Source organism: Diabrotica virgifera, chromosome 9 (assembly GCF_917563875.1).
Source record: "Diabrotica virgifera virgifera chromosome 9, PGI_DIABVI_V3a".
NCBI classification, from domain to species: domain Eukaryota; kingdom Metazoa; phylum Arthropoda; class Insecta; order Coleoptera; family Chrysomelidae; genus Diabrotica; species Diabrotica virgifera.
In genome coordinates, this window is record NC_065451.1 from 62,793,129 (window position 1) to 62,915,024 (window position 121,896).

The following is a 121,896-nucleotide window of genomic DNA, read 5'->3' on the forward strand; positions in this document are numbered from 1 at the left end:
ATCTGTAAGTTTCGTCGGTTCAAAGTCCTTATATTTGAAAAGGCTGTAGTTAAAAGGGCTTGAACGAGTGAAATACCAAATCTTAACCAATTTATGCCTGACAGAAAAACAAAAAATCATAAAATATTCAGAAAAGCAAAACAGACATTTTTATTGTTTGAGATTTTTGGTATCTCTAACAATTTTTAAACTATTTAAAAAAAGCATTTTTTCCAAAATTAGAAATTTTAAAAATTTTAGTTGAAACCAGATTTTTTCAAAAATAAGCACTTTGAATCGATGAACCTTACAAATCACATAAACACAATATAAGAAAAGTAATTTATGATGCGGTAACGATTAATTTCATGGCTGCTAATCAGGGGATGATTTTCCCGATTTTATTTTGCCAAAACAAAAGGGACTAACTTTATTTTGAGCGTACCTTGCTTACATTTTTGATGCTAGAAACTTCTTTTAAAAACAAAAATAAAGCTTTTTTAAACACTTTAAAAAAATTGTAATGAGTTTTCCTTAAAAAGTGGATTTTTTTGGATATTTCACGTTAAAATACTCGGTTTGGAATTTGGCGAATATAAATCTATTTTTCATTATCTAGAACTCTGGTTTTACTATGTATAGAGACCTTATGTATACACCATTTTTTTAAATTGTATACAGGCTATATTTTTTCTAAGATCATTTTTTTTTCGATAAAATACTTACTTTTTGAATTATTTGCGAAAAACCGTCTAAAAACGTGGTTATTTTGTTGAAAAATGAACATAGTTACTCGCAAATAACTCAAAAAGTATTAACTTAGCAACAAATCTATATAGGACAAAAGTTGCTTAAAATTAGTCAGTTTATATATTTCCTGACTTATTTTGGATATATATTTTTTCACCCAGTGGCGGAGCGGCAGATTAGAGACGGAAAGGCGTAGAACTCTATAAAACCGATATAATATAATATAGGACAACAACATAGGATGACCAACATGGGACTTGGGGAATTCCCCTGTCTTATCCAATTGCCAGCTTCAATTGGGTCAGTTAGTTTATCTTTTACTTTTACTTTTATTGTATTGTTCTGCTAGATTTTTAACATCGTTTTAGATAATTGGATAATGTCCTTTAGTTTGACATTTTCAAATTTGTTTTTATTCTACTAGTAATATTATAATTTCATTCAGTTTATTTTTATCACTTAGATAAATCGTTAATTTTATTGTTATGTTCAATAAATTAATTCCTCTGTAATTATCTGAGTCCGATTGGTCATCCAATTTGAAGTCAGGTATGAGGATGATTGATTTTTAATGCATGTTTCCGTTTTGACTTATGATTGTTTGGATTAATTTTAATATTTGTTTGGTCAGATCTGGTCCTCCGCACTTTGGGAGTTCATTCGGTATTCTATACTCTCCTGGTGACTTTCTATTTTTTTAATTTCCTTGCTTCCTTCACATCTCCCTCCTGAATGTATATTTCTTCGTTTGTCGTCACTTTTGGTGTTGGTAGTTCACTATCGTCACCTTTAGCAAATAGGGATTAGAAGTAGTTGGCCCATGTTTTCTATTTAATGCGTTTCGATTTTATTAGTTCGTTCATCTCTTTTCTTTGTCCTCTGTTAATTCTCTATATTTATTTTTGTGTCCCTTAGAAGTCGTGTTCGATCTGTTAGTAGAAAGTTGTAGAAAGTATTCGTTACATTTCTTATTCGTTTAGAGTGGATGAATGCTTGTTGTCTTTGCTATGTTCAGTATTCCAAAAAGACTTTCTGCTTTTGTTCACATTGTATCTTCACTTCCTCTCTAAACAATGGGATTTTTTATTTTGATAGATTATTATTCGTTACTTTTCTCTTTTCAAGTGATTCTCTTGATGAATTATTTATGATATTTTTGAGATGTTCTCAGCTTTCCTTGATGTTATCGTTTTCTAATATTTCATTTTCAGCAATTTTTGGAGATTCTCTTTCTGTATAAGTATTCCGTGGATTCCTTATTTAGTCCTTCGACTGATTTTTGATTGTGTTGGTGCCTCTTTTGAGTGTGAATTATTTCATGATGATTCTTATTTTACATAGTACTAGGGTACGGTTCCTACCTGCATCTGCTGAGTTGAGCCATCTTATATCGATTATTTTTGATGAATGTGTATACCTTTTGGTTACAATATATCAAAGGTCTTTTTCCACAAGTCTTTTACATTCTTGTTAGGTTTTTGCTTACTTCCGGGTTTTATTTGGTTCTATACGAGTACTGGATTAAAATCCCCCAGTACTGTCATCTTCCCAGGGCCACTTTATCCATTAGGCAATATAGGCAGTTGCCTAGGGCGGCACATTATGAGAGGGCGACAAAAATACCGTACAAAAAATATTTGTATATAAACATTATGGATCTAAGTTCTGTCATTAAAGAGTATGAATCTCTATCAAATTACTTTACCGCAAGGAAGCCAAAAAATTGTGCCCAAATAAAACATATAAAGAAATAAGAAAGAGAAATTCAATTTGACGAGGGAGCCGATGATGAACTAAACTTTTCAGCTAGTGATGAGATGGAAATCCACACATTCTATGTTATAATCGACACTCTGAAAAGAGACCTGAATAGACATCTGGAATCTTATCGACTTATTTATCAACGTTTTCGTTTTATTAACAGATTTGCCAAAATTAAGCACTGAAGAAATTATTAAAGAAGTTGAAAATCTGATACAAAATAAAGACGACCAAGATACATCATTCATACATGAATGCATTCACTTAAAGGGTCATTTGGATACCACAATAAAATCACCAATTGACATATCTTAATTTAAAGAAGAGCTAGTGCAGTCACTGAAGGTGGATATGAGCTATTGCCTCCGATTTCTTTGAACCTCCATTGATTTGCATGAAAATTGGTGAGTGGTTAGAGGACATCTCAAGGAACAAAGGTGACATGGTGTGAACTTGAGCTTTTACCCTGGGGATCGATGCCACCTCTTCTCGGGGCTGAAAATTATTTTATTAGAAATATCCCCAGAATTCGATAGAGGGACAAATTTTAAGCATAATTTGTTACATAAAGTTATTAAAATAAGTTAATACTTTTTGAGTTATTAAAGATCAAAGTTTTTTTTGTCGTGAGAAAAATGCATGTTTTTAATTGATTTTTCATAAATAACTCTTTTCATAAATAAAAAAACTATTAAGATTGTACAAAAAAGTTATTATTACCAAAATTAAATCTAATAGAAAACGAAATAAACTCCTTACAGGAAAAACTTTTTAATGTTAACTAAAAGTGAGTTATAGGTAACTGAATATATATTTTTTTCGGCGAGTACCCGAATCTAAGTATTCAAGCTTAAATAACGGGAAAATGATGCGTTTTATAACATAACCTTATTAAAAATTTGTCAAAGTACTTCTATCAAATGAGCCCTCGAACAAGTTGATGATCATTAAAATTTATGCACCTAATATTTTTCAAAACTTATCTTTTAAAAAATTTTCCAAACTAGTTATGGTTTTTTTTTAATAATTCCGTTAGTTGTTACGATATCAGGTTTGCCTAAAAACCATTTGAAAGTTAATGTTAATGGCTATTAAACCACGTTGAATTTAATCTTTTAGACCCCTTACTTTTTTAAAAATAAAAGGTTAAATGGCCCCGCTTACATGGTTCTCGCAGCAAAATTTAAGCTTTAAACGTTTCTATCTCGCTTATTTTTTACCCTACAGAAATAGTAAAACAGTCAAAATATTCGATACAGAAAAAACTCAAATTTGGTCATACATATATCACTTTTTACGTATATTGAGTATTTTTGAAATTATTATCAAAAGAAAATGAAAATTACGAGAATTTTAAAAATTCTGATTTTTTTAAATTACTTTTTTTCAAAAATATGCATTAAACTGGTCAAAATTATTGAAATCATTACTTATGCTAATATAAAGAAATTCTTCTAACATTACTATCAATTTTGATTTTTGTGGAAATGGCGTATGTTTTATTTTTCACTTTTTCCTAAAAAGTTCTAAAGGGTTCTCTTATTTTCATCATAACTTGCTTAATTGTGATGCTATTAACTTTTACTGGAGCTCATTTGATAGATACTCCGAAGTACTTTGACAAGTGCTTAGCAGGTATATTTTATAAAATGCATCGTTTTCCCGGTATTTAAGCTTGAATACATAGATTTGAGTACTCGTCGAAAAAATATACATTCAATTACCCATAACTCACTTTGAATTGACATTAATTTAGTTCTTTAGTGAGTAGTGTATTCAGATTTTTATTATCTTCAATTTTGATAATAATAACTTTTTTGTAAAAGCTTACAGTTTTTGAGTTATACGTGAAAAACAGCTTTGCTTTAAAACATGCATTTTTTACGAAAAAATAAAATCTTTGATCTTTGATAACTCAAAAAGTATTGATTTATATTAATAACTTTATATAACAAATTTTGCTTAGAATTTGTCTCTCTATCGATTTATGGTATTATTTTTTTCACCACCACGTAAAGTGGTAGTTTTCACCATCACGGTAAAAGCGCAAGTTGGCATCATGTCACCTTTGTTCCTTGAGGTATCCTCTAACTACTCACCAATTTTCATGAAATCGACGGAAGTTCAACGAAATCGGAGGTGAAAACCTTCAGTGACTGCACTAAGTGGATTGAAAGATATTTTCCCTAATTTTGACATTGCTATGCACATTTATTTGTTGCCAACGAGTCCGCTGAAAGGTCATTTTCGAAAATGTCAAGAATAGAAAATAATTTCCCATCAAGAAAATTTCATTGTCAAGAACAAAATTTTTTTTGAAAAGAAGTCTCTGATGTGATCGAACTGGAATGACAATTTTTTCTATTGTAGGTAATCATCGTAGTTTAAATCCATTTTTAGTGTATTCTTATTTAAATAAAAATTTCTGCAATTTTTTTTCGCAAAAATGTTAAATGTTTGAAGGGCGGCTACTAGAGAATTGCCTAGGGCGTCAATTGACCTAAACGCGGCCCTGCATCTTCCCTCTAACTTGATTTACTACTTGTAATTCGTCATTTAAACCTCAGTGTAGAATAGATATTTTATATTGCAAAAGATATGGAAGCGTTTAAAGAAGTGAGCACCAACCTTAATTAGAAGACGACACGAGAAGAAGAAGAAGAATTCTCTTCATCAGAACTCACTATTAACTATTTCAAGGCAAAAACAATTATTTATGTTGGTTTCTCAGACCCAAGACACAACAGATGAACCTTATAATTATTTTGTATAATGTGTATAATAACTATATTGTATTATTTCTTTTAGTAACCTCTTTTGTTTTTAATATCAATATTTTTTCAGATAATGAACTTCACATCTACTCATTTGAAACGTAATTTAGAAAGCGATCATTTAGAGGATTTAGAAAAAGATCTGCAACTTGTCAACGAACTTCAAAATATACTTGACGGAATTTATTCATCCGATCGTAGAAGGAAAAAAAGGGAAGTACCCATATACTTTGACCAAATACCTTTGACAGAAAATGTTGCTTTTGCTGAAACTGAGGTACCACAAATATCGAACGTATGGAATGAAATGGAGTTGATGGAAAAGAATCGTGAACCAAAACATGTTATAATAAGGGAAAAGAGGCATCCACGATCATTAAGACAATTAAAGAGGAAAAAGAAATATAGGGAATTTCAGCAATCCAATCCTCATGGACGTTTTTTAGGCCAAAGTTTGCAAAATTCTACGTAAACTCAATTCCAAAGAAGAGAAGATATTACACACAAAATGTACTAGCAGATGCTGCAACAAATCATAAATATAAGCTATCAAGTATTTACACAGATCAATCTGACTTTAATAAAGGACGCAGATCGACAGAAATTGATACTTTTCCATGGTCAAAGAAAGACAATGTAAAAAGATACAGAGATTGGATAAACGTTTATGATGAAAACATACCAATGGAATTGCCACAAGCAAACATTTACGAACAAAATGATGAAGGTGAGTAATTTAAAAAAGACTAAGTTTTCACTCTAATGGCATATAACATATCCCACCAGAATGAAAACAATGGGAACCTTCTCTGGTGGGATATGTTATATGCCATTAGAGTGAAAACTTAGTCTTTTGCTAGCAGTTGCCGCTAGGGCATCTATGCCATTTCGTTCGTTGCAATTCGGGACTGCACGCTGGGGTTTGTTTTGGTTGGATCAGGGAGGGCAGCATATGTGCCTCCTGATGAGAGACTAATAAGTTTCGAAACCGGTAGAGGTGCTTGCCGCACTCTCTGATTGGACTGGAATATGGTTCGGCTGTATTTTCGTTTTGCAACGAAATTGAAAATGGTTATTCATTTGTGAGTAATTTACTTACTTACTTATTCCTCTTCACTCCATGCGGAGCATAGGGCGTCAACTGTCTTCTTCCATTCTGTCCTATTCTTTGCACTAATCTTTATTTCTGCCCAGGTTTTCCCAATAGCATTAATTTCTTTGTCCACACTTCTTTTCCACGTTTCTACGGGACTACTTGGTCTTCTCTTGCCATGTGGTGTGTATTCTAGGGCTTGCCTCGCTATGTCTGTATCGGGTCTTCTTAGTGTGTGCCCCATCCAACTCCATTTCCTTTTGCATATTGTCTTAGATATAGGTACCTGGTTAGTTCTTGTCCATAATTCTGGGTTTGATATGCGGTTTGGCCAGTAAATGTTAAGAATCTTCCTTAGGCATTTATTAATAAACACTTGCATCTGTCCGATACATTTTCTTGACACTTTCCAAGTTTCTGCTCCGTATAATAACACAGTCTTCACGTTGCTGTTGAATAATCTTATCTTGGTTTTACTTGTCATCTGACGTGAAGACCACATTTTCCTTAGCATATTGAATGCGTTTTGAGCTATTCCTATTCTCCGTTTTACGTCCTCCTCCGTCCCTCCTTTGTTGTTCAAAATACTACCCAAATAGTTAAATTTCTCTACCGTTTCTAATTCCGTGCCTCCCAGTGATATTCCCATTTCATTTGGTGTATTTATTTTCATTATCTTAGTTTTTAGGACGTTTATGTTAAGTCCGACTTTCTTCCCTGTCTCTTCTACTTTTTCAGTTTTGCGTTGCATGTGTTGTCTTTTTTCTGTTAAAAGGCATATGTCATCTGCAAATTTCAAGTCCTCAAGTTGGTTAAAAACATTCCATCTTATTTTAGTCTTATTACTACTAGTAGCCTTAGACATGATCCAGTCGATTAGTATCAGGAATAAGGTTGGAGAGAGCACACAGCCTTGCCTTACTACTGTACCAATATCTATTTGTTCTGTTAACTTGCCTTCGTGGACTATGCGTGCTGTGGACCCTTCGTAGAACAGTTTTATAATTAAACAAACTGGAAAATGAAGTAAAACCACTTCTATGTAAAAGGTATATTTACTAAAAATTTTTAAAAATCCCAATGGATTGAATAAAAATGTGTTCATCAGAACGTTTTCGAACCTATCGGTCCATCATCAGTGAATCTAAAATCAAATAAGTAATCCCACTATCAAAATTGAAAAGATGGTTGAAATTTTGAAAGTTAAAAAAGTGTGGTTATGATTACTTACTTGAATACTTGCAAAATAGCCCCAGAACCAAACAATGGTAAATGTAAAGGCTAAACGCCGATGTTCATGGATATAACCTCTGGAAACATGGTGATACTCTACCCGAGGACCCAATCAACCGTCTTAGGTCAACGATGACTACCAAGTATCAAAGGTTTTAAGGAAATGCTTGATGTGACATTGACAGTTGAGGAAGAAGGTAGTCAATTTTCAAAAGAATTTAAAACAAAAGTCATGATCCAAAACGATGATACGGTAAAGATTTTAATATCTAAAAATGTCTGTTATTTAAATTTATTGTTTTTTTTTTAATGTGTTTTACAAAATAAAAATTATTTTTAACTGTAACTACAAATTGACTATATAAAATAAAATTAAACTGATCAAATTAATCAAGATGAAGAAAGTGAGATGATTAGTAGTAATGATAGAAATAAAAATGAATAAGAAGGTGGTGAGATAGAAGAAAATTTTTAAATTTTGAATTGGGATATTATTATACAAATAAATTACTATGTCAGCAACATAATGTATAATAATATTGTATTGGGGGTTGTATATGTAGAAGGGAAATTTTTATTTGAATGTAGGTGAAAAAGTTAAAAATAAATAAATTGGAGATATATAGTCAATCTGATAGTAGGAAATGTATGATTAAAGGAATGCAATTATTATGAAACATTTTTTATAAAATTGAGAAAATTCTTGTGACAAAATGGTAAATATGTAAAATTGAAGATAAATAATTGTAGGATTATAGGTGAGCCCAGTTGATACAAAATAAAATTAAGATTAAATTAATATAGAAAACAGGTGTAATGAATAAAATAGAATTAGAAAAACGAAACTAAGAGAGTGAATATTGTTATAATTTAATTGCAATAATGACTGAGTTTAAATGTGAGGTCTGAAATAAAGTGATGGAATTTTAGGTGCGGAGGTAAGATAAAAAGGAAAGGAATGTGATGTAGGGTCAAAGCCTAGGTGAAATGAGGGAAAGAGAAGGATTGAGAGAAAAATTGGGTATGAGGGTTGAACTGAATAAAGAAATGAAATGAAAGAACAGTGAGAAGATGATAGGGTGAATTAATTGGGTTTTGATTAAGAGGGGTTCATGTGGTTAGTAATGATTAGTGTGTGTAAAGGAGTTTGGAAACAGTGAGGGAACGAAGAAGATAGTTGAAAAGGGGTGAATAGGTTAAAGAAGATAGCGGATAGGATAGAAGAAGAGAAAGTTATAGCAAAGTAATAGGAATTATGAGAATAATTGACGGTGAATGGGGACAAAATTGCGGTTAAGGGATGTTTGTCGATTGACACAGTTGGGACTTTTGTTAAGGTCCTTGACAATTTCCAAATCCTCGTATAAGTCTAAACGGAGTGTATTTTTTTGTTGAATATTGTGTATCAACTGGACACCATCAGGAATCTTAAATGTTCATCTTAAATGTTCATGTTTATTGACTTTTAAATGGTGTGAAAAGGCTGAAGTGGTATCTCTCTTACTGTGTTCTGCCGATCGGGTGGAAAGGGATCTGTAAGTTCTACCAATGTAGGTAGCATTGCAGTCTGAACAAGAGAGTCTGTATACCCCACTACGGCTCATGTAATGGATAGGGTCTTTGGTGTTAGTTAAGCTATTGTTGAGGGTGTTATTGACTTTAAATGAGATTTTGATGTTGTCAAAAGATTTAGAAATTATTTGTTTGATTATCTTTCAGGTAATTTGAAGTTGTTAAACGGTAAGAAGGCATAAATTGGAGTAGTTGTGGAAGATGATGAGAAAGCGGATTGTTGAAGTAACTTAAGTTCTCTTTTTTGTTGAAGTTTGTGGATGATGTCTGGGTCATAACCATTGTTAAATGCAATTTGTTTGATAATGTTCAATTCTTTGTTGAATTCAGTTGTAGATAGAGTTCAACTCTATCTTCCCCATCTAAAAAGTGCACAACGTCCCTCAAGAAGTTTTCACTTTTAAAAATTTATTTCGCCGAAGCGATGACGGTCGCTAATTCAATATATTTTCCCCATCTAAATAGTGCACAACGTCCCTAAAGGAGTTTTTACTCAGAAATTATTTATTCCGCCGAAGCGATGATGGTCGCAATGACGGTCGCTAATTCAATAGATTTTCGTCATATAAAATATGCACAACGTCCCTAAAGAAGTTTTAATTTCAAAAATTTATTTCGCAGAAGCGGTGACGGTCGCGATAACGGCCGCTAATTCAATACTTTTTCCGCATCTAAATAGTGTCCCTAAAGAAGTTTTCACTTCAAAAATTTATTTCCCCAAAGCGATGATGGCCGCGATGACGGTCGCTAATTCAATAGATTTCCCCAATAGAATAATTAGTGTAGGAAACAGAGGTTGAACTTTGCAAAATGGACACAAGTCCGGTTTTATTTTTTTTCTGGCATATCAAGGGGTGCTTATTATCAGACTAACTTTTTCTGAAAAAATTTCGCCCCGGAACCCCCCTTTTCACCCCTTTAAAGGGGGTAATTTATGGTTTTTGCAGAACGTAGCCCTTCCTGTACCTTTTACAAAAAATTTCTTTTATAGAAATATGAAGAGGACTATATTTTCTACGATTTATTTCCGACAGCATCTCTCTATCATCCACCGTTTAGCAATGGTGGCGCCCCAAAGTTGACAAGTTTTTAAAAAAGATGTTTTTAGAAAAAATATATTTTTCGCTAACTGTAAAGGAAATTAAAAAGAAATGCTACGGAGATTATTCACAAATATATGATTGATTTTTTCGTATAGGTTTCACTTAAGGGTAATTGCCCTTTTTTTAATTACAGGGTGTTACATTTTAAAAAACCCCTTTTTATACCATCTGAACCATTTATGCTAAAGTAAAAAGACTTTCAGCGATTACCCATGTACTGGTGTTATTTACAAATTTGTATAATGCACCCCCATTTTTTCCCCGGAACCACCCAAAAAAGAAGAAGAATTAATAAATAAAGTGATTTTCTTGGAATCCTTCACACACAATGCCCTTCATTAATATGCTTCATATATCATTTTGTGCAAGTTATTATTACCCATGCATGGACACTAAACGCGATTTCCTAGTGCAACCCTTGTAGCCAAAAACAATAAATAAAATGGGGGGTTAAAATTTTTTTTTTGTTTTTTACTTTTTGATCCATATGGGCATATGCTTCATCAATAGTGCTTTTCAAAAATATATATGGTTATTGCAACATCCCTGCGCAAACCACCCCTATCCTTGAAAATATACTGCAGAAACTACCCCTATACCTTATCCAGCATGTTTTTACGATTTTCTCATTACCTATTCATTTTTTTTAAACAAAACTTATACAAGGTTAAAGACCACTATTTACTCTAAAAATTAGGTCTTATTCATTTTTTTCGTTTAAGCAACCGTTACGGCACAGTGGCGCCGTAAACCTCATATATGCTTTGACGGGCTCCAGTTTTTGTTTATTTTTTCGTCATCTGTTTGTTTTATTGATAAAGTACTTATGTAAAATAAAACAACACAGTGTAACCTACAAATCATGACCTATGCACATTTTACATTCTTTGCTCCCCAAAGCTACAGTGGTGGCCCAAAATAAATTTTTTCATATTTTCGCCACCTACACGCATTTTATTGCGTTAATGCTACCTTAATAGCACAATATTCACCCCTAAGTGGTCGCTAAGCAGCGGCGGATCCAGGGAGGGGTGATGGGGGCGATCACCCCCACCCCTCCCAAACCAAGTGATATTATATTTGAAGATTATAAAAATATTCATTTTTTTTTATAGAAATACTTATATAATATTAATATTATTTTTATAAGAATGACTTTTTATGCTTTAGCGACAGTAGCGGATCCAGCATCGTTAAGAGGGGGGTGCCAATTGGTTAAATTTCTATAAAAATAAATGAATATTTTTATAATCTTTAAATATAATATGACTTGGTTTGAGAGGGGGGGAGGTGTTCACCCCCATCACCCCTCCCTGGATCCGCCACTGCGTAGCGACCACCTAAGGGTAAATATTGTGCTGTTAAGGTAGCATTAATTCAATAAAATGCATGTAGGTGGCGAAAATATGCAAAAATTTATTTTGGGCCACCACTGTGGCTTTGGGGAGCAAAGAATGTAAAATGTGCATAAGTCATAATTTGTAGGTTACACTGTGTTGTTTTATTTTGCATAAGTACTTTATCAATAAAACGAACAGATGACGAAAAAAAAAACAAAAACTGGAGCCCGCCAAAGCATATATGAGGTTTACGGCGCCACTGTGCCGTAACCGTTGCTTATACGAAAAAATGAATAGGACATAATTTTTAGAGTAAATAGTGGTCTTTAACCTTGTATAAGTTTTGTTTAAAAATAATACATAGGTAATGAGAAAATCGTAAAAACATGCTCGCCAAGGGATAGGGGTAGTTTCTGCAGTACATTTTCAAGGATAGGGGTGGTTTTCGCAGAGATGTTGCAATAACCATATATATTTTTGAAAAGCACTATGGATGAAGCATATGCCCATATGGATCAAGAAGCAAAAAACAAAAAAAAATTTTCAACCCCCCATTTTATTTATTTTTTTTTTGCTTAAGGGGTTGCACTAGGAAATTGCTTTTGGTGTCCATGCATGGGTAATAATAACGTCCACAAAATGATGTATGAAGCATATTAATAAAGGGCATTGTGTGTGAAGGATTCCAAGAAAATCAATTTATTTATTAATTCTTCTTTTTTTTTTGGGGTGGTTCCGGGGAAAAAATGGGGGTGCACTATACAAATTTGTAAATAGCACCAGTACATGGGTAATCGCTGAAAGTCTTTTTACTCTAGCATAAACGGTTCAGATGGTATAAAAAGAGGTTTTTTAAAATGTAACACTCTGTAATTAAAAAAAGGGCAATTATCCTTAAGTAAAACCTATACCAAAAAATCAGTCAATTATTTGTGAATAATTGCCGCAGGATTTCTTCTTAATTTCCGTTACAGTTAGGGAAAAATATATTTTTTTTTAAAACATCTTTTTTAAAAACTTGTCAACTTTAGGGCGCCACCCCCGCTAAACGGTGGATGATAGAGAGATGGTGTTGGAAATAAATCGTAGAAAATATAGTCCTCTTCATATTTCTATAAAAGAAATTTTTTGTAAAAGTTACAGGAAGGGCTACGTTCCGCAAAAACCACAAATTACCCCCTTTAAAGGGGTGAAAAGGGAGGTTCCGGGGCGAAATTTTTTCAGAAAAAGTTAGTCTTATAATAAGCACCCCTTGATATACCAGAAAAAAAAATAAAACCGGACTTGTGTCCATTTTGCAAGGTTCAACCTTTGTTTCCTACACTAAATATACGTACAAAATTTATTTCGTAGAAGCGATGACAGTCGCGAAATGAATCCTTTCCCCATTTTTTACATTTATTTTAAATTTAAATACTTCTACACAATTTATATATACATACACATAATAAATATACGTACAAAATTTATTTCGCCGAAGAGACGACGGTCGCGATGACGGTCTCGAAATAAATTCGTTTTCCCCATCCAAAAATAGGTTCTATATTTTTCTAAATTTAAGTACTTGTATACAATTTATGTATATATACATATACTATAGACACGTACAAAATTTATTTCGCCAAAGAGATGACGGTCGCGATGACGGTCCCAAAATAAATCCTTTTTTCCCATCCTAAATAGGTTTTACATTTATTTTAAATTTAAGTACCTCTACACAATTTATATATACATACACATAATATAGCATAAATTCAGTATAGGAGGAATTCTCCTATGCTGTGGCATAAGCGATGACGGTCGCGATGACGGTAGCGAATTTAATGCTTTTCCCCTATTAAAAAATCGCACAACGTCCCTAAAAAACTTTTCACTTCAAAAAACAAAATGCGTTTTAAAGATGAAAAGATCAGCTTTCGTATCCAATGTTTGCATTTTGTCGGAAATGAAGTCAGTTCCTTTACAGCTGTTAAATAAATAAAAATTGAGCGAATTTTTGCAATTTTTTTTAAGATTTATGTGGGTTTTAGGGAGAAGCCCCGAGGTAAGAGCAGCAAACTTTGTTGCATCTTTTTGTGATTGCAAAATTGATATTCTCAGCAAAATTCACCTAGTTCATATGATTTTTAGAGGTCAAATCTCTCATGGTGGGACTAATAATACTCTGGCAAATGTATTATATATTTTTGTACAATTTTGGAATATGTGTTTAATTTGTAGAACATGTAATGAATCTAACATTCGTTTTTCATAGAGATTTTAATTCTCTACAAATACTTTCTAATGACTTTTGATGTAAAATAATTAGGGAAGGAGGAAATCAATAATTTAGAATTTTCCTTTGTGTTTCCTACGGTCTATTTGATGATTCACTATCCTGATAATAATCCTTGATAGTAGATTAATATAATAAAAAATATAATTAATTTTAAGATTCAACGTGGTTTTCCTGGCCAGAAAGCCGAACAAGAAAAACAAAGAAAAACTGGAGGGAAATGTTTGCTCAAGATGTAAAGGAAACATCTACGGAACCATCCGTAATTCCTGCAGATGAAACTCAAACAGGTAATCAATACATTTAAATTTTTATAATCTGAACATTTAGTAATTAATTTTTAGACAGTGCTTGCTTTTCTTCATCAGAAAGAAACATAAGAAATACAAGTAAACAGTAGAGAGAAATGTTTCCTCAAAATGTTGACTTTTATGATGATGATAACACACTTATTAGAACACACACAAAAGTACTCAATCATATCTTATTTAGACAGACATCAAGATTCTTCTTCTTCCTAACTCAGGCGAGACTCGATAGTCTCTGGCACTTCGTCATAAGACCTTCGTACCACACCCTGTTCTTCTCCTTAAGCTCTAAAAAGTTATGTGGCCTCAACGAAAGCTAACAGTTTTTTTATTGGTAGTTTTAGGATCTCTTCTGGTTCAAACCTCATTTGACCAGGAAATTCCTGCCTTACATCACCCAGCACACTGAAATGGCGTAGTATGTGTTTGGCATCCTCTTCTTTAATTTCGCTCTTGGTTCATTCACCTTACCTAGTTTGTATATGTGATTTCTTAAACGGCAATGTCCAGTCACCATTTCAGTGACCGTTTTGATCCTGGTTTTTTTAGGTTAATCAAGTTTTCGAAAGTTTTTTATCAATATTCTTGATTATTTTTTTAGTCTGGATTTGCTCTTGAGTGGTTCTCCATTATTCTTTTGATGATTCTTTATCAGCAATTTTTGAACTTCGTTTTTCAGAGCATCTTTAGTGGTGCCACAGAAAGGTCTGTGCCTTCAAAAGTTTCTCTCGAGCCTTGTTTCGCTAACATATCTGCTCGTTCGTTCCCATGCATCCCTTCATGACCCGGCACCCATATTAAGGACACTTTATTGTCTTTTGCCATGTTGTTGAGGAGATCTTTGCAGTTTCTCACCAGTTTTGATTTGGTGAGAGAGTTCTTTACAGCCAAAATAGCCGAATGGCTATCTGTGTAAATGTTGATTGTCTTAGCTTTAGGGTTTCCATCAATGATTTCATCAATGCAGGCCACCAAAGTAGAAACTTCAGCCTGGAACATCGTTGTATGTTGACTTAGGCTGTAAGATTTATTATAGTTGCATGTTCGGCCAAAGACCCCTGATCCAGTACCATGGGCAGTTTTAGATCCATCAGGGAACCATATTAAGTCCCCGGTTATATTTGGAACCTTTTGTTCTCTTGATGGTATAATTGTGTTAATCTCCTTAGTGAAGATTAGTTCTGGTGTCATCATAACTGAGTTCATCAGTAGTGTTTGTGTGGCTACTCAATACATAATTCGGCCTCCAAGTATTGTTTGATTTGAGTCTCGGATGGTCATAAAGGCTACTGCCGAAATATATAATTTCAGTGGAAGTAGACCTCTGATAGCCTCTAATGAAGGCTTCCCGTACTATTCAAGGCTTCTGTTATATTTAGAAGTGCTTGTTTTGGTAGGGTGGTGAGAGTGGTCACACAAGATTGCAATGCCGTCTTCCTCCACCAGAGTACTGAACCAGAAGTTACTGTCGGTCCTATCACTGATCGGTATAACCAACAGATTACCTTTGGTTTCAATCCCCAGGTTTTACCTACTAGCCCAGTCGGGATACCATTTGACCTTGCATTAGGAGCTGCCCCAAATTTTCTTTTTCTAATCTTTAGGGGGTGCCAATAGTAGTATAAATTTAAAATCTCGACTGAATTTGCGTTAGCCGCCATCTTTATTTTAAACGAGAACCGTTTTTGCTCAATATCTCCGCCATTTTCAACTTTTCGACAAAAAATATACAGACTGAAATTGTTGAAAATGCGATTTTCTATAATTTCGTTTAATATAATTTTTTTCGTGCGGTTCATATTTTCCGAGTTATGGGGAAAAACAGTGACAGTTAAAGCATCAATATTGATTTATTGAATTATATCGTTTATTATTACTTTTACAACAAATTTTAACCTATACAAAAATGAATAGAATTAAATTTTGTACAATTTTCATCTCTTTTATATTTTTGTTAAAATCAATATTTAAGGTAGTACGTATGCGGTAAAAGCGCGAGCGTAAGACCCGATTGATTTTAAAGCAATTGTTTTTGTTCACTACCTTCCCCATTTTCAACTTTTCGACAAAAGTGTAAGGACTGAAATTGTTGCAATTACGATTTACTTCAATTTTCGAGAGAACCAGTGGCGGGTCTAAGAGGGGGGTGGGAAAATTCCCCCCAACAGGGTCCAAAATTTTAAAAAAATTGTTGAATTATTAAAATATGTTAGCTGGCATGAAACTTAATTATTGACAGACAAATTTAACCAATAAAACCCGCTAGTTAATAAAATTAAGTAAACTTAATGCATATAAGTTATTATTTATGTCCTTTATGTACTTAGTTTGCTTGGTGTTTCATTGGAAGTTTCAAAAATTGTATAAAATATAATTCTCTTTATTTATGTTTATGTACAATTATGTCGTAAAGTTAATAATAAATCAGACAATTCAATAATTATGCTTCCCCTCCGCTTCCACTATTTTCCTCCTTAACTCGGAGAATATTGATCGCATAAAAAAATTGTGGAAAATAAATTGTAGGAAATTGCGTTTGCAGTAATTTTAGTTCCTACCGTTTTTGTCGAAAAGTTGAAAATGGCGAAGATATTAAGCAACAACATTTCCCCTTTAGAAACAATATGGCGGCTAATGCAACCGCGGAATTCAGTCGAGATTTTAAATTTACACTACTATTGATCTCCCCTAAAAGATAGAATTATAAAATTTGGGGCAGCTCGGAAAAAAGATTTAATTCAGTAATTATGCTCCCCCCATCACTTTTTACTATTTTCCCACTTAACTCGGAAAATATCAACCGCATGAAAAAAATTGTTAAAAAGAAATTGTAGGAAATCATATTTGGAACAATTTAAGTTGAAAATGGCGTAGATATTGAACAAAAACAATTGCTACAAAATCAATCAGGTCTTACGCTCGCGCCATTATCGCATACATACTACCTTAAATATTAACTTTAGCAAAAAAATGAAGTAAACTAAAATTGTGTTTAATTTAATTCTCTCTATTTTTGTATAGAAACATTTTTGTCGTAAAACTAACAATAAACGAGATAATTCAATAATTATGCTCTATTTATATATAACTGTCACTATTTTTCGCTATAACTCGGAAAATATCGATGGCACGAAAAAATTGTAAAAATAGAAATGATAGAAAATTACATTTTCAACAATATTGGTTGTTATACTTTTTGTAGAAAAGTTAAAAATGGCGGAGATATTGAGCAAAAACTGTTCTCGTTTAAAATCAAGATGGCGGCTAACGCAATGGCGGAATTCAGTCGAGATTTTAAATTTACACTACTATTGACCCCCCCTAAAGATTAAAAAAATAAAATTTGGGGCAGCTCCTAATGCAAGGTTAGGCCTGTTATTCGCCTAACACGACTGGACTATACCACTCGTCTGCAGTTCCAGAAAAGTCGCTTAGCGGCATTGGTTATATTGATAATATGATTGTTCCAATTGAGTTTCGAATCCAAAGTTACCCCTAGATACTTAATCTTAATGGGTTGATATGTATTTTAGCGGAATGGGACGTTTCGATGCCGCCGGTTCATCGCCGGCCGTTTCGATGCCGCCGGTTCATCGCCAGTCCATTTCATCGCCGTCATATCTCGCATTTCCTAGAATCCCTAATTAATACTAAAAATAACTAATAATTGTAACTGTCGAAAATTCGGAAATATATCAGATAGCGATTAATTGACTGGCGATGAATCGGCCGGCATCGGCATCGAACTGGCGGCATCGAAACGGCGGCGATGAAACGTCCTAGACCCGTATTTTAGTACTCCAGCGGTTATTCTCGTGGTGTTATTTAGCTTGGCATCAATCTTTTGAACGTGAGCAATCTTGATCTATATTGGTGCGCAATATATAGCTACATAATAAACAAGAGCTAAGCCTGAAGATCTAAGTGTAGATGCCAATGCCCCCATGTTGTACCGCAGGGCTTTTGAATGATGTATTTCTGGTTTTTAGCTTCTAGGCAACTGTACTTAAATGTTAGATATCTAAAGCTTAACGTTCTGTTCGATGTTAAGTCTAGGTATTTTGGATGTTTATTGTGGTTGATTCATGTATTATCAAAGTGAAGGTTAAGTGTTTTTGAAGCCAAATTGTTATTTAGGTGTAAACAGGTTACTTCTTTTTTTATAGACATTGGATCAAAGTCTATCTTTTTTTAAAGTAACTTCTCAGAACTTCTGTGTCGTCCGTCATAATCTCTTCGACTTCTTCTACTGATTTTGTTTGTGTTAACCAAGTCCAGTCATCAACATAGCTAAACTTTGTTGATATTTGTACCGAGTACCGAGCCTTGTGGCGATCTGGGTTTTCTGGGGGTGCTTATTTCTAATTCTATCATTACTAAAAAATGGTCTGTCGGTCATCATATTTTCTATTAATCTGGCGGTGAACTTGCAAAGAATAGTGCGTAAAAGTTTAAAAATCATTCCTTCTCGTCAGAATGTGTCGAAAGTTGCTGACAGATCTATGAAAGAAGCGCAACTCTTTCGTTTTCTTTAGAAATCGGCTTCTATGTAAGTAATAAGTAACGGGTAGCTCTTTCAAGACGACAGACTCAGTAAAACACAAGTTAAAAATAAAGTAAATATATTAAAGATAATTATATACAGTTTAAAATAAATAAAATCAAATATAATTCCGTCTTCTGCAAAGGAAAAACAATATTAAACTTTATTACAGTTATCCGATCATAATAGCAACATTAAAATAATACGATAAAGAGTATATTTATACACAATAACAATCTCGCTATGTTAAATCAACATAGCCCTATATTCCGATCCGGAGATCATTCCTCGCTACTACCGCCTACTGCGATAACGATCATGGCAAGACCCACGTCACTACTGTGGCGTCCGCCTAGGTATAGTCCCACCTCACATACGGTGCATCTTTTGCCAAGCCAGCTAATGCTAGTTCAATACGCTAGCAGCTGCTATTGAGCCATGGTTAGTTCAATTCGCTAGCCACGACTGATCTTATCATTCTCCTGGCTCGCCTTAAATATGCTCTTGCTGCCACTACTCCTTCGATTTCCCCCAGCGGAGCTATTCGCCAACACGGATGCTCCTCCGGACTTTACACGGTGTAACGATGTGATGCCACGACAAGCGATGAGCTGTATTACCAGAGATGGCCGGAGGAGCATCCGTGTTGGCTCATAGCGCCGCTGGGGGAAATCGAAGGAGTAGTGACAGCAAGAGCATATTTAAGGCGAGCCAGGAGAATGATTAAATCAGTCGTGGCTAGCGAATTGAACTAACCATGGCTCAACAGCTGCTGCTAGCGTATTGAACTAGCATTAGCTGGCTTGGCAAAATATGCACCGTATGTGAGGTGAGACTATGCCTAGGCGGACGCCACAGTAGTGACGTGGGTCTTGCCATGATCGTTATCGCAGTAGGCGGTAGTAGCGAGAAATGACCTCCGGATCGGAATATAGGGCTATGTTGATTTAACGTAGCGAGATTGTTATTGTATATAAATATACTCTTTATCGTATTATTTTAATGCTGCTATTATGATCGCATAACTGTAATAAAATTTAATATTGTTTTTCCTTTGCAGAAGACGGAATTATATTTTATTTGTTTTAAACTGTATAATTACCTTTAATATATTTACTTTATTTTTAACTTGTGTTTTACTGAGTCTGTCGTCCGAAAAAGAACTACCCGTTACAACCTTGTCTTATGGCTGTGTTCTTAAATGCTCAAAATTATGAAATTACTACCGACGGTTCTATAATTTAACTTATCGATATGATATTGAACCAAGTTACTGCAGAGTATTTTTTAAAATTCAATAGAAATATGTAATACTAAATAACTTTTAGAGATACCTTGGTTTTCTTGGCCGGAAAGAAGAACGAGGAAAACAAATAAAGACTGGAGGCAAATGTTCGCCAAAAATTTGGAGGAAACTCTGACAGAAAGCTCCACACTTTCTCAATATACCACTGAATCAGGTACTTACTACATTAGAGATTATGTTTTTAAGATCTCATTACCATTTAAATTAATTATACTATTTTTTAGGGTCTGCTTGGTTTTCTTGGCCAGAAAGACGAACAAGAAAAACGAATAAAAACTGGAGAATGATGTTTACAAAAAACATGGAAGAGACTTCTTCTAAAGAAACTACTACTGCTGAATCACTTACAGGTATTTTTGAATAGTGCAGTTTATAATTTAATTACTTTAACTTTTTAACCCCAAATCAAACATTTAACATTATCCTGTATAATAAAAATCTTACATTGAATGCGTCTGTCCATCCGACTGAAGCCAAAAATTGTAGCTCAAGAAGTCTGATATGTAAAGCGAGCCGATGAAAAAATATAAGAATATGATTATCTGTAAATGTAGCTGATAAAAATATATCTTCTTTTTCTTCTAGTGCCGACTCCACTAGTGAAGGTTGGCTATAACCACGGTTCTTAAACTTACAACGGTTGCCTATTCCCAGTATACATAAGCCCAGTTTTATCATAGTTTGTTGTGGTAATGATCTTCGATCTTTGAGCGTATACATACTGTGTATTATTTGTGTTATGATTTATCTTATACACTCCCCGGCAGAAAATTCCGCCACCCAAAATTTTTGATTGAGTTTGACAATCTATAACTTTATTATTTGTACACCGATTTTCAAGATTTTTACATGAGTTTGTAGGTACATGTATTTGTGTCGTTTGCTATTATTCCGCTAACAAAACATTTTTGCTTATATGGCATTATAGAGGGGTGAATGGAAGCGTTGTTTTTTCTCCTAACTTTAAAAATTCTGTGGAGAAATTGTATTATCCTGAAGGTATAAATAACGTTTTGTTTTTTGAATTATCCGAATATCTCTTATCTTGTAAAAGCTGTATTTAAAAACACTGCTTTGAAGGTTTATTTAATTAAAAATATTACGCACTAAAATTAACAAAACAAAACAAAATTAACAACAAAACAAAATTAACAACAAAACAAAACAATTCAATAGCGGACATGTCCACTTCTTGCAGTGTAGCAACGACTGCTCGCAATCTGTTTAGGATCGAATAAAGATGTATTTTTCTTGCCTGAGGAATAGCCCGATATTCCTCTACCGGGTGTACAGGATTTATATTAGTATCAAAAGAAATAAGAGTAATCCATATCGATTTAATTTTTAATGGTCTATACACAAACATTATCTACAAGTATTGTTTATAGTAAATAAATGAGTGACAAGTCAGCGATTTTGATATTATGAGTATTTCACGGCCACAACGGTGTCGTCAATCATAACAAAATAATTACGAGTTTATTTATAGAGACGGAGAAAATAAAGGAGAGATCATTCATTATTCATCATTTATTATTTAGACATCAATGTAGTTAGAATATAGACTTTGTCTACCAACTCGTTACTAGCGTGTATAGTGATTAAATAAACATAGTATGAGTATTTAGTGTATTACTGATATCCAACCCCTAGCAGAGGGACGTTCATCTCCTTACAGAACCTATTTTATTATATGGCGACCAGGCGGCCAGGAAATTTAAGGATTTAAAGTGATATGGCGGAAAACTACCCATCGAGTAGGTATAGGTTAGAGAAGAAAAAATATGAAGTAAATATGAGTTTAATGAAAAATTATGAAAAATAATATGAATATATGAAGGAAGATATTATATGATATATGAAGTAAGTGATAATGAAAAAATATGAAGAAGAAGAAGAAATATGTTTAATAGTACACTATGAAGAAAGTTCTAAGTGTAAAGAAAATGAAAATATGTATTAGTAAAGTACCGGACAAGAAGAAGAGGAAGAAAAAAGGAGAAATTTTTAATAGAAGAATATGTAAAAAGTGAAAAAATCACAAAAACTGTTTTAAAAGTGAAATAAGTAGAATTAAAAAGTAAGTTCAAATGTAGGAGTTAAAGTTATTTTTTTTTTTAATCTGAAAAAGGATTACAATTTCTTAGTATAGATTTTCGCGAGATTAAGAAAAGCGATAAGTAAGAATAGACAATATTTTGATGACTAGTGAAATAAGTTGTGTATATTATATTTGTAAATATTTTTTGTAAATATTTTTGGTGTAAAAATTTGTATAAGTCTTTGAAACACAGTAATCAGTTGGTGGCGTTGCGTTGTCTAGAAAAATTTTCTTCTTTGTCGGAAGGGCAGAGAAAATAATGTACATCTCTCAGAAAATTTTTCTTGTAAGGGATAGGGATGTACAGGATTTATATTAGCATCAAAAGAAATAAGAGTAATCCATATCGATTTAATTTTTAAAGGTCTTACACAAACATTATCTACAAGTATTTTTTATAATAAATAAATGTGTGACATTGATGTAGGCCACTCGTTTCGAGAAAACCCAAGTCAGCGATTTTGATATTATGAGTATTTCACGGCCACAACGGTGTCGTCAATCATAACAAAATAATTTACGAGTTTATTTATAGAGAAGGAAAAAGTAAAGGAGAGATCATTCATTATTCATCATTCATTATTTAGACATCAATGTAGTTAAAATATAGACTTAATCCAACAGCTCGTTACTAGCGTATATAGTGATTAAATAAACATAGTATAAACATAAATGCTCAATAGGATTGAGATCTGGGCTGCATGAGGGTAATTGTAATCGTATCAATCTAAGCTGTATTTTATGAGTAAATCATTGTTTTTATTTACAACAAATGGTACAGCTCTTACAAGAAAAAAGATATTCGGATAATTCAAAAAACAAAATGTTGGTGATGCCTTCGGGATAATAATATGACAGGATTATGAAACAAAATCAGTTATTCCATTTTTCCACAGAATTTTTTAAAATTAGTAGAAAATACAACGCTTCCTTTCGCCCCTGTATAATGCCATGCAAGCAAAATTTTTTGTTACAGGGATAATACCTAACAATAGAGAGTTATCAAGTAACTCGAGGAGAATACGGTAACGTTATTTTAGCAATGGAGCATGCGCAGTATGTATATTCAATAACGGAAATGATTTTAACGTTAACGTGCTCCGTTACGGTAGGTCGGATAGCGGGCTTGAAATACGGTAACGTTAGCAGCGACTCGCACCAATTCGGCAAGACTCGGAGTGACTCGGACATGTAAGTTCTGTCATGTAATAAATATGTTGTGTTATGAAATTTTATTTCAGTATGTTAACAGGTGTTTTGTCTTTGTTTTCTTGGCTTGGTTTTGGTTGAGTTTAAAGTTTTAGTTCCTCTCAGCATTACTTACCATTACAGGTGGTATGGCCAGTTTCTGTTACAATTATATCTGGTATCCCTAACAACTGTACAAGCCTTGGAATATCCTGTTTTTTAAACCGAAAATACTGTTTGGCTTGTTCAGGTTCTAAGGTATCGAAATTAAAGACAGGATGTACATTTTGATTTTGAACGTTATCATTATCATCATTTAAAACGAGATTTAGTATTAAGTACTCTATATCATCGTCATTGGCTTCAAGTAACATTACCTATTCTAAGATCTCTTCCATATTTTTTAGAAAAATTTCAAATCCAAATTGTACAAAGCAAGGCAAAATTACAAATTATGTATCTTGGGTGAAAGAAAACAAAAACGGGAAAAAAATTAAACAAATTTAATTATTTTGCTGTCAAATACGACATTTGACTGACAGCTGCCAACTATTAACGTGAAGCAGGAATTCGACCACTTGATAACTCTAAAATTACATATACGTTAAAACTTATACCGTAAAAAAATAGCGTTTAAGTGTCAAAATAACGGATGGATAGAATTTTACTTGATAACTCTCTAATATCAATACATGTACCTACAAACTGGTGCGAGACTCTTGAAAATCGGAGCACAAATAATAAAGTTATAAATTGTCAAACTTAAATATAAAATTTTGGGTGGCGGAATTTTGTGCCGGTGAGTGTATATCCTAGTTTACTTTATATTTTCGTATTTAAAATTTTGGTGTTGTTTGATTCCGTAAAAACTTATTTTAACACTAGAAAGTCGGGCTTAGCTCACCTACCTAGAAAGCCGGAAGGGATCATTTTGGCCCCACGTTCTTTTATCAATTAAAAGTCAGTTTAAAGAAATTAAATTTACTCTAGACGATAGAATTCGGAATAACATTCGGAACACCATACAGTTTGCAGTTTTTGATATTTGCCACACGTTGCCTTATTACAGCCGCGGCAATGATTGGAAGTATGATTTCCTTTATAAAATATTTTCAACTGATATTTTTGTCGTTTTTGGATAGTAACAGTGATAGTTGTTGGTAGACCTGGTGTTACTAGGCGTAGTTCCAGATTTCGGGAGGCAAGGTATGGGGCCCATAATTCTTCACACAGCCGAAGAATAAACTTACAAAGACTGAGTCTACTTCCAGTTATATCTTTATAAATAATCCATGCATTTATTGCTTCTAAGTCAAGAATATTATAAAACACGTACATAGGCCATCGTCTTAAAGTTACTTTTGTAATATAAAGACGCGTCATGTGGTCCTCTACACCCACAATTGTATCTTTATGTTTACTTGTGTTCACCAACAATTTTATCTTTATTACGTAGATGATCAGTACCAGTATAAGGGTAACCATTTAAAATAAACATACACAAATATAATTTTACCCATCCGACAGGAATTTGGAAGAAAAGCTTTGAGAAAGGCAAACTTTGAGAAAAATCACAGTTTGATTAGTACACCCGATATACAATGAAAATTTATCTGTTTAGCAACAATATTATTACAGTTGTATTGTGAAATAATCAGGCTATAACATATTAAAAAATCACTTAAATCGGCCAACAGGTTTAGGAAATACGACATCAAAAATGACCAAATGTTTAAGTTTCTCCGAATTTCCATGCACGCAAGTTTAGTTGTATATCGTACATATTGTAGGAGTTTAAAAATAAGAATATACAGAGACGATCTAAATTATGGAATAAATTCATTTTCTCTAAAATCGACGACCTTGGAGAAAAATCCTGAAACAGGTCGATTTTTATTTTTAAATTACAGTTGCTTGGCATATATTTCATACTAGTGACGTCATCCATCTGAGCGGTCTGACGTAATCAATGATTTTTTAAATGGGAATGGGGATCGTGTGGCACCTCATTTGAAAGAGTGTTCAATTCTCTATTCAGTAATATAAACGATAATATCATCATTTATACAGGGTCACCAAAAAAATAATTTTTGAATTAAACTAATTGACGCAAAAAGAAGAATGTATGTAATTTATTTAACTCAAAATACATTGTACGGTTGTCAGTACATAGAAAAAAAAATGTTTATTTCACAAATAAACATTTCTTTTCGCTTAAATTAAATCACAAACAGCCTCCCACCTACCCCTTGGCAGATTGAACATTTAATTGAAGCGAAAAGCAATGTTTATTTGCCAAATAAACAATTTTTTTCTATTTTCTGACGGCGATAGAATGTATTTTGAGTTAAATAGATTGCATACATTCTTCTTTTTTCGTCAATTAATTTAATTCAAAAATTATTATTTTGGCCAATCTGTATAAATAATTATATTAATGTTTATATTACTGTATAGAGAATTGAACACCCTTTCAAATGAGGTGCCACACGATCCCTATTCCTATTAAAAAAAAACCATCGATTACGTCACCACGCTCAGGTAGATGAAGTCACTAGTATGAAATACATGCCAAAAAATTGTAATTGGAAAATAAAAATCGGCCTCTTTCGGGATTTTTCTCTATAGTCCATTTTGGAGAAAATGAATTTATTCCATAATTTAGATCCTCCCTGTATATTTAAAAGGTAGGTTAAAACGTTAAAATTGCATTATATGTATTAACGTAATAATAATGTTGGTGAAATTTTAGAATGCCAGGTACAGGCTGTAGTGTGGTCAAATTTATTACTTCTTATTTAAAGTCTTACAATGAATCATAGAAGTAATTATAATTCACATAATCCTAGCTGACGTCTAAGAATGGTATGTATTCAATAGTTAATCCAGTATTGATGGAAATTCAGTATAAGCGACAAATTTTCAGTGCAGAATGGAGATTAAAGTCCTAAATTTCCGTAAATCTTGCATTAACCGTTGGATAAACGAAAACAAGCGGTCCTGATTAATTTTAAGTACCAAACCACCCAAATATCAACAGTTTTCCATAATTAGGTATTGTAATCCACTAAATATCTTTATTTCATAACTACATTTACTATTTTCCATACATCAAAGACACAAAAATACCGATTAATCATATTACGATTCAAATTGCTGTACGCTCGTGACGTAATCGCGGGCTTAATGTTTATTGGTTAGTCGGAATAGGCAACCGTTGTAAGTTTAAGAACCGTGGGCTTTAACCATTGCACATTCGTCTCTATCTTCTGCTTTCTTAAAAGCGTCTCTGTGTTTAACCCAGTTCAGTCGCTAATGTTTTTAGCCAGGATATTCGTCGTCTACCAGGACCCATTTTTCTTCTACTTTACCCTTCATAATCAGCTGCGACAACTCGCAACTCATTATGACTTCTACTTATCGTTTCTAAGTAGGTATATTTCGCAAGATATTCGACCGTTCCGCTACTTTTGGGACACCCTATATAAACTTATCACAAGAAAAAATTTCTGTACTGGCTGTATACCATAAATCACAAAAAATAAAAACCTTATTTTGTAAAAGGTATATGTATTTAAAATCGCTAAAAAGGGCTGTATCACAAAACGTTGTCGGGATCAATATTCCATCATTAGTGTTATCACAGGTTTACATGCTTTAAGCCACCAATGTGTACGGGTAAAAACCCTTAAATTGATTTTTTCTACAACCGTGTATAAAACGCAATTTTTAGCACTCCATACGAGCGTTAAAAATGCTACTTTAAGGCACTGCAGTTCGTATTGACCTTATAGGCAATTTTGATGTAATTCCAAAACAAGAATGTGTGTGTACTTTGTACGCACGTAAGAAGTTATACTTCTACTACATATTATGTGATTTTTAAGACAATACCAAAAATTAAAAAAAATAAAAGAATAAAACGCACACAAACACATTGAATAATGCCACAAAAAAAAATGATTTCTGAACAATAATAATTGTTGGCAAAAATTTTAAATACGCATTTTCTGAAAAAAAAATTATATAACAAATATACTTACAATCATAACATGCATAAAAAATAAAAAAATAAAACTTGCATCGGGAATTGAACCCGTGAATTTCGTGGCGCTTTGATTCGTAATCGAAGCGTAGACTCACTCGTCCAATCCCACATTATTTATCATGTGGAAAAATACGGTAACTGAACGTTTTACTGTTTGACAGTTGTTTTGAAAATTAAATTATGTAGTTTAAATTTTGTGGAAGAAAATATAAAAATATAACAAAACAGTAAGAAAACAATATATTAGATGAAGATTGGTAGAACTTTTGTTGGTAATCAAATTAAGTATGTAAATCAAAGCATTACGTACCTACTAGATAAAGAAATCTACGCCAAAAAATCATAATTTAAAAATAAAAATCGAACCTAATTTGGGATTTCTCTCTAAAATCCGCATTCTTGAGAAAATAAATGTATGTATTTCAACCTAATCCAAATGTATAATTAGAATATGATTATAATAAAAACTACTTACCAAATTAGAATGAGTTTTCCTTGTCCAAAAAAGTCCAAAAGTCCAAAAATATAGGTATATGAAAACTATTTAAAAAGGCAGTATAACTATTAACTAACTTTTGTTTGTTGCTTCTTTTCACACAAATTTTAAAACGCAACAACCATAAATAATCTAACTACAGCTGTGCCACAGCCGCCATATTGAATAATTTTTGACATGTCATTTGAACATCCAATCAGAACAAAGTTATAATGCGCATGCGCCCGGTCACTAGGTTTTACCATATAAAAATTCACCCTCTATCGCCGGTAAAGAAGTATAACTTCAAAAATATAAAAATGGAATATCAGTCAAGTTCAAATAAAAGTTTTTGTAGATATTGTCCTGTAATTACGTTTGTAGAAAAAATATTGTATGATATGCGTGTTAAAATGTACATTTTTAAGGCACTCATGTGAATTGCAGAACTCGCTTCGCTCATTCTGCAAACTTTCACATGCGTGCCTTAAACGTGTACTTGTAAAACTTATATCATAAATAACTATTAAACAGTTGGGGTTACATTATATTATCTGATTTTGAAAGATGTTTAAAATATAAAAGATGTCACCTAAACTCTGCCATGTAAGGTTCTACCTTCAATTTTCCAACCAATATGGTTGGTGTCATGTGATGCCAGGGGTTAATCTGGAAATATTTTAAACATCTTTCAAAATCAGATAATATAATATAACGCTAAGTGTTTAAAATCAATTTAAGAGTTTTTACCCGTACATTTTGGTGGCTTAAAGCATGTAAACCTGTGATAACACTGATGATGGAATATTGATTCCGAAAACGTTTTGTGATACAGCCCTTTTTAGGGATTTTAAAAATACATATACATTTTACAAAATAAGGTTTTTATTTTTTCCTATATAAACTGTTACATCTCCTTATAGTTTGGTTAATTTTGATTTTAGATTTTATTTTACGATGTAAATTCATATCAGTAATTATTAAAGTTTGGGTAAATTAGTTTTCAGAAATCTCTTAAATCTCTCATTCATTTTTACCCATATTTCTGGGCAACATTTGTCATTTGTATCATTATCATTTTCTTTAGAAAGTAGGTACAGTAGACTCGCGATTATCCGAGGTAACTGGGACCGAGACTACCTCGGATACGGAAGAACTCGGTTAATACTGAGATTGATTTTATTGATAGAAAAACACGTAAATATTGATAACTGTGGATATTTTAGTGACAAAATAGTCCAGAAAGCCACTGCGCATCCGCTAGGAAAAATATTCTAATTCGGATTTTTTGCACAATCTTACTCAAAAAGGACTCCTTTTAACAAATTTGCATGTTGCCAGGACCAAAAGGTGGTCAAAAATTTTTTAAACGTTTTTTTTTTGTTTTTTTCCTAAACTTATTTTTTTGCATGAAAAAAGGTTTTTTTAGGTTTTTTGGATCATTCCAAACAGAAAAGGTCTTTAGTGACTTTTCTCTAAAAATGATAGTTTTTGACATATAAGCGATTAAAAATTGAAAAATTGCGAAATTGGCCATTTTTAACCCTCAAAAACTATGTGAAAAACTTAAAATTTGAATGTTGCCAAGGTAGATAGATATTATTTAAACATCGATTCATGAAATCCCGAAGAGTTTTTTGCAACACAATATTCAAAACTCCTTTGTTTTTTAATTGATAATCAAGCGTGCTCGACACTATTTTCCACCGACAGTATGGTGCAAATGAAAGGAATAAATTCGTTATTTCGTAAACCGGCGAATTTAAGGAAAAATCCCGAAATAGGTCAATTTGTATTTTTAAGTTATGATATTATGGCATATATGGTATACTAGTGACGTCATCCATCTGGGCGTGATGACGTAATCGATGATTTTTTTAAATGAGAATAGGGGTCGTGTGCTAGCTTATTTGAAAGGTTCTTCAATTCTCTATTCAGTAATATAAACATTTATATAAATAATGAATGTGTTGCATGTGTGAGTCCATACTAGTGTAGTAAAGAAAAGAGAGACGTTCTCACAAACAATTTATTTTACTACTGACGACCGGTTTCGCTGTTTACAATTTATACAGCATCATCAGGTCCGGTTAAAGTAAAATCAAATGCTACAAAACAAAAAACCAGAGTTAGTTAGGTGGTCTGGTTTGAATAAATTTTTAATGATACAGCCAATATCAAAGTACAGTGGAACCCCGATAAGTCGGCCCCCGATAACCCGGAAGTCCGGCTAACCCGGACCGATTTTTATGAGACAAACATTACAACAATAAAAATGTATGTCCTTTATGCTGGATTTTCCAATTTCTTTTCAACATCTTAAAATATTTTCTTTTATCTTTTCTTATAAACATATTGTTCGAATACTAATATCTTATATTGTTCAGGCTAATTTTATTTATCCTAATAAACTTTCTTCGTAAAAATTTGTCGCTTTAGCGAATTCCTATGTAGTTCATTCGTTTCAATTTTCAATGTCAAATACATTATACAATGAGAGATAATGCGTATTTGTGTAATTTGATACATAATATACCTCAGTAAAAATGACTCATGGCAGACAACGTTCACTGTCGTGTTATCGAAACCAACAGGCATCTGTAGTATCCTTTATTTACTTGAAACTATCTTAGCATTGTTTAGAAAAGACTATTAAAAAATTATTTTTCAAACAATGGTCTTAGTCTTCACTCTTATTAAATAATATAAGTTCGTTGCGATTGAGACGGTATTGTGTGTAGTAAAGTCGCATTGTTCGTTCCGTTCTGTAATCGTTCGTAAATATATTCAGATTTTGTGTTTGCGTGATTTTTTGTCTACGTAATGGCAATAAAACTTAAAATGTTGTTTTTGTTTCAAAATGATAACAAAAGACAGTTTGGACAATCGGTATGCAAAGATAAGAAAGCTAAAAATGAGACTCTCGACGACGCTTTGTATGTGTGGAACGCGAACGTGGTTTACAAGTGTCTGTGTGTCAATTATAACGGAGTTTATCTGTAAGCATACCATATTTTAATAATTTTTACCATTTTCTCCGGCTAACCCGAATTTTCGATAACCCGGATCGGCCGCGGTCCCGATTAATCCGAGTTAACGGGGTTCCACTGTACATATGTCAAAGCATGCACATGAATACCCACATGTACGCGCGCATGGTGTACAATCCTCATACTCACAAACATGCACGCATCCATGTGCAGCGGCAAACTATAGTATGTCAAGTATAAGATATATACTTACTTTCCGGTATAAGGGAAAAAAGTAGTAGTATTCAATATCATACTTTTCATGGACCTTGCTAGAGGGATGGTTGGTGAAGGGAAAGATTTCAATGTAATATATTAACTAAACATCGATGGGGTCTTGAAGGGTTTAGTAGGAAAATACGACATTAAACCGATAATCCAATTTGTTAGTTATATATAGTAATGTTATTTTAATTATATCTATGGTGATGTTATCTTATTTATAAATGTAGCTTTTATTATTTGATAGTTAGATGTTGTGTTGGGTGTGCGACTTTAAGAAAAAATTATACATTTATATAATTATTTATACAGGGTGTCCTTCTACTTCTTTTTTTGTCAAATAATTTAATTTAATAAAAATTTTTTGGGCACCCTGTATAAATAATTATGTAAATGTTTATATTACTGAATAGAGAATTGAAGAACCTTTCAAATGAGCTACCACGCGACCCCTATTCTTATTTGAAAAAATAATCGATTACGTCATCACGCCCAGACGGATGACGTCACTGGTATACGATATATGCCACAATATCATAACTTAAAAATAAAAATCGACCTGTTTCGGGTTTTTTTCTTAAAGTAGCCGGTTTACGAAATAACGAATTTATTCCTTTCATTTGCACCATACTGTATACACATGCAACGGTGGAAAATAGTGTAGCGCACGCGTGATTAGAAATTAAAAACAAAGGAGTTTTGAATAATATATTGCAAAAAGCTCTTCGGGATTTCATCAATAGATGTTTAAAGAATATCTACCTACCTTGGCAACATTCAAATTTTCAGTTTTTCACATAGTTTTTGAGGGTTAAAAATGGCCGATTTCGCAATTTTTCAATTTTTAATGGCTTATATGTCAAAAACTATCAATTTTAGAGAAAAGTCACTAAAGACCTTTTCTGTTTGGAATGATCCAAAAAACCTAAAAAAACTTTGTTCCATGCAAAAAAAAATAATTTTAGGAAAAAAACAAAAAAAAAACGTTTAAAAAATTTTTGACCACCTTTTGGTCCTGGCAACATGCAAATTTGTTAAAAGGATTCCTTTTTGAGTAAGATTGTGCAAAAAATCCGAATTAGAATATTTTTCCTAGCGGATGCGCAGTGACTTTCTGGACTAAAACTAATACAGTACTATCTATAAAAGATAAAGCCATTTACTTTATCAATATTACTGTTTAAAAAAGTCTTTGATTGATTATTGCGTAAGTTTCATTCCTCTTTTTGAGGCGTCGATGTTGAGCCAAGGTTGAAAGTTGTAACTCACCAGTTATGACTTTTGCCTCGGTTAACCGAGGGGCTCGGATAACCGAGACTCGGATAATCGCGAGTCTACTGTATTTGGAAATTAACAGTACGGCGACTCCAGCGGTTATTGACAGCTTCTGAGAAGGACAGTGATGATCGGTTTTGTAATTACGTTTTTTCCAAAGTGAAATTGTGTAGGACAGATAGACACTTTTGTGTTCCCCATCATCAGGCATTTCTGGTGGGCAGTCGTTTGTATTTTTAGTAGTATTCAGTAGCCAGCAAAAATGAGATCGATAAACACGTACAGTAATCAATAAAGAGTTCTAACGAAAAGTGTCGTCGTATATTATTTTAATTTGCTAAAGTAATATTTTATTGCAACGTATACTCACGGTAAACTAATCGTGGGTCAAGACATAAACGTAAATTACTTAAAGAGACTTATTTTGGAATCTACATTTCCAGACAAACGAAACACTAAAGGGAAAATCGGAGATTGGGGAAAAATGTATGACATATCCGAAAGCACGGAACTAATTATACCAGACATCGACTTTGATCTTATGGCAGAACTAACTTCAGACAAATTATTTGAAACCAAAGAAGAGATAAGGGAAAGAGAAAGACTATTTCAGAAAGCTGACAAATTGCTTGAAGGCTTTAGTACTATGACCGAAATTGGAACAGCTGAAGAAGACGTTTATAGATTTCCAGAAAAAAATACCCAAGTAGATACTGGTGAGTAAACTCTTCTTTTTCTTCTTGTCCGTCTTTCTTCTTTTTCTTGTACTTTTAGCTCCTTCTATTTTAGTTCTAATTATAATTCTACTAGTAATACCGATTCTAGGTATTTAAAAGTATTACTTTTCACAGTCATTTATCCATCCAAATTCATCATTTTATATGGAGTAACTCAATCTTTAACTGAACGTTATAAACAATAACACTCTGCTGTTATCCTACTATGTTTTAAACCTGTTTGTCCAAGAGCTTGTTTCCACTGTACCAGTTTTCTTTCTAAGCCGCTTTCATAATTTCCTATAGCAACACTACATTATCAGCACACATTAAGCGCCAGGGAATGTTACCCCATAGTTTTGCTGTTTTCTGTTCCAGACTAATAAAAATAAATAAGGACTAAACACCGAGCCTTGGTGCAAACCTACTTTCACATGAAATTTTATCAGTATCTCCCATATTTTTCCCAGCACTAGTTATTACTTCAGCATAGATGTATCTCAGAATTTTTACATATTCACAGGGGACTCTTTTATTATTGATCATTATTGAATATATATGCTTTCTCAAGATCAGTGAAAACCATATGAACGTTTGTTTTTTATTCCTGTATTTTTCCATCAATCGCAAAGAAAATTGCATTTGTTGTTGATCTGCTTTGCTTAAAACCACACTAATTATCGGATTTTTTAGTTTCTTAACGTATCCATCTATCAATTACTCTCTTTCATACTTTCGTGGTATGACTAAATAGTTTAATGGTCCCGAAGTTTGTACATTGTTATATATCGTCCTTGTTTTCATAAACAGTTGCTAATATACAGCTTCTCCATTCAGCTGGCATTGGTCCAACTTCCATAATTCTATTAAATATAGCTGTTATCCAACTTGTTCCTGTCTCTCCTAATTCTTCCCACACTTCTCAAGAATACCATCTGGTCCAAAAGCTTTTCTTTTCTTTGTTTTTTAAGGTGCTTGAACCAATTCTTCATTTGTTATTTTGGTGACCATTACTGTTACTGTGTCCATTAACTCAACTGTTATTTTCTATCAAATTATTCATTTAATAAACTATCAAAATACTAGATAATGTTTTAAAGATGAGACTTCAATTAGAGTCGAAAATCGCGATTCAGAGGACTGGACTGCGCTCCGTATTCTAATTGAAAAGTAAGATTGTTTTGCCTTCGCATTGTAACTGAATTAAAAATGAAATTTTTGTTTTATTTTTATATTAGTCTTTACTCCTTTGAGTAACTAGGTCCATTTTCTGTTGGAATTTACCAGCTGAACAGACGGGGTCGTGAATTGTAAGTTTTTGAATTCCCTCTTGTCTTCTTCGCTTCAGCATCCATATGGCTTGCAAATTTTAGAAGCCTTGGAAGTGTTACCAAGGAAATGGACCAATAAGTTTTCAATTTAAAAATCTTTTAGTAATATTTTTAATATTTTTAAATATTATTAATAATGCTATTAGCATTGAAAACTTCATCTTTTAATTGCCAGATGACGCTAGTCACCTAATATTTTCACTTCAGTTGCAATGGGTGGGAAAAGCTCTCGGTGCTGATCGGTTAGAATGTGGAGAACAAGCCTACGTTCTCTCCAATGAGACTCCAATTAGAGTCGAAAATCGCGATTCAGAGGACTGGACTGCGCTTCGTATTCTAATTGAAAAGTAAGATTGTTTTGCCTTTGCATTGCAACTGAATTAAAAATGAAATTTTTATTTTATCAAAATACTTTTTCCATCTCTTGTTGAAATTATTTTCGTGTATTAGCTCTATTTATTTATGCATAATATTTTTAGGTCTCCCTTTAAAAACTATATTTGAAACTGAGTTGCAGACATCATATTCTAAAGAAGAGCTTCCAATTACGTCAGTTTCAATGGAACCAATAGAAAATTATTCACCTACGATAGAGCCAGACAATAGAATAATTGGTACTACTGCTGTATATGCGGAAATTATATCTCCAGGGGAAATATTAAGTCAATATTTAGAAGTTTTTACAAACAATTATACTTACAGTGACCAATCCACAGGGCAAGAAATAATCAATGAATCAACTAACGCTACAACAGAAATACAATATTTCACAACAGAAATCCCTGAAGAACATTTTATTCAGACGAAAAAACCTACCACAGACAACATAACCACTGGATTAACTATTTCTAGAGTAAAAACAGAATATTTTGCAACAGAAACTTCTGAAAAAAACGTTCGGACTGAAGAATCTACCACAGAAAACATAATCATTGGACCAACTAACTTCGCGTTAGAAACGGAATATTTGATAACAGAAACTGCTGAAGGAAACGCTACCGATGCTGCTTATACTGCAGAATCTATCGAAGGAGAAATAACGACTATTGTAACTGTTCCTTTACCAAAAACAAAAAATTTCACAACAGAAACTTTTGAAGAAAATTTTGTTCAGACTGAAGAATCTACCACAGAAAGCACAATCATCGGACCAACTAGCTTTACATTAAAAACGGAATATTTCACCTCAGAAACAACTGAAAGAAACTCTGCTTATACTATAGAAATTTCTGCAGAGGAAATAACCAATGAACTGTCTATTTCTGCAGTAGAAACAGAATATTTCACAATAGAAATTACGGAAGAAATCTCTGCTAATAATATAGAATCTTCTGCAGAAGAAATATCCATCAAACTGACTAACTTTACAGTAGAAACAGAATATTTCATAACTGAAGCTGCTGAAACAAACTTTGTTAAAACTGACGAGTCCACCACAGAATCCGTAACCACTGGACCAACTAACTTTACCGCAGAAATAGAATATTTCTCAACAGAATCTGCAGAACCAAATGATTTTCATATTGACGAATCTACCTTAGAAGATATAACGACTGGATCCACTAACGTTACAGATAAAACAGAGCATGAAACAACAGAAAGTGCTGAAACAAATTATGCTCTCATAGAAGAAGAAATATCATCCAGTTCGGGTTATGTTACACAAGAAACTACTACCGAGGGTTCTACTCCTTCGAAAGAAACAGAGATATTAAGCTTAAATCTAAGCATTTTGGAATCAAATATTAAAGATATATTATCTACGCAATATATAACTAAAACTGTTTCTATAACAGAGATACCAGCCCTAATCGAAAACATTACTTCAAGAGAAAATATAACAGACCCTTCAAAAGAGTCAACCGATATCGTTAGCACTGTCAATCATATCGAAAGGGTCTCTGACATAATATCAAGAGAGGAAAACACAACATATCATAATTTTACCTCAACACAAAGTACTAAAACATTTGAATACAGTGCTATACCAGTTTTACCGACTACATTACTACTTAATGCAATATCTTCAGAAAAAACAGATACGGAAAATGTTGAAAAACCAACTTCGGAAGATATTACTACATTACTAGTAAATTCAGAACTTGCCATACGAAGAACTACTTCTGCCATAAGAAAAACAGAATTTAATATATCAACAGAAATGGTAATCGAACTAGAGATATACGACAATATTTCACCAAACGAAACAACTGGTCCAACACAAACCTCAAAAATAACATCAGAAGCATTAGCTGAACAAGACTTCACAATAGAATTTGGTGTTACTAAAAATCTATTAGAATTAGATGCACCAAATACAACATTAATGGATAAAAACCTGTCTGGAGAACAATTTGGAACACAATCTACAGTATGGGAAATACTAAAAGAACATGAAGAGATAATTCCGAATATTAAAAAGACTGAAGAGAAATTAATCTCACTGTCTACTACTGAGGAATTATCTGAAAAACATATAGTAAAAAACATTTCGCAGCCATCAGCTGAGGTTATATCTGACATACTAAAAGGATCTGAACAAGATGAAGATTTTAAACCATGGTTTACCAAACCGTCCGACAGTGGTACTCAAAAAACAACAGAAATCCCGACTACTCCGTTTAATGCTGAAGAACTGCCAGCACAATATATACTGGAAACAACTTCTAAAACGTCTACTGTATCAGTTAAGGGGATATCTGAAACACTGATAGAGTCTGAGGAAGAAGAAGATGTAATTCCCAGATTTACTGAATACTTAGACATTACCGAAGAAACCATAGGTAAATTGACTACAATGTTGAATGGTGGAGAACTATCGACACAATATGTAATAGAGAATGTTACCGAAACATCAACCACACCTACAAATATTGAGCAGAATCAAACAGCAACCTTTGAAGCATATGAAATCACATCTGTAGATTTAACGCAAACAAGTAACGAATCAACAATATTTGAGAAACTAATAAAAACTGCAGAAGAGAAAAATGAGATTTCAACCTTGTCCATATATTTTAAAAGTACCGAGGAAAGCGTAAACGAATCAACTACATTGTTTATCACAAAGGAGCTTTCTAAAAAATGGTCACCAAATAATGTTTCGCAAACTTCTGCAGCAACACAAGCTCAAATTGTAGCTGAAATAACACTGCAACCAGAACAAGAAGAAGTACTGAAATTTAGTAAAGTTAAAGAAATTATAACAGAATCGGTAACCCATGAGTCGTTAGGGGAATATACACCAATAATAGGGTCTGAAGGGCCTTTACTATATAGTTTAATTACAAAGTCAAATATAACCTCAGAAAAACAAAACTTCGGATCTGAGAGTATGTTTCAAAATCTGACAAAGAGTCAAACAAAACTTATAACGACAGAAATCTTACCAAGTCATGAGAGAGATTTATCCACTGAAAGTTTTGGAAATATAGAAGATTTAACATCAGAACTACAATTGCTTTTCTCTCCAATTGAAGATCTACAGAGTCTGCTTCTAAATAAATCAGATGAGATGAGTATTTTGTTTCAAGCATCTGAAATAACAACAGAGTTCGAACTACCACCTTTTATATACGAGTCTGAAATAACAACAGAGGTCGAAGTACCACCTTTTATATATGAGTCTGAATTAACAACAGAGATTGAAGTACCACCTTTCATATATGAGTCACAAATAGTACCAACTGGAGCTGTACCGACTACATCTGCGAATGAAAGTTTAGAATCATTAATAAATGCATCCACAGAACTAGAAGGAGTATCACTAAATATAACCGAAGAAAGAGCACAATCAAATAAATTAAATACTTCCGAATTAATAGAGTTTGCAGAAGACGAGGAAGTTCTTCCTAGTTTCACAAAATTACCTAGCGTTTTTGTAACAACAGAAACTTCTGAACAATTCAAAGAAACTACAGAATTTACAGATGTGGTAGTATCTGATGTACAAAATTTTTCCGAGTTTACCAACCAACCAACAGGGGTGGAAGTACCACATTTTATATATGACTCTAAAATAACAACAGGGGTCGAAGTAACACCTTTTATATATGACTCCGAAATAACAACAGAGATCGAAGTACCACCTTCTATATATGAATCACAAACAGTACCAATTGGAGCTGCACCGACTACATCTGCAAATAACAGTTTGGAATCATTAATAGATGCATCTACGGAACTAGAAGAAATATCACTAAATATAGCCGATGAAAGAATACAATCAAATAAATTAAATACTTCCGAATTAATAGAGTTTGCAGAAGACGAGGAAGTTCTTCCTAGTTTCACAAAATTACCTAGCGTTTTTGTAACAACAGAAACTTCTGGACAATTCAAAGAAACTACAGAATTTACAGATGTGGTAGTATCTGATGTACAAAATTTTTCCGAGTTTACTAACCAACCAACAGAGGTCGAAGTACCACCTTTTATATATGACTCTAAAATAAAAACAGAGGTCGAAGTTCCACCTTTTATATATGACTCCGAAATAACAACAGAGACCGAAGTACCACCTTCTATATATGAGTCACAAACAGTACCAATTGGAGCTGTACCGACTACATCTGCGAATAAAAGTTTGGAATCATTAATAAATGCATCTACGGAACTAGAAGAAATATCTCTAAATATAGCAGAAGAAAGAATACAATCAAATAAATTAAATACTTCCGAATTAATAGAGTTTGCAGAAGACGAGGAAGTTCTTCCTAGTTTCACAAAATTACCTAGCGTTTTTGTAACAACAGAAACTTCTGAACAATTCAAAGAAACTACAGAATTTACAGATGTGGTAGTATCTGATGTACAAAATTTTTCCGAGTTTACTAACCAACCAACAGAGGTCGAAGTACCACCTTTTATATATGACTCTAAAATAACAACAGAGGTCGAAGTTCCACCTTTTATATATGACTCCGAAATAACAACAGAGACCGAAGTACCACCTTCTATATATGAGTCACAAACAGTACCAATTGGAGCTGTACCGACTACATCTGCGAATAAAAGTTTGGAATCATTAATAGATGCATCTACGGAACTAGAAGAAATATCACTAAATATAACTGAAGCAACAGTACTATCAAATAAATTAAATACTTCCAAATTAATAGAGTTTGAAGAAAAAGAGGAAGTTCTTCCTAGTTTCACAAAATTACCTAGCGTTTTTGTAACAACAGAAACGTCTGAACAATTGAAAGAAACTACAGAATTTACAGATGTGGTAGTATCTGATGTACAAAATGTTTCCGAGTTTACCAACCAACCAACAGAGGTCGAAGTACCACCTTTTATATATGACTCTAAAATAACAACAGAGGTCGAAGTACCACCTTTTGTATATGACTCCGAAATAACAACAGAGACTGAAGTACCACCTTCTATATATGAGTCACAAACAGTACCAATTGGAGCTGTACCGACTACATCTGCAAATAAAAGTTTGGAATCATTAATAGATGCATCTACGGAACTAGAAGAAATATCACTAAATATAACTGAAGCAACAGTACTATCAAATAAATTAAATACTTCCAAATTAATAGAGTTTGAAGAAGAAGAGGAAGTTCTTCCTAGTTTCACAAAATTACCTAGCGTTTTTGTAACAACAGAAACGTCTGAACAATTGAAAGAGACAACAGAATTTACAAATGTAGTAGTATCTGATGTACAAAATTTTTCCGAGTTTAAAACTGAAACAATAAGAACTTTATTTGAAGTATCTGAAATAACAACAGAGATGGAAGTGCTACCTGAACGTTATACATATGGGTTACAAACAATACCAACTGAAGTTACACTCAATGAATCTGCTAATAAAAGTTTAGAATCATTAATTACATCTACAGAACTAGAAGAAGTTTCTTTAAATTTAACTAGAGAAGTGGCACTATCAAAAGAATCAACCACTTTCAAAATGGAGATTGAAGAAGAAGATGAAGACGTACTTCCTATTTTGACCAAGCTATCTAATACTTTACTAACAACAAAAACAACTGAAATATTGGAGGAAACAACAGAAGCTCCAGCATTAAAAATAACAACAGAGAGGGTTTCACCTAAACCTGGTATATCCAAGTTACAACCAATAGCAACTAAATTTATAGGTACTACAACAACTAATAAAAATCTAGAATTCCTAATACCTACAACAGAAGAACTAGAAGTATCTTCAAATATAAGAGGACAAACAGTACTACCAAAGCAATCAACCATTTCCAAAATAATAGAGTTTTCAGAAGAAAAAGAAGTAATTTCGAATTTGACCAAGCTACCTAATGTTTCTCTAAAAACAAGAACAGGTGAACAATTGGAAGAAACAACAATAAATCTAATAATACATGGTATAAATAACATTTCCGAATTTACACCTAAACCAGAATCAATGGAACTTACATCCGTGATAAATGGAAAAACTTCTAGGAAAAAGACTTCTCCAATATTACTAATATCAGAGGAAGAAAGTACTACTTATAGTTCAAAGATATCAACTGAATTAGAGTTATTTGAAGTCAACAAGGTGGCTGAAACCATTCTTCCTGAAAATATTACAACATATAAAACGACCACAGAGTCTTCAACGCCATTAAACAATCCTACTAAAAATGGCAAGAGTACCTGGATTATACAAAGTTCAATAACTCCAGAACAAGACGAGGATTGGGAAGAAGAAGAAACTATTCCAATTAGCGATCTTTTAGGTATTGAAACAACAACGGAAATTGTAGAAAGCACTTCTTTGTTTACAACCATTAAATCCTATAAAGAAATATCACTAGAAACGTTTAAAGAGCTTAGTAGTGCAACACAGATAAATGAAACAACAGGTTAGTACCTTGTATCTTTGTTATTTATTATAATTCATTAACTTTTTGTCTCTGTGACTATTTTAATATACAATATCAAGTTTTCCAATTACATTTGCGTTTATCTCTGAAGTGCCTTAAATTCTAAGCACTTGATTCTCACTCTATCTCTTTCAAAATTTTCGGTTGCATTCAGGAACTCTTTAAAAACTCCAGGGGACTACCTTTGGGAGCAATTTTCAACAATGTGACGAACAGTCTGTCGTTGTGCACCACAGTCTCTATGTAAGGTCTCAGAAAATCTACCCGCAGCTTGTTCTTAAATGTTCAGCGTTGTCCATACATTGCAGGGCAGTTCAAAGCCTGGCTGTTTCTGACCAATACATCCCATTTGGTGTACTTCCAGTGGTGATTTTTTAGGTGTTCCAATAAACTGAAATATATATTATATTATTCAAGCGATATTCTTAGATATTTTGGTGTTGAGTTATAAGTGAGTAGTCTAGGTTCAAAGAGAACAAAGAGATTTTCCATTCATAAGCCATAGCCTTCATTTGCTGAAGTATTCTCTTATTATGGCAGGGTCATAAGTTATTGTTGTTTCTGTAACATGTATGTTATTATATCTTAGACATAACTCTCTCTCTTTCTTACTGTAAGACTTACTTATATTTTTCGTGTCTGGATCCGACTACAGTTTTTCTGCCCAATATCGGGCCACGTCTACACTCTTTGTATTTGCGAGCCATAAATCATCGAGGGTACACTGTGATGGGCAAAGTCTGCATACACTCAGGTGCTCCACGTTCTGTATTTCCCCACATTCACAAAGCGCGTCGTTATCTGTCTTGATGCCCCATTTAATTAGGTTCTGTTTTACAGAGGCAACACCTGTGCGTATGCGGTTGAGTGGCCGCCAGGTTCTCCAGTCCAGGTTTATTCCATTAGGTCGTTCTGGATGTAGGGGGAACAGTTCGGGTGGTTCGACGCTGACATTTCTCATAAACCTTTTCCTTGATTTAAGTCGGCTGATTCCTGGCGGTTCGTCAAACCCGTATAATTGGTGCCTTTCATCGAAAGTTTGCCTGAATTTCTCCACATATTGTGAGGCGCATCTACGGTCGTCTGGTGATGCGAATCCAGCTGCCCGGTACAGTAGGGGTAGAGGGGTAGGATTCATGCAACCGGTCATTATTCTACATGTTTACTTCAACGCCGTGGTGACTTGTTGGGCGTGTCTAGATCTACCCCAAACGGGACAAGCATATTCCCCTGTTGAGAAACATAAGGCCTCAGCTGTTGACTTTAAGACGTGGGGGTTCGCACTCCACTTGCTCCCTACAAGTTTCCGGAGAAGGTTGTTTCTCGTAGAAACCTTTTGTCTTGTGCTCTTACAGTGGAATTTATACGTTAGTGACCGGTCTAGTATCACTCCAAGATATCTGGACCTATCAGTATGTTCCAAGCGTTGTCCCTCCAAAGAAACATTCAGTTTTACATGCGCCAGATGGTTGTTGAGATGGAATGCACATACTTGGGTTTTTGTAGGGTTTGGTTTTAATGAGTTTTGTTTGTAGTAAGTTGACATCATGTTTAACGCCTCTTCCATTGTCGACTCCACTTGTGTGATTGTTTTCCCCTTTACGGCGATACCAAGGTCGTCAGCGTAAACAAAAGCGTGTAGATGTTAAATAGGGACGGCGCCAGAACGCTTCCTTGAGGTAGGCCATTTTTTGGGTTCTCCATCTGCTCTTTTTTCCATTTAGCACAACGTAGAAGCGTCTATTACACAATAGTGATCTAATGATATTTACCAGGTCATAGTCAAGCACAGTGTTATAGATCTTAGTTAGCAAGGTTCTGTGGTTTATGGTATCATAGGCCGCTGTGAGGTCTATCAAGGCTACTCCCACTATCTCTTTCTGTTCAAATCCCTCCTCTATGTACTCTGTTAGGTTCAGCACTTGGCCTGTGCATGATTTACCTGGTCTGAAGCCTGCTTGTTGTGGGATTCGTTTTGCATCTAATTTTTCCTGGATGCAGTTCAAATTGAGGCGTTCATACAATTTATACAAATGGCATAACAGAGATATCGGACGGTAGCTACCCGGTAGTTCAGGGTCTTTCCCAGGTTTCAGAAGGGCTACTACTTTTGATTTACGCCACAGTTTTGGAATCTGGTAGGTAGAGCGACATATGTTAAATAGATCGAGCACCCATTGTCTCGCTTTTTCCCTGAAGAGTTTTATATGCTCTGTTAGGATTTCGTCCACCCCAGGGGATTTTCTATTTCTCATAGAGTCAATACCATTTTTGAGCTTTTCGATGGTAAATGGGTTTTGCAAGAGAGTTGTTTCCTGGTCTTGAGTTCTTATAATCTTTGGCGTTTTGCAACGATGGTTTGCTTTGCTATTCAGAAGCAGTTGGTGGGCTATCTGATTTGGCGTTATTGCACATGGCCCTTTCATCTCTGTGGGATCACCATTAAGTTTTTTGATCATATTCCAAGAATGCTTACTACTGTGCGTCATATCCATTTTACTTAATGTCTCGCTTCGCCGTTCTTGTCTGGAGGCGCTTAGTATTTGCTGCAGTCTCTCCCCTATCTCTGCCGTAACTTCGCTGAATGGGTCTTTACTATATTCTTCGGTGTACTTTGTCATAATGTCTTTTACTTCGTCATTCAGACCATATATGTATTGTTGTTGATATCCTCTGGGTATATGTTTACATAAGGTTCGTTTTACAAGTATGATGAACGCATCATAGTTTTTGAGGATCGTGACTATGTTTTTCACTTGTGTTTCCAATTCATCAGTATGTTTTTTTCAGTTCGCTTTTTTGAAATTAAACCTTCGTTTTAAAGTGATTTTGGGAGCTTTAATAGCGCTATATACGATTATTCCCACGGGCCTATGTTGTGTCTTTGGTATAGGCTTATATACCCTTCTAACGCAACGGTCCTCTAAAGACATGCTGATGAAGGTGAGATCAGGGTTGTAACCTTTCTTCCATACTTTGCTCTGGAACGAATAGGGCAGTTTTTGGTTATGCAGCAGTGCCAGGTTGTTTTGTTCAGCCCACGATTCCACAAGATCTCTATTTTTATCAGTTGAAGCGTAGCCCCAATGAACATTATGATTATTAAAATCCCCGAGGTTGAATCTGATTTTTTGAGAAGCGAAATTTTTTGGAGGAAATTTACTGTAAGAGATACACCTGTAGGAATAATTAAAAATATCTAAAATATCTACCAGAACACCACAATAGAAGTAAGATTATAAAAAGAACTAACTGACCAAATTGAAGCTGCCAATATGATAAGGCGGGGGGATTACCTGAGTCCTCTATGATTTAACCTGATAATGGATGAAATAATAAAAAAAAGAACTAAAAAGAAATACTAAATGGGAGAAACACAACTTAAAATAATCTGCTACGCAGACGATGCAATAATAATCTATCAAAGTGAAGATGATTTACAAATTAGGTATGCTGCACCAATTTAATATAGCCGCCAAAAAATTTAACATGTTAATTTCCCCAAAATAGACAAAATTTCCCCAAAAAATAAATCTATTTTTTCTCAAAAAAAAATAGACCAAATATATGGGTACAACAGTAAATCTACTAAGATGTAAATTAGAACTGGAGTTTCAGATAATATAACAAGTGATGGAGTTTACATATCTAGGCATCACAGTATCTAGCTACGAAAAGCTCGAAGCAGAAGTGGAAGATCAAGTGAATAGAGCAAACAGAGCCGCAGGTTGATTTAATGAAACAATATGAAAAAATCAAAATATCGAGAATTAAATGTGTGTGTGTCAGGGTGGTAGATGGCTTCGGACATAATCCATTAGCCACGGATTTGAGAATTAATTGGAAGGCAGAATTAAAAAAACAGTAATCAGACCAATAATAACATACGCGGCTGATACACCACCTGACAAAGGGAGGACAAAAAGAGTGTTAGAAATATCAGAGATGAAAACCCTTGGAAAATTTGTGGTAATACACTACGGTGCAGAGCTAGGAGTACAGATATGCAAACGGGGATGGAAAGTCTAGAAAAATAAGTACTGGGTAAGGAACAGAAAAGCAGAATGGAACGACCACATAAGCCCAATGACAAAAAATAGGGCAGTAAAGACAACGAGAGACGGTTCCCCAATAGGAACACGATCAGTGGGAAGACCACGAAAACTATGAAACGACAACTAAGTTCCTTGTTCTTTTGTCGACTTTTATCAGTGGTCTATATTTCCTTCGCTGTGTTTAGGTATAGCTTAATAAAATTTAAAAAAATCAAAACGTAATTCCGTACAGGTTGGAATGAATTTATATCAAAGTTTAGGTGAATAAGAAAGATATTTTCAAAAAAGTATCCAAATCGTATGAGGGGATCATTGTTCAAATAATTAAAAATGGGTCATTTTTGCACAATTTTTACTTTTTTAACTGCTGAGGTAATTTACATTTTAATGAAGGTCTTTAGGATTTTTTTCTACAAAGCTGAAGGATAAATCTTTTACCTAAGACTTTCGTAGTTAAATTTTACCCCCTATTTATTTAAATAATTATATATAAAATTTAAAAATCAAATTTGCAAAAAAATATTATTTGCGTTTTAAATAAGCACTATAAGTTATTTTATTTAATAGAAGAAGTTGCACTATATTACCAGTATTAGACAAAAAAAATTGGTTAAAAAATATTTAGTAATTTATGAGATATTTAATTTGTTTAATAATTGTTACTGTATTTTCAATCGCAAAAATGCAGTTGTTCCAAAAAAATATAAAAGAGAACATTTTTATGTATGTTTTCGACAAATGTATTGAATTTCAATTTCAATTTAACTCCCCTCTAAAATGGCGTTTGAAAATTGCTCTAATTTATTTATAATTTTTTTTTTAATCCGTCGCGTGGATTAAACATTTTGAAATGCTGTTCCAATAATCGGGTTCCTGGGTATTTTTCACTAACTAACAAATTTTTTTGTCGTTTTTTCTTCTTCTTCTTTTTTCTTACAGTAAAAATATAGTTATGCTTATAGAGGGGGTTTCACTAAGAATGTTCAATCTCTGAGTTGTAGATTCTAGACCTCAAAATATTAAGTTATAGCCAGAATCGCTTAAATAAAATATGGCTCCTTATTGAGTTACAAGGTGTTTTATTTAAAAATAAAAAAAATATATTTTTGCTCAGTATTTTAAAACTATACGTCGAGTATCCTTTTCATACATGGTAGAAAGTGTAAGTACTATACATCATATTAAATTATGTTAAATACAAGTTTCCGGCTATTACCAGAGGCGTACGACAGGGGACAGTAAATTGTTGACCCTTCCCAAATTCTACGTCACTGGTAAAATTGCCATTTTAGCCAGCGTTGCCAGAGTTGGTACAATTGTACCAATTTGATACAATTAGCCAATATTTGTACAAAAGTACAATTTAATCATTTCTGGTACATTTTCAAAATGTTGCCACCTAAACACTTTGACTATACGCTGTGAGCTCGTACGTAGAGGGGATATTTATAAATTCGCGAGCGCCAGTAGTGGCAAGTCTGTAAACGATTACCGGAAATTTGACATAAATGTCAAAGTGATTAATTTAAAATTAAAATTAAAAACATTAATTATAAAAAATATTAGTTGGTCAAAGCTGTGGTATATATTTTTACCTTAAATATACTTACGTTTTAAATACTGAATTTACGTTTTTTTAATGTTCCGTAATATGTTATTATAAATTAATCTATTAATCTTGGCGCCATCTACACGATAATTGTGAAAGTATTCGAAGTAAGAAATTAATATTTCATCAATAGAACGTCAAAATGATTAGCAAAATCTTAAAAAAATCTATTACAATTTAATAACTTTTTAGCGTTGTAAATATTAAGCGATAAAAATTAAATAATAAATTTAAAAATTACCGGTGAAAGTTGAATTAGTAATCCGCCAGGAGCGACACCAGCGAAGCTCAGAGCGCATACATCTATACATGTGGAATGTTCGTTTCTCATTAAATAGAAAATGCATCACTTATTAATAGTTTGTATAGTATGCAACTCACATCGCATGATATGAAATGCTTTGTAAACGTGTTCCACAAACAAGATAATTCAGTAAATTCAATATAACACTGTCTGACATGGTATATGAATATGAATAAGTATTATAAGTATGAAATAATTATAATATAGGTTTTTGTTCTAATTCAGTTAAGCCCTTTTTTTGTTTTACTATTAAAAAAAAGAATGTGTGTGTACTTTGTACGCACGTAAGAAGATATACTTCTATTATAATGTAATTTCAACGAAATAAATATACCTACTTAACAGTTACAATACAAAACATTAACAATATTTACCAAAAATTAACCAAAACTTAACAATGCCAAATATTAAAAAAAAAAAGAAAAAAGTATGAATCGTTCGGGATTTGAACCCGCAATCTCGCGATTTCTCGATCTTTGGTCCAATACTCTACCAACACGGCCATCAAGGCGCATGCTACTTACGTTTCAGATATAAATAATTATACATCGCGTTGACAAGTGAAATATAAAAATAGATGTTTTATTATTTTACGCCCAAGGAAGACAAATCCAAAGACACAAAATTATAATGAAAAACCTTTTAAACCACCTTTTTCAAATTGCGCAAGTTGTATTATTAATATTAATGTTAATAAATGAAATATAAACATTTTGACGTTTCACAATTTGACAATTCACTTTTAACTGCAGTGGCTTAAAAATTTTAAAGCACTAGTGCCTTAAAGTAGCATTTTTAACGCTCCTATGGAGTCCTAAAAATTGCATTTTTAACACGTTTGTAGAAAAATATATTTAAAAACACTAATATATCCTTTCCACACCTTTTCTGGACTGATACATACATAAATTAAAACATTTAGTAACTAACTCCATACTGCCTGTGTGCGCATGCGCGCAGATTAATAAAATTTCACCCTCAATGAAATCGCGCCTAAAGAAGTATAACTTCAAAAATATTCATTTCAGACCAACATGTTTTTATTTAGATTTTAGCACAATTTTTAGATTCTCCAATACTCTCTATGCAAATAACATCCTCTGTACTCGTAAAGATAAAGTCATTAATTTTCGAGATATTTGAAGTTAAACATGTAACGGCACAATTATTTAGTTATTTTGGTTAATTTATTGTGCATCTTAATTTTTAGTTTCAAATATCTCGAAAACTAATGATTTTATCGTTAAGAATGAATAATATACTCTTCAGTCTTAACGATTAAATCATTAGCTTTCGAGATGTTTGAAATTAAAAATTAAGCGGCCCAAAAGATTAATCAAAATAACTGTACCGTTACATGTTTAACTTCAATATCTCGAAAACTAATGACTTTATCGTTACGAGTGAAGAGTAAGTTATTTACATAAAGAGTATTGGAGAATCTAAAAATTGCGCTAAAATGGCAATTTCGCCAGTGACGTAGAATTTGGGAAGGGTCAACCATTTGCTTTCCCCTGTCGTACGCCTCTGGTAATAGCCGGAAACCTGTATTTAACATAATTTCATAGAGTGTATAGTACCTACACTTTCTACCAAGTATGAAAAGGATAAGTCGGATAGGTTTAAAATACTGAGCACAAATAATCTTTAAATTTTTAAATAAAACACCCTGTAACTCAATAAGGAGCCATATTTTATTTAAGTCGTCTTGGTTAAATCTTAATATTTTGAGGTCTAGAATCGACAACTCAGAGATTGGACATTCTTAATGAAACCCCCTCTATAAGCAAAACTATATCTTTTTCTATAAGGAAAAAAAAGAAGAAGAAAAAACGACAAAAAAATTTGTTAATTAGTGAAAAATTCCCAGGAACCCAATTATCGATACAGCATTTCAAAATGTGTAATCCCCTGACGTTATTAAAAAACAAATTATAAACAAATTAGAACAATTTTCAAATGTCATTTTAGAGGGGAGTTAAATTAAAATTTAAATATATCAGTACATTTATTGAAAACACATACAAAAATAAAAGTAATGAGATTTTAGTTAGGTTTATATTCTTTTGGTAACAACCGCGTTTTTGCAAATGAAAATATAGTAACATTTAATAAACAAATGAAATATCTCATAAATTATTAAATATTTAAAAAAAAATTTTGCTTAATACTGGTAACATGTCGCAACTTCTCCTATTAAATAAAATAATTTATATTGCTTACTTAAAACGCAAAGAATATTTTTTTGCAAATTTGATTTTTAAATTTTATACAGGGTGTCCAGAAACTCTACCGACAAACGAAGACAGGAGATTCCTCAGGTAAATTTAAGATAATTTAACCCAATTCACTTAGGCCGAAAATGCTTCTTAAGGGAGCTAAAGCTCTTTGAAGATGGCGTCTTGTAATTAGTTTTTCTTAAATACCTCCAGAACGCTTCTATTTAGAAAAACACAAATTGGTACGCGTATTTATCTTCAAGATATGAATCTAATCCATACATTGCAAATTTCTAGTACCTACCGATTATAAGCGTCCGTTTTGGGTAGGGCAACGGTTATTTTATCGCATAACTTTTTTATCTTTAACTTTTATGCATTTCTGACACTGGATTATTAAATTGTGAAGTATTCTAGTACTAAAAGGTACTCTTGTTTTAAATCGGTAGGACACACCGTTTTCTAGAAAAATCGATTTGAAAATTTTTCACTTTCTGAATTACAAAAAAAAATTTCAAAAAAAAACTGTTTAGAAAGACAAAAACTGGTACATTTATTTATATTCCTGAGATAAATCGATTTCATTAATTGCGAATTTCTAGTACTGGTCATAGACGTCCGTTTTGGGTAGGTCAACAGTTATTTTATAGCATAATGTTTTTGTCTTGAATTTTCGAGCATTTTTGACATTAGATTATTAAATTATGAGGTATTCGAGTACTAAAAGTTACTCTTACTTTATGTTGGTAAAATACTTCGTTTTTTGTTGAGAAATTCTTTCAATTTTTTTTCAAATTCCAAAAACGAAAAACTTTCAAATCGATTTTTCTAGAAAACGGTGCATCCTACCGACTTAAAAAGCAAGAGTACCTTTTAGTACTAGAATACCTCACAATTTAATAATCCAGTGTCAAAAATGCATAAAAGTTAAGGACCAAAAAGTTATACGATAAAATACCCGTTGCTCTACCCAAAACGGGCGCCTATGACCGGTACTAGAAATTTGCAATCGATGGAATCGATTCATCTCTGAAAAGTAAATAGGCATACCAATTTTCGTTTTTCTAAATAGAAGTCTTCTGGTGGTATTTAAGAAAAACTAATTTCATGACGCCATCTTCAAAGAGCTCTAGCTCCCTTCAGAAGCATTTTCGAACTAGGTAAATTGGGTTAAATTGTCTTAAAATTATCTGAGGAATCTCCTGTCTTCGTTTGTCGGTAGAGTTTCTGGACACCCTGTATATAATTATTTAAGTAAATAGGGGGTCAAAGTTAATTTACTAAGTCTTAGGTGAAAGATTTGTCCTTCAGCTTTGTAGAAAAAAGCCCTAAAGATCTTCATTAAAATGTAAATTGCCTCAGTAGTTAAGAAAGTAACTATTGTGCAAAAATGACCCCTTTTTAATTATTTGAACAATGATCCCCTTATATGATTTGGATAATTTGTTGAAAATATCTTTTGTATTCACTTAAACTTTGATATAAAATTTGTTCCAACCTGTACGAATTTACATTTTGATTTACATGTAGTGTAATTTTATTTTACTAGACTAGTAGGTATCTAAATACTTTAATCTGTATCTTCTATACATAATGAAGTTCTTTAATTTTTAGTATGATCTGGTGTACTGTAATTTTTCCAGATACCTGCTTCCTGCTTTCTCCTCTGGTTACTGGTATACTTCGAGTTTATGTGTATGCTTTGTTTGGCAGTAAATGGTTGACTTCAATTAGTGAGGTCGTAAATATTATTAAATTTATCTGACCTGGCCCATTGTTAAGACCCACCCGGAGCGATAAGCAACCGAGGTAGATAGAGTTGGTCGTTTGACAATTAACACTAACTAGACGGTACTCCTATAATAAAGCAAAGAATCCACAAAATTTGCAATAATTACGACAACAAAAACAAAAAAACGGATGTAAAATATTTTGCTTTGCCTTATATACCCGAAATTAATGTTTTCAAATGAGTTTTAAAATAAATTAAATCTATTTTAATTGCTAAGATTATAGAAAAACAAACATTCAGACATATTTAAATTTTACCTGAAACCGGGCCTTTTATACTATTGAAGTACTAGTACAAGTATTGACCATTGAAGACAACCATTTACTGCTAAACGTACCATAAATCTTTTGATTATTATCTTAGGTAATAGTTGCATTTGCACATGCAATTGATTCATGTACATAATATATTGTATGTCTTTTTTCTATGTATTGGCTCGATCATCACCTTATTCTAATTATCCGGGAACTTCAGTTTGGGAAGACATTTGCTAAATATAATTTTAAGCTATTTGAGTAGTTTATAATTATTAAGTTTCAATCGTTCGATGAGACACTCTCTTTACCAGGTGCTTTATATTTTTAAGCATGTCTTCTTATTTTATAATACGAGTACCTATATTAGGCTATTGATTATGTACTATAGAAAGGAACTACAACGTTAACGGGGTTTTATTATTAACTTAATTGCATTAGGGTGAGTTCTATGCACTTTTGGTACAAACATGTCTACATAAAAATTGTTCCTGGTTAAATTTTCTATCTAAATATAACTTTTTAAAGTCAAAGATACTTTTTTTTACAAAAATATATTCAAAAAAAAGCACAAAGAAACCAAAAAGAAAGAAATTTTGTTTTTTGTCCCATAACTTTTGTCCACGGGGATATAGGTATAGACATTGCTTCACAGAAAAAAAACTTACATGGTTTGTATTTAAAATGATATTTCGTAAAGGTCATTAGGATTTAAGGTTTTCGAAATATGATTTTTCAAAGTTCGCCACTCACAGCAATTTTGTGCAATTTTCCTTGTTATTTCGCAAATATTGTTCTGTAACTTTTTTCTACGTAGCTTTAGGCATATGCAATGGTACATGTAAAAGCAATAGAAATCAATTACCTTTAAAATGATCTACTGTGTAATGTTGTACGACTTCTTTTAAAGAGGTTATCTTTTTCAAGACTTAATACTTTTAACGAGTTTTTATATTTTTCACGATTATTTTTTAAATTTCCCATTATAACTTTTTTTTTCTTCATTTAGGTATATATTATATAATAAAAAAAAGTTTATTCTGTTTACTTTAAAATGGTGTATTATAAAAAATTCTAGGATTATTTTTGAATAAGGTATGCTTTTTCAAAATTTAATAAGTACTTGCAACGATTTTTGATTTTAGGATTATTGTTTAAATTCCTCATTATAACTTTTTTATGTGATTGTGTGTTATGATTGAATCTTATTTTTTATAGGTAATACTTTGGATCCAATTGACTCGGCCGGGCAAACTTCAAAATATGGATTAATTCCAATATTTACTGTCAAAGCTCCTGCACCACAAGCTTCGCTTGAAAAAAATAGCATGTAAATGTACCAAAGGATGTACAAAAAACTGCGGTTGTAGGAAGATAGGAATTAGTTGTTCAATATTCTGCAAAGGGTGCATGTGCATGGGTACTAATTGTGGGAACTGTGTACTAAGATAACTGAGGTGTCAGAGGAAGATATTGGAGCTAATGCTAACGAAGAGATGGACTTTGATTTTGAAAATTTTTTTAAATGTCAACGTTTAAATAATTTTAACTGAAGTGATGTTTTCTAAGACTAATGTTTATATAATTTTTGTAAAATCACTCGGTTTCCATTACATATTTAAGTATAGATGATACACCATTTTAAAGAACAGAAAGTAAGCCCTCTTTATTGAGCAATATATGGTACATTCATGTACAAGAAAAAAAAAGTTATAATGAGAAATTTCAACAGTAATCGTAAAAAATGTAAAAAATAATATTATTTTTATATTAGGTATTATATAATATATAATATATAATATAATATTATATTATATACAATATATATAATATATTATATAATAATATTATTTTATTTTTATATTATATTATAAAAAACCGTTAAAAGTATAGGAAATTTGAAAAACCATAATCTCTTTAAAAAAAGTCGTACAACGTTATACAGTAGACCATTTTAAAGTTATTTGATTTCTAGTCCTATTACGTGTATTATTGCATATAACTAAAGTTACGTAGAAGAAAGTTACAGAACAATATTTGCGAAATAACAAGGAAAATTGGCCAAAATTGCTGTGAGTGGCGAATTTTGAAAAATCATATTTCGAAAACTATAAATCCTAATTACCTCTACTAAACAATATTTTAAAGAAGAAATATGTAGGTTTTTTTTTCTGTAAAGCAATATCTATACCTATAATCCTCGTGGACAAAAGTTATGGGACAAAAAAAAAATATTTCTTTTGGGTTTCTTTGTGCTTTTTCTTTTGAATATATTTTTGTAGAAAAAAGTATCACTGACTTTAAAAAGTGATATTTAGATAGGAAATTTAACCAGGAACAATTTGTATGTAGACATGTTTGTACCAAAAGTGCATAGAACTCACGCTAATGTAACATGTGCCCAGGGACTTATTTACCCATTTCTCAAAAACGCACCCCTTTAAATGGTAGCACTCCGCGGTTTTTTCATATATAGATGTCCATTGACCATATGAAATAATAAAACCCCGTTAACGTTGTAGTTCCTTTTATCTATCTTATTTTGAATATAATTTTAGCCTATATGGTCATATGACATATTTCTACTTCACTTAATATTTACTAATATTTTTTGTTTCTTAGAGTCAGAGTTTAAAACTACATATACAAATGAAAAATTCGGAGAACTGTCAACAAAAAACAATCAAACTATGGAAACAACAACATACGATTATAATTATCAAAACAGGACAATTACAAAAGTTTCTAAAACAGAAGAAGAATCAACAACTTCGACATCGTTAAGAAGTGTTTTAAAAACTATTAGTTCCTCTTCTAGTATTTCAGATGAAACAGAATCAATACCACTAGTCCAAAAGACGTCTACATTTAGCAAAGGTTTTGAAGGACTAACAGAAGCTCTAACCCTACGCATAAAACAAGAAGAAGATCAAAATGCTACCACAAAACGGACAACCAAAACTAATTTAGAAGAATCTTCAAAGCCAAATATTGCTACTAAGATGACAACAAAATTGAAAATTTCAGATGAGAAAAAGTACTCATCTCAAAGTAGCAGGACGTCAAAATTTGATACTCAAATTAAAACAACTACAGCTGAAAAAACCAAGATTTCAAACCAATTTTATTCAAAGTTTTCGAAACTTCGATCCAGTACTTCAAGTCTGAAAAATCAAGGAATCGCTGTAACAAAACCATCGCTTCATGAAAAAACGATATCACCAATAACTAAGATGGAAACAACTACACAGTCACAAAAATGGTTACATTCATCAGTTATAGGCAACGTTAGCACAGAAACAGTATCCAGAAAGTATCAAACTAAACCAAAAATAGTACCAGTAATTCAGGAATATACTGATGTCAAAAAGGAAACGTTAAAATCGAGCAGAGAGGAAAAGATGTACGATACTTCACCAATTTTAAGATTATTAACTACATCAAAAACATCTGACAGGTTATTTACTATGTCACAACCTAACTTGTTAAATAAATATAAACCAAGTACTGAAAAAATATTAGAAGACCTACTAACCACCAAAAACATATCAGCTGTTACTGCTACCACACAACTATTATTAATTTTTACCAAAGAACAAGAAAATACAACAACTTTAAGAGAAACTGAAAGGTTACCCACAGATAAACGGAAAACCACTATAGAGAAGAAGGCTAGACAAAAAACTAAAACTAAATTTATACCAGAAGCAGAAATAGAAACGGCAAAATTACTAACTACACCTTTACTTGAATGTGAAGAGTGTCCTAAATCCGTAATAATAGAAACAGACAATGGAAAAAGATTTTTCACAGCATCATCTTTAAGTGCTCAAAAACTAACAAAAATTACTCATAAAGACAAAGAGACGAAAAAGATAACATCTGGTTTACCTCATATTTCTGATCTCCAGATTAGTAAAAAGCTCCAAGTTAGTACTCAAGCACCTAAGTTAACGCCTGCAATACCTACGACAGTTCAGCAGATACACGAATATGTGTCAAGAAATCATAAGCAAACAATAGAGGAAGTACCAACAATATCTGCCCTAACTACAGCTTCAACTAGTGTGAGCTTCCCAGCAAACATTGTACAAACACCTAAAATTGAAACTGAAAATGTTTTCTCAGAAACAACAAAAACAAAAACTTTTGAAGAAACTGAAATAAGCTTTATTCAAAATGGAACAAGCAACTTGATACAAAAGTCGTCAGTGATAGTTCCATCATTGACTCCAATCAGAACAACAGAGTATCAAAACGTAACAATTTCTAACATTGAAACTAAAACCAGTGCAACTTCAACATCTGAAACTATTCAAGAATATTTTAATAACTTATTATCAACAGAAATATTAGTACAACACGAAACTGAACAAAATACAACTGAAATATATAAAAATACCACGCAAACCACAGAAACAACAGAAACACAAAAAGTTTCAGAAACAAAAATGTTAGAAATACTGAAAACGCCAGAAACCCTAGAAATATCAGAAGCAACACAAGCACAAGAACAGCTTGGAATACTAAAAATGTCAGAAGCACTAGAGATGACCCAAACACCAGAAACAACAAATACACTGGAATCATCAGAAACAAAAGGTACACAAGGAATATCGGAAGCATCGGAAATACCCGTAAAGCGGTACACACTTAAAATAGCAAAAACGACAGAATCAGCAGAAACTTCGCAAATACCAGAAGTTTTAATAACAATAGAAGCACCACAAACATCAGAAATAACAAAAATTAAAGAAATACCTAAAGCATTACAAACGCCAGAAACATTAAAAGCAGTCACGCATGTAAGAGCAAAGACACAAAAAACACGAAAAACGACGAAAGCTTCAGAAATATTAGAAAAAGCTAAAACACTGAAAGAAATAAAAACAACAGGTGTACCTGAAATATCGCAATCGCCACCAACATTGGAAATCACCGAAATAAGGAAAACTCTAGAATCACCAGAGACTACAGAAATAGAGAAAATAGAAACCATAGCACCACTGGAAATAACAAGTAAATCAGAGAAAACCACACAAGAAAAATCAAAAGCAACAGAAATGTCACAAACATCAGAAACGCTAGAAATATCAGAAATAACACAACTATCAGAAGAACTAGAAATTACCGAAACCCAAGAAAAAACAGAAACAAAAGAATCAGAAATACAAAAACCGTCAGAAATATCTGCAACACCTGAAGCTCCAGAATTTACTGTAAAATCAAATACAATAACAATAAACAAAGACACACCAGAAACCGCAGACACACCTGAAATTTCAGAGCTACCAGAAACATTAGAAACGGGAGAAACAGAATTATCAGAAACAGAAGAAGCAGAAGAAATATCAGAAGCTTCCGAAATATCAGTAAAGCCACAAACGCAAAAAATGCCGGAAACAACAGAAATACTTGAAATACTAGCATCATCAGAAACACTAGAAACATCGGAGATCCCAGAAGTTCTAGTAACATTAGAAATACCACAAACATCAGAGAGATTAAAAGCAGCAATAACACAAACAATACAAGAAACAACAAAAGCTTCAGACATATCCGAAAGAGCTAAAACACTTAAAAAATTAACAAAAATTTCAGGTGTAACTGAAATATCCCAATCGGAAGAAACATTTAAAATCGCAGAAATAATGGAAACGCCAGAAACATCGGAAACCACAGGAATACCGGAAATGTTAGAAACATCAGAAACACTGGAAATAACAAATAAATCAGAATCAGCTACACAAGAAGGATCAGCACCAACACGAATACTACAAACATCAGAAACGCTAAAGATATTACAGCTAACACAAATATCACAGGTAGCCGAAATAACGGAAACACCAAGAACAACAGAAACAAAAGAATTAGTAGTATCAGAAATACAAAAGATATTAGAACTATCTGAAACATCACAAGCTCCAGAAATTACTGTAAAATACAATACAATAAAAATATCAGAAACATCAAAAACGTCAGAAGCAACAGAAAAAAACAAAACACAATCAACAAATATACAAGAAATGTTAGAAATATCTGAATCACTGGAACCTCCAAAAATTACTGTAAAACCAAACATAATAGAGATGGAAACATCACAAACTGCAGAAACACCTGAAATATTAGAATTTTCAAAAATATTGGAAAACAAAGAAACAAAAAAAATGCAAAGAACATCAGAAGCATCCGAAATATCACCTGAAATATTAACATCATCAGAAACACTAGAAATCTCAGAAATACCAGAAATTCTAGTAACATTAGAAGTACCCGAAGTACAAACACCAGAAATGCAAAACGTACAAGTAACATCAAAGACTCAAGATACAACAAAAGCTACAGAAATATCAGAAAGAGCTAAAACATCAAACAAAATAGCAAGAACATCGGGTGTACCTGAAATATTACAATCTCCAGAAACGCCGGAAATCACGGAAATGCTGGAAATGTTAGAATCAACAGAAACCACAGATATACCGGAAATGCCAGAAACACCAGAAATACTGGAAATGACCAATAAATCAGGAACCACACAAGAAGAATCAGAAGTAACAGAAATACTACAAGTATCAGAAATACTAGAAATAACGGAAACAGTAAAAATAAAAGAATCAGGATTACCAGAAATAGAAGAATCATCAACAATATTTGAAACACCGGAAGCTCCAGAAATTACTGCAAAACCAAGTACAATAGAAATAGAAACATCAGAAACTGCTGAAATACCTGAAATAACAGAATTTTCAGATATATTAGAGACTGCAGAAACAGAAGAAATGCAAGGAACATCAGAAGTATCCAAAATATTAGTAAATCTACAAACACTAAAAATGGCGGAAGCAACAGAAATACCTGAAATATTTACATCATCAGAAACACTAGAAACCTCGGAAATACCAGAAATTCTAGTAACATTAGAAGTACCACAAACAATAGAAACGCAAATCATACAGGAAACATCAAGACCTCAAGAAACAACAAATGCTTCAGAAATATCAGAAAGAGTTAAAACATTAAATAAAATAACAAAAACATCAAGTGTAACTAAAATGTCACAATCTCCAGAAACGTTGGAAATAGCTCAAATAACGGAAATTCAAGAAACACCAGAAACTACAGAAATACTGGAAATACTAGAAACATCAGAAATACTGGCAATAACAAATAGATCAGAAAAAACCACACAAGAAAAATCAAAAGTAACAGAAGTATTTCGAACATCAAAAGTACTAAAAATAATGAAAACGCCAGAAACAACAGAAACAAAAGAATTAAAATTATCAAAAACACATGAAACGTCAGGAATATCAGAGGCAACAGAAATTACTGTAAATCCGAATACAATAAAAGTAGCAGAATCCTCAGAAACTGCACAAACACCGGAAATATCAGAAGTACCAAATATATTAAAAACCACCGAAACACAAGAAAAGCTGCAAGGACTAGAACTAACAAAAACATCAAAACTACCACAAATAAAATCTACAGCAGAAGTATTAGAAACACCACAAACAACTGAGACACTAAAAATACCAGAAACAACAAAATCCATAAAAATTCCAGTAACACTAAATACACAAGAATCACCGGAAACACAGAATATACAAAAAACATCGGAAGTACCAGAAACACCACAGACACAGACAAAAATAACACAAACGTTAAAAACACTTGAAATATCAGAATCACCAGAAACACAAGAAACATCAGAGGCATCTAAGGCGCCGAAAACAGTAGAAATACCAATAAAGATATACACACCTAAAATAACAGAAACATCGGAAACATTAGAACCATTAGAAACATCAGAAATGTCAGAAACGTTAGAAACAACAAAAACAACAGAAGGAACAGAAACGTCAGAAACATCAGAAATAGCAAAACCATTAGAAATATTGGAAATATTAGACACACTGGAACCATCAGAATCATCAGAAAATTCAGAATCATTAGAAACTTCAGAAATATCGGATCAATCAGAATCTTCAGAAATATTACAACCCTCAGACACATTAGGACTATCAGAAACATTAGAACTATCGGAAACATTAGAACCATTAGAACCATTAGGAACATCAGCAATATCAAAAACATCAGAAATATCAGAAACAACAGAAATATTAGTATCATTCGAAATATTAGAACCATCAGACACAGAATCGTCATTAGAAACATCAGAACCATCAGAAAAATTAGAAACAACAAATACGTCAGAAAAATCAGAAACATCAGAAATATTAGAACCATTAGATACATTAGAACCATCAGAAACATTAGAAACAGAAACATCAGAAACATCACAAACATCAGAAGCATCAGAAACATCAGAAATATTAAAATCATTCGAAGTGATAGAACCATCAGACACAGAACCATCAGAAACATTAGAAACATCAGAACCATCAGAACCATCAGAAAAATCAGAAACAACAAAAACGTCAGAAAAATCAGAAACTTCAGAATCCTCAGAAACATTAGAACCGTCAGACACATTAGAAACATCAGAAACATTAGAACCATTAGAACCATCAGAAACATCAGAACTACCAAAAACATCAGAAACATCACAAACATTTGAATTATTCGAAATATTAGAACCATCAGACACAGAACCAACAGAAATGTCAGATACAGAAACATTAGAACCATCAGAAATATTAGAACTATTAGAACCATCAGAAATATCAGAAATATTAGAAATATCAGAAACGTCAGAAACATCAGAAATAGCAAAATCATTAGAAATATTTGAAATATCAGACACAATGGAACCATCAGAATCATCAGAAAATTCAGAAATAACAGAAATTTCAGAAATATCGGAAATATCAGCATCTTCAGAAATGTTACAACCCTCAGACACATTAGGACTATCAGAAACATTAGAACCATCGGAAACATTAGAATCATTAGAACCATTAGGAACATCAACAACATCAGAAACATCAAAAATATCAGAAACAACAGAAATATTAGTATCATTCGAAATATTAGAACCATCAGACACAGAATCATCATTAGAAACATCAGAAACATCAGAAAAATTAAAAACAACAAATACGTCAGAAATATCAGAAACATCAGAAATATTAGAACCATTAGACACATTAGACCAATCAGAAACATTAGAAACAGAAACATCAAAAACATCAGAAGCATCAGAAGCATCAGAAACATCAGAAATATTAAAATCATTCGAAGTGATAGAACCATCAGACACAGAACCATCAGAAACATTAGAACCATCAGAACCATCAGAACCATCAGAAAAATCAGAAACAACAAAAACGTCAGAAAAATCAGAAACATCAGAATCCTCACAAACATTAGAACCGTCAGACACATTAGAAACATCAGAAACATTAGAACCATTAGAACCATCAGAAATATCAGAACTACCAGAAACATCACAAACAACAAAAATGTCAGAAATATCAGAAACATCAGAAATATCAGAAACATCAGAAACATCGCAAACATTTGAATTATTCGAAATATTAGAACCATCAGACACAGAACCAACAGAAACGTCAGATACAGAAACATGGGAAACGATAAAAGCACAAGAAATGTCAGAAATACCAGAAACATCACAAACACTAGAAATACTAGAAACATATGAAATACCAGGAGCGCAGGTAACATTAGGATCATCAAAAATGCAAGAAAATGAAGGTATATCAGAAGCCCCAGAAAAATTAGGAGCTACAGATGGTCACGAAAAAAAATTGATAGTTAAAATATCAGAAACATCAGAGGCACTAGAAAGTTCCATAACTTCTTCCGAAGGAGCATATATTAGTAGCGTACACTCCGGAAAAATTGAGCTTACAGGTAATACTTTGCAAGCATTAATATAATATAGGTTAGGTTACATTTTAATCAAAGGGGGTATTATAGTACTTCCACCTTCTTAGTTTTCGCCATTCGGTATCAAAGTGTCTATAGTATGTGTCACCTTAACTTTTCAATACACGAAAGAGTATAGACCAGGGTCGATAATCTTTCGAGACAAAAAAATAGTAGCAGGATGAAAATAATTGGAAAATAAGAGACATAAAAGAAATAAAAAAAACAATAATTTATGGGCCATCTGGACTGGGGAAGAGGAAAAGAGTGGGTTTTTAAGGGTAAAAAACCGTTTATCACATTTTCAGTTAAACCTAAAAGTTCTTCTTCCTCTTTTCGTATAGATATGAACCCGCCTGTTTTTTTACTGGGCCTCCAGTAAGTTGTCTTTCCATCGTTTTCGTGGTCTTCCCACTGATCGTCTTACTATTGGGGAAATGTCTCTTGCCGTCCTTACTGCTCTATATTTGTTGTCATTTGGCTTGTGTGGTAATTCAATTCTACTTTTCTGTTTCTTACCAAGGTATTAATATTCTCCACCTTGCATCTCTGTCGTATATAATGTATTTCTAGGTGTTTTACTATCGACGTTTATTCATCCCATCTCATCAGGTCGTGTTTCTGCCGCATACGTATGTCATTATTGGTCTGATGACTGTTTTGTAAATTATTCTGGCTTTCATTTTTTTCCCATATTTTTATTTCTCGATATTGTGTCATTCAGGCAACCTTCGGCTCTGTTTGCTCTATTCACTTGATTTTCCACTTTTGTTTCGTGCTTTCTGTAGCTAGATAGTGTGATGCCTAGATATTTAAACTCTATGTCTTGTTCTTTTATCTTGTATGTGGACTTGCATTCAGGCAACAGGCTCTATACATACGGTGGAGTAGGTTTCTTAATCAACAAGAAGAGAAAATCACAAATTCAAATAATTGACAGCATCTCAGACAGGGTTATATACATGATTTTAAAACTAAATCCAAAAACCAAATAAAAGATTTTGCAAGTTTATGCTCCAACTGAAAAGGCAACTGATGAAGAAATAAATACTTTTTACGAAGATCTTAAAAAAGCTATAGACACAAACAGAGAATCCAAAATAATAATAATGGGAGATTTTAACGCCAAAATTGGAAGTAAGATTGAAGAATCTGAAAGCAAGATTGGAAATTTTGGATTCGGCACAAGAAACACAAGGGGAGAAAAACTTATGGAATTCCTGGAACAAGAAAACATGTATGTTATGAATACCTTCTACAAAAAAAGAAACCAAACAGAAAGTGGACATGGGTTGCACCTAACGGAACCACCAAAAATGAAATAGACTATTTTCTCTCAAACAACAAAAGAATATTTGAAGACGTAACAACAATCAACAACGTAACAACGGGTAGTGACCATCGTATAGTTAGAGCAAAAATAAATATTAACATGAAAGAAGAGAGAAAAAGAATATTTAAAAAAAACGCGAATAGATGCCTTTAAAGTAAAAACAAATGAAGAGCAATTCCGAGAGGTGTTAGCGGATAAGTTCAAATATGATCCTTCACATAATCAAGATGAAAATGACGAAAGTAACAAAAATATCAATAAGAACCTTGTCGAAGCCGGACTACAGGTCGCAAAGAAAACAATTACGAAAGAAGACAAAATAAGCAACGAAACTAAACAACTAATGACGGAAAGACGATAACTACTAACGCAAAACAAACGCCATACTCAAGAATACATAGAACTTAATAAAACAATTAGAAAAGAACTAAAACGCGACTTACAAAAATGGAACGAGAACTTAATAGAGCGAGTCATTGAAAACAACAGAGGCTTAAAATGTCTACGACCCGCACTGGGTGTTCAAAAAATCATCAAAATTAAAGACGCAAATAGTAAGGAAGAGAAGGACAAATATAAGATAACAAAAATAGTCGAAGACTTCTACAATAGCTTGTACAGCTCGCAAAGCCAGCCTAATGAATCAACAAAGGAGAACGTCAAAAGAAAAATAAAAAACGTGGGATCAGAAGTACTACCAAATATAAAGGGATACGAAATATAAAGAGCTTTAAAAGAACTAAAAAATAATAAAGCTCCAGGGCAGGACGGTATAATTGCCGAGCTCTTAAAAACAAGCAAAACAGTAACAATCCCTATACTAAGAGAGCTATTTAATAAATGTCTCAATAATAGCAAGATCCCTAAAGACTGGAACGAAAGTCTAGTAATACTTTTACACAAAAAAGGGGACAAATGTGACCTACAGAATTATAGACCGATATCGTTGCTCAGTCAAGTATACAAACTATTCATGAGAATTATTAACAACAGGTTGACCTACAAAATGGACAATTACCAACCAGTGGAACCAGTGGCTTCCGCAAAGGATATAGTACATCAGACCATCTGCTGACAATGAGAACATTGATAGAGAAGGCAAATGAATACCAACTACCCGTATTTCTTGCCTTCGTAGACTATGAAAAGGCGTTTGATAGTATCGAGATGTGGGCCATAGAACAAGCTATTAATAATTGTAGAATAGATTCGAGATATAGACAACTAATACATAATATATATGAAAATGCAACTATGATAGTACAACTAGACGAAAATACAAATCCCATCCCTATTAAGAGAGGCGTGAGACAAGGAGACGTAATATCGCCAAAGCTTTTCAACCTAGCACTAGAAGACGTCTTCAAAACGACAGATTGGTCAACCTATGGCAGTAACGTTAATGGCAAGAAGCTAAACCACCTCAGATTCGCTGACGACATTGTGATTATAGCGAGCTCATTCGAGGAACTGCAAATTATGATAGAGGAACTCGCAGGCAGCTCCTAATACGTCGGCCTAAAATGAATATAAGAAAAACAAAAATTATTACAAACACAGATGACCCCAGACCTACAACTATAAATGGCAGTGAGATAGAAAAAGTCCAGGAATATATATACCTAGGCCAAATCCTGAAATTTGACAAAGAAAACCAAAGTGCGGAAATAAATAGGAGAGCAAGACTAGCATGGGCAGGATTTGGAAACCTTGGTTGGATACTTAAGAACCGCAAAATACCTCAATATTTGAGGACCAAAGTGTTCAACCAGTGCATCCTTCCTATCATGACATACGGGTGTCAAAACTGGACCCTAACCAAGGCAAATATGAATAAACTAGCCACAACAGAAAGAGCTATGGAAAGAGCAACGTTAGGTATATGACTGACAGATAAAAAGAGGAACGACTGGGTAAGATCAAAAACAAAAGTCGAGGACATAACAACAAAAGTTGCCAAACTTAAATGGAGCTTCGCAGGCCACACTGTTAGACAAAAAGACCAACGTTGGAATGCAACGATACAAAATTGGAGACCTTACCAAAGTAAACGACCGAGAGGAAGACCACATATGAGATGGGTTGATGATATTAAAAGAGTAGCCGGAACGAATTGCAATTATGTTGCTCAAGATAGAGACCGATGGAAGGAGTTGGGAGAGGCCTATGTCCAAACGTGGACTATAGAAGGCTAAAAAGAAGAAGAAGAAGAAGTCTTGTTCTTTTATCTGACCCTCCAGATCTAATTTATATCTTAGTAGATTTGCTGTTATACCCATACATTTGGTCTTTTTTGTGGAAAATAATGTGTTAAATTTTCAAGCGGTTAAATTAAATTGGGGCAGCATACGTTCTACATCGTCTTAACTTTGGGAGATAAGTATTGCGTTGTCTGCATAGCAGATTATTTTAAATTGTGTTTCTCCCATTTAGTATCTTTTTTAGTCATTACTTTTTTATTGTTGCATCCATGATCAGGTTGAACAATAGCGGACACAGGGAGTTTATTTCTGCTTAAAAAAATTGCCAGGCACCCTTTTGATTTGTTTAAAGGGGATATTGGTTAAGAAGAACCCGCAATGAAACCGAATCATAAATTTTTTCACATTGGAGCCATCTCACAACATGGACTAATGGTCTCTCATTCATCACTATATTTATCATTATATATCTTTACCAACGAACAGAAAGACATAGATAATTCAAGGTTTATACATATTATTGTTGTAAAATGGGTGAAAACAATTATTACGTAACATAGAATACATATCTTCCATACTAGTTTACAGATTAGTCCTAAAACTATAATATACAAACTAAGTATATCAGACTGATCAAAAATGTCAAAAATAATTTGTCACATTTTGTCATGCGTAAAAAATTTCAAATACCAAACGAAAACATTGAAGATTCTGATATACTAGAAGATCTTTCAGAAAATACGGAATGTGAAGAATGTATTATTAATGATGTACAATATATACCAACAAATAACATTATTAGAAATACTGAAATCCTTAACCCAATTTTACAAAATTCTACGACAGATTCTACAAAAAATTCAGTAAATGAAAAAGATCGACCACATATCTCAAGCATTAAAACCACCGAAGAAAGCGATTGGTTTTTTTTTTCTGATAAAGATCATGTATGTGAATCATGTGTAGCAAAATCAAAAAAATTAGAAGAAAATTCAACTGATAAACTGTATAAGGTTTCGACAATTAATGAATTTAAAAACAATAAAGACAAAACTACTATAAAACATGTTCAAAACTATAAAGAAATCAGTACGAAACCAAATGCAAGGCCTGATATAACTCAAAAGAAAACTGACAAGAAACTTGATGCAAAAAGTATTACAAGTACTGAAAACATTTTATGTGAAGAGTGTGAAGAAGATGGTGACAAATACACTAACCCCTCAAATGATATTGAAACATTACAAGAAGGTATAAACCTAAAAGAAAATATAGTACACAAAAAAATTGGTATGCAAACTAAAACTTATCAAAACTATAAAGAAATCAGTACGAAACTAAATGCAAGGCCTAATATAACTCAAAAGAAAACTGACAAGAAACTTGATGCAAAAAGTATTACAACTACTGAAAACATTTTATGTGAAGAGTGTGAAGAAGATGCCGACAAATACACTAACCCTTCAAATGATATTGAAACATTACAAGAGGATATAAAGCTAAAAGAAAACATAGTACACAAAAAAATTGGTATGCAAACTAAGTCGTCGAAAAATATTGATAAAACCAGTTTACAAAAAGGTATATAGGGTGTCAATTTAAAAAGTTGCTACCCCTATAATTTGGTCCCTATAGAAAATCAAAAAATATACAAAGACACGTCAAATTTATTTGTGATGGGGACATTTTATAGACCAGTTTTCAACTAAATTACACTAACCCTCTAGCGGGGGCGGACACAACCCCCAAAATCTTTAATGGAAAGGGGGGTTGAGTATACCTCATTTTAAAGGTCGTTCGATTGCCTTTTCAAAAACACCACATACATTATATTTCCTTTCAGTAATTTTAATTTTTTAATAAGTAATTAATTTTAATAATTAAATAACGAGTTCAGAACTCCAAAAAATTTTTTGGAGTATTGAACTCCAAATTGATTTTTTTTGGTGTTGAAATATTTAGAGTATTTTTTTTAAGTATTTTTGGAAAAATCAAGTAAAACCGTAAAGTTATTAAGTATAGAGTTCAGAACTCCAAAATTTTTTAGAGTATTGAGTCCAAGATTTTTCCAAAAGTACTGAAAGAAATATAAGGCATGTGGTATTTTTGAAAAGGTAATTTAATGACCTTCAAAATGAGGTATCACTCAACCCCCCTTTCCATTAAAGATTTTGGGGGTTGTTTCCGGCTCCGCTATAGGGTTGATGTAATTTAGTTGAAAATTGGTCTACAAAATGTCCCCCTCACAAATAAATTTGACGTGTTTTGCATATTTTTAGATTTTCTATAGGGACCAAATTATAGGGTGTGGCAGCTTTTCAAATTGACACACTATATATTTAAATTCAAGGATTTCTGCCTCCCCTCGTTCAATATCTTTCTTATCTGTCGTTCCTTCACTGTCAATCGTAACATCTTTTACAATGCCTTCACCTACGAATTGTCTAGGTTGACATCTCTTTCTTTTATCTTCATTCTGTATAATTGCTCATCTTAGGAGTTCACATTAATTTAATCTTTTTCCTTTCATACTTTTTATAATACTTTGTCATACTTCCTCATTTATTATTATCTCAATGCTTGCTACTCGACAGAATCTTCCAAGGAATTCCATATCTGTTGCACTTACTTTAGTGCTGCTTCTATTTCATCAGAAACAGGACGACTAGGTACAGCTAACACTTCATCTAAGAAATAGTTGCAATATCAACATTTTTTATAATGCAATATCAACATTTCACCTTTTTTAACTCTTGTCGCCCTTCACCTAGCCATCGTTACAGCCATCATCTTATAACATCAATTCCTCTAATTCTGAAACGTCCCCAGTAATTATTTCAAAAAAGACAATAGTAAGTACTGCAGTGTACAACATTACCGAAAGCCATTAACCTAAAAGCAGAGAGATCAGTTGGCCACCGTGTAAATAGACGTACACTGAGGTATACAGCATGACTTAAGTGTTAAGAAGTTTGAAATTGTTAATTATTGTGGCTAAACTTTTATCTGATTCTGGTTTTGAAAAATCACTAGCAACATATCAGATCTATATGATTTGCTTAGTATTTCAAAAAATTTATATATTTTTTTAATAAATTTATTTTTTATAGGTACCTCTACTGAACTATATTACCACACGGAAAATGCTTCAGAATTAGTGGAGAGCGCAGAGACAAACTTTACTTCTGAAGAGAGTAGTGACACAAAACACATAACTGAAACACCGGCTGAAACGTCAAATCAGAGTGAAAGTTTTGATACTGACGAAAATTTTGAAAACGAACAAATGAACATTACAAGTCCTGAACAGAAAGTAATTACAAATTCTGAGATAACAAAACGTGAAGTACAAAACACAAAACCAACAACATATATTGAAGTATCCGAAGAAGACAATACAACCTTAGCCGAAACTATCACATCATCTTCTAAAAGCAGTTTTTATGGAAGTACAGCAACAACTGAAAACAAGATGACACGTGAAACTGCTACTATAAAGATGAAAGGACAAACCGAAATTCTAATAGCTGCAGAAGAAAGTACAGCAGCTTCGTGGAAATACATAACATCCACTTTCCAAGATATGCCAATTACATCATCTCCAGAGAAACTAGCAACTCAAACTCTAGCAACAACTATAGAAGTTTCAACTGAAATGATTCCACGAACGGAAGTAGGAGTTAGTTCTGTTATTACAACAGAAACAGAAGAAGTCTCCATTCAAGAAGTTACACCAAGCAGAGAAGAAGAAACTATATCTGACAAACTAAAACTAACTGATGAAACAGAACCTACTACAGTTTTACTAGTGACTGAAGAGAGTAGTACTGTTCATAGAATTACAGAAGAAATAAGTAGCAACATATTATCTGAACCAACCATTATTCAGGAAGTTGTAAATAAAACTCTAGCAGAAACTACAACATTACCTTCTGAAAACAGTCATTTGTATAAAACTTTAGGAAAAACTGAAAAAATGACAACTGAATATGCTACTCTAGAAATAGAAGAACAATCTGAAATCCCAATAACGACAGAAGAAAATAGTGCCATTTCATGGAAATACTCTTTTCAAGATATATCAGAGATACTAGCTACTACAACTGTAGAAATAAGTAGGGAAGTTCCAACTCAAATTACTCCTAGTACAGAAGTAATAGTTAGTTCTGTTATCACAAAAACAAAAGCACAGGAAGTCTCCATTCAAGAAGCTACACCCAGCAGAGAAGAAGGAACTATATCTGACAAACTAAAACTAACTGATGAAACAGAACCTACTACAATTTTACGAGTGACTGAAGAGAGTAGTACTGTTCATAGAATTACAGAAGAAATAAGTAGCAACATATTATCTGAACCAACCATTATTCGGGAAGTTGTAAATACAACTCTAGCAGAAACTACAACATTACCTTCTGAAAACAGTCATTTGTATAAAACTTCAGGAAAAACTGAAAAAATGACAACTGAATATGCTACTATAGAGATAGAAGAACAATCTGAAATTCCAAAAACGACAGAAGAAAATAGTGCCATTTCATGGAAATACTCTTTTCAAGATATATCAGAGATACTAGCTACTACAACTGTAGAAATAATTACGGAAGTTCCAACTCAAATGACTCCTAGTACAGAAGTAATAGTTAGTTCTGTTATCACAACAACAAAAGCACAGGAAGTTTCCATTCAAGAAGTTACACCCAGCAGAGAAGAAGAAACTATATCTGACAAACTAAAACTAACTGATGAAACAGAACCTACTATAGTTTTACTAGTGACTGAAGAGAGTAGTGTTCATAGAATTACAGAAGAAATAAATAGCAACATATCTGAACCAACCATTATTCAGGAAGTTGTAAATAGAACTCTAGCAGAAACTACAACATTACCTTCTGAAAACAGTCATTTGTATAAAACTTCAGGAAAAACTGAAAAAATGACAACTGAATATGCTACTATAGAGATAGAAGAACAATCTGAAATCCCAATAACGACAGAAGAAAATAGTGCCATTTCATGGAAATACTCTTTTCAAGATATATCAGAGATACTAGCTACTACAACTGTAGAAATAAGTACGGAAGTTCCAACTCAAATGACTCCTAGTACAGAAGTAATAGTTAGTTCTGTTATCACAACAACAAAAGCAGAGGAAGTCTCCATTCAAGAAGCTATACCCAGCAAAGAAGAAGAAACTTTTTCTGAAAAACTAAAACTTACTGAAGAAACAGAAATCACTACGATTTTACCAGTGACTGAAGAGAGTAGTAGTACCGCTCACATAATTACTGAAGAAATAAGTAGCAAAATGCCAACAGAACCAACCATTTTTCACGAAGTTGTAAATACAACCCTAAAAGAAATTACAACATTGTCTTCTGAAAGCAGTCATTTATATAAGACTACAGAAATAACTGAAAATCAAATGATAACTGAAAATGCTACTATAGAGATAGAGGAACAATCTGAAATACCAATCACGACAGAAGAAAATGTAGGCATTTCGTGGAAATACACAACACTTACTTTTCAGGATATGTCAGAGATACCAGCTACTATAACTGTAGAAACTATTACGGAAGTTTCAACTGAAATGACTCCTAGCACAGAAGTAGTAATTAGCTCTGTTATCACAACAACACAAGAACAGGAAGTCTCCATTCAAGAAATTACTCCCAGCAAAGAGGAACAAACTATTTCTGATGAACCAAAATTAACTGAACAAACAGAAACTACTACAATTTTACTAGGAAATGAAGAGAGTAGTACTGTTCACAAAATTACAACAGAAATAAGTAGCAAAACGTCAACTGAACCAACCGTTGTCCACGAAGCTGTAAATACAACCCTAGCACAAACTACAACATTATCTTCTGAAAGCAGTTATGTATATAAGACTACAGGAACAGCTGAAAATAAAATGACGACTAAAAACACTATTACAGAAAGAGAAGAACAATTTGAAATAGTAAAAGAAATGTCAGAGATACTATCTACTTCTACCGTAGAAACAAGTGTAGAAATTTCAACTGAAATGACTCCTATTACAGAAGTTGTTGTTAGTTCTGTTGGCACAAAGACAAAAGCAGAGGAAGTCTCTATTCAAGAAGTTACATTCAGCAAAGAAGAAGAAACTATTTCTAAAGAACCAGAATTAACTGCTAAAATAAAAACTACTACAAATTTAATAGTGCCTGAAGAGAGCAGTAGTTTTCATAGAATAACAGAAGAAATAAGTAGCGAAATGACAACTGAAAATGTCACCACAGAGAAAAAAGAAAGATCGAAAATGCCAATAGTGACAGAAAAAAATATTGACATTACAGATAAATATACAACAAAACCAAATATTTTACCGAAAGCTCTCAGTACATTGTTTTCCGAAATACTAGCTCCTTCAGCTAAAGAATCAATCACAGACGCTTCAGCTGACAACATTACTAGTACCGAAATAAAATCTAAAGCTAAGAGTACACCGAAAGAAATTAAAGAGTCTACAAAGTTAGGATCTGCTACAACAGAGTCGGAAACAATTTCTCTTGCAAAAACAGATACTACTACAATAGAAACTACAGAGGCTTCAAATGAAATAATAAAGTTACCTTGTGAAGATTTCTTAGTAACCTTGAAAGAAGTTAGTTCAGCGAGTACGCAATCGACTGAACTATCTTCAGAGGAAAGTATTCCAATTGAAATGTTACCTGAAGAAGAAAACATAGATATTACCGAACAAGTAGCTGAATCGTATTCTGCTGCAGACAATCGAGATGCTACCGAAGAAATACAACGATATGTGACGAAGAAAAATGTAAATGGGGAGAAAATTAAACATGTGATGGTTCCTTTAGACGATTCAGTTACAGCAACGAAATCTACAAAAACAGTTGTGATAATAGTTAATAATTCTGGTAAGCGGCTTCACAAATTAAATGAAACAACCTTGGAAAAACTGGTGAACAAGACAATAGATGAAGTGAATTTAGAGTATATTGACCTGAATAATATATCGCAGGGAGCGGAGATAAATAATAACTCTGAGAAGGCTGAACTTGATATTCCTGACATCTTGAAAGGTTTGTAAAATTTCACAGGTATTATTTTTTTCTTTTTGGGCAGAGCAAATTGCAATTTCCTTAATTCTATTTTATCTAATTAGTTTCTTTGCTCTATGTTTGGACATAGGCCTCCCCAGTCCTTTTCCATTCTTCTCTGTCTGTCGCTACAGTCATTCACCTAGAGTCTATGTGCTTCTTAGTATCATCTTCCCATCTCATTTGGGGCATTCCTTTATATTCCCACGGTCTCCAATTTATAAGAATTTTGTTCCATCGGGTCTTCTTTTTGTTTTATAGCGTGTCCGGCAAATCTCCATTTTAATTTTGCAACTTTTGTCTTGTTGAACATTCCTAATTTTTGTTCTCTCTTTAGTCTTATGTTCAACATTTGTCTTTCCATTGCTCTTTGCATTTCTATGATTTTGTGCATGTTTACTTTTGTAAACGTCCACGTTTGGGAACCATAGGTGAGAGCAGGGAGTACGGATTGATTGTATACCTTGGTCTTAAGATGTGGATATCTTTTATTTTTAAGGATGTAGCAGCGTAGTTTGCCAAATGGCGCACATGCCAGTCTAACTAGTATTTGATCTCTGCTGTTTGGTTTTCCTTGTTAAGTTTTATAATTTGTCCCATAAAGAACAAGATGGTTTTAGAAAGAGATTCAGCACAAGTGACCATTTATTAAGTATGAAAGTCCTTATAGAACGAGCAAATGAATACCACATTCCTCTACATGTAGCGTTCATAGATTTCGAAAAGGCTTTCGACGGTGTCCAACATTGGGCAGTGAAAATTTCTTTGATTGATCACAAATATACAGACCTAATATATGTAAGGAAGCCAAAAAACAATTAAAGTAAATGAAGAAACAAAATCAATACAAATAAATAGAGGTGTGAGATAGAGTGACACAATATCACCGAACTTTTTCAATCAAATTTTGGAAGATATTTCTAAAAGATTAGAATGGGAAGAAAAAGGTATCTATAAGAATTTGTGGATAACGCTTGAACAATCTAAGGTACGCGGATGACATCGTATTGATAACCGATAAGAAAGAATAGTTGTTTAAAATCATGAAAGAATTGGACATAGAAGCTGGAACGATAGGCCTTAATATAAATTACACCAAGACCAAATTCATAACAAATAGAGATGAGGGCATCACAATGAGGATGGGACAAGATGAAATAGAACAAATTTCCCAGAAAATACTCAGGTTTTCTTCATCTAGTATCCAAATTTTGAAAGAAAAAGTTTATTTTTAAATACCAAGTACCTCTATTATTTCTGCAATATTTTTTTCAGTTGTCCATAGTAACCTTATTTAATATTTAATATTGTTTTTCTTTCAAATTCGAGCACAAGGTGAAAATTTTCTTCTAGTACTTATTGTCTTTGACTGTTATTGATCACTCGTTGGTGCTACTTTTGGAATATCTGGAATATTCTGGGGGAAGCTTAGATCACTAGCATCTCTCTAGTTCCCGAAAACTCCCGAAAAGCATGTTGGTAAACCCTTTAGTGCCATAGCTGAGATAGACTGTTAAGAACCAAATCAACCTTCAGGTTTCGCTTTTGTTACCTCTTTGGCGCCTCTATATAGAAACATTTCGGATACTTATATAGAAATTACCTTTTTGCAATTTGGTTTCGTAACTACTAATCCAAATATTATGCTTAGTAAGATGGAGCTATTTGCCAATTTTAACTTAGTTTTCAGGCTTACCTTTCAACATTCTCCAATAAGTTCATCAAGGGTGTACGTTATTCTTTTGTTCATTAGCACTCCTAAATATTTTGCTTCGTTAAACCATTCTATATATGTGATGAACATCCTCACTTAGCAGTCCTAACTTCGTAATCATTTTTTGGAACATTACTGCCTGTGACTTTTCTTACTGCGATTTTTTGTGACTGAACATGGTTCACGGGGTGGTTAAAATGTCCGCGGTGTAAATGGTATATAGGAAGAGTGACAGTACTCCTGACTGTGGTACTGAAGCACCGATTATTCCGATTTTAGACATGACGTCTCCTACAATATGTCCCTGTAAGTTGTATCCACATGGAAAACTTTTTTATTATTAATATTACGAAAAAAAGTTATTCTTTATAAAAAGTTCTGCATGGTCCAAAACTCAAGATTCAATCATCAGATATCAAATATTATGAATGTTATACGAGGTATGTCAAAAAGTTTGAATTTCACTCAAGAGTAAAGTAGCTTTATTTTTCACAATATTGAAAATTGCTATTATGAAAAGTTGTTTGGAATTAAAAACTATATTCTAATATGCAATTACATCCTTCTATTTGAAAAAAAATTTTTTGAAAAATTATGGATAACTAACATTATTTTCAGTTGTTTCAATTCTGATATGGTGTATTCCACGAATATACGACTGTTTTGGATTATCGCGACAACGAATATTTTAGTGTGCAACATAAGAAGTGCGAAAGTGTTTTGCTCTAATAATTACTCCAATAAACAACAATATAATTGGCAATTTACTTTCGGTCTTCATATTTTTCACAGTAAAATATTCGTTGTCGCGATAATCCAAGAGGGTCGTATATTTGTGGAATGGGGTGTAACTCTTTTATTATTAATTTTACGAAAAAAAGCGATTCTTAATAAAAAGTTCTGGATGGTCTAAAACCTCAAATACAAGCATCTTTTATCAAATTTTATCAATTTTATAGGAGGTATGCCAAAAAAGATAAATTTAGATCAAAAGTAAAGTACCTTTATAGTTCAGAATATTTCAATTAGAAGGATGTAATTTCATACTGAAACATAGTTTTTAATTCTAAATAACTTTTCATGATACCAATTTTCGATATTCGAGCGAAATTGATATTTATTGATATACCTTGTATAAAATTGATAAAATTTGGCATATGATGGTTGTATTTTAGGTTTTAGACCATGCAGAACTTTTTATTAAGAATCACTTTTTCGTAAAATTAATAATAAAAGAGTTATATGAAGGATATAATTCAATTAGAAGGATGTAATTGCATATTAGAATATAGTTTTTAATTCCAAACAACTTTTAATAGCAATTTTCAATATTGTGAAAAATAAAGCTATTTTACTCTTGAGTGAAATTCAAACTTTTTGACACACCTCGTATAATATTCAAAAAATTTGATATTTGATGATTAAATCTTAGGTTTTGGACCATGCAGCAGAGCTTTTTATGAAGAATAATTTTTTTCGTAAAATTAATAATAAAAAAGTTTTCCATATGGATACAACTTACAGGGACATACTGTATATGAACCCTGAACTTTCTATGTAGGTACGACGAGATAATGCATGTCATTACCTTGTTGTATCCAAGTTGGCTCATTTTGTGAATAAGCTCTCGTGCCAAACCTTGTCAAATGCCTTATTGACGTTTGTCAATACAGTAGTAGTGTATTTCTTCTGATTAAATCCCTTTGCGATGTATTCGGTTAACCTGAATACAAAATCCAGAATTAGCATGATGTCTGTTACACATCGAAAAAAATGTTTCCACTGTGTACCGGACAGCATACCTACTAATTCTTACTTACTTACTTACTCCGTGGCGTTATAACCCTTCGACCCTATATAAGTTATAACCCTTCGTTATAACCCTATAGGTTTTAGCCGACTCGACAACATGACTCGACTGTTCTCTGTCTTGAGCAACCTCTGATGGTCTATCCAATTCTTCACGCCCATAGCTTTCAGGTCTCCTGCTATATTATCTAGCCACCGGAGTCGAGGGCGTCCGCGTGGTCTTTTTCCAGCTGGGACTTTCTCCCACATCAGCCTTATTGTTCTTTGGTTAGAATGTCTTCTGAGGTGTCGTGCCCACTGGAGTGTTCTGGACTTATTTCTTTTATAATGTTGGCGTCTGGGTAAAGTTCTTCGAACTCTTTGTTAGTTCTTATCCTATAGTGTCCTGATGCTTGATCCAGCATAGGTCCAAAGATCTTCCATAGGATTTTTCTTTCCCAAACACGTAGTGTCTCCTCGTTTGCCTTTGTTATCGTCCACGTTTTGCTTCCGTACATCCCAGTCGGTCGTATGATTGTTTTATACACTTGTATCTTCGTACGTCTTGTTAGTTGTGTCGATTTTATAACGATTCGGAGGGTAAAAATACGTCTGTTGCCGGTCTGTATCTTATTGTTTATTTCTTGTGAAACTAATACCATACTCATTCTGGTTTTTGTAATTTTAACACTTAAGATGTACTGAGACTTGATGATGCTTTGTATATTATAGAAAGTGAAACACCCGTCGTCTGAGGTATATAGAAGTGATTGTGAGTAAGTCTACTATAGGACTTTCCAAAAGTTCTCATTTGTTTCGAGCTTCTGTCACATGTCGTATATTAATATTATGCACGGATTATACGACATATGACAAAACCTCGAAACAAATGAGAAGCGTTGAAAAGTCCTATTTATTTTATTTCTTAGAATCTTTGAAATCTTCCCTATAGCCGGCTTGTTTGCGTCTAATAAAAAAACCCAGCATTTTCAGCAAAAACAGCATTTGCTCCTACGTATTTGTAGATGTTTTCTTATTATTTTCCTTATAAATTCTTATCTCCTTTATTCTAAGTCAATGCTTATCTCCTGAAAATTTCGTTATAATATGTATAACTATATTCGTATTTCATCGTTTTGTTTTATATTTAGGCGATGGAAAACTTTGTACAAAGTCTGAGTTCAATGCTAGTCGATACTGTCCCTGTGACGTCGATTCCTATGTAAAAACGTTACAAACGAAAGTAGATAACAACACAGACACCTCAACCGTAAGCTGTCCAAAAATGATAAGTTTTCATGACGGATTTCTGATTACAAATAAAACTGAACCTCTTAGAAGAAAGAAGAGGAGCTTGTTATATCTGAGCAATGTTGATAAAGGGTCAAATGTTCTAGAAAACGATAATATAGAAGATGTGTTGGACAAAGATTATGAATTAACAAATTCAGGTATTTTTTAAAATTTTTTTATTGTAATGTTTCTGTATTATCTTCCTTCATCGCCTACTTTTAGACTTAATCATCTCCGTCATATAAATAAGATAGAAATCCGAACACTAATTGTAAATTATGTATTTTATTATAATTAAATTTGGTGGACATGCTATTCTTGGGGAAAACCCTAAATAATTAAAAGATCTCACACCTCCTTATGAAAAAGTGGCCCCGGTCAAATTTATCGAAAGTTATGTCAGTCCTTAGTGCGTAGGTTAAAAAAGTCCATGGGATCTACGTCGAAAAAACTATTATTCTGAAGCTACAGTCTTCTGAAAGTATTGGATTCAGATGCTCGGTTTACGTTAAGTGCACTAATGCAAAGTCAAGTGAACGAAAATATTATTTAAAGAAGAGGGCTCATGTTCTTCATGCATATTTCCGTATTGTATATGAATTCGTGGTCAAAAATAGCTCATATTTTAGTCTTCAGAAACTTCTGAAAATTCCTCAGAAAACTGAAGAAGTACTATAAAAAATGTGCTGCTCGAGCGACATAAGAATTTTCATGTTTTCATGAATGCCTTACAATTATCCAATACCAGCATAGCTGTAGTTGAACCTTTAAAAAACTACTGAACTAGGGGAATTTCCACCCGTAACACGCTCCAAAATTAAAGAAAAAATTTTTCAAACAAAAAATACATTATATTTTCAAATCAGACAAAATACAGACCAAGTCGGCCTTCGATGGTAATCCAGTAATCAGTACCTGACAAATTATAAGACTAATATCAATAATATGTCGCTAAAGAGTTCTAAAAACAACAGTCTTCTTATAGTACAAGTGTAAACCAAAAATTTAAAAATTAAAGGAATACCTCAGAAAGCACAAAAAATCGCCGATATGACTTAAGGGGAAAGGTGTAAAATGTCGCCTGTCAAAATTTTCAATGTGTTTTAAATTCATTTATTTTTTTCGAATCCTGAGAAAACTAATAAATATTTTTGAAAATTTTAAAAGCAGAATGAGATTACGTTATTACCCAAGGCCACAAGTCCCTTATAGTAAATAAAAAGTTTTATTTGAATAAAATAATTGCAATTAAAAATTACACTAAATTTTCTTTTGTTTTCACCCTTGTAACTTATTAAAATAAACATTCGGCCCTCAGTAATAATATAAATTTTCATTTTACGTTTAAATTTTTCAAAAATATTTATCAGTTTTCTCAGGATTCAAAAAAAAATAATACATTTAAAACACATTAAACATTTTGACAGGCGACATTTTGCGTTTTTGCGCTTAATTAACCTATGACGATTAAATTACAATAGTGTCAAAATTTCATTAATATGTAAGTAACGTCAAAATTTCATAATTCCATGGAGTAAACTTGCCTGCAGTTGTACCAGTTACAAACAAACATTACAGCGCGGTAAATTTGAATTACCTACTCCTACTAGTTTAAAAACGAGGATAGATTTTTGTCTTTTTGATCTGTTTGGAGTGGAAAAGATAAATTGTGATGAATTTTTAGAAACCCAGTTCTTAATACTACATCCATTTCATATATAAACTGGAAAAATATCGTTAAAAAGAACTGGAAAAACTAAATTAATTTGCAACTTCACAATAGGTATTTATCTTAGAACATGTATTTATCGTATGCTTAACTTCAAATTGTAGTCGCCAAAAATATCAAGTGATGACGATAGGTGTCGCGTCAGTCATGCACGGAGCGAATAAAGTTCATACCAAACCCTTTTTTTGAGTGCGTCAAAGATAAAATGTCAAAATATATTGTACTAACCTAGAATGGCATTTGTAATTTTTCCCCTTTACATTGTGAAAGTATGCAACTATCCGTTAAGGACTAAGTTTCTTAGTTCTATGTATAATAATCACGATAGACACTCGAAAAAATTTAGTTCGTAATACTGATTAACAGTGATTATTGAATAGTATTTCGGTGTAACAACAATTTTATTTTTTGTTTCAACGAACTTTTAGACATTGACGAATGTATTTGTTTATTGTCACAATGACTGAATAATAATTGTGAAAATAACTAGAGTACATTAATTAATAACACTTAATTTATTTAGCCAATAACTTAGTTTCTTATATTTAATAAATAATGTTAATTCTGGCAGCAACTCACTTTCTTGATTTCGTAGATGACAAGCAATTACCTTGGTATATCGTGACAACGTACAGATTTCATTAAAACTATGTACAAATGTTGTTAATATAAAGTAATATATGATTATTGCATAGATGTAAACTGATTGTTGTGACAACGAATGCATTAATCAATCTACTACTGCGTTTAATAACCACAATCAATGAGTTCATGGTGACAATAAACGTAGTTGTTGAGATAATAAATGTTTTGCTTGACCATTTGAAATGTAACGGCTTTTCCTTATCGTGATACCCCTAGCTTCTCTGTGTTACCATTGTTTAAAAAAGAATTCTTTGTTAAACAATGCTGTTACCTCTGCTGAAGTGCCGAATAATAATTTCATCTCGTTTCCAAGTGTAGTCTGTAGTAGAAGGAAGTTTTCGTGTGTCTATTATCGTGAAATTTTGGTCGAATTCTTTTTAAATTGTTTTCGAATCCTTAGAAAACTAATTAGTATTTTTGAAAATTAAAACTCAGAATAAAATATTACAGTATTATCGAGGGTCTGAAGTCCCTGAGAACTTCTATAATGATTATTTTAATGTCACAGGGGTGAAAAAGAGAAAACTTGGTATGATTTTTAATTTTAATTATACCATTCAAAAGAAACTTTTTGTTTATTCTAAGGGACTTTCAGCCCTCGGTAATAATGTAATCTTTTATTCTGCGTTTAAGTTTTTCAAAAATACTTATTAGTTTTCTCAGGATTCCAAAAAAAACTGAATGCGTTTAAAAAGAATTCGATCGAAATTTTGCACCTGCGCTCTCAAAAAGGATTAAAGTGTTATACATTTTTGGAATCACAATTTCAAACGCTTTAAAATGAGCTATCACATGATGTACTTTCCTATTTAAAAAATCAAAGTTATGCCTGTCACCTGAAGAGGGATCGTGTAAAGTTCGAAACATTGATGTTATAATATACTTCGATTATTTTAAAAATCGACCTGTCCGAGCGTTTTGCTTATTTGCTAAAAATAAATAAGTTAATAAGGGGGCGGGGGGAGTGTAACAATTATTCCAGCGCACTGTATAAGTTAAATCAGAATATGATTTCTCATATTATAAGAAATCACACAGTGTAAAGTCCATTTGGTTTAGGACAAAAAAGGGGGATTTAAAAAATTAATATTAATCAATATCATACATTGGGCTAATGCATTCAGTAATTATTAATATAAAATACGTTCATAGTAGTAATGAACGAAACTGATTGTAGGAATGAATAGAATTGCTTGTAAGAATAACCGTATTTATTGTGGGAATGAACGGAATTAATTGTCAGAATTAACGGAAATAATTGTAGAAATAAACTGAATACGTTAGGAGAAATAACACTGTTATTGACACAATGAATAGTCTTCGTTGGTCAATTAACGACGTTGCTGTTTCAATGAATAGTGTTCGTTGACTCAATGAACAGAGTTCGTAATATCAATAAAGTGATATTATGGTATACATAATGTATGTTCATCCATTCAATAAATGTAATAAATTGGCTGAACTAACGAAAATAATGAATTGATGAACATCGCTTTTTTGTTCCAATAAAACCAAAAATTGGACAAATTTTAAGTATTGCGTTTGTTTTCTGAATTAACATTTTTATTGATATTACGTACCTTTTTCGTTGAGTGGAGTGAATTCGACAAACTATGATGCACTGAAAGAAGGGTTTGGTATAAACTTTATATTCTAAAATTAACCACCTGAAATGCCGTAGTATTAACGACATATTTTAAACAATTTCTGTAAACAATTTTAGGGCCAAATGTGTTGGTATATCCGAACAAAAAAGCAAGAATATATTGTATAAATGAAGCTGATAGACTTTTGGATTCAAAGGATGTAACTTTTAAGTGGGAATATACTAAAGATAATGAAGGAAAAGGTAAGTTTGACATAACTTTTGTTTTGACATGTTTATTTTCTGATAGAGGATACTCACTGAGGAGTTCAATGCACGTTGTCAATGAAAATGGAGAAGGTATAAATATGGGCTATCATTTTGTTCATTGCTGATATATTGACTATTTTTTTATTCAAAAGGTTCAAAATACATAATTGATCTTTTTTGTGCTTATTTGTGCTAACCTGTTTTTATGCATAATAATAGATACATTATTTTTCTGTACGTGTCATAAAAACACTCATTTTTGAGAAGTAAGGTGTCATTTAAGTAAGAAATGAAAAGCTGATATAAATGTGGGCTAGCAGTAATAATATTTTAATTTTAATTTAATTATTTTATTATCGTTTAATTATAATTGTTTAAGTACAATATTCACACAAATATTCGTCTCTTTCGGCCCAAGAACTATCATTATGTGCCCACAAGTTGCACACAAGGCACTGAATCCATTTCACCTCGATATTCATCATACAAAATACAATTTACATCCTTATTTTCCGGATCCGTTACACCAGTAATTGCTTCCAAACCATACTTTTATGAGCTGATTGAAATTACTACTCACTATTATCGTTTTCAGAAGAATTTTCGGTTTCCTTTTTATGCCGCCTCTCTGACTTATTTTTAATTTGTTTTCTTAGTCACCTCCATTGTGCACTCAACCGTTATCTCTCGTTTTACAACTTGTATATTTAATTTATTTCTACTGTTTTGCTATTATAATGGTTCCTTGTAAGGTGGATAAATTATTACCGTTGATGTTCTATCACGATTTGTAGATTTTTTCCTGATCGACGGCACTGGCGATATTTCAAATTGACTTACAAACGAATGTCAAAACCCGGAATATAGGGTACAGAATGGGTGAAGAAATTATCTCTATGCAGACGATGCCCTACTTATTGCAGAGAGTGAAGGTGACTTTCAGAGACTTTTATATCAATTTAACATAAATACAAGAAAGTTCAACATAATAATATCACAAAATAAAACAAAAAGTATGGTAATCTCTTAAGACCCAATAAGGTGCAAGCTGGAAGTGGACAGCAAAAAATCCATCAAGAAAGAAGTATGAGCTACCTGGGAGTGCTAATGCACAGCTATGGAGACGTAGAAGCGGAAGTTGCCCAACAAGTAAACGAAGCCAACAGAATAGCAGGATGTCTTAAACACACTATCTGGCACAACACACTAGGGATGGCGGTTTTTGACAAAACACCGGTGTTCGGTTATACCGTTTTTTTTTTTTGCTTACGGTTTAACCTGACGGTTATAACTGGCAAAAAAATCGGTTTTTCCAAAAACCGATTTTCGGTTTTTTAAATCCAATAGGTTACAATGTTACATTTACAATGCACTTTAGTTTGCGATACTCCACTCGACTCGATACTCGATATCAATATGATCAAAATTAGTACTATCGAAAGAACATCGATATCAATATAAATAAAACACAATTTTTAATAAAACCATTGTATTTAACCATGCATTGATTCCAACATATCTACATAAAATTCATTTAAGAGACAATCCATATTGTCAATGTGGAGAAATAGGTGATGCTGGATGGTTGGATTTTAAATTGCCCTCTAATACAAATAAATATAAATATGTAAATGTAGTAATGAAACAAAGACTTACTCACAATCATTTAATTATACTTTGGCGACCGGTTTCGATCTCTACATTATTCAGATCATCTTCAGGTCGGCGTTACAAGTAGTTAAATGCTACAATTAAAGAAAACCAGAGTTAGAACATTGTCTGGTTGCACAAATGTTAATAGAAAGCTAAATTCGAAAATATTTTTTGAAATAAAGGTTTGCAACTGTTGACATTTCAGAAATGCGATACATACAAATACACACTTATGAGTATTATTTTTTGAATTTTGGAAGTATATTTAATTTTGATTAATATTTTAATTTTTTTTTTAATTTTAAAAAAAATTTATTTTTAACTTTTTCAACAAATATTCATAAACTGCATGCATCCATTTGCTATTACATGCTTATGAGTATCTGTTACTCATAATTGTGTATTTGTATGTATCGCATTTCTGAAATGTCAACAGTTGCAAACCTTTATTTCAAAAAATGTTTTCGAATTTAGCTTTCTATTAACATTTGTGCAACCAGACAATGTTCTAACTCTGGTTTTCTTTAATTGTAGTATTTAACTACTTGTAACGCCGACCTGAAGGTGATCTGAATAATGTAGAGATCGAAACCGGTCGTCAAAGTATAATTAAATGATTGTGAGTAAATCTTTGTTTCATTACTACATTTAATATGGACTCACATATGCAACCCATTCAATATTTAAATATAAATATGTTTATAAGTAAATTATACAGTAGTTGTAAAAATATAACACGCCCAATAAATTTAACATATATGTTATCACAAATTAATAATACAGAATTAATGCAATTATTTATAGAACATATTAAAAATATAAAAATCAAATTATAAACTAACTAAAGTAAAGATCGAAATTAAAACTTATTATATAAGTAAACCTGTGTTTTTTCCTGATGTGGTATTTCCACTGACCAGTTGTCATTCCTTATAAAGTATGTAGAATAAGTAGGATAAAAAATGTTAAGTAGATAGGTATAGGAAAAGATATTGTAAAATAAATGAGCAAAATTGGTGAATCGGCGAATGAGCCTTAAAGGGCCCGTAGTCATACAACTCCAAAGAAAAAAAAACCATTGTATTCTATTAATTATTATATTTATTTATTATTTTATTATTATTATATATTTATTAATTATTATTAAATATAATATAGCGTAAGATTAATATATACATATTGCAATAACATACAATTTAATCCAACCATTTCAACTTACAAAAAATTTCCCAGACTCTTTCAAATGGTATTTAAAAAAAATAATATCAACATAAATATTTTACTTAAAAATAAATTGGATAATGCAATTTATCTTTTATTTTTACTATGTACCATCAAAAAAAAATTATCATGTATTTCTTTTAACACGTTTGTATATTTGTATAATAGGTACATTTTAACTCATTTAATATTTCCTGTATGGGTGTACCGTTTTGAAAACGTAGGGAAATCCTTGGAGATTCGTATTCGTAATCGGTAATTCGATATTCATAGTCAGAACATTATTTTTGGTAATCAGAAAAAGTCATTCACCCACTTCCAAGGTCAAGAGTCAAGTGTGAAAATAGATGATGTTTGCGTCTACTTCAATTAGATCACTTCTTATGTAAATATTATGATTACAAATACCTTTTGAAATATTATAATAAAACTTAATTGTTTCTGGCTGATGTGAGTGTGCACTTTCAGTTTGCTTCTGTATTTATAAAATAAAATTTGAATTTTGGTTTTGTTTGGAATAATTACTTGAGAATAGTAATTATGATTGGGATCCAAAATAATACATAACCTAATCGTAATCACCGTAAAAACCTAATAACCGGTTTTTACTTTAAAAGAAAAAACCGGTTATAACCGGGACAAAAAAACAACCGGTAAAACCGGTTGTTGCGAAGTAAAAAAACCGGTACGTTTTTCCCATCCCTACAACACACATCTACACAATATACGGATAGAAAAAATGGCCAAAATTTATGAGACGGTAGTTAGGCCAATTATGACATACACTGCGGAAACAAAACCTGACACCACAAGGACAAAAAGACTGATGGAAAAGTGTGAAATGAAAATAGTTTAAACTATCACAGGAAAATCATTATAGGACAGACAATGTAGCACATACTCCAGGCAAAACTGTAATTTAGGAAACATAAATGACTGGATACTGAAAAGAAAAAGGAATAGTACAGCCATATAAGCAGAATGGGAAAAGGAAGACTGGTAAAGATAGCACGAGACAGATCACCAAACGGCCGGAGGAATATAGGAAGGCCAAAGAAGAGATGGAGTGAAAACCGGAATATCTCATTAAGAGGCATCCGAAGATGGAACAGGGGCGAGCCTACTAAGAAAAGAGGAAGAAGAAGAAGAAGAAGAAGACTTACAAACTTCTACAAACCAGATGGATCTGGTTCACGGGTGTTGCTGGCTTCTGGTGTTTTTGGTTGGATAGCAGGTTTAGTAGCTTGCGGTTCTGCATGACTGTGATTTTTACTCTCAATTTTTGCTGCAATAAAGTCTGCACTTGAGAACATAGTCTTCATCAACGGATAAATTCCTGTGGCGCGGAATTCATTTACAGAAATTTCTCCAGTTTGACTTTTAAGGTATGCTTTGCCAAAAAGTTCTCCAATATCGTGCTGCGGTTATGACTATACCACAGCTATTTCTCAGTCGGAATTATTATTTTTAATTAGTTGGTTTGATTTAGATGAGCATGAGACATGACAGTTCAAATAAAACACTAGATAACTATAGAGAATATAATGTCAACAAAATTTTAAGTCCCTTTTTACATACAAATATTAATTTTGATTTCAATAGTTTATAAGAACAAAAGTAAGTAATTAATTAAAAAAAATAAACCAGAACCAGCTGTTTCCTTCACATAAATATAAAAATCATTGTATTTTAGTCCCCTTTTTAGACCCCTTAACCCAATCTAAATTGTACCTTGTTCTTTCTTGTTTTCTCCCATAAAATAAAATAAAATCTATTACCGTCCTTATTTCCTTCAAAAAAAAATCATTTGCCTGGATAAACACACTGCATTCTTCCTTAAATTTTGTCAAAATGTCACGTCAAATATCGAACTTCTAAATAAATCTGCCAAATTTATTATTTCCAATATACTGAATAAATGTAAATCTGGTAAATAAATGTACTTCTATTACTTCTTTAAACAGGATCGATAAATACATACAATTTTGTACTACCGGAACACCCTAGCAAAAGAAAAAGAAAATAAAAATAACTGAACTAACTTCTTAAAACTGAGAACCAATAAACTGAACAAAAATGACTTCAGCTTACCTTTAACATACAAAAGGGTCTATTACACGACTCTCAGCCTGGCCATTAACAAACATCAAATTAATATTTGAGGGTTTTCCCAAAAATTATTATCGTGCCCCAAATTTCCAGCACACCAACGGAAACCTCAACAGAAGAATTCTCAGCACATCCCATCAAAGGATCGAAAAACTACCATTTTCAATTAAAAACTGAGAATTCTAATCGCCGACCAGGCTTCAAGTGCTTTCTCAAAATTTGTCTATTGAAAAAGAATGAACGTTGTTGATTTTTTAACAAGGCGTTCAAAACAAAAAACTCTACAACAAAAATCTTCTCTCACTGACTCACACAAAAAGCATATACATCCAAACATACAAATTATACATCCTCCAAGGACAAAATAATCGGTTATAAACAACCAAAACTCAACAAACGTTACTACTAAATTTTCAACCGTAATAACTCCACCTTTCCTTCCGGAAAGAAAATTAAGTTTCTTTGAATTGAATCCCAAAGAAACTTGTTAAAAATACATACTATGTTACACTATCTACATCAGAATCCGATTCAACGTGGCTATCAGAGTTCTGTGGGTGAGGTTTCAAGTCTTTCACATGCCAGTGACCAATAGACTTACCATTATCATTTATTAATTCATATGTACAATAACCAACCTTACGCTTTACTCTAAAAGGTCCAACAAATCTATCAGCAAACTTAGATGTAAAATAATTAGCTTTATCAGACAGAACATAGTTCTTTTTCCAAACTAAATCATTTTCCTTAAAATGAACATCCCTTCTTCTTAAATTATATCTTTCTCTGGTGTTATCTGAAGCTTTATCAATCCGCTTCTTAACCCAGTCTCTCAACCTATTCATATTTTTAGAACGATCATACACACGTTGTTTATTTTCTTCATTCCCTATTTTTAGATGATATTCACTTCCATGAGTCATCATCTCACAACCAAAATTAATGAAGTATGGTGTTTGACCTGTCACCTCATGTTTGGCAGTTCTAATAGCACAACCTAGTTCAGGTAAATTAACATCCCACAACCTATGATTATCTTTAACATAAGCCATCAACATGGTTTTCATGATACGATTAATTCGTTCAGTAGGGTTTGGATGAGGGGTAAAATTTGGAGTAAAAAGAAATCTGATTCCAAACTCTTGACAAAAAGATCTTAAAATATTACCTTTGAACTGACTTCCATTATCACATTTTAAGACTCTGGGAACACCAAACAAAAGAAATACATTTTCTTTTAAAATTTTACTTATAGAAGTGGCAGTTGCCTTTCTCAGAGGGAATAAAAGAGGAAATTTACTGAACTTATCAGTAACTACCAAAATCCAAGTATTACCAGCTGAACTTCTGGGCAATGGTCCAAATAAGTCCATACTGATGATCTCCCAAGGTTTTGTGGGTTCGACAGCCTGTCCCATATGTCCTGCAGGACTTTTCTGTTCAGGCTTTGTCCTTAAACAAACCTCACATTTCCTTATATATTTCGTAATGTCCATTTTCATAAAAGGCCAATAGAAAAGGCGAGATACACGATGAAATGTTTTGTAGATACCTAAATGAGCTGAAACACAAGAATCATGACACCTCTGAAGTATCTTATCTCGAAAATCTTTTGGAACTACAAGTTTCCAATATTCACAATCATCTCTTAAACTCGGAAAATCTTGATCAATATATTTATACAACTTATTATTTGCTAGTCTCCATCTGACAAATTTTAAAGGATTTTTATTTACATTATTACACATTTTCTTATACCATTTATCACTGGTAGAAGAAAAATCATATTCGTCACATTCGGGGTTTATTGCTTGAACATTACTTATTTCTACAGAATTTATCATATGTACACTATCAACAGGTAGTTCTAAAGCTCGCGAAAGGGTGTCAGGGACTATGTGATCCTTACCTTTGCGATGCAGTACTTCATAGTCAAACTGTTGCAGACGTAAGGCCCATCTACCAAGTCGTCCTTGAGGGTCCTTCAAATTGTCCAACCATAACAACGAGTAGCAATCAGTGATTACGTAGAACTTATAACCATCTAGATAAGCTCGTAAAGTTTCACACGCCCACAAAACACAGAGGCATTCACGCTCAACACTGCTATAGTTTCTCTCGGCTCTATTTAGAGTTCTAGACAAATAACAAATTACATGTTCAGTTTCATCATACTTTTGAGTAAGGACAGCTCCAAGACCATACGCTGACGCATCAGTTTGTACGTAAAAAGGTTTGTCAAAATTAGGACTAGACAAAATAGGTGCTGAGACAAGAGCGTCTTTAATACTTTGAAAAGCTTCCTCACAAGCTTTGTCCCAAACGAACTTCTTGTTCTTTTGTAATAATCTACACAAAGGTGAAATAAGATCTGAATAACTATTTACAAACTTACGATACCATCCTATAACTCCAAGGACTCTTCTGACTTCAGTGACATTGGTGGGTCGTGGAAGATTCACAATGGCCTCTACTTTTGCCGGATCTACAGACAGACCACTAGAGTTAACAACATAACCCAAGTATTTAAGTTCTGACACACAGAAAGAACATTTTTCTTTATTAAGGGTCAAATTGGCTTTTTTCAATCTGGCAAAGATTTCTGTCAAGACTTCGACATGTTTATCGTAAGTTGACGTAGCCAGACATATATCATCTAAGTACACAAAAACATACTCAGAGAGTTCAGGACCTAATAGATTATCTACTAATCTTTGAAACGTAGCTGGAGCGTTGTGCAATCCGAAAGGCATACGACAATACTGGAAAAGTCCACGCCCTGGCACAGTAAACGCCGTGTACTGCTTGCTCTCTTCAGTAAGACCCACCTGCCAATAGGCACTCTTAATGTCCATTGTTGACAAATATCTAGCTCCACCTAACTTACTTAAAATGCTATTTATATAGGGTAAAGGATAAGCATCACGCTCAGTAACACGATTTACTTTCCTAAAATCAACGCAAAAACGCCATTCCCCATTCTTTTTAGGTACCAGCAACACTGGTGAAGACCATCCGCTGTGTGACTGTTCGACAACACCAAGCTTCAGCATTTTGTCCAGCTCCTTGTTGATCATATCCTGCTTAATTGGTGATACCGGATAAAACCTCTGCTTGATTGGTTCTTGTTGACTAACTACAATTTTGTGTTGAACTACATTAGTACAAGTTAATTTGTCTGGGTCGATACTAGAAAAATAAGAATCAACGAGTTCGTTAAGCTGTTTACGTTGCTCTGGTAGAAGTTCAGATTCTGATTGTATCGAATTAACCACTGGAACACTCATAACTTCCGAAGAGAAAAACCACTCTCCTTTTCGTAAATCTGGTACAATACCCATTCGCACCCAGAAATCTACACCTAGTACTAAAGAGTGTCTACACTGTGGCCAAACGAAAACATCAATTACCTTAACAACATCACGAAGTTTTATAGGCACCGAAGCTACACCTAATAAAGGACTCTGACTACCATCCGCAACTCTGCAAGACCCATCTGGAACAGTTTTTAAATGTACACCTAAACTACGTAAAATCTCCCATGTAGGCATATTTACAAAAACTTTATTGGCTCCACAATCCAATAAACCGAATACTGTCTTACCTAAGATATCAACTTCTACATAAGGACATTCACTGTCATTACTCTGTGCTAAAATATAATCTAAAACTAACTTAAATGAATAAAAATTATCACTACCTTCTTCCTTATTGACCGTTAACTGTCCGTTCCGATTCGAGATAGAATTATTGCTACGATTCTGTGAATTACATTGAGGACAATTATTTTTAGTAAAACCTTCTTTGTTACAACCAAAGCATCTAAACACACGTTTTGGCCTCTTACAGTCCTTAACCACGTGATCATACTCATTACAGCGCCAGCATTTAGGTACAAACGCCTCTACTTCTTGTACAACGTGATGACGAGAATAATTAGCTCTACTACTAGAAGAAGGCTTAAACGACTCAATATTAATTCGAGTTTGCTCAATTTTTCGACACAAGTCAATTAAATCAAAAGGACTCTTTACTTCGACTAAAGTTAATCTTTCCTGATAAAAAGGTAAAATGTTTTTAAGTAACACCTGCATTTTTAAACTGTCCGGAACTGGTGTTGGCATTTGTTCGAACTTACTGGTCATCTTGGCAACAAACATACCAATAGATTCGTTAGATTCCTGAGTAGTATGAAGAATATCCTGCCAGATCTCATCTGCAGAAAGGGTAAATTCTTCCTTCATTAAGCTCACTAAACTATCCCAGTTGCTAGCATAGTTCCTATACAATTTATAAAAACCTAAAGCGTTACCAGTAAATAAATCTCTAGCACAAGAAAATAACTGAATTTTATTTACATTACGTGACCTACAATACTCCTCAACTTCTTCAAGAAAAACAGAAAAATTTTGTGGTTTACCAGAATACTTAATTCCCCACTTATATACAGGTTCTGAAGGAAAGTCACTATTAGATGGCAAGAAAACAATGGGATTAACTGTTGAATTCGAAGTTTGATTTGTTTGGTTACTCACATTCGGTGCAGAAATATTTCGAGTAGGGGTAGAATTACCATTAGGATCATTTAAATTAAGACCTGATAAATCAATATGATGATAAAAATTAGGATCAGTAGGCATCTCTACAGAAACAACATTACTAGTTTTCAAAACATTAGACTTAGTAGTATATTCACCTATCAAATCCATCAATTTCTTTAACAATGCAGAACGCTTTGACATTTCATCAGTGTCTGTACTGTGAATACGGTTCAATCTACCTGAAAGATGTGCAAACTTAGTCTCAATTCTTCTTACTTGGTTTGCAGTACCTGTAAAAACATTAACAACATCCTGAATCTCTTTTAATTTATTTTCACAATTTGTCAACTCAGCAGGAATATCAGGGGGTAAATCAAAGTTAGGGATTTTGCCAGATTTTTCTAAAACTAGGCAACTACGCAAAGTACTCTTTAACTCTTCTACCTTACAATTAGTCAAAACAATACCTCTCATTTGCAACTCAACTTCAAGTTCGTCTTTGACCAAACGGTCAACATCAAGTTTAAACGACATTTTCTTTTATAGAAATTAAAATACACAAAAAAATAAGACAAGAAAACCTCTACCTCACTTTAAATAAAAGTACATTTAACTTTTGATTATTAATTTTCAACTCCTGTAACTCTACGTAACCTATGTCTTACTTGAACTATCTAAAAAAAAATAAAAATCTCGGGTGGTTGAAAAGCCCCTTAAGTTGGCCGCCAAAAATGTACCACAGCTATTTCTCAGTCGGAATTATTATTTTTAATTAGTTGGTTTGATTTAGATGAGCATGAGACATGACAGTTCAAATAAAACACTAGATAACTATAGAGAATATAATGTCAACAAAATTTTAAGTCCCTTTTTACATACAAATATTAATTTTGATTTCAATAGTTTATAAGAACAAAAGTAAGTAATTAATTAAAAAAAATAAACCAGAACCAGCTGTTTCCTTCACATAAATATAAAAATCATTGTATTTTAGTCCCCTTTTTAGACCCCTTAACCCAATCTAAATTGTACCTTGTTCTTTCTTGTTTTCTCCCATAAAATAAAATAAAATCTATTACCGTCCTTATTTCCTTCAAAAAAAAATCATTTGCCTGGATAAACACACTGCATTCTTCCTTAAATTTTGTCAAAATGTCACGTCAAATATCGAACTTCTAAATAAATCTGCCAAATTTATTATTTCCAATATACTGAATAAATGTAAATCTGGTAAATAAATGTACTTCTATTACTTCTTTAAACAGGATCGATAAATACATACAATTTTGTACTACCGGAACACCCTAGCAAAAGAAAAAGAAAATAAAAATAACTGAACTAACTTCTTAAAACTGAGAACCAATAAACTGAACAAAAATGACTTCAGCTTACCTTTAACATACAAAAGGGTCTATTACACGACTCTCAGCCTGGCCATTAACAAACATCAAATTAATATTTGAGGGTTTTCCCAAAAATTATTATCGTGCCCCAAATTTCCAGCACACCAACGGAAACCTCAACAGAAGAATTCTCAGCACATCCCATCAAAGGATCGAAAAACTACCATTTTCAATTAAAAACTGAGAATTCTAATCGCCGACCAGGCTTCAAGTGCTTTCTCAAAATTTGTCTATTGAAAAAGAATGAACGTTGTTGATTTTTTAACAAGGCGTTCAAAACAAAAAACTCTACAACAAAAATCTTCTCTCACTGACTCACACAAAAAGCATATACATCCAAACATACAAATTATACATCCTCCAAGGACAAAATAATCGGTTATAAACAACCAAAACTCAACAAACGTTACTACTAAATTTTCAACCGTAATAACTAAAGCTCGGATTATAGGCAAAATGCCTTTTTTTGCCTATTTTGCCTATTATAATTGTTTTTTGCACTTTTTGCCTTTTTTCGTAAATTCCGCCTATTTGTGCCTTTTTTAAAATTTCATGGTACTACCCATGATATTATTCTATTACTAAACCATTCTATAATAAAATTTTGGGTCAATAATAAAATATCAATGGTTCGTTTATATAACAGATTTCTAGGAAAATGTACCTTATCGAGACTTGAGGGTTAACTATTTGGAAATCCCTAAGCTTTATTAGTTTATTATCAGTTGTACAGTTGGTTACTGTATCAGAGTTTAGTCACAAATTGCTATATCCTAGTTTAGTTTTGTTGCGTATACCAAAAAGCAAAGAACACGTTTTAAAACGTTTTAGACATTTGTGTGAAAAGATGACATCTAAATTAAGGCTATGGATCGCACTTTATTCGGAACTTTCTCTAGAAGGAGATGGAGCATTTTGTAAACCACCAAATCGGTAAGTTTTATTTTTTCTCTTTTTTTTCTCGTCCCACAACATAACTAAATTCTAAAGCGGTTTTAGAATTCTAATTATTTTTGTTAAATTCTCAGATTTCAAGTAGAAAAAAGTACTTTATTGACCAACATTGTGGAACCCCACTTCATAAACGTAATTTTGAAAAATTAAATTCCTCTAAGTTAGTCCAAATATCTCTGCGGGATAGTTTAAGCAGTTCAAAAAAAAAAAGGAGGAAGACTCATTTAAATTTGATTTATGCCAGATGATGATTGCATCCAACATTTTTCTGTATAAAGTTAATAACCCTAGTTTTAAATGCTTTTTCGAAAAATATCTTAATAAATGCTTACCGGACGAGAGTACATTGAGAAAACATACTGTGGAAAAATGTTATGTGGAATGTATTTCAAAAATTAAGCGGGAGTTAGAGGGCAATTTTTTGTATATTATCGTGGATGAAGCGACAGATATATGTGGCAGGTATATAGCTAATTTAATGATTGGAATTTTGAACGAAAATTTTGCGAGGAAACCTTATTTAGTTGCCGTTAAAGAATTGGAAAAAACAAAGAATTTAACAATAAGTCGATTTATACAAGATAGTTTAACAAACCTCTTTTTATCCAACCCTACACCAGTAAAAAAAATAGTTTTAATGCTTTCAGAGGCTGCGGCATATATGTTAAAAGCTGCTGTTAATTTAAAGATGTTTTATCCTAATTTAATTCATTGCGCTTGTGTAGCCCACGGGGTAAATAGAATTGCTGAAGAAATAAGAAATCTGTTTCCGTTGGTAAATAATTTTATAAATTTTATGAAAAAAGTTTTTGTAAAGGCTCCGTTGGGGGTGCAAATATATAAAGAAAGACTTCCCGGTGTCCCTTTGCCACCTAAACCAGTAATTACAAGGTGGGAAACCTGGCTCGAAGCAGTTTTTTTTACTTTGAACACTGCAATGAAATAGAATTAGTTATGTCAGAATTTGATGATGATATTTCCGAAGCCATTCGAGAAGCATAAAAAATATTAAAAAATCCCAAATTGAAACAGGAACTCGCTTATATCAATGACAATTATAAATTAATAGTTACCACAATTACCTTATTAGAAAAACAAGAGATAAATTTATGTGAGTCAGTAAAATTAATAGATAATTTAAAGACGAAAATTAAATCGGCAGCTGGAAGTAACGGTCAATTAATTTTAAAAAAAAATGAAATATGTTTTCGACAAGAATGAAGGTTTTTCGTTTTTATCTAATGTTGCTAAAGTTTTGAATGGGACATTTTCCGAGGAATTACAAATTATGCCAGATTTATTATCGGCTCTTGAATTGGGATACACAGCATCTCAGTAAATATCATATTAAAAATAAACCTTTTAATAATTAAATGCCCGTGGTAATGTTTGTTTTTAATAAATACGATTAACCTAGTTTTTGCATCGATGCATGCTAGTATTTGATACAAGGTCGAGTTGCAATAATATTCAGTGGGTGTTTATTAACAGTCAGCACTTTTGAATCACTTTCACCTTGGCTTACCAAAACAGTAAATAAACAACAATCGACCTTTAATTATACTTTTACGGGAACAGATAAATCAATTAGTAGTTGAGATTCCAGCGGGTAACATCGAATTCAAGTAAATACTATACCACCAGTTACTTTCTGTGATATACTTAACGTGTAAATAAATGTATTAACTACGAACGATATTTACTACATCAACCCTCATAGTCGGGGTAACCACCCCTAAGTATCCAGGGTGGCTCAGAAGTCAGGAGCCACCATACTCTGAAATATGCTCCAATTACATCTGTCGATGTCGAACGTTCGTTTTCAATGTACAAATTAATTTTAAGTGATCGAAGACATAGTTTTAAGACCGAAAATATTGAAAAACATTTAGTTGTTTCTATTAATGATAAAATTTTAAGTGGTTACAATGTTTAATTATTAATTAACAGTTATTTAGTTACTAGTTTATTTATACTAATGTTATGATTATGTGTAAATATACCTGCCTTAAGTTAATATTACGTTAATTCACTTTGTACAATAAATAATAAGTTATATTCCTTTATTGCCTATATTTTGCCTAAATGTTAATATTCTTGCGTTTTTAATAAAAATCTTTGCCTATATAGGCGCCTTTTTCTTCAATTTTTGTTGCCTATAAATCCGAGCTTTAGTTATGACATAACCATTGCTGGATTTCTTCGCTAAAGTAAGCCTTGAAGGTAATTAAGCTATAGTAAGCCTTATCTAACCCTAACAGATATGTATACAAAAGATTTTAATAAGAAAATTTAGAGGTTTTTTGTCACTGCAGAGGCCCCTTATTATATTAAATGTTTACCGAGGTTCTGTTCTCACAAAAAAATATTTTCTATAGCAGTTTTAGGAATTTTCTCGGTAGGACCCTATAGAATTAGGTCTTCCATGACAAAATTTTTAGGTTGATCTACAAAATTATTACTGAAAGGTGTTCGGAATTGGCCTTTTCTTGTTGGCATCTTTTTTGAGAACCATTTTTTTTTATTTTGGACTTGTGGAACTGCAAAGGACATATATGTATGTAACTTTAATTAATGCAATAATACAATTACGATTACTTTTCAGTACTCTTTATATTTAGAATCAGGTTAGCATATATACATTCTTGATTTACATATCATACCTTTGTCATTCGTAATGTGCAATGTACTCGGTCGAAAAAATGAAGCAGGCCGCTAATTTAAATTATTTTTGCTCATTTCAGAAGTGTCTGTTGACTAGCAGCTTCTGTTTCTGCAAACCATCACACAATGGTAATAAAGTCCAACATTTTCTTCAAATTTAATATTCCTACATGTTTCGTTTTAGGTGAACTTCTGCCGTTTTCCGAGAATCCTTTAGTTATTCAAAACGCAGACGAGAAAACTGCTGGAAACTACACTTGCACCAAAATCAAAAAGGAAAATATGGAAAATTATACACACGAGATGCAGCTGATAACATTTCCGGTATATAAAATTCAACTTGAAATATTGTATTGGATTAACGATAGCTGTTCCTTACAAACCGGCGATATTTTATTTGGATATTTGCCAAAAATAATTGGCCCTGTACTCTGTGGCGGTAACGGAAGATTGTGTCACGTGGATATCGGGAGACCACGTTGTTTTACCAAAGTAAGCTAACAAGAATATATAGTTAAATTTCTTCTTTCAACTTTACGCCAGATAAATTTGAAAATTTGTTTTCATTTGTATATTCCTATCTAAGAGGTATTCCTGTATATACCTATCTAAGAGAATGGAACTCTGCTAGGAGCCATTCTGTTGAATGGGCGTCTGGACAAATAATCCCCGGGCAAATATTCCCGGACAAAAAATCCCCACAAATTATCCCTGGACAAAAAATCCCCAGAAAAAAATCCCCGGACAAATAATCCCCACAAATTTTTTTGGACAAAATATTCCCACAAAAAATCCCGGACAAAAAAACCCCAAGAAATATTTGCAGTCGAAGTCGAATAGTTCTCTAAAAGTTTTCCCGAAAATTTACATAATTTCGAATACCAATTCCATGCCAAAAAAAATTTTAAATGTTGTAATTATTCTCTTCAATCTTTGGCTGACTCTGCTTTGAATAACTATGTTCAAAAGGGGTCCGGACAAATAATCCCCGGACAAATAATCCCGGAAAAAAAATCCCCACAAATTTTCCCTGGGCAAGAAATTCCAGACAAAAAATCCCCGAACAAATAATAATTCCCGGACAAAATATCCCCACAAAAAACCCGGACAAAATATCCCCACAAAAAATCCCGGACAAAAAAACCCCAAGAAATATTTGCAGTCGAATAGTTTTCTAAAAGTTTTCCCGAAAATTTACAAAATTTCGAATTCCAATTCCATGCCAAAAAAAATTTTAAATGTTGTAATTATTCTCTTCAATCTTCGGCTGACTCTGCTTTGAATAACTATGTTCAAAAGGGGTCCGGACAAATAATTCCCGGACAAATAATCCCGGACAAAAAATCCCCACAAATTATCCCTGGGCAAGAAATCCCAGACAAAAAATCCCCGAACAAATAATAATCCCCGGACAAAATATCCCCACAAAAAAACCCGGACAAAATATCCCCACAAAAATCCCGGACAAAAAAACCCCAAGAAATATTTGCAGTCGAATAGTTCTCTAAAAGTTTTTCCGAAAATTTACAAAATTTCGAATTCCAATTCCATGCCAAAAAAAATTTTAAATGTTGTAATTATTCTCTTCAATCTTTGGCTGACTCTGCTTTGAATAACTATGTTCAAAAGGGGTCCGGACAAATAATCCCCAGACAAATAATCCCGGACAAAAATCCCCACAAATTATCCCTGGGCAAGAAATCCCAGACAAAAAATCCCCGAACAAATAATCCCCGTACAAAATTTCCCCACAAAAAAACCCGGACAAAATATCTCCACAAAAAATCCCGGACAAAAAATCGCCAAGAAATATTTGTAGCCGAATAGTTCTCTAAAAGTTTTCCCGAAATTTTACAAAATTTCGAATTCTAATTCCATGCCAAAAACTTCAAATTTTACATGACAAACGACTGTGAGTTTTTTCAAAAATCGTGGAAGATATGAATGCGGAATGAGCTAAGGCTGTGGGAATCATGTTGTAATTATTCTCTTAAATCTTTGGCTGACTCTGCTTTGAATAACTATCTTCAAAACATGGCCTATAATCTGTATGCATCACCAACGTATTTAAAATAAAACGGGGAGTGCGACAGGGAGACACAATTTCGCCAAAATTATTTACAACATTATTGGAGCATATGTTTAAAAACGCAAATTTGAGTGAAAAGGGAATTAATCTAGACGGAGAAATTCTTAGTCATTTGAGATTCGCTGATGATACCTATTCGTCTTGCTTCTTTTTGTTGTTTTTGTTCTTTTTACCGACAGCATCGATGATATATTCAAACATGAGCAAATATTTCTTGGGATATTTTGTCGGGGATTTTTTGTAGGGATATTTTGTCCAAAAAAATTTGAGGGATTATTTATCCGGGATTTTTGTGGGTATTATTTGTCCGGGGATTATTTGTACGGGGATTTTTTGTCTGGGGATTTTTTGTCCAGGGATAATTTGTGGGGATTTTTTGTCCGGGATTATTTGTCCGGGGATTATGTATGTCCTAGTTTCGTTGAACGGCACGTGACTGAAGTAACCGTATCATTCACTGGCGCGTGAACGGCACCTGACTGGAATAACTATATCTCGCGCTGGCGCGTGATCAGCAGCGAATGGGTTAAGGGGAAAGGAACAAAATGTAAAATTTTGACGCCTGTCAAAATTTTCAATGTATTTTAAATGTAATCATTTTTTCGAATCCTGAGAAAACTTATAAGTATTTTTGAAAAATTTAAACGCAGAATGAAAGATTACGTTATTACCGAGGGCCGAAAGTCCCTTAGAATGAATAAGAAGCTTTTCTTGAATGAGATATTTAAAATTAAAAATCACACTAAATTTTCTCTTAGTTTTTTACCCCTGTAACTTAATAAAATAAACATTATATAAGTTCTCAGGGACTTTCGGCCCTCGGTAATAACGTAATCTTTCACTCTGCGTTTAACTTTTTTAAAAATACTCATTAGTTTTCTCAGGATTCGAAAAAACTGAATCCCATTGAAATGGCATTGAAGGCGAAAGTTCGTACCCATCCCCTTAATATTAATAAGAATGAATTAGTAATCAACGATGAAGAGCTGCTTCAAACATGGCAAGAATATTTTATAAATTTATTAAACATAAATAAACAGGAAGAACATGGATAAGATATACATACACCTTGGTTTGAACCTACCGGTAAAGGACCCACATATAGACGAAACATTGCAAGCAATTTTCAAATTGAAGATTCAATTGAAATTAAATTAATTCGCAAATTAAAAGCTCCAGGCTCCGACAATATTCCGGCTGCATTCCTTAAATATAGGGGACAAACTTTACATAGACAATAATACCACAAACAACAAACTAATAACACATATATGGAACGAAGAGGAAATGCCAACAAAATGGCACAAAAATGTAATAATCCCCATCCTTAAAAATGGAGACAACTAAGTGCTCTTCTTAGCTTTTGTACGCCATGCAAACGGTACAAAATCTTATCGAATATCCTATTAAGTAGGCTAACACCTGTAGAAAATTTCAAATGAAAATACTAATAGTATGATATAATTGATCCAAAAGATGGCATAACCCAGACATTTAAAGTGAAAGTTATCCTCCAACACCAAATTGTTTATATGGTCCACATAATGTTCAGAAAAAAGTCACACCATTTTGAGCGTCCGGTTTGGGGGTAGGTGAGGGAGAAGACGGTAAATTAGGAGATTTTTACGTTTTTCGTTAATATTTCTAAAACTATGCAGTTTAGCATGTACAAGCTTCTATACAAAAATATTGTAAATTGAATTTGAAATAAAAAAGGTCCTATGCATAATTCTTCTAAAATAAACGGTTCCAAAGTTACGGAGGTAGTATAATATAATTGGTCCAAAAAAAGGCCTCACCCAGACATCCAAAGTAAAAGTTTTCCCCCAACACCAAATTGTTCTATATGGTTCACATATTGTTCAGTAAAGAGTTACACCATTTTGAGCGTCCGATTTGGGGGGGAGATGGGGGAGAAGTCGGTAAATTAGTAGTTTTTTTTACGGTTTTCGTCAATATTTCCAAAACTATGCTCTAGCGTAAACAATGTTCTATACAAAAATGTTGTACATAAAATTTAAAACAAAAGAGGTCCGATACATAATTGTTATAAAATCAACGGTTCCAGAGTTACGGAGGGTGAAATGTGGAGGTTTTCGATACTTTTTGTATTTTTTGGGCAATTTCTGATGATTTTGGCTGTTGACGTTGACGTTTCTTCAAGGGATTATCACTAACATACCACCGGCCACTAAAATAGCAAATTTTATTTACAAAACACAATCCTGTTAAAAAAATTCTTTGATCAGTAATAATATTATAAATTGCCCCAAAAATATAAAAAGTATCGAAAACCTCCACTTTTCACCCTCCGTAATTCTAGAACTGTTGATTTTATAACAATTCTGTATGGGAACTTTTTTGTTTTAAATTTTATGTAGTTTAACAATTATGTAGTTTATTTTATTTATAAAAAATATAAGGTCTCTCTGGCAACCTGAAAAAACCTTTTTTTGTCAGTGATGTCTCATTTTTAAATGTTTTTACACTTTTATAAACATTAAAATAAAAATAAAAAATAATGTGTGTGTACTTTGTACGCACGTAAGAAGTTATACTGAGAAGAATATGTAAAGAGAAGGAAGTTGAACTTACAATTAAAGAAAGAAAACTACAGTACCTCGGACATGTGATGCGGGGCGAGAAGTATGGCATCCTGCGACTAATGCAGGGAAAGATAGATGGCAGAAGAAGCATCGGCAGAAGACGAATTTCATGGCTGAAGAACCTGAGAGAATAGTTTGGATGCAGCTCAAAACAACTATTTAGAGCTACTGCCTCAAAAATTAAAATAGCTATGATGATTGCCAACCTCCGTAGCGGAGATGGCACCTGAAGAAGAAGAAGAAGTTATACTTCTATTATAAATATGATTCCAACGAAATTAATATATGTACTTTAAACAGTTTATTTATATTTGATTTAAATATTAGATTAATTTGAATAGTTACTACTTTCCAGTCATTTTTATTAAAACAATACCAAAAATTAAAAAAATTAAAGAGTAAAACACACACAAACACATTGAAAAATGCACCAAAGAAATGATTTCTGAACAATAATTGTTGGCAAAAATTTTAACTAAATACGCATTTTCTGAAAAAAATTATACCGGGTGGTGAATTGGAAAGCGGGCCATAGGAAACTCAATGTAAAATTCTAAGCTGTTAAATTCCTGCTTCCCTAATTATTTTACATCAAAAGTCATCAGAAACTATTTGTAGAGAATTGAATTCTCTATTGAAAACAACTGTTAATATTGTTCTATGAACAATAATTATTCAAAATTTTGTAAAAATATAATACAATTTTCAGAGTAATACGCCAAAGCTAGGCCACACACAATACAATAATGTGTATAAGATTGCATTTGTTGACAATGAATTTATTATATTAACAATTAGAACTGTCAATTTTTTTAATTATTTTATCATTTTTTGTTTAAAACACAATAAAGTTGATAAGATACCCTTAGTTAAGGAGAAAATATTAATAATAAAGATATTTTCTTTAGTCAATAATGTGCTCACTGTCAGTTAAATAGTAACGTGTGGCCTAACATACCCACACATACCTACTGCGGTAAATACATTATATTTTTCAAAATTTTGGAATGTGTTTAAATCGTAGAACAATTGTAACTTCTGTTTTTAATACAGATTTCAATCCTCTACAAATAACTTCTCATGACTTTTGATGTAACATAATTAGGGAAGCAGGAATTCAACAGTTTAGAATTTTACATTGAGTTTCCTATGGCCCGTTTTCCGATTCACCACCCGGTATAACAAATATATTCACAATCATAAAATGCATAAAAATATAAAAAAATAAAAACTTGCATTGGTATTCGAACCCGCGTGCTTAGAGTTGAAATCCACTTACACACACCCGTCACCTGACTTGACCACTTACACGTACTTGTCATGTGGGAAGGTAGGCTAACTGAACGTTTTACTGTTTGACAGTTCTGAATTTAATCAAATTAGTTTGATTTTTGTGTGTGTGTGTGTGTGTTCACAAAGGGAATTAAAATATTTAAATACAACAAAACATAGAGTAAGAAAACAATAGGTATATTAGATGAAGAGTGGTATAATTTTTTTTGGTAATCAAATTATGTGAATCAAAGCATTACCTACTAATAGATAGGTACATACATTTTCCAAATAGGTAAGTACCTATATAATTTTTTATTACAATACTGAAACATTTACAATTAAGTACGTACCTGTTGCTTTTAAAAACTATTTAAAAAGTTACTACAATTATAAACTTGCTTTCGTCTGTGTCCTCAAAACAATAAAAACTAATATACAATATTTGTTTATCCGTAACCTTCATATTGAACAATTATTGTCATGTCATTTGAACACCCAATCAGAGCAAAGGTATAATGCGTCTACGCCGGGAAACAAGGTTTTTGATGAATTCGCGCATATTAAATTTCACTCTCATCGTGCCTAAAGAAGTATAACTTCAAAAACAACTGCATAAAGACCAAGACAAAAAACAACTGTAAACTGCAAAAAACATACATCACCTAGAACACAAGAATTAAAACCAAATTCTACATTGAACAATATAACAAATAATCCATAGACTAAGAGCTGCTAGACTAGTCAGGTGTTTTGATGGAGCTGGTGACTTCCACGAATATCTTTAGCTGTAGGACAGTTTCCGTAACTGATATCTTGTAGTGTGTAATTGTGAAGACTTTATGTACTGGGCCTGAAGATGAGGCAAAAATTGTAAGCCTTGAAACCGGTTGCCCCGTATAACAACTATTAAACATACAAACTTTAAGATTGCGAGTATTGACTTAATTCCTATATCCAATAGTATAATGGACTCGCATTGGCAACCCTTTCATCAAATGATCTTAATGTTTATATTACTGAATAGAGAATTGAATAACCTTTCAAATGAGCTAGCACACGACCCCTATTCTCATTTAAAAAATAGTCGATTACGTCATCACACCCAGATGGATGACGTTACTATTATTATATATATGTCAAAAAATCATAATTTAAAAAATCGAATAACTTTTTTATTTTGCATTTTTGTCTAATTCTGTAAATAAAGCAGTTTACAGGGGGGTTAAAATATAGTGAATAACCCTGTACATTCATTAGGGCCGACCGACCGGCTCTGTCCCGTCATACAGCTGACCGACTATAATAACTTTTATTTATATTCAATTTAGAATGTGGGTACTGATTTTCAGCCTCAGTAAATGGATTGCATTACCTCCGCAGGTAAGTAACTTTGATAAGCCATCAGTGCCACCTGTTCTACGTTTCACTTGACCGACCGCAGTATGTTTCTCTACACAATTAGAGTAATCAATTGTGAAAAAACTAGCTTTAGTAAATTCAGAGAGATTTTTCAGCGCTGCCTCTTGGACTATAAGATTCCGAGGGGAAAGCCAATTATTGTAGTACACCTGCTGGTGTCGATCGAAAGAGACCACAGCGTAGTTGAAGAAGTGGAAGTAAACCAAGTCCGAGAAGTACCTGACCTCATGTTTGAGAAGTACCTGACCTCATGTTTGAGGAATTCATGGTAGCATATCACTACTCACTTACCCAGACCATCCTGGTCTCTCGAAGGAAGTTTGGTCGAGTTGCAGAACTTCAATCCCAATTTCCAGATCCCAGAAAAGCTTTTAATCTCCAAGATACTTACATCACGTTATCTTTTCTGTCTGGTAACAAAATACATTGTCCATGACCAACCTACCTACCAGGATGTATGGGAGGCATTACTTCAATTGAGAGAGCATGCGTTGGAGTCCAACTTGCAAAAGTTAGCCATGCCGAAGCTAGAATGCCGCCAATTCGACTGGAGGGTTGTCCGAAATATATCCAAATTGGCATATACCAATCAGTAGAGCATGTTGGGGCGCAATTGACTATTGATACTAATAAAAATGTGATATAAACATTATTTTTTAATACTAGAAAAAAAATTTGTGGTCCATCTTGGGGGGAGAGAATTGTGCCAGAATATTTATAGAAAACTTTAATTTATTAAAATATTGTTTTTTAGGAGGACAACACATATTTTAAAGTATCTGTGACAGCTACGATGAACGACATTCACGAAATTTTACCCACAACAAACGATGACAATTGCAACTTGAATTGCAGATTTAAGGCATATACAAATATTATCTACCTGGTTAATAAGAACGCAAAAATTGTTACAAGCATTCCAAGTAAGAATATTTGAGTTATAGTATTATTTTGTATTTTTTCGCCTTATTACGGTCATTACCTGTTTGCCTATTCGAGCATTAAAATCCTCCAGTAGTATCATCTTCCCACTAACTTATAATCTACTACTTGTAATTTTTCATAAAATGGTTTCCTTGTTGTTTGAGGCTTGTTATTTTCTGGGCTGTATACTCCAATGATGCTCATGACTTCCTCGTCCATTCTTATTTTTAGTTTTCTTTCTGGTACGTAGGTATTGAGGTAGGTATATGAATGGATACAACACCTTTTAGATACCATTGACACAGTGGGAAGAGAGTTTGGCCTAAATATAAACTGTTCAAAAACAAAATACTAACACTGTTACTAATAAAACACTAGTATTCTAAGGTTATTCCGTATTTATATCTAGAATAGTTATCCTAAGTATAAGGTAGATATAGAACAAAAATAATTTGTTACTAATAAACACGGAATAAGTTAGATATAAGTATTCCCACTTTATTCCGAAATAGTAGTTCGGCAACGTCTAAATCTTCTGCACAAATACATAGAACAACGATATTTTGTGTCAAATATGTCAATTTTGATTTTTTTCTGTAACTGATAAACCAAATTACCTAGCCGAAAAGTTTTTTTTTGAAAATTCGTTTATATAAAAATACCAGCTTTTCAAATCCCAAAGTAGATTTAAGTCTACAGTTAATATTAACAGAGTTATTCAAATTGTATATAAGCCAAAATTGACTGATTTGCAAAATGTTTTCGTAATGATAAAAATGAGTTTTTATTGCAGTATTATTTTTTCATATGGTTTCCACAGAATTTCTGTATCATTATTATTTTCTGAACTCTTGATAAACAAATTGAATAAAATTTAAACTAATTGACGAATAATCTTGAATACTTCTGGGCATTATAATATGGACTATTTGACTTAACTTTTCATGCAATATCAAAGTTGTAAATTCATTTTTGCAAAAGTTATAGCAAATTTTTAATTTTCGAAATTTTAGTCTTACTTTGCAATTTTCGAAGCAACAAATAATCGGACCAAAATTAAAAAACTGCCATTTTAAACCTTTGCTCATCTGCTAAAAGATGAATACCCCAAATAAGATTATTAATTACCCCATTTTTGCCTGTAGCGATTTAAACGAAAAAACTGCCATTTTTGACCCTTATTTGTTAATAACTAAAATTCTCGTCCCAATTGTGGCTGGCATTTTTGTATTTATATTGTATTAGGTATATAGTACCCAAAAAACCCATTTGCAACCTGGCTGCTAAAATTTCCCGACAAAAACCTTATTCCTCTGGACTTAAAAACCTTACACCCTCTTTAGAAAAACGATATTTAATTCTGAATTCCTTATCGGTGTATTGTGAAAAGGGATTTATTCTATCTTTGAAAAGTTTCCTTTTTCGTGTATTTTCTATCATGTTAATTAAATTATCAACTTCTTCGACAGTCGCTGTACCTTTTAACACATTTTTTTTATTAAATAATTACTCAGAAAACAAATCAAAAGATAATATATTTTTGCCTTTGATGACATTGACAGTCATAAAATAGGTTATACAAGACTTAAACAAGGGTGTGGGTCGGTATAAATTTGGACTAAATTCTTATACCAAGTATAACCTATATCTAAGTTATTCCATGTTTATTGGTAGTGATTTTGCCTATACCTGATTTATTCTCAGTATAACTTTTATATTTGGTTTATTAGTAAGAGTGATAGTGTTTAGCCGTTTGGCCCATCAAGATTCACGGTTATATGTTGATGGTCATATAATTCAAAGAGTACCCAGTTTTAAATATCTTGGTTGTCATATTACTGAACAACTAGATCCAGATAAAGAGATAAAATGTAGAATCGAGATAGCCCGCACGACATTTTTAAAAATGAGGTCATTCTTCTGTAATGATACCTTTCAACTTCAACTTCGAAAGCGCATGATTCAATGCTACATTTGGTCAGTCCTCTTGTATGGTGTCGAAGCATGGACATTAAAAACATCCACCATTAACCGTTTGGAGGCCTTTGAAATGTGACTGCACAGACGTATTCTGAAAATACCATGGACGGCTATGCTGACAAATGTGGCAGTCCTTAAGAGAGCAAATGCTACCCGCGAGCTGCTTGATAACATCAAATATAGAAAGATGGCCTATTTTGGACACGTAGTAAGGGGAGACCGGTATAATATTCTTCAACTTATTATGATGGGTAAAATCGAAGGACGCAGAGGAATTGGTAGAAAGCAGGCCTCTTGGTTGAAGAATATCCGGGAGTGGACAGGAATAAAGAAAGCAGAACACCTATTTAGAATAGCTCGAGACAGAGACAGTTTCGCCATGTTAATCGCCAACGTCAAGGGGAATTGATAGGGCACGTTAAGAAGAAGAAGAAGGTATTGAGGCTGTTTGATGTGATTTTGATACTCTGTATTAGTAAGACTACACCTTCTTTGGCTTTGTTGTCTTTTGCTACTCCACTTTAGATTAATATATATTTAAATTAATTAATTAATTGGGCAGTGTATATTTACCTAATTCTTATTGTCTTTTTCCTTTTTTTATTGTTTCCTGTAGAGCGTGTATGTCTATTTGTTTCTCTTTCAGCACTTGACCGTGTTGACCGATCTGATGTTCCATGTAGTAACTCTCATCTGGGTTTTGTATATTATTCTCTTGTCCTTATTTGTTGCCATTGTCGTCTATATATTATTAGTCCGATTCCGAGGCTTCGCATTGTTTCTTTGATCAGTGTTCGTTTTTACGATTGGTAGGTTGCTAACCTTGCCAATCACTCTTCACATTTTATTTGGGACAGGCTTGGTAACCGCAGAGCTCCTCTATCCGCCCCACAATTACCCCATGCAGTGTTTTCTTATTATTTTTATTAGATAGGTGTATTTTAGCATTTTTATTGAAATACATAGTTCTCTTTTATAGTACATACAAGACTTGATACTGATCTGGACTTTCTGACCAATATAACGACAGTAACAAACAAGCCATCAAAGCTTATAACTACTTGCAGAGGAGGCTATGGAATTGAAAAATTTAAACAAAGAGTATGTGGTAAGTTGTTAAAAACTATAACGTTTCCAAAATTTTTGATATTCTAGTATTCTAGTGTATCATATTAAGAACCGCATGTTTGGTTAAAATTTTCTTCATAAATTAAATAATCATAATCCATTAATAGTACGTTCGCTAAACGGTAAAATATTTCAAAACTTCTAAATTATAAAGAACCGCTTGGATTGACATGAAATTTGGCATATGCATAGCTAATATGCTAAAGAAAAAAGTGATATTGTGCCGGTGTGTGCTTTTGTCCTGGGGGTGACTTAACCCCTTCTCGGGGGTGAAAAAATATACGCCCAAATTATTTATCAAATAAACATTTTTTTCTGTTTTCTGTCCGTAGTAGAATGTATTCTGAGTTAAATAAATTACATACATTCTTCTTTTTTTGTCAATTAATTTAATTCAAAACAATTTTTCTTGGATCACTATCATGATTATGTCAATGTCAATATTACTGAATAGAGAATTGAATAACCTTTCAAATGAGCTAGCACGACCCCTATTCCCTATTTAAAATAAGGGGTGGGGGAAGTGAAAGGGAGGGGTTGACAAATGACAGATATATGTACCATAAAAATGTGTCCCCCTTAGATCAAAAATTGACCTGTTTTTTATTTCCTTAAAATCTGATAAATACTGCCAAATATCGAGGTGGATGGACTCTTGTCTTTGGCCCACTCTGTATTTAGAAATTGAATTAATGTCATGCTTACTATTGGGACCGCGCAAGTTCGGAAAAGCGACACCTGGTTTCTTCGCTCTGCACTTTTATTCGCACTTTTAATTATATTGGCCAATCATATGGTCCTGGTTGCTGGATAATTGTCAAGGCCATAGTCCAAAAAAATAATAAGAAGACAAAATAAGATTCAGGTTATGTTATTAAAACGTAAACAATTGTATGTAGTAAATAAAATTAGTTATTAAAATGCAGTAATGCAAGCAAAATACAATTAATTACATTTACCTTTATATAATAATTGCATATCATATCAATATTGTGCAGCAATATATAATTTTTCTTCTTCATTGACAGTAGATATGAAATATACGTCAATTTGACAATTTCAATTGACAATGAATTATTTAAGAAAGTTACAATATTTCTCCGCTATTCTCGCACGATCATTTCTCGTATCGCCTCCAAGTACTTGCACAGAGCGAATACAATATACATATATAATAGCATGAAATCATTTATTCAATTTCTAAATATACATTCTTCCATATATTTATTTTTTTAATATGTATGCGACTTGGGGTGTTATGAATAGGATCGTATTCGCTGTGAGCCGATGAGTAGAGGGGATTAAATAGTTAGTGGCAGTTTTGTGAGTTTTGTGCATTTAACTTGAACAATTTTACAAGAAAAGTACAAGTTTCAAACCTTGGGAAAGCGCTACCGTCGAAACTGAAGCCAATAAAAACAGAGGTAACCTTTAAATTTCACATAAACTTCTTCATTTTCTAAATGGTCTCTTGCATAAGCAGTCATCTAGTCACAGAAACTAATAATAAAATTATAATGAATAAAATTAAAAAGCATAATTTATTATTGCCTTTACTATTAATTCTGTGTAATCGTTCAATAATCAGTTTACAATAATATTTCAGTTCATAATTTGTGTTTGTCTAGATAAATATCTATTTTTCTAGTTTTGGAATATTTGACATACATCAATTTACAAGAAAAGTACAAATTTCAAACCGCGAAAGAGCGCTACCGGCGAATCCAACTTGGTATCCATGCATTTTGAATGTATCTTAGTTACGCGTGACGTTGCGACCCTGACAGAAATGGTGGTGACATCTGATGGCTGTCTCAATTTGAATCAAACAAATGTATCTCTTGAGTTTACCAACTATTACTATAAACAATGGTATTATCGTAATTATGGAAAAAACTGCGGCTGAGAAGGAAATGGAACAACTAAATAAAAGTAGGTTAAATCCGTGGATTTTTAAATCCGCTGTTAAATCAAATAAGACTTTTGCGAGTTTCTTTTCTGATAACTGTCAAAGAAATTTCTGACAAAGTATGGTTAAATTGTACTGATATTGTACTCCTAGTTTTTAATAAAAACAAGTGGTTTTATTAAATATTTTTTTTAATTACATGTTTATCTACTAGATACTACTACGTAAGTCATCTATACGTAATTATTATTTTATTATTGTGAAAAGAAAACGTCAAATAAGAAATATACACCACCGTACAATCTTTTGTGAGGTTAGCTAGCATGCGGTTAGTCTGTCACTTACCGGAGTCGGAGTGAAGCTTTCGCCACCGCAGCTTAAAATGGCTTCACGCAATGTAAACACACCTTCCGATCTAACCAGTCCAGTAAATCAACGTTCGAATATCACAAACAGTTATGCATCAGCTGCTTCACATTCTTTTCCGAGTAAGACCCAAGCAATTGTATTTAGTTGTATCGATAATGCTAGACAGCAGGATTATTTAATTCCGTTGGGCACAATCATCAACCCAGAAAAGATTATTTTTTCATCTAGATTATCTCATAATAAAATCTGTATGTATTTGGCAAACAAAACCGTAGTAGATATTTTCATGATAAAACATGGCTCTATAGAAGTACTCGGCGAAGTTATAACAGCACGAAGACTTGTCTCTCCAGCAGAAAGACTAGTCTTGTCTGGTGTCTGCCCGTCAATTCCTCATCAAGTATTAGTTAAAGAATTACAGAATATCGGTTTAAAGCTTATTTCCCCAATAACATTTCTGAAAATTAGCTCGACTCTTCCCGAATATAGTCACATATTGAGCTTTCGGAGACAAGTTTTTATGTAAGCCCTATAACATCATTAATTCCAGATTCTATTCTAATAAATTTCGACCAAACATCTTACCGCATATTTTTGTCACAAGGTACACTCACCTGCTTTATTTGCAGAAATACAGGACATATATCATCACAATGTAATAACAGTTCAGTAAAGGAATCAACTCATATTTATTCAAACAATGAAGTACCAAATCAAACAGCTCCAACAAGTATATTACACAAGGTACCAAATACTCAGCAGTCATCAAGTTATCCATTAACAAATCCGAGCATATCACCTACACCTACAAATCTCCATTACCAAGAAATTACCTCATTCAGCAGCAATACCGTTTTCACAAACTTCGGAAGCAATATCCTCCAATCTATCAGCACCTCTTCCATTAGATACAACTGCAGAAAACTCTAATAAAACTGATACATCACCACAATTTTCTGAAACAACCATTTCAACCAATCTTACAAACAAAATTTCAAGCTCGACTTCTGTCACTACCAATGAGTCTACTCCAGTAATTCCAAATGTAATAAATCCACAGCATCTAAGTGAAAACTCTAATAGAACTTGCGAAAATGCAAGTTCTTTCATAAAACGCAGTATTGGTGAGATCGATACGCCTCCTTCAGGCTCAGCAATTTCATCACAAAATCTGTTTGCGAAACCCAAATCCTGTAAACCAAAAAAACAGCGCTCATCTAAAGTCCCATCTACACGGTAAACTCTTGAACTTTTTATTGATAATCATACCCCACCATTCGTTTTAAATTACCACCAATTATTATCCTTACTGATTGATAATGTCCAAGGCTCCCCCGACAGTATTAGCGTCGTTAAAGAATTTACAACTGATATAGCTGGTTTACTCCATCTTTTAAAAAGCAGCTATCAATATGCAAATGATAGATTTCCAAAAACCAAGTTTACAAAACTTCAAAAGAAACTACGCATTCATTTAGGAAAAGAGAGTTTAGTGAAAAGTTTAGTGAAAAGAGAGTGACTCTTCTATAGACAGTTGTTCAGTATCATCTAACTCCGAATCTGTTAACAACATTCAACTCGATACTTCAATGGAACATTGATGGATTTTTCCATCGTCCCTCTATGCTACAGCTTCTTTTATCTGAATATTCTCCAGATATATTTGTCTACAGGAGACAAACTTAAAGACCAATCAAATTAGTTTTACAATTCAAAACATTTCACTTGTTTCCGCAAAGACCGTACAGATGCAAGTCGTGCAAGCGGTGGTGTAGCCATAGCAATCGTTTCTTCAGAAAACAATCTTCTTCTCCGTTTAACTCCAGCATGTAACACATATTCAGCTAAACTCTACGCCATATACCGTGCTGTGAAACTTCTTAACGAGCTTACACTCACAAAAGCCCTGATCATATCAGATTCCCTTAGCTCTCTAAACTCATTTTTCCGAAACATCCTTTTGAAAAGTTGCTAAAGTACCAGCTGTCCCAAGCTCATGAACACTGAAGAAGCGTCCAATTTGTATGGGTTCCCTCACACGTCGGAATAACAGGAAATGAAGAAGCTGACAGGGCTGCACGAGAGGCAATTTTGAGTGATTTTTCGGAGCCGATAGGCAAGTGTGTTTCCAGTGACTTAAAAGCTTATGTTAAAAATAAAGTGTTGTGTTTGTCGCGAAATAAGTAGTCTCAAAATAATTCTAAGCTGAATAAAATCAAAAATAATGTGTCTCAGTGCAGGACCGCCGCTAAGGTGTTGGCTGCCCGTGTGCAACTTAATATTTGCCACCCCCTTCCAACACTTTAGAAATATATACATACTTAGTACCTATTTAAAGAAATGTGCAGAAGATGCATAACAATAATCATTTGTAAATAGGTAAATACTTGAACATTTAGACTAATATCCCTGATCCAAGGTCCATTATAGGTGTCTCAATATCCGAATTTAAACGTCCATTTAATTAAAATAAACAGTAAATATACAACATAATACTACAAGTGAAGATTTTATGTCAAATTTTGGACTTTAAAGGATTTTGATAACCACGTTTATTTTACTTACTTAAAATATCTTGCCACACCACAACAGAACATATGAATTTGAATTTCCAAATTTTATTTTTAACGGATTTTGCGAAAGTTCTTGTATTCATCTCCTTTTTGTTATTATTTTGCAATTTTTCTAAAGCATCATAATATATTTTACTTAAAGTCGGTTCGCTAAACTCCGTCACAATTGGCTAAGTAATTTTGCCAATTTGGTAAAATTGGCAAAAAGTAATCACTAAATAGTTAATAACATGCTAATAATTACTAAAGAGTTAGTAATTTTGCCAATTTTGGCAAAAAATAAAAAAAATACCTACTAAAATCACTAGCCAGTTGTGTCTGAGTTTAGCGAACCGACTATATCTGGGTTTTTAATGGTGCGGTTGCATCTATCCCAGTCTCCCATCACGTGTCCGACAATGCTTCAATGTCAACTTTGGAAGGTGCTTTAATAAAATGTTCCATCGAATATTCGAAGAAGAAAAAAATACATATAGTTCCTGTAAAGTACTAAAAAATTCCACCGACTCAAAACTTATTTGTATTACTGCATCATTCACCGCCAGATTTTAACTATGCGCAGAACAGAAAAAAACTATAAATGATAAATGAAACGCATTTTAGTATTATCAGGTAATAATAATAGTTATTGTTTGGACTATTAGACTTTAGAATTAGAATTATTTGTATCATTACTATTTAATTATTTTAATTTGTTTTCGTTTTAAAAAAATGGTATTATCATCAGTGGCCTGCTTTTGGCCGCCACTATTGTTGGCCGCCCGTGTGCGATGCACACTTTGCACACATGGTAGTGGCGGCCCTGTCTCAGTGGATTCCATCGTCGCGCAATAGACGAGAAGAAATTTTGGTTGCACGTTTACGTCTAGGACATAGCAGGTGAACGCACTCTTACCTTTTCACAAAGAATAATCCACCTATATGTGATCAGTGTAACGTCCGATTAACAGTCGAACACTTTTTAATAAGTTGTAGTAAATATGACCAAGAAAGACAGCGCTATAATATTCCAAACGCTCTACCAGAGGCTCTAGGTCAAAACTGTTCCTATACCAATATAGTTAATTATCTAAGATCCATAAACTACTATTTACTTTTGTTATTTATATTTTGTTCCGTCGCTAATAACCTTTTGGTGGATGCGACTTCTTTTTCTAATAAAAAAAATCTGTCTACTTAATGTCAGTATATGCAATTATTGTTTACGCCGTGTAATCACTTTATTGCAAAAGTTAGTTGCAACTTATTGCACAAGTTCTTGCGCAAGAAATTATGCAATTAATTTCGCAATTACTTGGATTGTGTAAAGTTTCTATTGGGAATTAAAATATGATCAAGTTACGTTACTTTTTCTACATACATAGTTACAGTATTTTCTTGCCTTACTAAATCCTACTATTTTTTAGTTATTTGTCCGAAACATACCTTTAGTCCAATTGATGAAGCGTTTTGTAAAATTTGTCCTGCAGGACAATACCAGCCCCATCCGGGTTCACAGAACTGTATCCCGTGTCTTTCCCCACTTGACGATACAATGTGTCTCAGAATGTTGGTAGGTAAGATTGAATTAAATAAAGCATAATACTACAAATTGCGACCAAAGAAATTGATTCCAAAGTAAAATAAGTTAGATTTTTTTTATTACGTTGCTTGGCAAATGCCTATCAACATAATTAAAAGTAAAATATTGTGAACAGAAGTAATTTTTATTGTAATTTATAAAGTTAGTAACTAAAGAACATAACAAAGATAACTGAATATTGTGTGTAAGAAAAGATATTATAAATAAAAGTCATTAGTCATTATGCAATGAACGTAAAAGAAATTTAACTTTCCATGCGAGATCTTAAGGACCTTATTAAGTTTCTGACTGATTCGTGAAGAATCGCTTCCTACTCTTCCTCTAATGCAGTATTTAGCTCCGCAACTATCGCTGGTGCTGGATTACGGACCCAAACCCTGCGTTTGAGCTTATCCCATAGGTGCTGGATGAAATTTATATCTGCGCTCAATAGAGGCGAGTCCATTGTTGTTATTTTGATGTTGGCCAGGTAATATTTCGTAATCCGCGCTGTGTGACATCGAACGTTATCATGCATTACCATGAAGCCGTCGAGTATGTAGCTGGCGTAAAGAACCGAACGACGGTACCCCGTCAAAATAGCCCCGTCAGAAAAGCTCCGACAAAATAGCCCCGATATAATATCCCGCACACAAAATAGCTCCGACAAAATAGCCTACAGACAAAATAGCCGCGGAATAATAGCCCACCGACAAAATAGCCCCGACAAAATAGCCTCGACAAAATAGCCCCGACAAAAAAGCTCCCTTCAGAATTCATCATGAAATAATTCCTTAAAAATACATTTTTTCGGAAATGGTAATTATCCTCTATTCAGATGTTTATCTTAACCACATTAATAAGAATGGTCTTTTCAGGGAACTCGAGTCCTGTCTTCCCTGTCTCTTGGAAGTTTGAACATTTAAGTTAAGCGAAAATCAATGTTTATTTATGATATAAACATTTTTTTCTGTTTTCGGGCAACAGTAAAATGCATTTTAAATTAAATAAATTAAATACATTCTTCCTTTTTGTCAAATAATTTAAATTAAAAAAAGTTTTTGGACACCTTGTATAAATAATTATGTAATTGTTTATAAAAGGCTGTTTTAGCCGGGGCTATTTTAGCCGGGACTGTTTTGACCGAGGCTATTTTGTGTGCGATCTATTTTGTCGGGGCTATTTTGTTTGCGGGCTATTTTGTCGAGGATATTTGGTGTTCGGGCTAATTTGACGGGGCTTTTTTGACGGGGCTGTTTTGACCGGGCTATTTTGACGGGTCACGAAACATGAACTTGGAGAATATTAGTTCAGAGAAATAAGGAAAAAAAATATCGTGTTGGTGACACATCCCCCTCCAGGTTGAAACCAAATTTTTCGAGTAATATGGTCATCTATAATAATAACCTTTATGTTTCCTGCAGCCGATTTTGATGATATACATAGTTATAAACAAATGAAGATCAAAAAACGGTAAATTTTCGCTTTTTTCGTCTCTTACTAAAAAATTGGGCATTTTAAACAAATTTGAGAGTAATAAACTCATAAACCGTATAAAAAACTTCAATATGGCGTTCGCTGAATATATCTATCCTTATTGGTTACTTAGAAAATTGCCAAATAAATCATAAATTTTGAGTTTTTATAAATATTCATAACTTATGTAAAAATTAACTTAGAACCTTCTTATTACATGGAATGCTGAGACTTATGGTGCTTAAATTACACCCTAAATTCCAAAGCAATTGGTCAAACAGTTTAAAAGTTATTTAATTTGTTTATCCAAAATTAATTTTTTTTTGCAACACTGTAAGTCAGAAAATGATGAAGTTACAGTAATATTTTGGATAGTTTATGAAAGAAGAAAATTTACAGTATTAATTTAATTTAAAAAAATGACAAAAAATAATTATAGATATTGCAAAATAATTTTGAAAAACATGTGAATTAAAAAAATGGGGGGGCTAACTTTGTCCCTAAATGTCCTAGAACAGTTGTTTTTCTTTCTAAATGTGTATAAAAATTCAGTCTTTCTAAATATGAAAAAATAATTTTTCTACGGGTAACGGTTAAAAAGTTATTCTAATTGTTTATAAGTAAGCAAAAAAATGGACATGTTTTTGCAAAATAATTTTACACTGTTTAAAATTATTTTTTGTCATTTATTTTTAATTAAGGTAATAGTATAAATGTTCTTCTTTCATAAACTGTCCGAAGTATTATTGTAACCTCATAATTTTCTGACTTATAGTGTTGCAAAAAAAATGAATTTGGGAAAAATAAATTAAATAACTTTTAAACTATTTGACCAATTGCTTTGAAATTTAAAATATAATTTAAGTACAAGAAGTCTCGGCATTCCGCTTAATAAGAAGATTCTAAGTTAATTTTTACCTAAGTTACGAATATTTATAAAAACTCAATATTTATGATTTATTTTGCAATTTTCTAAGCAACCAATAAGGTTGGACATATTCAGCGAATGCCATATTGAAGTTTTTTATACGATTTATGAGTTTCTTACTCTCAAATTTGTTTAAAGTGCTTAACTTTTTGGTAATAGACGAAAAAAGCGATAATTTACCGTTTTTCGATCTTCATTTGTTTATAACTAGGTATATTATCAAAATCGGCTGCAGGAAACATATAGGTTAATAATATAGATGTCCATACTACTCAAAAAATTTGGTTTCGGCCTGGAGGGGGATGGGTCACGAGAAAAACCTTATTTCTCTGTACTATATCCATAATGTAACGATCCGCTGTCAAATCCCCTCCGCGACTACCACTGGGCATGAACACAAGCTCTGTTTTTTCGTGTAAAAATATACCACCCCAAAACATACAGGAACCAACTACATAGCTCACTGTTTTGACACTGCAGCACTGGGAAATGGTTCTCCGGGCCTCCGATGGACGCGTTTTCCTCTATGCCTTTTCTCATGAGGATTTTTCAGTGCGTCACAGTTTCTCGATTTCTTTCTGACGCATTAAATTGGATGTGACAGAAAAAACGCACGTCGGTGATTACATTTCGTCGGTGACATTTATAACATTTATTCTAGTTGTCAATAGATGGCGCCATAATCGAAAAAAAAATATTTACGAATTAAATAATATATCTACGAATATAACCTGTACAATTTATAAGACTATACAAATCAAAGAAAATACCATTTTATAAATGCAATAAACACAATTGATTTGTTTTTATGCCAAATTGCAAATAAAATGTGGCAACTGTCAGATTAACTAAAATGTCATGTTAGAAAATATGTTATAAATGTATATGAAGAGTACAGGGGAAAAACAAGGAATGTCACATTTTATGCATATTGAGATAAACACCAATTAAAATTCTAGCAATTATTGGTGTATAATCTTAATATAATATTAATCTATATTAAGTTAATAATTTAATAATGCACCAAAAACAGCTAACATTCCTTATTTTTGTCCAGTGGCGTGCGGACAATTCTGGTCCTTCGCCTGGATACAAATTCTGAAAAAATTTATATAGACTAATCTTTCTGGTTATTGTTCTGAATCGATAGTTTAGTCGATAGTACTCAGTTTTTGCTACCACATGGCGAGAAAAGCCAAAATTCATGAAAAAGTGACATTCCTTGTTTTTCGCCTGTCATCACGGACTTACCTTTTTTATATCATTTGTGACGCACTGAAAAATTCTCATGAAAAGAAGCATATCATTGCTTTACAAGCACATTCGTCAGAGAATAAAACTCTGCACCACTGGTCAAGGTCCCAATTGACGTATTCTCGGGACAACTGAAGTCGAGCTTGTTTCTGACGTGGGTTCAATTGGTGCCCTATTCGCTCCGTGCGTGACCATGGGGGGATACACGAAACTATACCATCGTCCGTAGCGGCGAGATATGACAATTTTGGCGAATAATGATTGAATATTAATTTTGTTCAATTTCACTTACCTTATAATTTCCGTTTTGATTTTGATTTTTTATATTTATAGTTTCATACTGACTTTCTTTCCTTCACACACACACACACACACACACACACACACACACACACACACACACACACACACACACACACACACACACACACACACACACACACACACACACACACACACACACACACACACACACACACACACACACACACACACACACACACACACACACACACACACACACACACACACACACACACACACACACACACACACACACACACACACACACACACACACACACACACACACACACACACACACACACACACACACACACACACACACACACACACACACACACACACACACACACACACACACACACACACACACACACACACACACACACACACACACACACACACACACACACACACACACACACACACACACACACACACACACACACACACACACACACACACACACACACACACACACACACACACACACACACACACACACACACACACACACACACACACACACACACACACACACACACACACACACACACACACACACACACACACACACACACACACACACACACACACACACACACACACACACACACACACACACACACACACACACACACACACACACACACACACACACACACACACACACACACACACACACACACACACACACACACACACACACACACACACACACACACACACACACACACACACACACACACACACACACACACACACACACACACACACACACACACACACACACACACACACACACACACACACACACACACACACACACACACACACACACACACACACACACACACACACACACACACACACACACACACACACACACACACACACACACACACACACACACACACACACACACACACACACACACACACACACACACACACACACACACACACACACACACACACACACACACACACACACACACACACACACACACACACACACACACACACACACACACACACACACACACACACACACACACACACACACACACACACACACACACACACACACACACACACACACACACACACACACACACACACACACACACACACACACACACACACACACACACACACACACACACACACACACACACACACACACACACACACACACACACACACACACACACACACACACACACACACACACACACACACACACACACACACACACACACACACACACACACACACACACACACACACACACACACACACACACACACACACACACACACACACACACACACACACACACACACACACACACACACACACACACACACACACACACACACACACACACACACACACACACACACACACACACACACACACACACACACACACACACACACACACACACACACACACACACACACACACACACACACACACACACACACACACACACACACACACACACACACACACACCAAGTTAATAGTTCAATAGATCTGGTATCATACTTGTAATTCACACTGCCTAGTTGCTTTCAATGTGCACTTAATTAATGTTAACATCGACAACTAAACTATACTTAACGAAAAAGTGAAGAAAAATCTTTAAAATTTATATTTTCTTCAGAAAACTTCCAAATATCCGCTTTTTAATTTGACGTTTATTTGACACTCGAACTTATTGTTTGTATAAGAAATTTGATCAAAAATGGTAAAAAAGCATTACATATTGTCGTCAAATATGTCATATATGTACCATATGTTTAACGTCAAATTGTGGTCGTCAAAAATGTCAGGTGCTACGCTAGGTGTCCCGTCAGTAGGCGAATTTTACAACATATTAGCAATTTGCATAAACAATTATTTTTTGGAAGCTATATAATAGATAATATTTTTTGCATTAATTATTTAAATTCAAAAAAGACAATTGAACAACATGAAATTACTAAACACTAAAATTCATAGAGTGACGATATACAGGGGTATAGAATGTGGATCGGATCATTATTTAATGAAATCTCAACTCAAATTTTCTATAAACATAGAATCAGCCAAATAACTGAAACGAAAATAAAGTTTAATTTAAACAAGCCCCACGAAATTATATCAGCTAGACCTATATTACATAATTATAAACCACGACACAAATACACACACCCAAACTTATATGGAATCATCTGATATTTCTTACTATTTCGTGCGAATTTAAAAAAAAACAAACACAGGAAGTCAAAAAATATTTATTTAAAACAATTTAATAGCAAATACATAACAATTAAATAAAACAATAAAGTATTTAACAAACAAATTGAAAGTTGTTGTTTTAAAGTCAATAGCATACAAAATTTCAATGTAAAACGAATATTGTTTAAATTGCTTTTATTTTTTTTTTATTTTGTGGTAGTCAGTGTTATCACCTTTAGTCCTTATGCAAACTTCAGTTTGCGTGGGTACGCTCCTAATAAAATTATCAACATTTTGTTGTGGTAGGTTGCTCCATCCTTTAAAAGCAGCTTGTACTAGCCGTGCGATGTTTTTTTGGATTATCCCGGCGAGCTCTAATTTTTCTTTTAAGCATATCCCACAAATACTCTATAGGATTAAGCTTGGTTGAGCAAGCAGGCCACTCCAAACAAGGGATACCTTCTGCTTCAATGATGTATGTAGTCACTCTAATGGTATGTAGAGGTCCATTATTTTTTTTTTCAAATTACGGATACCCAACATCATGTTTATTGCGATAACTCCGTTATTATTAATTTTACGAAAAAAGTTATTCTTTATAAAAAGGTCTGCATAGTCTAACAATAAAGATGCAATAAGGTTTGTAAAAAATATGAACTTCGCTCAAGAGTAAAGAACCTTTATTTCTCAATTAGAAGAATTAAATTGCATATTGAAACATAGTTTTAAATTACGAACAATTTTTTATAATAACAATTTCCAATATTGTGAAAAATAAAGGTACTTTACTCTTGAGCGAAAATCATATTTTTGACGTACCTCGTATAAAATTGACAAAAATTAATATCTTATGATTGCATCTTAGTTGTTAGACCATGTAGACCTTTTGATAAAGAATAACTTTTTTTCGTAAAATTAATAATAACTGAGTTACTTACCGCTATAAAAATGATGTTGGGTATCCGTAATTTGATAAAAAATTTCAAAAAAATTTGTCCAATTAGAAGAGTATAATTGCTTATTATAACATAATTTTTAGAAGAGTATAATTGCATATTATTACATAATTTTTAATTCCAAATAACTTTTCTTAGTAGCAATTTTCGATATTGTGAAATATAAAGGTGCTTTCCTCTTGAGCGAAATTAATATTTTTTGACATACCTCGTATACTGTTGATAAAATTTGATATCTGATGATTGAATCTTAGGTTTTAGACTATGCAGAGCACTTTATAAAGAATAAACTTTTTTTCGTAAAATTGATATTAAAAAAGTTTCCCATGTGGTTCCAAGTTACGTAGACACACTGTATATTTAATGTGAGTAACCATACCTCATACGCGACAATACGCGTCCTTTAATTTTCTTAGCATATATTCTATGTCCTCCCTGTATTGTGCAAAAATAATTTGGTCATTGGTGACAAAATTACATTTCGGCACTTAAACCATTATTACATAACGCGGTCCAATTTGCGAAACACGATGTTCCCATCCCTCAACTTATAGTTCCTAACTTGTTTACGTAAATTTAACAATAAATTAATAGTAACAATTTACTTTTTAGTATTCAGATACAATGTCTTTTAAGATATATGTTGGTGCAGCCTTTGGACTTGTCATATTCTTGATCGCAGTCTTACTGCTTTGGAACAGCAGTATTTCGAGAAACGAATCTACGTACAAAAAGCCCTCCAATCACACTTACCGCCATAGAATGGTCAAGCGAAGGCTTGTTGCAGACGAAGAAAATCAGATATTGGAACCACTTTTACAGAAGAAGAATGTGCCGAAAAAAACTCCACCGGTCATACCACCTCCCGATTTTTAGTAAAGTGCCTAGTTAAGTTTTATTTACAATTTTATAATTAGATATAACAATAAACGATATATTATACAATGGTTGTTTTATGTTACTTACTTACTTCTTTTTTTTTCTATTAGTTGTTAGAACAACTAATAGAAAATCGAATGGCCAAAAATAGATCCGTCCATCTGGCATTTGTAGACCTTAAGAAGGCGTATGACGCGATACCTAGAACCAAGCTATGGGAAGCAATGGAAGACATCGAAATCCCACGAAGACTAATAAAAGCAGTAAAGGCACTCTACAAAAATAACACAGTAGCTATCAAAATGGGCAATCGAATATGCAGTCCATTTAAGACGACAAAGGGACTACTACAGGGCTGCTCCACATCCCCTACCCTATTCAAAATATTCCTGGAAAAGACCCTGAAACCATGGAAAAGAAAGTGCGAAGGAATGAGTATACCAGTAAGGAATGAGTATCTATATACCCTAAGTTTTGCTGACGACC

General features: G+C 33.0%; 1 protein-coding gene across 3 annotated transcripts; it reads left to right on the forward strand.

Annotated features, from left to right (window-relative positions):
* The first annotated feature begins 5,457 nt into the window (after positions 1-5,457).
* LOC114325177 (serine-rich adhesin for platelets-like) lies at positions 5,458-121,465 on the forward strand. 3 transcript variants are annotated; one of them, XM_050662922.1, is made up of 15 exons: positions 5,467-5,991; positions 14,039-14,170; positions 20,060-20,191; positions 20,262-20,387; positions 32,819-33,091; positions 34,902-41,255; positions 54,132-61,346; positions 68,006-71,968; positions 76,640-76,939; positions 80,879-81,004; positions 95,740-96,047; positions 103,699-103,867; positions 106,828-106,956; positions 113,234-113,383; positions 121,144-121,309. In XM_050662922.1, the coding sequence occupies exons 1-15, from the start codon at positions 5,949-5,951 to the stop codon at positions 121,164-121,166; spliced, it is 19,443 nt and encodes a 6,480-aa protein (XP_050518879.1). In that variant the 5' UTR covers positions 5,467-5,948; the 3' UTR covers positions 121,167-121,309. The 3 variants fall into 3 exon arrangements, with proteins under 3 accessions (XP_028128969.2, XP_050518879.1, XP_050518878.1); XM_050662921.1 differs by having other exon boundaries at positions 5,471-5,991; positions 113,234-113,379; positions 121,144-121,465; XM_028273168.2 differs by lacking the exons at positions 103,699-103,867; positions 106,828-106,956; positions 113,234-113,383; positions 121,144-121,309 and adding an exon at positions 95,636-95,684 and having other exon boundaries at positions 5,458-5,991; positions 95,740-95,942.
* The last annotated feature ends 431 nt before the right edge of the window (positions 121,466-121,896 follow it).

Bases quoted from the DNA above. Each gene is read 5' to 3' on its own strand.
- LOC114325177 (XM_050662921.1), top strand. From the start codon at position 5,949: ATGGAATTGCCACAAGCAAACATTTACGAACAAAATGATGAAG. The intron at 20,192-20,261 runs GTACTTACTACA...ACTATTTTTTAG, and splicing joins TCAATATACCACTGAATCAG to GGTCTGCTTGGTTTTCTTGG. The intron at 41,256-54,131 runs GTTAGTACCTTG...TTTGTTTCTTAG, and splicing joins ACAGATAAATGAAACAACAG to AGTCAGAGTTTAAAACTACA.